The sequence below is a fragment of the Lactuca serriola genome, chromosome 4 (genome assembly GCF_051521515.1).
Source record: "Lactuca serriola cultivar US96UC23 chromosome 4, Lser_US96UC23_V15, whole genome shotgun sequence".
Classification (NCBI taxonomy): Eukaryota; Viridiplantae; Streptophyta; class Magnoliopsida; order Asterales; family Asteraceae; genus Lactuca; species Lactuca serriola.
The window spans coordinates 359,652,138-359,796,316 of NC_136411.1; positions in this window are offsets into that span (position 1 = coordinate 359,652,138).

Sequence of the window (144,179 nt, forward strand, 5' to 3'; positions counted from 1 at the left end):
CTTTCGATTTTTTACTTACTAGTTTGACTTTTGTCCTTAAAAATTGACTTTGACTTTCAAGTTTGACCTTTGACTTTCTCATTTAATTTTGAAGTTTTCACGTTTGGCTTTTCGGTTTGACTTTTCAAGTTTCACTTTTAAGTTTGACCTTTTAAATTTCACTTTTAAGGTTGAATTTTGAGGTTTACAGTCAAAGGGTAGTTTTGGTAGACAATGAGTTCCTCAATCGCCAAGGGTAATGAAACTTCATGTTCTCAATCTTGTGAAGCTACAATTAAGTTTCTTTGTGATTAAATCGATATATTATAAAGAGAAAACGAGGACCTTAAATATTAAGGATATACACTTAGGAAGGCCCAAAAACTCTTAAAAGAACAACTAGAGGCCAAAACCAAGGACTTTAGAAAACTTCAAAAAGAATATAATAGATGTGCGAATTATAAATATGTTAAGGAACAGCTTGCTAACTTGACTGTCGAACTTGATACATTGAAAGCTAAATATAAAGATGTTGAATTCAACTTTAAGAAATTTGACGTGTCAAGTTAGGTAGATGCATCCATGATAGAAAAACAATTATTACTTAAAGATAATCAAACTAAGGGTCTAGGGTATCATAGTGTTCCACCTCCCTTCAATGAGAACTATACCCCACCCCTTGAAATCAATGAGGAAGAGACACATGTTCAGTGTGGCCAATCCCCTATGCCCACTTTAGTTAAGACTGAACAATCTGGGCCAACTGAGAGTGTTGAGGTGAAGGATACTAATGTTTCTACTTCATGTGCAGGTAAAGTAGTGGAAGATGAGGACAAGGAGAACAAAATTAATTCTAGTTCTGTTGATTCAGTTGACTGTCAAACCAATGTCTCCTTGAACTCTGAATTTGTTGCTTCTAACTCAGTTACTTTGAATCAACCTGTTGTTGGTAAATACAGGCCATCAAAACAAGCGAAACTGAGTGCTTGCTGCAAGTGTACATGTGGGAATAATCAGAGACATGGCAAGGGCATGCCACCAGGGGCAGGCAGAAACAACTCCTACGTGAAGAAACATCCATGTTTTCGTTGTGGAACACCTGGACACATTGCCAGAAATTTTCCAAATCATGCGTATGTTCCCTACTATGCACAAGGCTAGCGGAATGCGCAAAGAGGAATATTTTCAAAAAGAAACTCTTCTAGGTCACAATCGCGGAATGGTGACTGGAACACGAAAAAGGCCAAGAATCCAACTCCCAAAGTCAAGAAGGGCATGCCTGCCAAGAAGTCCAACTTAAGAGATGCTCTAGTGAAACCAAAACCGGTTAGGTCAAAGTCATCTCTGTGATCGTCATCAAGTACCAAAGCAAGTGATAAGGCACCCAACCGATCGAACAAGAAATCGCTTAAACCCGACTATAGATGGGTATCGAAGGTTCACATTCCCAAATCTTCAAATGATTCTAACATTTCTTCATCTTTTGTTTGTGATAAATAGGATATGTCATAGGAGAGAGTACCTTGCGTAGATGACAAAGGTCAACCCAGTTTCAAAATGGACTAGGTTCCAAAGACCAAAAAATTTCACACTCTGTGTTGGAGCAGCCATGGAGGCATATCATCAGACTTCGGTTTGTTGATAGTGGCTGTTCCAGGCACATGATAGGAGAAATCTCTCAACTGTACAACATTCAGAACTTTGTTTGAGAGTATGTGTCCTTTGCGGGAAAGGAAGAAAGGAAAGGATCACAAATGGGGTTTGTACTTAACGATGTGAATAATTTTTGGATCTATTCCGAGATTGAAATATGCATGCTGTTCTTAGACCATCCGGATGAAATTTCCACTAGTGAATTTCGGTTTGAGTTTTCTTCTCGATACTCCTAAGTTTTTCTTACAATGATTCGCTTCAAATACAAATTTTTATTTTTTTCTTGCGCATTTATTTTCTTTCTTCCCCATGCTTAAATTTACGGGTAGGGGGGAATCAAAACACAAAAAAAATTAAAACAAAAATCCAAAAATATGCTTCTTTTGTAGGTGTTATTTGGGAAGTGATATGAAGCTTAGTGTTAAAGGGCATTCTGTAAATCGTGTAATGCACTAAATATGAATTGTCTAGACTATGTGTTCAATGTGCTAGTAGGCACAAAGGATTCACATGGACTAGACATGAATTAACAATGGAAGGACTTGACAGTATGGACTTAGATAGTTTTATTTGGACTAACAATATGATGATCGGGTAGATTAAGTAGTGAGATAAACATGAGAACTTGCGGGATACATTAAAATCATATGTATCTAGAACTGTGGCTTAACATTTCCTTGATGTATGGTCTCATGACCTTAATTCTGGTACTAATAGGGTAACTGGGGGGTTCTAATAAAGTAGGTGAATAGAAAATTGTTTTCTTGCCTTCTATCTATCAATCATATGTTGCTTCCTCTACGTGATTGGAACATATCCAACCTGGAATGCAACATATGCAACTCTATTTCTATGCACCTTCTTATCTATGCAATTCTTTCTATCTGTTAGCCATATGTCGTCTCCTCTATGTGATTGGAATAGATCCGACCTGGAACACAACATATACAACATTCTACCTCTCAATCCCTCTATTCCAGTTAGACATATGTTATCCCTCTACATGATTGGAAGAGATCCGTCCTGGGTATAAAACATATGCATTTCTAAAATCTGACTTCTCTCTTAATGACTGTCTACTCACCTAAAGTAAAGAGTTCTTTGGAAGTTCTTGATTACTGGGGTATATCGGGAAGTGGGGATCACGTTCTAGTACATCTAAAATTTAACCATTTAACATGTTGCATGTAGATCTTGCTGTTGAATTTACGTGGACAACAATATCCTTGGTCGTCGTTAGCTAAATGGTCTATTAGGAATATAGGTATAACTGTCCTGTCACTTATAATCTGTCCAACACGTCAATATCATTTGTGTTTAAGTGGACAATAATACCGGTGATTGATCAGATCTAAACACGCAGGTGTGTGCTGATAAACGATATTGAATTGGTTGACAACTTTGATCCCAAAAGTATTAAATTTAGATTTTTTTATTAAATTTGTTCATAGTTTTCCTCTATGCACAAATTTCGGGGGAGAATTAAAAAAAATCAAACAAAAATCATAAATTTTAAAAATTACAAAAATATTTTTTTATCTCTGTTTTATTTCTTTTTCAGAAAAATATGAAAAATCCAAAAATATTGTTTTTAAGTATTTTTCTTTTTATTTTTATTTCTTAGTTATCTCTTTTGTGTGCTAAGTTTGTTTTTTTAGTTTTTTTTATCTTAAAGTTTTGTTTGTCTTAAAATGCGAATTCAAAGGAAAAAGACTCAAGGAGATTGTATTTGGAATTTTATGAGCCAAGATTGGATCCTTGAACAACTGTGGTGAGAAGGGTCATTATGATTCTATGATCCATAGGGTTTTTTAGTCATTTGTTACTTTTAAAGGCGCAACGGTGATCATTGAAGAATTTCTCATTCGAAGGAACTGGAAATGAAGATTAATTTTCAACATTCAATTTTTCAACCCCGGAACCAAGGTGAAGCTGTACTTAAAGATTATGTGACGAATTGCATTGAAGTCTCCTCAATCAATTTGCTGCTATCTATGAACCTGCTAAAGTGATCCAGAAGAATCGATCTCTCTGTTATTCTCTTTGAATATTCTCAAGCTGCAAGTGTTGATTTTTAAGAATCCTTATAAGAAGCCTCCACACCCAACGTGTATTCCAAATCTAATTTTGAAGAAAAGCCTGTCCGTTCAAGATGAACTCATTCACATAGAAGATTCATATGTTAATCTTGAAAGTTGTGAAGAAATTGAAGATAAAGACACTAAAGCCAAGCACAAAGCGAAGATTGAAAAGAATCGCAAGCTACAAACCCAGGGGGAGTTTGTTGGGTCAAAAGAAAATAAATCTATAAACCAAGGGAAGATTATTGGGTCTAGAATATGGTTTATACTTTGCTTTTCTAGGATTTTGTAGTTTTCGGTCTGGGGCCGAAAACAATGTTTGGTTTTATTGTAGCTTGGACCCAAATCACATGTGATTTCGGTCTGGGTATTGGGGTTGGGCATTGGGTTTTTGTCCATAGGTGTATATATATATATATATATATATATATATATATATATATATATATATATATATATATATATATATATATATAGTGGAAGAGGTGTGTTTTAGGAAGTATGATTAAGGAAGGGACGTTCTAGGTGTGATGAGGGAAGCCATTGTTGAGCACGTGAAGTTTTAGAGAGAGAAAGTAGAGAGAAGTGTGTAAATCTTGTGTATGGAGTTTCAAACAAATCATTGAATACATTGAAGATTCATCTAGTTCTTCTTCTTCTTCTTCTCTATTCTATCTTGCATCATCCACTTGATTGGGAGTCTGAACCATCAAGTGGATCGGATTGATACGTCAAGCGATTTTGGGTCTTACACATCGAGAGTACCAAGCTAGTTTACATGGTTATTCACACGTTGTTTGTGATCCTTGGTATCCCAGTCACAAACTTAAAGGGCATAATCGAGATTAAACATGTAATTGAAAAGTTCAATAAGTCTCAAAAGATCTACGAATTTCATTTAAAACCTAATTCATTTAAAATTGCGTTTTCATGGTGGAATTGGTAAATCGTCATTTACCTACCTTCATATAATTTAGAACTGGATTACCGCATCCCACTTCCGAATTGTGAATTATTGTGTTGGGTCCTAGCCTTAATATTTCATTTGGGTGTTATATTAAGGATTAAATCAACTAACTTGAATTTCTCCCTTTTGTAGATGTCTAGTTCTGACAAATATGGTTTTCCTCAATCCTTTGGGAAAAGCTTTCCTTTTGAAGATGATATTCCACGTGTCGATCAAGGTGAAAGATCATTCCCTTTTTCGTGCATTGGTGGAACTAGAAATCATACTTCTCTTCCTCCACCTCCTCCAATGATTCTCCTCGACCCACATTTTCGTTGACTTGAAAAGTTCAAGGTCACTCAAGCCTTATTGGCATTCAGACACTGAGATGGAAGGTTTGTGTGTGCACACATCCTGTAGATGAAGTCACACATTGACAGACTGGGAATGTTGGGTGTCGTTTTCCCAATAGAGATGGTTGTTCACTTGGTTCTTCAATCGATTCCTAAGTCATATAGTTAGTTCCTCAAAGACTACTATATGACAGATCACGACGTGACCTTTACTGATCTGATATATTTGTTGATTGTTGCTGAAGCAGCAATACTTTAGTGTACTGGTCAAGCAAATTTGTTTGGAAGATCTACCTCCCAAATTTCCATGAACCTTAACAATGGCAATATTAGTAGTCCAGAAAAGGTTTCTCTTCCCAATGGAAAGGGATCGGCCAAGGTCAAACTGTTTGACCAGATGGTAAAGAGCAAGACCAGTTCTGAGATAGTCCCATGTGTTGTTCCTAAATATTCCATGTGTTTCTATTGCCAAGTGAAAGGGCATTGGAAGCGAAGCTGCCCAGACTACCTGAGAGATCTTAGAGATGTTAAAGTCAGATTGTATGACTCTTCTTCAGGTACATCCACTATCTAACTCTATTATGTTCCTATTTATATATTCTTATTACATGATGTGTTAATCACATTTTGATGTTTTGTAGGATCGAAGAAAATAAAGGAAGCTTAAGAGGAAGTAAAGGCTGAGTTTGATCATGAAGAAATGGATTTCGGTCACATGGTCCAATGATCAGGATTTGGAGCAGCTACTTAAGAGTTATGATAGATTACTTAGGAATATTTACAAAAATAGTTTTTATATGTATTTGCATTGTAAGGACAAGTTTTTCACATTTTTTTATCAATAAAATAAAATTTGATTTTATCTTATTTTACGTTTCCTTGCAATGGCATTTATGAAAATTGGTGTTTGTATTTTTATTGTTAGCAATTTTGAAAGTGGATTTTCTTCTTATCGCTTGTGGAAATGTTATAATTTACCAAGTGAGGAAGGATTTTCATCACCCAAGTTCCAATTGGACAGAAACTTGGAGTCATGTGATTTGGATTGTGTGATGTATGAGAATCTTGATCTTTGGTAAATTGAGACTAATTCCTTGTTCACATGTATATATGAGTGAAGTGAAGGATTAAAGGATCTAGTGCACATTGATGTAAACTGGTAAGATCCACCACAAAGGAAGATAAACTCTATTCATCATGACTTACTGTTGGTTCGGTAAATATGGTTATGCTTACAAGATTAAGTATAATTTTGATACCTTGAAAAAGTTTCAAAGTATAGCAGAACGAATAAGAAGAATCCATTGGGCAGGAGGATGAAAGTTTCTCCAATCTGAAAGGAAATGAGAGTACTTTAGTATCATGTTTTATGATCATCCTAATGATTTTCGAACCATGTCACAATTGATCCTCTACGAACACCTTAGTGGATTTATATGACTAAGAATAGGAATCGAGTATTGTTGAAATGGTTAAATCAAAAGGATAAGTCGTACTTCATTCTGATATCAAGTTTTGGAGTTATACTCTAATTACTCAAAGATTGTACCATGAGCAATATGTTCTAAGTAGGTTTACAACACCTCATGAAATGTGGAGTAGAAATGTTTTCTTACTCTTGCACATTTGAAATTGGTAGTTGTGATGGTTTGGTTTAAACAAAGACCAACTAAGACCAATTGTATGAAATGTTTTTTTATTAGAACCCACACTAACTCTTGAATATTTTTTTTGAGAAATGTTCTTTGACAGAGAATCTTATATGTCAAGAAGTCAGTGGGAGTCTTGTTGATCTTGAAAAGTTTCAAGAATAAACCTTTTATTAATCACTAGCACACGACTTGAGGTTGATAACTTATCGTGTTGACATAATCTTGTTTCTGTGCCCATTCCAGTTAAGTAGACCATGCATGTGAGTTCTATAAGTTCTCATTTGATCGCATAAGGCAAAGCACCTTGATCAGTGAAAGTATATTGGTCTATATGGGTGAGCTGCTCAATAACTTGGAAGCACTGGTAGACCCTTGTGCTACCGGATGGCAAGAAATTACGATTAAGCAAGTTCAGTCCATATGAGTTTGAATGTGTCATAAACCTTGTCTTATTATTGTAGGGTTCAAAGTACTCTATGGATTATGGCAATGGGCCCCCTTGATGAAGTGTAAGTTAAAATCCCAAGACTTTTCTTTTCCCTATAAATAGTCATGTATTATTCATAATTAGGGTTAATAGTGACGCAAAATGTAGCCGCCAAACATTGTGAGGTTTCTTATGTAGAGTTAGATTCTTTAGTCTATTCTGAAAGTGTAATTTATTCCTCATGTTTTGAATAAATCAAGTGATCATTTGACATATCTTCTTTATTGTGTTTGTTTTTATTTTCTGTATCTTGTTCATCAAATCACAATTAAGGTTTTAATCCCAACAAGTGGTATCAAAGTGGGTCTTTGAAGATCTGTTGATTATTGAAGTATAGGTTCTTGATTTGCTGATTTTCTGCACAAGTTATTGAAGATTATTGGTGTTTTGGCATTTTGGAATCAAAATTATGTTCAAGCAACTGCTCATGGAGACTTATGGTGGGTATATCTTTTAATCTGTTTCATTTTTCTATTCGTTGGGTTGATCTGGTCATTTGTTTGATGTTAATGGATCTATTTCTCTTGATATTTTGTTCTTGATCCCAACTAGTCTGTTTATTGTTCATTCTTTAGCGCACAATAATCGTTCACTGTTTATTGTTCCTAAATTGCGATTGATATCTCATATCTCGCATATAATTTTTTTTTACAATTAAGGTGGTGTTTGGCTTAGCTTTTTAATGGCCAAAAGTCCTTTTTTTAAAAGATCATAGGCGAAAGATGTTTGGTAAAAGACTTCTAAAAATTATGTTTGGATTTTGCAAAGAAGGAAAATCAACTTTTTGGAAAAGTCAGAAAACCTGACTTTTTGTAACTTTTCCAAAAAATCTTTTGGCCTCCTAAAAACTAAGCCAAACACCCCCTAAATGATCGGTTGTTTTGTTGTACCTTACAACTCTTGATTTCTATTTGACTTTGGTCTTGCTCCTGAGTGTTGGTCTTCTAATCGGTTTTGTTTAACCTAATCAGACTTAGAACCAATGTAGAACAAATATAGAAAAATCGATGAATGTAAGTTTTTGGAACAATGGTGTAATGAACATTTGGCTGTCGGAAGAATATTATTCGATTGGGACATAATTCCATTCTGGAATTGCTAAATGCATCTAGATCACACTGCTCAGAATGAATGAATCGGAATGGTTGTATGATTGTTCATTATTTGTTGGTCAACCCTGGAAGTCAAAATCGACATGAATGAACTTACCTACGAACCTAAATGGAATTGTAACATACTTTTGAAATAGGATACAAGCCTGTGTTTGGAACTATTGGGTTTAATCGAAATGATGTGAACATATGTTTGCAATTTCCAGTCAAGAAAAAGGTCAAAATTGAAATACTGTGAAAGACCTTACCTGCGAATGAATGAAATCGGGATCATTTGAGCGGATGTTCCTGCGAGTCAAACTAAAAAGTCAAAATTGATGTATTGCGAACATCTAACCTATGAATGATTGGGGCTTGACAACCTGCCAATGATCGGAACTAGGCTCGCACTCGTTTTTGACCAATGAATATTCGGAGTTTGATACCTTGGATTCGTGGTTGACTGTATTTCGCATCAGGACTGTGATTGACTGATTCACAGCGAAAGGTCTAGGAATCGGGGATGGAAATCTGGGCTTGCATTTTTAATCCCTACAAACGTCATAATAAAAATCGGATTCAGATCCTACTGTTCGTTGTTGGGATGATCTGAATTTGGAATGTTTGGATACGAGGACTAACTTCAATTCGCATATGCACGACTCGTAGCGAACCACTTGCGATTGGAACTACGAATGTCTCAGATTCACACTATGTGACTCGGAATCGGGATCCCTGTTGGCATAGATTCACAACTCACAGATGGACCTTGTGGTCGGAACGAAAGTCTACACAAAGTTATTTTGTTGATTGGATTCGCAGTTCACGGGTGGTTCTTTTAATCAGACTTAAGGGGGTGTTTGGATAGGAAAAAAAAAGAGGTGTTTATTGCTTATTCCCACAATAAGCTAATTTGAGTGTTTGGATAAAATGCAGCTTATTAGGCTAAATAAGCAAATTTTAATAAGCATTCCTCCCCATGCTTATTGCTTATTGCTTATTCCCACCACAAATAAGCTATAAGCAATAAGCTAAAAATCTAATCCAAACACCCCCTAAATTGGGGGAGAAGATAATAAAGTTTCATTTTTGGTCCCTGCAACTTCAGCGATTTGATAGTTCTGGTCCCTATATTTTTCGTGACTTGGCATTTTTGGATCATTTCAAGAAATTGTTACAAATGAAGGGGAGTATGATGAAGAATAATTAATTTAGTCCCCTGAATTTCAACAATGTGACAATTTTAACCGATTTTTCGAAAAGTTTGCAAATTTGAGGGTTGGTGAACAGTTTTCGATTTTTTAATATGCATAATTTTTTTTCATGAACAGAAAATTAAGTATTCCAAAAAGTCTTGGCGGTTCGGAAAGTCGTTTTATGCGATAACATCAAATTTTTTCGACTCTTTCGGATTATAAATTTCATTGTTTATATAATTTTTCGTGGGGGAGCATAGTGTTTATTTATCCATTCAAGATCATTCTCATGACCATTTGAAGGTTTTATAATCACTTTTTCTATTATAAATCGGGGGAGAATTTGGTATGGCCATTCAAAATTGGATTTGTGACTTTTCAAATTAGAATATTTTTAATGAAGCTTGTGGTAGAATTATGAAGGTAGCTTTTACAGTCGCAACTCTTCATCGAGCTCTTCTAAAGCTTTTATAGAGAAGTAGTATTTACAGTAGTAGTTCTTCGTCGAGCTCTTCTAAGGCCTTGATATATCTCCAACTTCTAGTATTTTCTTGATCAAGTGGCATTACGAATCTTAAAATTTGGATTATTATATGATATTTTTTGGTGGCTTATATCATTAGCTTATTTGAAGATCATTGTGACTTGGAGGGGGAGTTCTTCAAAGACAAGAAGTGATTTTGTTTCTTTATTCTGAAATGGGTTTTTATAGTGGGTTTGGTTTTCTTGAAGATCTTTGGGATTACGTTATAAAATGAAGTGTAAAGACATTACTTCAGTGCCTGGTTTATATATATATATATATATATATATATATATATATATATATATATATATATATATCCTAGAACATGTTTTTGAAGACTATTGAAGAATCAAGATTCGTGGATTTCTTTAAATATTCCTCGTCGCGAGATATTTTCTTATTTGCTAGATGCTTGTTTTGGAAGTTGAAGCCTTGTCATCCATTACATACCTTGAGGGGGGAGATTATAGGGTTCAGAGTACTCCATATATTATGGCAACAGGCCCCCTTGATGAAGTGTAGGTTAAAATCCCAAGACTTGTCTTTTCCCTATAGATAGTCATGTATTATTCATAATTAGGGTTAGGAGTGAAGCACAATGTAGCCGCCAAACATTGTGAGGCTTCTTATGTTGAGTTTGATTCTTTAATCTATTTCGAAAGTGTAATTTATTCCTCATGTTTTGAATAAATCGAGTGATCATCCGAAATATCTTCTTTATTGTGTTTGTTCTTATTTTCCGCATCTTATTCATCAAATCACAATTAGGGTTTTAATGTCAACAATGATAATGGTTGGAAATGACAAATTAACATGGATAGGAAGACATACACTATAAAATCCAATTGGTAAGAGGTTTCTCTCTACTTCATAAAAATGAGTATGAGGAAACACATTCATGACTAGATTTTAAAGGATTGGGGTAAGAAGTTGTGGTGATTGCGTTCTCGAATTCGAGTATGATTACGACATCCCTTTTCAAAGTTTGAATTATGAGAAATGGCAAATAGTTTGAACATTCAGGACTTATAGCTATAAGTTCAGAAAATGTTTAGACACACACATAAGTTGTCTAATGAAAGGTGTATGAGCTTGAGAAGTCTAGATAAAGACTTATCGAAGTACCGCATATCAGAAATCTGATGTTTGGTAAGAAAGTCAAGAAGTATTGATTTCTAGAAGTCCAACTGATTTTTGGGTACATGTCAAAGCTAGTGGGAGCATAATTGTTATGCTGGTAAGAACATAATTGTTATGTTAGTGGGAGCATTATTATTATGTTAAGTGTTGCAAGTTAGCAATGTTATTTATAGGAAACAGAGTTGTAAATTTGCAGAGTTGTAGAATTTGGAAATTGTTTCACTATAGTAAGGCTTAAGGGAGAGGGCATTTATACTTCATTTCGAATCTAAAAGTTTAGCTTGAAGTTTTAATAGAACTTAGTCATGATTATATATGAATATCGTGTTTAAGTGAATCAACATAGGGAAATTATATATATGGAAAGATTATGGAAGGAGATTGATTAAGTATCATGTCGTTATGTATCGAATCCCATATGCTTCAGATATAGGATTGATCACATATGCTATAATATCCACTCGTTATGATTTTCCAAATGCCTATGGCATTAAGAGGGAAAAGGAATGGAACAAGACATGCTAAAGTTGTTAAACAACTGTCAAGGACAATCTGAGGTTTACCAAAGATTGGTTCCTTGTGGACAATCGAAAGTATAGTATTAATTTGGACGGACCCTATCGACATGTTCTGAATAGAGGTAGCTCTTGTTCAGAATTGATAGTCATATGGAAATATGGAAAATGTTTCCATTATGGGAGTTGGATATGAGATCTATGTGTGAGTTAGAAAATTTAATGCAAGAAGGATGTTTAAGGAACGCTCTTTGAATGTGAGACTTCATCTCCATGAAATTGTTTTGTAACCAATCTCCAATGAAATGCTTTGTAATATCATTGGCAAAGTCTCTGTGACTTTGGTGCCTTGAAATTACAAAAGGATTATTACATGTAAGTTTAGACTTTAACGGATTCTAGTAGTGGCAAGAATTTGGTATTCTTACACTTGTGATAAGGAGTTGGAATTGTGAAACGAGCATCGTTGGAAATGTGTTCAATTGATCCATTTCACAAAGGAAAGGACCATAGATAAACATAGTGTGCATGCTTGGAGCATGGATGACTATTGTTTTAATTCAAGTATTAAGTTGACTGTTCGAAACATTATACATGAATAAGGTCTAATCAATATGGTGATTAAATAATAAGTGTTTTATTTATATTCAAAAGATTTGAGACCATATTGGATTAGGTTATTCTTGTGCTTCACTTTGCATGTTTTAGTTCCCGAATAATTGGCTTATTCACACATCCACAGTCGATTGTCAAAGTGCTTAGGCATAGAAAATGTTTCCTGTAGTGTTCATGAGTACTCCTGAAATAGGAATTTGAGTATTGGATTAACGCACACTTAAGTATTACTTCATGGATTTTATCACGAGTAATTTTGAGACGATAATATCTTATATTCTTGAAGCGTAGACATATGGGTTGTTGTTTATGAGTCGATTGTGCATTGATAATATGTAAACGCATTAGTAACTTGATGTTATAAAATGTATTATTGTGTGTGATTTGACGAGTAAATTGTGCAAGCATATGAGTCGAATTTTATCTGTTCCTTTTACCTTAAATTAGATAAAAGCGATATATGTGGGCCCCTCGATGAATTAGTGATGACACCCTAAGCGCTTGGCCAAGCCTAGACTACTTTGATTTGTTCAATTAGTCTGTCGTCATAAATCAGAAATTAGGAAATAAACCTTGGACAGAGAGAATGATTATAATCCATGTTTCATGTCTCTACGATATCTTGTAGAACGGAGGAATATTTGATCACTTATCTAAAGGACGCGCCATTGATTAGATCAGATTTCGGCAGCGGCTTTTGAAAGCTACTATTGCTGGTCAAATTTTGAAGTCATACTTGCAATAATAGTTATTACACTTATCCAAGTGGGAGACTATTGGATTTAGTAACCAAGCCCATAACTATAATTGGTATGCACTTTATTTGATAGTAGCATGGTCCTTTTGGGTTGTCTTCACTTATGCAACTTGACAGGATGACTGGTGTAGAGAGAGTATGATTTATTATTTGAAATAATAAATTGGTACTTAAAATGATTTAATTAATATATTACAAGTTTTAAATATTATTTGGAAATAATATTATTAATTAGTATTTAATCAGAAATTAATTTGATGTTAATTTTGGGATTAAAAGAATTGATTAATAACGGAGAGGTTGTTTTGCAAATCATTGATAGTTGTAGAACTGGGCTATTGGACTCCTTAATTAAGAGTGGACGAAATCCTATAGGGTGGCCCTATTGATCTCGTCCAAGGCCTCATAAGGAGGAGTCATTGGGTTGCTTAAGCATTAAGCAGGAATTAGGGTTTCCTCCGGAAACCCTAGCAGCCCATAGCTATATGTGCTTCGAAAAAGCAGTTCGTCTTAACATTCCTAACAATGAAACCCTAGTTATCTACGGCGACAAACCTAGTACGAGCCTTCGCATCATTTCGTGCATTCAAGCCCAGAAGTGCTTGCGGAAGGAGTACCATGCATTTCTCGCACACGTCGTCGATACCAGCCAAGAACTGAAAGACATTCAGAACATCCCAGAAGTACGCGACTTCCCCAACATATTCCCAGAAGAACTTCCCGGTTTACCACCGCAACGCCAAGTCGAGTTCAGAATCGACTTAGTGCTAGGGGCTACCCCCGTAGCCAAATCTCCTTATCGTCTGGCACCGGATGAAATGCAGGAACTTTCCGGTCAACTTAATGAACTTCTCAAGAAAGGATTCATTCGACCAAGCTTCTCGCCATAGGGAGCACCGGTCTTGTTCGTCAAGAAGAAAGATGGATCGTTTCGCATGTGCATCGACTATAGAGAACTCAACAAACTTACCATTAAAAATCGTTATCCCTTGCCCCGCATTGACGATTTATTTGATCAACTTCAAGGAGCCAACTACTTCTCGAAGATAGATCTGCGATCCGGATATCACCAACTACGAGTGTTAGAGGAGGATGTTCCCAAGACAGCCTTCCGAACTCGTTACGGGCACTACGAGGTTGTAGTGATGCCGTTCGGGTTAACTAACGTGCCTGCAATATTCATGGATCTGATGAATAGGGTGTGTCGTCCTTAGTTGGATTAGTTCGTCATCGTCTTCATTGATGACATACTCATCTACTCTCGAAGTAAGGAGGAACATAGCCAACATCTTCGTAAAATCTTAGAAATATTGCGATCAGAGAAGCTCTACGCGAAGTTCTCCAAGTGCGAATTTTGGATTCGGCGAGTCGAATTTTTGGACCATGTTGTTAGCGAAGAAGGTATACACGTGGACCCTTCTAAAATTAAGGCCATCGAGAACTGGTCAACACCAAAGGCACCTACTGAAATTCGTCAATTTCTAGGTCTCACTAGCTACTATCACAGGTTCATTCAGAACTTCTCCCGCATAGCAAAACCTCTTATAACACTGACCCAGAAGGGCATAGCCTTTAACTGGGAAGAGAAACAAGAAAGAGCGTTCCAAATGCTCAAACGATCCTTATGCACCGCACCAATACTGTCCCTCCCCAAAGGGATAGAAGACTTGGTAGTCTATTGCGACGCATCAAATCAAGGGCTCGGATGTGTTCTGATGCAGCGAGGTAAAGTCGTAGCCTATGCCTCGAGACAGCTGAAGACACATGAGGTTAACTACACAACCCACGATCTTGAACTAAGAGCAGTTGTGTTTGCTCTGAAGATCTGGCGACATTACCTGTTCGGTACAAAAAGCACGATCTTTACAGACCATAAGAGTCTGCAACACATTTTCGACTAGAAGGAGCTCAACATGAGACAACGACGGTGGGTCGAGCTACCCAGTGATTACGAGTGAGAAATTCGTTATCATCCGGGTAAAGCCAATGTAGTAGCCGACGCCCTAAGTCGGAAAGAATATACTGGTCGTAGAGTCAAATCTTTGACTCTAACTATCCATTCACACTTGTCCACGCAAATAAAGGAGGCTCAGCTCGATGCTTTGAAACCTGAAAACGTGACTGGTGAATCCCTTAGAGGGATGGATAAGAACTTGGAAGCCAAGGGTGGCGGAGCCTTGTACTTCATGGATCGGATCTGGACACCGAAACACGGTGGCGTCAGAGACTTGGTCATGACCGAAGCTCACAACACTCGTTATTCCGTCCATCCAAGTTCAGATAAGATGTATCTGGATCTTAAAAAGTTATACTGGTGGCCTAACATGAAAGCAGATATTGCTACCTTCGTGAGTAAATGCCTTACTTGCGCAAAGGTCAAGGGCTAATACCAGAAACCCTCTGGTCTCCTACAGCAACCGGAGATACCAGAATGGAAGTGGGAGCGGATCACTATGGACTTCATAACCAAGTTGCCCAAGACGACGGGTGGACTTGATTCCATATGGGTCATCGTCGATAGACTGACCAAGTCTGCACACTTCCTACCAATCAAAGAAACAGACAAGATGGAGAAACTTACCAGAACTTACATTAGGGAGATTGTAAGGCTGCACGGTGTTCCTTTATCTATCATCTCGGACCGAGATAGTAGATTCACTTCGAGGTTCTGGCAGTCATTACAAAGTTCCCTAGGAACTAGGCTGGACATGAGTACAGCCTACCACCCACAGACCGACGGGCAAAGTGAGAGAACTGTCCAAACCTTAGAAGATATGTTGCGTGCCTGTGTGATTGAATTTGGAAAAGCTTGGGATACTCATTTACCCCTTGTTGAATTTTCCTACAATAACAGTTATCATACGAGCATAAAGACAGCTCCATTCGAGGCCCTCTATGGCCGAAAGTGCAGATCCCCACTGTGCTAGGCTGAAGTGGGTGATACCCAGTTAGCTAAGGGACGAGTTCCCGAAAGCACTCTCACGGGTCTGGAGATCATTCGAGAAATGACAGAGAAGATCGTTCAAATTCGTGAACGATTGAAAGCCTCTAAAGACCGACAGAAAAGCTATGATAACAAGCGTAGGAAACCATTGGAGTTCCAGGTGGGCGACCGAGTCCTACTGAAGGTCTCACCCTGGAAGGGCTTGATACACTCTGGAAAGCGTGGGAAGCTCAATCCAAGATACATAGGGCCCTTCGAGATTCTCGCAAGAATCGGCCCTATGGCTTACAAGCTCAATCTACCGCAAGAACTCAGTAACGTACATCCCACCTTCCACGTGTCAAACTTGAAAAAGTGCATATCCGACGAGACTCTTGTTATTCCACTCGACGAGATCGAGATCAACGAGAGCCTCAACTTCATGGAGGAACCAGTAGAGATCATGGACCTAAGTAAAAGTGTTCCTGTATGGTATTCATGTAAGTGTGTTCATGTAACAGGTAAGTATATGTAAACATATTCATGTATCAGGTAAGCATATGTATATGTATTCATGTATCAGGTAATGTACTAGTATAGACTCATGAATGAACTGACTCTTGTGTGATTCCTTGTAATAGGAATAATGTTTGATATCTTCAAATTATCCCTATGATAATTTACTGAAAGGTAATTAGTTGTTCAAGTAGGTTTATACACTCTTATTACTCAAGGGTGTGAGAAACTAAATGAAAGATGTAAACTATAACATTAATACATATATAAGAATATAAGTGTATATGCATAGTTTAGTTCAAGAATGTAAAATGGTTTTGTAAGACATCTTATGGGTTTTGAACAATAATTAACAATGACTTGATGTCATTTTAATAAACATTTCAAAAGTAAAACATTTGATAACAAATTATTTTTAAGATTTAAAACCATTTCATGCATCACATTTTGTAGTATGTGAAATCTGTTAAATGACAAACACAGTTATAAAATACATATCAATGATTCGATAACATGTTTGTTTCTACTTGTATTCCCCCCATCTAAGCATTTAAAATCATTTAAAACATTGATTAGGGGTATGAACTCACCTGTAGTGGGTGATTGGGATGAACTGAACGGTATAGGATTGCTAGGTGTCAAGCGAGGACTTGTACACACACTACGATCCTAATGAACATATAATCACAGATATATGCACTCAATTAGTCTCAAATCACTAATTGATAATGTTAAGACATCCTAGACATAATAAACACTTTATATAAGTGTTTTAAGCCCTAAGGATTGCATCTAAGCTATTGTGGGACAAGGTACTTGTGTTTAGGGTTCCAAAGGACCCCATATATGAGTTTACTCCTCATATACTAACACACATGGAGTTTACGGTTGTAAACTCTTGAGTTTACGGCTGTAAACTCCCAACCATGGGTGTTTTGTGTGTTTTGAAGTTCCAAATGATTCCTAGAATTATTCCAACTTGGTGGTTAAATTCTTGGAAGGGTTTAAGGTCTAGAAACACTCCATTTAGGAGTTTACAGCCCTAAGGCCATTTTTTTGGAGTTTACGGCCGTAAACTCCCTTGGAATGGTGTTCTTGTTGATTTCAAGCCTCAAGTATAGGTGGTATAAGTTCTAGGCTTTTATTCCAAGCATACGAAGACATTAGGCACACTTTGGTGCCCTTCTTTCATGTTTACAGCCCAAGAACAAAGTCTTGGCCGTAAACTCACTTTGATAAGTGATTTTGATGTGCTTAAGGCCTTAGATTAAAAGGGAACAAGTCTAGATAAAAGTCCTAAGCTTTAGGTGCCTTAAAAGCACCATTTTGAGCTTGGAAAGGGAGTTTACGGCCTAAGAAACTCTTGGGTAGTGAACTCCCAAATTTGGGTGATTCTTGGTTGTTTTCTTGTCCCTAACACACATACATATGAGTCTAAGGCAGTTTCATAACACAAGGGTCGGTCCTGGCTTTGTTTCGGGAGTTTACCGCCCAAGAACACCTTGGGGAGTAAACTCCTAAATCTAGTGATTTAGCCTTCTAAATCATGTTATTAACACATATAAAGCTTTCTAACACTACTAGAAAGAGGTACTCACGATTTGGGATAAAAACCCGAAGATCCGTGAGAGAGAAAATGGCTTTTCTCTAGTTGGAAATGCGAATAATGAATGAATTTGGTTCAGAATTCTATTTATAGTCCTGAGATATTTTTGGCAGAAAATATTTTTATTCCTGTAATGATCTCTAATACAATAGAGTGTTGGAATAACAGTGTTGCACAAAACCCTAGTGCCCCCACTCTCCTGATATTTCCTGAAGTGTAAACCCTGAATTACTCAAACTTACGCGAAAAAGTCTGAAAATTAACTGTGACTGCTATAACTTCTATTGAAGTGATATAGTTTGTACAGAATGGAAATTTCGGGTTTTCATAGTATGCACCTTCCCAGGTCGCGCTCAACTTACCCTATGGCTCCAAATGGCAGGCCTTATTCTTTCTCAGCACCCATTCTCTGATTTTGAAGTCTTTTGCTCTCACCCATTTATTTTAGAAGTTTTTTGTGTGAGATTTGTAGGCTGATTGTCGCAACCATGCTACCTGAGGCTTCTCGTCTAGCATATTCAGGTCTTGCCGTCGCTCTTCCTCGTTCGAGTTTGTGTCAAAGTGCGTTTCCCATAGGGATTCACTCAAAATCTCGAGTTGCAGCACCGTTTTTGTGTCGTATGTTAGACAGAAGGGTGTTTCTCCAGTTCCCGACCTCTCAGTGGTGCGATATGACCACAACATCATTGTCAGCTCTTCGTTCCAGGCCTCCTTTGTTTTCACTAGGCATTTTTTAAGTTTGTTCATGATGGTCTTATTTGATATTTCAGTATGTCCTTTCACCCGGGGGTGAGCGATTGAGGTAAAGTGACGGTGGATTTGCTTCTCCTCGTACCATTCTTTGAAGGGGCTACCCCTAAACTGGGTGCTGTTGTCACTTGTCACGGCTCTGGGAGTTCAAAATCGAGTTAGGATGTTCTTCCACATGAATTTGATCACCTATTTTCCTGTGATTGTGGACAAAGGCTCCGCTTCAATCGATTTCGTAAAGTAGTCAGCTGCGACTAATAAGAACTTTAATCCCCCCTGGGGCCATTGGGAATGGTCCCATGATATCGATGCCCCATTGGTGGAAAGGCCATGGACTGCTGATGATGGTCATGGTTGTTGTTGGTAGGGTCTAGAACGGGGCGAATGCTTGGCACTCTGGGCATTTTTTCGTGACTCTCACCGCATCATTGTATACGTTGGGCCAGTATACCCCTATGCGTAGTATTTTCCCTGTGAGCGCTCGCGCCCCCTCATGCGCTCCCGTCTCACCTGCGTGGCTTTCTTCCAGGAGGGCTTGGCCTTCATTGCGTGAGATGCATCTGAGCCACAGTGCTAGATACCCCTTTTATACACTTACGTGCCTTTCACTGCGAATTGGGGGTGTTAAGAGAAGAACATTGGGAAACACTTGAACAAACGTTAGTACAAGTTGATAATTTTGGAATAAGTTAATCTCAAAGGATCATGAAAGCTCAACAATAATAAGTTAGATTTTGTAGATTTGTTAGTTGCGGAAATGTAGAGGAAATGTAAATGACAAGTTATATCAAGTAAACACTAAACTGATACAAAACATAGTTTGCAATCAAACACGGGTTAGTAAGTGAGATTAGTTTAAAGTGAAGAGGATCTTTGATGATGATCAGTAAGTAAGATTGAGATATGAGAAGTGATAAGAGATAAGAAGTAGACTTGGAATAAAAAGTGAATTCAGAAATTGTAGAAGTGGTGTTTGATACAAAACATGAGCACTCTATTTATAGAGCCTCGAATACTTACATTCAAGATAAACAATTAATAAACTACTGTCTAAAAAGACCATACAATGTCTTTTGGATAAACAAATGCCATCACACATCAGTATAAAAGCAAACTCTTCATTGCGGTTCACTTCGGTTCACTTCTAGATTGCGGTAGTAGGAGAGTGATTGCAGTAGACAGAAAAGATTGTGGATGACTAAGTTTAAGAGGGTGGCTTTGATTTTTATCTGCCTGGCCTCTTATGGGTTATCTGGGAGGATCCCATGATACAAGTAATCAAGGTAAGGTTTAGTCCAGTCTAGGAATTCTGTCACGACATTGACTTGCTTGTTGCCTATGCTCCTTTCTCCGAGTACTTCTACCGGCTCCTTCTTGGTTAAATGTTCGAAGGACGTTGAGGCCAAATTACAAAGAGTGCCGGCTCTTAATTTCTCCCCCTGTGTATTTGTTTGATTTCGAAGTTGTTGAACGAGTGTGCTAGCTACTGCGTCTTTTCCAGGTATCTTTGCATTCACTGCTACAAAAAGACCCGTTTACAACGCGCAAACCACGACACTCATTAGTTTATGTTACACAAAAGAGAGTGACCTTAAAATAGTGTCATCTCTTCAAAAAAAAATTAAGAATTTAGGTCACGCATTATTGCATACCCTTAAATTCATGTCTACAAAAAAAATTAAAAATCGGAGGGGGCTTTATATTAAATGTGCGTCCTCTATAACTGTTGTCTTTTGATTTTAATGAAACACATGCTTGTTACAAAAATCAAGGTGCCTACTACTAAAATATCCTACGGCTTTTCAAACAAAAATCAAAACACTCACTGATCATCTCTCACTACACTCTCTACAATCGATCGTCGACTCTCGCCTTGCCTTACAGACAACGTCTCCTCCACCGACGTTAGGTTACTTCGCCTCGCCGACGACCTTGGGCTCACCTAACATTGTTGGAGACTGCTCAATTTTACATGCACTAGGTCCAATTAATGTATTGGAGAAGTCACTTGATCTTGGTGTTCCTATTGAAACGATACAAGCAAAGTCAAGTTGAACACAAGGTAACTTGGGACTACAACCTACGAAGTCAAGTCAAGTGATGTTTTAAGGGTTGTGCTCAGCACAACCTACGAAGGGTAACTTGGGACTACAAAATTAAAGATGCATAATTTGAGACTACAACATTAAAGATGCACACGGATTAACAACCTTAAAAAGAATATTTTTTGCTCCCTTCTGACTCATAATCTTCAAACCATTGGTACCAAAAAATGCTTGTCGAGTTCTGCTCTAGTTTCCTCTTGTTCTTCTTTTCCATGGTTGTCGACATCTGGATTGAACCTAGCACCCTCAGACACCGACTTATTCATATTTTCCTACTTCATATTCCAACTCCAATATTCCTTGATCCTACTCCATCTTTTGAGTTCCTGGCCTATTCATTTTATATGTTGTTGGTTCCACTTCAAGAATTCTAGTTTCAACTGTTGATTTTAGTTCTTTCGTAGTCATTTTTGACATGTTTGTGATGTTCTAACTTTAGGGGAGGGTTAAAAATATAAATGGTATTGTGGTTTATTAGTTGTTGATGTACCTTTTATCTAGTTGCATATCTAGGTAATACCTTTATATATAAATTAAGGGTTAAGCATCACTAAGACACTATAATTTCAAGATTTACTAATTAAAAAAATTATATCTAATATTTTTGTTATTTGCTTATGGGCTTATGGCTACTGTCACAATTTTTTTTCTCATTAAACTACTTTTTCAAATGTTTTGTAAGGTAGTTTTACATTCTTTCTAGGATTAGACATTGCTGATCATCAAACAAATTACTTGTAATGTTTGTGAGTTTAAATTTATTACATCTAATCTTTTTATTATTTGCTTTTAGTAAAAGTTTAAAATTAGAAATTAATTAAAGATTGCATTTAAACCCCCTTCTATAATCTCAGTATGTTAAATTTGCACCTAAGAATTATGATTCCACATGGTATGTCCCCGTGAGTTGTAAAGTACCTTAAGTCATCTTGGTGACCTACTAAACTGGCCATAGGGGGCCATGGTGATCGCAGTGAAATTGGTTTCAAAATAATATATATATATATATATATATATATATATATATATATATATATATATATATATATATATATATATATATATATATATATATATATATGTTCAGGTTCATTTGAGACCATTCTAATTTTTTGAGACCGTAAGACCAAATCTAAAAATAATTTTAAAATACAAAATAAATGGAAAAATCCAAAAATTCTTTTTTTAAATATTATTTTCGGAACTTGAATTAACTAAAAAAAATATAAAAAAAAATAAAAAAAAAATTCCGTTTTTTTTTTGAAAAATACGTGAAATATTCTAAATAGAGTATTACACTGACATATTCTAAAAAATAATTTTAAAATGCAGAATAAATGGAAAAATGTAAAAATTCTTTTTTTAAATATTATTTTCGGAATTTGAATTAACTAAAAAAAATAAAAAAAAATTCCATTTTTTTTGAAAAATACGTGAAATATTATAAATAGAATATTACACTGTACATATTCTAAAAATAAATTTAAAATGCAAAATAAATGGAAAAATCAAAAAATTCTTTTTTTAAATATTATTTTCGAAACTTGAATTAACTAAAAACAAATAAAAAAATGCGTCTCAAGGTCTCACAAAATATAGGTGGTCTCAAATGAACCTAACCCTATATATATATATATATATATATATATATATATATATATATATATATATATATATATATATATATATATATATATATCCAAATAAACTGCAAAATATATCGTGACTTTTATCTAATTACCCATTTTTGGTACCAATGGGTTAGGGTCAAGGAATAACATCTGCCTCTAATTGTTTGCTTTAAGTCTTGTTGGTTGTTTGTTTCACCTGCAACCCAACAAAAGAAATGTTGGAGAAGGCATCCACTGTGGTGTTCTTTTAATTGACATGGCACCTGGCCCATTAGCCCGACGAAAGTTCACTTTAATAAATTTTGTCTAATAGATTTTGTCTCTTGTATGCTAACTTTTTTCTTTGATTGGGTAAATCTGTCAAGCATTAAAGGTACATGTCCTTATGGAACCATTGTGAAGGCTGATATTGAGGAATATTTAGGTATCTTATAATTATTTATGTAAATTTTTTATATTCTACAATTCAGCTGAAGCCGGATATTGTTAACCTTTTAATTTAAATTTATCTAATTTGGGTTCTCCTGTTTGTGTAGCTTCTGGTTAGAAAGATGTTCCAGCTGTTGCAGCCTCAAAGGTGATTAAGCAACAGTTTCTGCTATAAATTACACTGATATTCCACATACTCAGATAAAAAAGGTATATTAATATTATTTATCATACACATTTATATATGATTCATCAAAGCAAGTCAATAACTTAACATACACAACATTATGTATAAAAACAAGGAGAAACTATTATGCACAGTGTCCAACTGCCTACTACTCTCTCTCTCTCTCTCTCTCTCTCTCTCTCTCTTTCTCTCTCTCTCTCTCTCTCTCTCATGGCAACAGACCTCAAATAACAGAACCTTAACATACATAACATTATGTATAAAAACTGGGATGTTTTCTTCTTCTTCTTCCTGTACTTCTATAACCTGAAGAAATTCATCAAGAATAGTTATAGGATCCAGCTCACAACCACTGATGTGAATTGTAATCGAGAATTAAGAAAAGAAACAATAGATTTGAATGATGAAAGATGATAAACACATGAAGTAAATATTAATCAGATCTCGTTTTATTAAGACTGATTACAAAGTAAGCCGAAGAGAGAAATTGTGTTTCGATATCCTTCCTCTACATCAAGCCTAAGTCCCTATTTATAGGGAACTTACAAAAAAATATACTAAGTCTAAACATTTACGCTTCGCATACTACACTTCGCATACAAAATTGACTTAGTAAAATAACATATAAATGCGAATCATTACAATACAAACTATTCGACTTTTACAACATACATCTACATTCTCCCCCTTTGTAAACAGTCGATGCAATTCAACCCAAAAGCTTTTGAATTGCAGAATGAATCGTTCTTCGCACCTCTCCATACTAGGAGATCACCTTCTTCAAGTCCTTCTTATCACCTTCGTTATTTTTCTTGCAATTTTTCATACGTACAATGAAGTGCATATATTGCGAAGAATTGTATCTTTCAATCTCTGAAGCTTTGAATAAGAACTTCTTCGGTTTGCCTTTAGTGTCTCTTCCCAAAAACACCATGCCAAATGGTTTAAGGCATATCTCACCCACAACATACTTCGATAGAGCTGATTGTGACAAAGTATCCTCCCAAGGAACTTTATCTTCTCTTCCTAGCACATTTGCTAACTCTTCATCAGTAAGTGCCAGACAATCGAAATAGTTGTCAATATAAGTCTTCACATGTGCGAATCCGACTTTAAACACATCTGTTTCTGAGCCTTTGAGTTTGTTTTCTTCCATGTGCTTCAGAATAAGAGCTACTTGAATGAGATCGTTGTAGTTCATCAAAGGAAAATCAGCAACAGTGAAGTCGTATTGTTTGTTGTCAGCCCTAATGACAAAATATCGAAAATTTTGAAGCATGTCTTCAAACAGAACATCCTTCTTTATCGTAAGCACCTTCTTGATCTTCATCAGGGACCAAACTTCATCAGGATTCTTCCCAAGAACAGCATGAAATCTGATTTTCATGTGAGTATAATCATCCGGATTATCAAATTTCTCACTGATCTTGTATTGAGCCGTAATGAACAACATTTCATTAATAGGGAAGTCCAGCTGACAGTGATCTGAGTTCGCAATATCGTAACTTCGTTTAGGCTTCTTCTCGAACTCATACATCTCCCTTCCTACAACTTTAGACTCTATAGTTTCGTAAGAGTAAAGTTTCGTAGGATCTCCTTTGTTCATGGAAGGAGGATCACTTGCTCTTTGTCTCATGATGCTCTGAACTTGTCTCATTCTTTCTAATTCAGCCTCAGCATCAGCTTTTATCTCCTCCTTCGACTTTTCATATAAGATGCCTTTTCCTTTTCCTGTTACATCTTTCTGAGGTTGAGAGCTAGAACCTCCTTCGTTTTCTCCAATAACAATTCCCTTGGAAATTGTTTTTGTGGTTATTGTTGTTGAAGAAATCGGTTTTGTAGGAATTGGAAGAGTTGCAATCAGTTGAGTCGAAATGACTTTTCCCACTGTTTTGGCCTCATCTTCTTTGCTTCGACTTTTCTCTCCCCCTTGCGCCACTGTGAAAACAGGTGGAGCACTTTTAGGAAGTAAAGAAGTGAAATTTGAAAGCGGAGCTAGGGCTTTCTGAATAGCTTGTTCTAAAGTATTAATCTTTAGAGACAAGAATTCAGGTGTAAGGATTTGCGAAGATGATGAATGCGAAACTGCTGATTTGAGCTCAGTGACTAATTTGATCAAGTGATCAAACTTCTCCATTGTAGCAGATTTTTGATCTTCAACAACAGGAATATTGTTGAGTTTGTGGAGTTGAGACGAAATTTCCACAATTTGCTTTTGAAGATCTTCTTGTCTCGTATGCACATCTTGAAGATCCTTCGCAAGTTCAAACTTCTATTCCTGAATTTTGAAGTTGACATCCTCACGAACTTTCTTGACGTCTTGTACAAAAAGAATGTGTCGTTCTTTTGTAGCAGCTTTAAGATCTTGAACTGCAGACGTAAAATTATTCCCTTGTGCTTTCACTCTCAGCTCATTGTTTTTATCTGACTGATCGACTTTCTCGATGATTCTTTTCTCAGCTCCTTTAATCATGACATCCACCTCCATTGCTGAGATCGAAGACATTCTCCCAGAATCGGCTTGCGATTGAATAATAGCCTTCAACTTTTGATTCAGTATTTTAAACTGCTTTCCTATCATCAGCATATGATCAGGAATGTCTTCTTCCTCTGAATCAAAAGAAATATCATCTAGAACTCCTCCAAAAACACCTCCTTCGATTTCAGGATCAGACATTTGTTGCGAAGGTGGAGGATTTTCAGGTGATTGAGATGGAAAAAGTGTGGTGAATGGATTCAGAAGGGCATGATCAAAAATGGAGGAAGTGGTTGATAAAGTGGTAATAGGTAAGGATGTTGGTAGTGGAAATGCGACACTCGGGATAGGTGCCCCCGTATCAGATACGTTGACAACCATATCCGAAATAGGTACCTCCTCAGTAACTGACTTGGTAATAACTATTTCGAGTGGTTGGGTTTGTGAAATAGTAGTGGAAATTTGCGAAGTTTGAGAGATTGGTAAAGAAACATTTACCATTGTTGTGACAGGTGGAGTTTCTGGGACAACTTCTTCATCTGATGATTCATTGCGAATCACCATCTTCCTCTTCTTGCTCAGAGTTCTTTGCATGTTTTTAGCAACGTCTTCTGCCCGTTGGCGTTTCTTTCCAGGAGATACTGGGGCGGGAATACTGCGAATAGTAACTCCCTTACTACTCACTTTCGCTTTGCGAATTTGTTTTAAAACCCCAGACTTGGAAGGTAAAACTTCCTTCTTCGATTTGGCTAAGGTTTCTTCAGTTAGAACAATTTCATCTTGTACAGTCGGTGAAGATGAACCCTTCGCATTTTCCTTGCTCACCTTCTTCTTCTTCGACGGAGTAGCAACATCGGGAAAGACACCTGTCTGATCAGCTGTATCGATGTTTCGCAAATATCTTACCAACACTTTGTGAGTGGGAGAAACTTTGTGAAGCATCGCATCCGGAATACGAGCTACACGGGTAAACATGGCTTCGTCATCTTCAACCACTTTGGGAAATTGGTAGAAGGAAAATTCAGCAACTTCAACATCTGTCATGATTGGAATTGCTTCTTTCTCGTATATTTTCTCCAGGATCAAAATCTAGTACCTGGCACAAGATATCCCCTTCTCCAAATTCGTGTTTTCCAGACTTTTCACAAATTCCTTCCAAAGCTGAGTCGCATAGTCGACATTTATGTCATAGTAGATACCCATTACCATAGCATACACTTCGACTCTTCCTCTATCTAAGCTGACTGACCTTCCGGTAAGGCACCGTAGGAAAATACCAAAAAGAAAATTCCAGATGCATGGTAATCCCGACTTCCGGAAGTCACTGATCTTCTCCAACTCCGGTTGATGTCCCATCTCATTGAACATGTGGATGATCTGGGAGTTTATAGGTTTAACAAAGGGTGGGTTGTTTGGAATCTGCAAGAACTCCACGAACAAATTCTTGGACAGTTTGACCCACTTGTTGTTAATAAGATTGAAGGTAATCACATCCGCCGTGTGATTGTATGAAGCCGTGGAAGCAGCACGAGATAGCCATACCATCGGAACTGGGAAGGATCGGAACATGGCAGTTGATAACGGTGATCGTTTTAAAGCCACGATAAGCATCTTCAAGTCTTCTGGATACGCGGAAACGTTGGGATCAACTTGATAATTTGTGCTTTGAATCTTCATAAGTGATTGAGAAAGGACCTCATCAGTGTTGGAATTTGTGGCTGCCATTGTTAGGTTTTGAAAGAAATTGGAAGTTTGGTTCAAGATGAAAGCTTTGAAGTTTTGTGAGAATTCTTGTTTGCGTAACCGTTCACAGTTCTTCATCCCCCTTTTATAGGTTACTCAAAAATTGATTTGAAATTAAAGCGGGATGCATTTAATGTTATCCGATGTGGCACCTTGAATCTCGGATCATTACTGTAAAAGAGTACTATGCTGCAAAAAGTAACTGTCACATCTCCTCGAAAACCAGATAGAATACCAACCATTTTGAGTATACAGCCTGTCAAGTATCCGTTATAGAATTCGAACCGGTAAAACCCTTCGCATGGAAGCAAGGCTCTTTCACTTTTGGGATTTAAAGTGAAGTCATATGCCAGATTTGCGAAATCATCAGTCTAAGTTGGTTTTACTCAGAACCTCAAGGATTTCGTGTGTGCAATGTGTCAATGAAATAAGATAAGAATCAAGAATTTTTGGAGTGTTGTGATGTCCAAAAGGTAATTTAACATGAATGCAGTAAAACCCCAGGCAAAGGTTGCTTCGTTAATCATCAAGAGAGATAATCAATAGCTTGTGTAGTTTCCCGTGAATTACAATCGAATACTTGTAAAGAAGTATCAAAGGGCTTCTTTTAAAAGTCATTTTGGGTTGGTTTGAAATTTCATTACATATCATCCTTAACATAAGGTGAGAAATTGTAAATGAAATTACTTGTTTGACCAGTGTAGTCAGTGACAAGTTGGCTTGTGAAAGTATTTATCATGACAAGAATTTGCGAATGAAACTTACACTGAAATCATATTCAAGAGAAAATTTGTTTTGGATCTTGTTGGGTAACAAACATTCTTGGTTGTAAATATTTGATCAAGACCACGCATGTGAATTGAATATGATTTGAAGTTTCGAAATTTTTTATACTGAAACAAAGGTTTCGTAAAAATCTGGAACAAAGTTCCCCGTCAATTCCTTAAGGTGTATGATTTTTGGGTTTCACTTTCATCACGGACTCATGATGTTAGATCTTTAACACAGAGTTGTGATCTGTCTATGTTTTGATTGGTTTGATCAAAAACCTCAAGGACAAATCTTTGTTAAAAAAATTTTGGATTTTAAGAACAGTTTGGTTTAAAAAGATTGTTTAAGAATCGAAGTGTACCTCTGTTATATTTGGAAAAAACATAAAACTCTTAACTCATTTGAGAAGAGTAAGGTAGATCGTTTTGACTTATGCGAATATAAGCCTTTTTGGGAAGAAATTTTCTTGAGAAGATTTCATTAAGGCTTTCTTGTCACACATAGAATCATGTCGAGGCTTTTGGTCTACATACAGCAGCATGCTTCTAGGGACATCCTAACTAGTTGTTAAAAGAAATTTAATACCTTCCCACAGAAACACAAATGTATGACCTCTTCGCATTGTAGCCCTGTATGAAATTCTCAACACACAGTTTAAAGAACAAAGAAAACAAAAATATTTTTGTGATTTTTGAATTTTTCAAAATGAAAGATCAAAACAAATAAAATCTTTTTGTATTTTTGATTTTTGAAAATTAAAGAACAAAAATAAAATCTTTTTTTTTTATTTTTGGTTTTTCAAAAATAAAGAACAAAAATAAAATCTTTTTGGATTTTTGAGTTTTCAAAAATAAAACAGTATGCGTAAACCTTACCGTAGTGATTATGGTCTCAAATGCGAAAAGATGTGGTTGCGAAGCCATGCGAAGCCTCTGAATGAACAGTAACCTCTGAATGATGTTGACTCTTATCTGCTGAACAAAACTGTTACTCTTGTGTTGATGAAATTGAATTTGCATTTACCATCCCCAAACCTGCTAAAATTCGAACAAATGATTTTTCATCAAGAGGTTTTTGTAAAAATATCAGCAAGTTGTTCAGTTGTTTTGACAAAATGAATTTCAATATTTCCATCTTCCACATGATCTTTAATAAAATGATATCGAAGAGCAATGTGTTTTGTCTTTGAATGTTGTACTGGATTGTGAAAAATGCGAATTGCACTTTGTGAATCACAATACAAATGAATCTTTTTCATGTTTATTGCATAATCACGAAGTTGACTCTGAATCCAAATAATTTGCGAAGTGCAAGCAGCCGCATATATGTATTCTGCCTCAGCAGTTGATATAGCCACACAAGTCTGTTTCTTTGATTGCCAACTCACTAACTTTCCATCCAATAGTTGACATCCACCAGTCGTACTTTTTCTATCCAAAGTACATCCTCCTAGATCGGAATCTGAAAAATCTTGAATGAAGAATCCTGTTTTCGCAGGATACCAAAGTCCTAAAGAAACAGTTCCCTTTAGATAGCGAAAAATATTTTTCACTGCAGTCAAATGAGGCTCTCTTGGATTAGCTAGATATCTAGCACAACAACAAACCGAAAACATAATATCAGGTCTACTTGCAGTTAAGTACAATAAAGACCCTATCATGCTACGATACAGTGTCAGATCAACAGCAGAAGCATCTAACGAAGGAGTTTGTCTTGTTCCTACTGACATAGGTACTCTGAGCTTTGTGCTATTTATCATTCCAAACTTTTCAAGCAGGTTCTTCGTATATTTTTCTTGATTGATTAAGATTCCTTCTCTGTTCTGTCTTATATTTAAACCAAGAAAATTATTAATTTTTCCCATCATGCTCATTTCAAACTGACTTTTCATTAAATTTTCAAATTCAATTGACAATGCTGGATCAGTCGAACCAAAGATAATATCATCAACATAAATTTAAACAAGCATTAGATGACACCCAACTTTCTTGCGAAATAATGTGGGGTCAACTAATCCTTGTTTAAATTTAGATTGTTTCAAGAAATTTGTAAGTGTTGCGTACCAGGCCCTTGGTGCTTGTTTTAACCCATATACAGCTTTGTCAAGGACATACACATGATCAGGATACTCACTGTTTACAAATCCTGGTGGTTGTTCAACATACACTGTTTCTTCGAGTTTTCCATTTAAGAATGCACATTTAACATCCATTTGGTAAACATCAAAGTCTTTGTGAGCTGCATAGGCTAAAAATATGCGAACTGCTTCAAGTCTTGCAACAGGTGCAAATGTTTCTTCATAGTCAATGCCTTCTTGTTGCGAGTAACCTTTTACCACTAGTCTTGCTTTATTTCGAATAATATTGCCTTCTTTGTCGGTTTTTTTTAAAAAAAAAATCCATTTTAATCCAACAATTGAAACATCAGAGGGTTTAGAAACTAATCTCCAAACCTTGTTTCGTTCAAATTCTGCCAATTCAGATTGCATAGCAACAACCCAATCTGAGTGTTCCATAGCATTCTTGACAGTTTTTGGCTCTATTTTCGAAATAAAAACATTAAACATACAAATTTCTTGGTTTGTATTCAGTACCTCATTTTTCGCACGAATTTGAGCTCTAGTCAACACACCTTCTTGTAGATTACCAATTACCTGTTCTTTTGGATGATTTCGTGTCCATTTCTCGAGTGGTGGAAAATTTTGATCAAATTCTAATGGTGCATCTTCATACATATCTTCATTTTCAGATCCTGCAACAGAAAATTTATCATTGATTTCATGAAATTCTTCATTTGTATCAAGATTAATTGTCTCTGTTTCATCTTGCTCCCCCTCAACATGATCTGTATCTTGATACTCCCCCTCAAAATGATATTCTTGTTGAGTTTGTGAATGCTCCCCCTCAACTTGATGTTCTTGTTGATTTTGCGAAGGCTCCCCCTCAACTTGATGTTCTTGTTCCCGATGAACATCTGATGTGCTTTCACAAGTTATCGTTGATTCATCAGTATGTTTTGAGGATTCTGATGTTTGATTATCAGGAGCATTATTTTCTGCATCAATTGCCCTATCAGGAATTCCAAAAATTAAGTCATAATCAATATCATTTATTTCAGAATTATCAATTTGAGTATTTGAATCCACAAGTATTGGTTTATTATCGAATTTACTATTAATTTGTTTAAGATAGTAATCATCAAATGTTAAATTGAAAGTTTCTTCAATTTTTCTTGTTCGTTTATTTAGCACTCTGTATGCAACTGAATTCTGCGAATATCCTAAGAAAATGCCTTCATCCGCTTTAGCTTGAAATTTGGACAAATTATCTTTGAGATTCATGATAAAGCACCTGCAACCAAAAACATGAAAGAATTTTACATTAGGTTTCCGATTATTGATTATTTCATATGGAGTGACATTAAATCTTCGATGAATGTATGATCGATTCTGAGTAAAACATGCTGTGGACACAGCTTCTACCCAAAGATATTGAGGTAGATTCACATATGTCAACATGGTTCTGGCCGCTTCGCATAGAGATCGATTTCTTCTTTCAACTACTCCATTTTGTTGTGGTGTATATGGTGATGAAAAATTATGCGAAATGCCTTTGCTTGTAAGAAAACTGTCATGAGTTTGATTTTTAAACTCAGAACCATTATCGCTTTTAATTTTTCTTACATTCTTCTTCAGACTAACTTCAATCTTTTTGATAAAATCAATCATCGTCTGAGCAACTTCAGATTTCATCCTGAGAAAAAATACCCACGTAAATCTAGAGAAATCATCTACAACAACTAAAATATACCGCTTTTTGTTTATGGTTGCAAAAGTTGATGGTCCACATAGATCAATGTGAATAAGTTCCAATGGTTCAACTATTTTTGAATCTATCACAATCGGATGACCCTTTCGATGTTGTTTTCCTTGTTCGCAAGCTGCACACAAAGAATCATTGTCAAATTTTAGTACTGGTAACCCTCGAACTAAATCATCAGTTACAAGTTTATTTAGATTTCAAAAGTTCAAATGTGACAAGCTTCTATGCCAAAGCCAGCTAAGATCATTGGATGCTTTTGATAGTAAACACACAACTGGTTTTCCCACAATCGGTTTGATGTTTAGTGTAAACATATCACCATATCTTTTGGATTTGAGGAGTATTTCATTCGTCTTGACATTTGAAATGATACTTCCTTCTTCATTAAATACCACTTGATTTCCAGTACCTACAACAAGTTGTGATACACTTATCAAATTATGTTGAAGTCCTTCAACATATGCCACTCTGTTTACTGTGAAGTTTCCATTTGTGACTTTCCCATATCCTTTCACTTGACACTTGTGATTATTTCTAAATTTGACAACTCCAGCATTTTCCAAGCTTCTGTAATCTCGCAAATTTTCTTTTCTTCCAGTCATATGACGAGAGCAACCACTATCAATGTACCATTTCATATCATATTGCTCGTCACATATCACCTGCATTTATTGAAAAAATTTAGGAACCCAAGACTTTTTGGGTCCATCATTAGTAGATTGAAACAAACTTTTGGAATTTAAAAACCATGTTTTCACTTTGTTTGTTACAGAATCCATTATATCAACATCATCAGTTCTAGATATGGAAATATAGTCATTCAATAATTTTGGATTTCCATTAATTGTATTTTTATCCTTCACAACATTCGCATTTTTGATAACTGGTTTCCATTTTTGAACTGGAACTTGCGAATTATGAGATGATGCACTATCACTTGAAGAATTATTTGTGAACTTATCAAATGCATTTTTGATTTGTTCTTCTGAAAACTTTCCACTTTGATATTTCTTTCCTTTTCCTTCAAACCAATGATTGATCGTACTTACATCAGATTTTCCTTTTGTGTATGAAACTTTGGTTGGTTTTGATATTGAAGGATTTGGAAAATTTGGTTGTTTTGGTGAAAATTTCTTTTTGACTTGAGTTGAGTTCTTCAAACTTGATGAATTATTCATGAATTTGCCAACATTTTGAAACTTTTGATTATTTGCAAATTTTTGTGAATTCTCAAATTTTCGATTGTTGTCATATTTGCGAATATATGGAACCTTGTCAACAGAGTTTATTTGTTTATGAAAACTTGATGATGTCTTTGAAATTTGTTTTTTTTTCATCTCTTAATTTTTCATTAGACACAACTTTCCAGAATATTGCTTTTCTTTTTGAAACATTATTTTCTGTTGAATAGTTTCCAACCATCAATTTGAATTCATGAGAATTTAGTTTCATTTCAACCTTTGGGTTTTCAACTTTTTCAAAAATTTTGTTTGATTTTTCACCTTTAACTACCCATTTTTGTGCTGATTTTTGTTCTTGAAACACATAAGAATTTTGGGTTAAATTGTTTTCTTCTGTACTTTGATTTGCGAAAAAACCTTCAGTTGTGGACTTTTGGTTATCTTTTTCAATCATTTTATTAAACTCAAGATGAACTTTCTCAGCATTTCCAGTAGTGACAAAAACTTGATTTGGAAAAATGATTTTATCAGTACATACAAAATTTGGAAATACTACAGTGTTAGTTTCCAAATAATGTGCGCCTTTATCATTTAAAATTTTGTCAAATTCTTTTGTATCTTCAAACACTTGATCAACCACAACCCTTTGAGGTGTTTCTGTTGAAATTTTCTTTTCCTCTTTATTTACATCTGTGTCATCAGATTTCCAGCTTTCAACTTCCACATTATCAAACTTACAATGTTGCGAAGTTGAAGGTTTATCGATTTCATCCTCTATTATTGAATCAACTATTATTTCTTTACCTTTGATCTTAGATGTGATATTAATGATTGACAATTGAGAACAATCAACCTCTTCTATCTCACTGATTTCACTTATATTATCAGAATTTTCATCAATATCAGCATAATTCAACTGTGAGGAAAGAGTTGAATTTTCAGTTTTCTTTATGATTTTCACTTGTTCACTCTTTGTCAAGCTTTCATTGACAATGTTAACCAACTCATCAGCATTCAGAAATTCATCAATTTTGACAATACCATAAGTATATCTATCATCAGGTATTTTGTCAAATTGAGCAATTGTGCTTTCGCAATCATAAGAAACAACATCAACTTTTTCACGTTCATACTCAAGAAAAGGCAAAAGTTTCCTATGTTTTTCTTTGCTAATATCAGAAGAATGATGTAAAGCTGTTAATTTTGCATACAGTCTTTTTGCAGAATTACAATATATGTTTCTTTGTGCTAGTAATAACCTAACATCGTTAGTGAGATTATTCCTATCACAATCTATATTTTTGACTTGCAATTCCAATTTCTCAACTCTGCTCTTCTTTATTTCTAAATCTCTTCATGTCTCACTAAGTTGCACATTTAATTTCTTAGCTTCATTACTAGCAGACACAATAACAGAATCAAAATAAGCCACAGTATCATCAAATGAAACAATTTCAGCATCATAAGCAGATAAAGGAATATTAAAAGATTCAAGAATTGCACGTACCTTGGTTGTCATGGGTGACTTGTCAGTGGATTTAGACACAAAACATCTCCCTGAAATGTTCTCTTCGCAATCCTCAAAACTTGCGAACATTGCTCCATGTGTGGGATGCCTCATTTCCTCATGATCAGATCCTGAAGACCAGATCTGATAAGTTCCACTCTCTTCTTCAGCAGTTTCTCCCTTCGCAACCAATGACACTCCTTTGGTCTTAGCACGTAGTTCTTCAATCTTCTCGGAGTAGTATGCTTCATCTTTAACTTTTTCTTTCTTCTCTTCTTTCTTTCGCAACATGCAGTCAGCTGCGAAATGATTCGCACCATTGCAATAATGACAATAAATTCCTGAATCACCTTTCAACTTTTTCTCTTCATTCGCATTTTTCTGTTTTTCATCAATTTTCTCCATTTTCTTCCTTTCTTCCCTTCCAGTCTTTGTGACAACATTTTTCACATCATTCATCTTTCCTTTTGGATTAAAAGGCTTTTTGAAAAACTTTTTAACTCTGTTGTTTGAATAGAATGCTACAGCTTCATCATCGGAATTCATAAAAAATCCTTCTTCATCTGAACCATCTTTTTCATCAGTTTCTGATACCTTTGAAACAAGAGCCAAAGGACCACCAATCGCTAGTTTTGATTCTTCATACATTTCTGAGACCTCACATTCATGTGTTTTCAGTTGATTGTAGAGATCATTCAATGTAGTTGTATCAAAACTTTGTTGATTCTTAATCATCATGCGCACACTTCGCCATTCCTTGCGAAGACCCATAATGAAAGTTAAATTTAATTCCATGAGAGATCTAGTGATACCACACCTATTGCAGCGAAACATAAGCTCATTCAGACGATCATAGTAACTTTCGAGAGTTTCTGCATCCTTTTGTCTGAATTCCTTCAGTTCAACCAGACATTGCTTCACAGAATTGATCTTCGTCTTTTCGCTACCTTGATACTTCTCTTTTAGAGTATTCCAGATGTCTTTTGCTGTTTTACAACTACGAATGTAATTGTAAACCACAGTAGGTAGAGCACCTCTTAGTTCCCTCATGCACCTCTTTTCATTGTTCTTTATTCGTTTTCGTTGTTCTTCAACATTAGGAGATGCAGTTGATGATCCAATTTGTTGAACATTAGCAGGAGCTTGTACTGTTCCATCGATACAATTCCAAAGTTCTTCATCAATTGCTCTGATACCAATTGATGTGAATTGTAATCTTCCATTCTATCAGCCCACTGATCATAGTATTCTGGAATCAACATCGGAATTTTGGTTGAGGAACCAAGCAAGTGAGAGAAAGAAGTCATTGTATTCATGTTGAAGTTCGCCATTGATGAACACATAAAATATCTGAAAACTTGAAAACCTGATGAATTTCAGAATTCGATTAAATGAATTGATCAAAAATGACTAATCGATTACTCGACTTAACAATTCAAATATAGAATCGATTCAAATCTGAAGATCAAAAGTGATTTTCAAAACCAAAATTGCGTGGAAAATTTTGAGTAAATTTTGCAACTCAAAAAGCAAATGATTCTTATACGAAAATCAGATCTAAGCACTTTGAATCCCTGCTCTGATACCAATTGATGTGAATTGTAATCGAGAATTAAGAAAAGAAACAATAGATTTGAATGATGAAAGATGATAAACACATGAAGTAAATATTAATCAGATCTCGTTTTATTAAGACTAATTACAAAGTAAGCTGAAGAGAGAAATTGTGTTTCGATATCCTTCCTCTACATCAAGCCTAAGTCCCTATTTATAGGGAACTTACAAAAAAATATACTAAGTCTAAACATTTACGCTTCGCATACTACACTTCGCATACAAAATTGACTAAGTAAAATAACATATAAATGTGAATCATTACAATACAAACTATTCGACTTTTACAACATACATCTACAACAACCCTTTGGAGCATGGAAACATTCTTGACTAGTTAGAAAGTATGATGGGATTTGATGTGTAAAGCCTGCAACTTTCACAAGTTGGGTAACCTTAAACCCTTCTTCTTCATCAAACTCATCAACTTGAACAATTTCATACTTATGTTTGAACTCATTCCGGGTTTCCTCATTCCATTCTCTATATAAAGCCCAAACCTCTCCTTTCCTAAAACAGATAATAAATGATATGCATATATCATATGTTGTTTGCCTGAACTAAATTGGATCATATACAATATGTTTTAGCAATTAAAAACCCCCTACGACTCAAGTACCTAATCAAAGTGTAAAAAGGTCATAAATTATGTATATTTTTGTTGTTCCAAGTAAAATGAAAATATTTTTGCTGTTCCAAGTAAAATTATGTGTGTCATAAATGCGCTTCGTAAATGCGTGTCATAAACAGACGACGTGCAAAAGCGTGTCGTCTCTCTTTGTGACAGGGCCTCCTTGACACACCTTTGTGTGTTGTCTAAGCGTTTTATGACACGCATTGTGTGTTGTAAAAGGTTGTTTTTCTAGTAGTGATTCTCCGATATTTGGCTTCGTAAGTGTCATTTACCTAGTTTGTTATTAGCAGTGAATCGCTAAACGCTCGGAGGTGTTTCGCCTCAACTTCATGCGTCAAGAAAAAGCCCGCAAGGAGTGCTTCGTATCCGGCCTCATTGTTTAAAACTTGAAAATAGAACATTAGGGCGTATGTTATTTTGCCCCCATTGGGGTTTTTCAGAATCATGCCCGCGCCCAAAACCGCCTTACTTGCACCACCATCGGTGTGTAGTTCCCATACATATTTGCTTGCTTCGGGCTCCAGCAGGTCTGTAGGTAAGGCCTTTGGTATTTCCCTAAATGTGTCTGGTATTTCTACCCGGAAGTTTGATAAGGCCTTGACCTTGATACTGGTTCATGGCCGGTATTCTATGTCGTGTTCCCCCAGTTCTATTACCCATTTCTCCAGTCATCCCGACTTTTCGGGTCGTTGTAGGACCTATTTTATCGGGTGGTTGGTCAGCACTTCAATTTTGTATGCCTGAAAGTAGTGTTATAAACGTCTGGCCATGCAGATTAGTGCCAGTACCAGTTTTTCCAAGATTGGATAATTGGTTTCGAGACCTTGCAATGCCCAGCTCACGAAATGTATCGGTGACGGCTTCTTGTTTCTTTCTACTGCCAGAACCGACGAGATGGCTTCATCAGCGGCCGCAAGGTATACTTGTAAGTTTTTGCCTGGGAGGGGGCTTTCCATTGTTGGCAACTGACATAGGCCCCCTTTAAGCATTGGAGGGCTGCAACGACCTTCTACATCCATTTAAATGTTCTTGTCGACACACCCTTTCAGAGTTTGGAAGAGCAGTAGGGCTTTTTTTGCTGACTTGGCGATGAACCCGCCTAACACGGTTAGCCTCCCATTGATTTCTGGGACACCTTCTATATTGTGTGGGATCTTGGAATCCAGGGATTCTTGGATTTTGATCTGATTTAGCTTGATTCCCTCTTTAGTTCTTTGGTATCCTAGGAACTGGCCCTATTCTACTCCAAAAGTTCATTTTCTCGGGTTAAGATTCATATGGGCTTGTGTTAGTGTCTGGAGGGTCTCTTCCACATCGCGGAGCAATGTTGCTTCACTACGACTTTTAATGACCATGTCATCGACATAGACCTGTACATTGTTTCCGATCTGCTCTGCAAAGACTTTGTCCATTAGGCGTTGATATGTTACCCCGACGTTCTTAAGGCCGAATGACATCTTCTGGTAGTAGAACATGCCTCGATCGGTGTGGAAAGTTGTCTTTCCGTCGTCTTCCCACTGCATCTGGACTTGGTGGTAGCCTTTGTAGGCATCAAGAAATCATTTGAGTTAGAAACCTTCCAGGGATTCGACCTTTTGTTCGATTTTGGGGAGGGGTAGTGTTCTTTTCGGCATCTGTTGTTCAAGTCGGAGTAGTCGATGCACATCCGCCATGGGCCATCACGCTTCTTTACCATTACCGGGTTTACAATCCATGTGTGGAACACTGCTTCCCGGAGAATGCCCGCAGCCACGAGTTTCGAAACTTCTTCATTAATCTCTTTATTTCTATAACTCGCATGCCCCCTCCTTTTTTGTTTAATCGGAGCATTGTAGGATGTTAAGCTTGTATTCGATGATCCCTCGGTCTACACCTATCATATATGCAGTTTGCCATGTGAAGACCCCGAAGAACCGTGTTAGTAGCGCGATTAGTTGGGCTTTGGCTTCCGTCGATAGGTTATCTCCGATCTTTATTGCTTGTTCGGGATATTCATTGTGTATGACGTGCTTTTCTAGTGGGTGGTCTTCTTTGCATTGTTGAGAGAAAAATTTGAGACACACTTGAACAAACGTTAGAACAAGTATAGTTGTGGAATAGTTAATCTCAAAGGATCTAAAAGCTCAAAAATAATAAGTTAACGAGTTAGATGGCTAGATAGTTAGTTGCGGAAATGTAAGGAAATATAAATGTCAGCAGGTGATATATCAAGTAAACACATAAGTTGATTCATAACATGGAAAGCATTCAAACCAAGTTAGAGAGTGAGATCAAGCTTAGTGATAAAGTCAGGAATAACTTGATCCGAAGAGAAGTAATTATTAGTTATGTTCGAGAGGATTTAGAGAGTAAGAAGAAATATGAGATGCGTAATAGAAAGATGTAATAGATAGACTTGAAGATTGTTCAGATAGATATATTTTAACTGTGAAAGAATGAGCTCTATATATAGAGACTCAAGAATTACATTTGATCAAATCTCTAAGAGTAGCCATGCAAGGAATACTGGACAATAGAGAGTATTACAGAAAGTAGATAGAATTAAACTAAGTAAAGTAAGTAAGATTGCAGTTGGATAGATGACTTCGGATGAGGCTGCTGATGAGAGCTTGACTGCAGATCTTTGAGGCTTGCGGTAGACTAAGTTAAGAGGGTCACTTCCATGATTCAACAATTTCCCTCCTAAGTGACCTCTTTAACTTTTCTTCACTTATCAAGTTTCAGAAACTTGATCAGAATCCACCAAGACTTCCTGATATTTTCCAACTAGGTGATCCTTCTTAAAATCTCGAACTTGACTTCGGCAATCGTGTGTTTTGATCTTTCTATTGCGGTTCGACAGATTTCAAGTTGCTTCCTTGTAATACGATTCATGGAGGTTATGGGAATGAAGTATTTGATCTCATCGACCTTCCTTTTGAAAATGACTCCAAGTTCAGGGAAGTTTGTTGCACCAAGGGATCTCCCTTGATAACCTTTAGTAGGCATTGGTGCAGGATCAAGTGGTGGTAGATCGAACTTCTTGGCAATTGTTGGGTAGATGTCTTCATCAATCTTTGCAAAATCGCAAACGGTTTCCTTCAGAAAAATGCTTGCCCTTTCAAGTGCTATCCTCATATTTGGATACTTTTAAAACTTGTTTTGGAACATCCTTGCTATTGCAAAGACTTTTTCTGGGTTCATACATGGGAAGTCAGCTTGGGTGCGGACATAGTCCTGATTATTTCTAGTAAGTGTGTATTGAATGAAGTCAGCCTTCATGAATTTACGGGGCTTGAAGTTCTTGATTGCAGATGGTCTATCGTTAGACCAGCTTTTCTCTGTGGTAGAGGCATCTTTGGCATAGAATCGGTTGAGTCTCTCAAATTCCATAGGCAGTCTTTTGTGATCCGGTAAGCTACGGTCAAACTGCTCAAATACTGTGAAGTATTTAGCATTTGGGGAGATTGGAACATCCCAGTAGCCATCAGAGGGGGGCTTAGCATAGGTAACATAGGGTTTGTAGTTATCATCCAACAGTCTGCGGTAGGGATTGATCCAAGAGTTTATCAAGGATTTATCCATGACAGTGTCAAAACCGCATTCTCTCCATATAAGTTCTGCAAACTTAGCTGCTTTCCAGTCAGCTTTCTTCTGTTTTGTGACGGGAGAGTCATTTGAGCTTGGAGATGACATTTTAGAAGCTAGATTCTTGAAGTGAGGGAGAGTCTCGGGTCGTTTAGGAGAAATTTTATGTTGAGAGGGAGAGGGATGTTGCGGTGGTGTTCGGTGAGTAGATGGTTGCGGTGATGGAATGTTTTCTCTTATGATGGGAGGGCTTTTATGATGACAAGCATTGTTTGAGTGATGTTCTTCTTCATAATGTTCTTCTTCATGATGGTCTTCTTCACTTCCCCCTCTTGAGGAGTTCAGACTCGGAGCCTCCTCAAGCCATTGTTTGAGACCATCGACCTTGGCACACACCTCCTGAAAGTGAGCTTTGAGAACATCATCCAGTTGCTGATTGTCTGGGATGGTGGTGTTGAAGAGTAGTCGATGAATCTCCTTTATCAGTTGGAGAATTTCAGGACCATGGAAATTTGACAATACGGATCATTGAAGTCTGTTGATGGTGGAATGAAGGACTGAGATAGTGGACTCATAAGCAGTGTGAGTCTCAGCTATCAGTTTTTCTGAAAGAGTGGATTGGTCCGCAATGGCTGTTTGCATATTTTCTTTGATTGTGGATACCTCAGAAATGAGGCGCTCCGCAGCATCCATGAATTCCTTGTGATCTGCTTGACGAGTGTTGTAGAGGGACCGAATCCCTATTTCCACTTTAAGAGAAATCCTCTCACCAGCTAAACGTTCCCTAGTCTCCAATCTTTCAATCCTTTCGATCAAGGACTGCGATACTGGATGGTCTTCTGATTGCGGTTGAGTGGACTTGCCTGCGGCAAGAATTTGATCTACTTTGGATTGTAGACTTAAGAATTCTTTTCTTGAGACGGCTAACTTCTTCTTTTTCTTTTTCTCCTTGGCCTTAGAGGTAGAGTGTTGACAACCACTCGATTCCTCTTCCTCATCAAACATCATTAGGTCATCATCTGAAGGGCTAATATCAACATCATCAAATCTAAAGGTGGGAGTAGAGCTGACTTCAATTTCTGTGCCTCCATCTAGAGAATCTTTAGCAGTTGGAGTTGGATTAGGCTTTGAGGGAGTTTGATCAGCAGTTGCATCTTGAGATTTGCGGATTGTATCAGCCATTTCATCCATCAAAGCTTGAACTTTGCAGATCGTAGATATGGTATTGGCATTATTGATTAGGTCTGCCCAATACTTTGCCACGGACTGAATTTCTTGTTGTTTTTGTTGAAGTTGCTTTATTTGACATGCTTTTCTTGCTTGGAATTCGCTACGGAAAGCGGCATATTTCTTAGCTTCAGCTTCATTTGATGGTTGATACTTGCTCCATGAATTGTTGAGGTCAATTTCGTCAATTCCTTGGAATCGCACTGAGGTGTTCCTCGGGTTCACGGATCCTTGCACATTGGTGCTCACCGTGCCTAAACCACCTGTTACAAATGTAAGCAAAGTAGGATTTCCTGAGCTTCCTTGGTCTCCTTGACTTAGGGTCAATTTTGGCCTCGGCTCAGTTCTGGCAAAGGCTGAAAAGTCGCCTTGCGGTTGGGAAGGTGTTTGAAGTGTGTGGGTAACAGAGAATAGTATGGATTTTAACTCCTTAGGGGAAAAGAAATGTAGATGGGAAGCCCTGGGGACCTTAGGGCGGGAGCCAGTTCCATCCTCTTGGGATTGACCTGGGGGTGATTCTCCACATTGTGGTGAAACAGACGTACTACCTGTGTATGAGTGGTATTGGATGGTTGATTCGAATGGGTTTGCATCCACCCCAAGGACTACCAGAGCCTTTTGACAAGCTGTGGTATCAGTCTGGTCACGCATTTGGCCAATGGGATTGTTTTTTTCTTTTCTTAAGGATTAAGAAGGGTTGATCATCCTCCTCAGAATCACTACTAGAGGGAGAAGGAGATTGATGTTTGCTTGGTTCGACATTTGTGGGCACAGTTGGGGTGATTTTCCTTTTCTTTGAAGGATTAGCTTGTTTGGGAGCGTCCTTTTTTTAGGAGTTCCTTGTTTCTTGGTGTGGCGGGGGCCTTGATGAGCTGAGGCTAACTGCTTGTGTCTTTGTGATAAAGACAAGTTGGAAAGAGTGGTGGAAGATGGGACTGCGGTACTACCAGGAATAGTGATTGTGGATGGGGTTTGTAGAGGCGGGGTAGGAAGGTATAAGGCAATACCTTCCGTAGCCTCAATATGGTTTGAGACATCAGCAGTTTCAAAACCAAGAGTAGAGAGAATGTGGACTGGTAGTCTTCTAATAGGTCCAAAAACAGATTGATCAGAAGAGGGATTGTACCTTTTGAGATCTTTGGTGACGAAGGGATTGATGTCGTTGCCCATGCTAAGTTCTGCATCCGCATGGAGATCTAAGATGCGTAGAGACCAGAACCTGGAAAACATGAGTTCAGAAGGGTTCTCTCTTGGACTTTCCTTGGGAATGTATTGCAAGAAGTTGTCCCATCGAATCTTACCATAGTTGACATCATGGCCAGTGAAGATGATCCACATTAACTCCAGGAGCTTGAGACCAATATTATTTGTGCCTCTGGTACTGCTGGATAGGCTGCGGTTCACAAAGTGGCAAACAAATTCCCATACTGCAGGCAGTTTATTTTTCTTGAATTCTCCTATGCCTTTGATCTTCTTTTGATAACCCATTTGGTAAAGTGAAGAAAGGATGTCTGCCATGCTTGGAGTGAAAACCTTGATTGAAGGATGAACAAGAAGGTTGATGGAAGTGAGGAACTTTTCTTTAGTCAGAATGACCAAAGAATCATTTACAAGATTCAGATGCACTTCTTGAGGATTCTCGAGGGGTCGATACGCTGAGAAGGCACATTTGAAAAGGGTTGAAAGTGGAACCACATTTGTGAATGAATCGCAGGGTCCAAATAGTGGGTGATTGGATAGAAACTTGATCAACTTTGTTGGAGCATTGTAGAAGGAATGCTCTTCGAACATAGCCCTGAAATTGCTTGAGGCAATCGTTGGTGTTCGGTGTCTTGAAGTAGAGTTTGAACCAGTAAGGTTTACTGATCCAGATGCCTTGGAATGTTTCTTGGAGATGCCTGATTTCACCATTGTAGGAGGTTGGAGAAGCTTTGCAAAAGAAAACAGAGTGCAAGAAAAAGGTTCGATGTTCTGAAAGCGTAAACTTTTCTCGGGGAAGAAGAAGAGGATTTTATAGTGGCTAATATGGAGTGGGAAATGATTTTACCCTAAGTGAAATTAGATAAAACGTTTGGGTGTTTTTCTTGGATTAAGAGAGATAATCTCAGCCACAGATTAAGAAAAAGGGTTTAATCTATATTTTTGAGATTTACCAAAAAGGGTTGGCATTAAATGAAATGTCATAATTCAACACCACGTCTGAAGAATGTGTGGTGAGGGAGGGATTAATCCGTTGTGTAAAGGGGAAGTTGTAACGGATTAGACGTTTTTGGGTAATAGGAAGAGACATTTTAAAAAGGATTTGATAGACGTTTTTGTGTAATAGGAAGAGACATTTTAAAAATGATTTGATTTTGGGAAATCGTTCTTTTTGTCATCATACCTAAAATAAGTCTGACACTAGGTTTATTCAAAAAGAATGGGACAGTTACACAAAGAATTTTTTTTTAATGTTTTCTCTATTTAATGAAGGATGATTAAATAGCACACCATGATTTAAAAAAAAATGTAACAATTTGAAAAACAATTAAAGTGACTGCAAATTGAAACAACATTGCGGATGGAACATCTGCCATCAGATGGATGACTGCAGTAGAAGAACTAAGGAGAACACTTGAACAAAGATTAGTAATAACAAATAATAAGGACCATTGAAGTATAAGTATGATATATGGTTGCGGTACATAGGATATATCAGAACCATTTATCATAGATAACTTCAACTAGGACCGCAAAAGAGACCAAGGATGGTCTGCGGTACCTATCAATTCAAAAAGAATTGTAGGTCCAGATTCATCATTCCTAACATTTGTAAGAAACTATTGAGTTTTGTAGAGTCAATTGCCTTTGTGAATACATCATCAATCCCTTCATGAGTATGGACAAAAATTAGTTCACTGTTACCTTTCAAGGTGTGGTCTTTGATGAAGTGATACCGTAGTTCAATATGTTTCGTCTTGGAGTGATGAATTGGATTGTGAGAAATCACTATAGCACTTTCGGAGTCACAATAGATTAGTATCCGCAACATTCTTTATCCGTAGTCCAATAGTTGTGTTTTCAACCATAAGACTTGTGAACAACAGCTGGCTGCGACCACATATTCAGCTTATGCAGTAGACAATGATACACAATTTTGTTTCCTTGAAGACCAGCTGACAAGTCTTCCACCCAACATTTGACATCCACCTGAGGTGATTTTATGATCCAGTTTACATCCGGCATGATCCGCATCTGTGAATGCTTGAAGGCTAAAATCGTTCCCTGTGGGGTACCATAATCCAAGAGTCTTGCTACCCTTTAAGTACCGTAGAATCTGCTTGGCTGCTGTCATGTGTGACATTTTCGGGTCAGCCTAGTACCTTGCGCATACACTTGTTGAAAAGACGATATCTGGTCGGCTTACGGTGCGGTACATAATTGAGCCAATAATACCTCTATAAGTCTTGTGATCAACTTATTCGCCTGAGGGATCAGCAGATATCTTATATCCGAAGGCCATGGGGACCTTACTCAAAGAACAGTTGTCCATTGAATATTTCTTTAACAGTTCAGAGGTGTATTTCTCTTGATGAATGAATATCCCTTGAGGGACCTGTTTCACTTGAAGTCCTAGAAAGAAGTTAATCTCTCTATTCATGCTCATTTGGAACTTGTTGGTCATGAGCTTTGCGAATTTATTCACCATCTTTTGATCAGTTGAGCCGAAGTTGATATCATCCACATATATTTGTACAAGCATTAGATGATCACCATTTTCTTTTCTAAATAAAGTGGGATCAATCACTCCTCTTTTGTATCCGGACGAGACAAGAAATTCAGAGAGAGTCTCGTACCATGCTCTTGGGACTTGTTTTAGACCGTAGACTGCTTTTCAAGCTTGTAGCAGTGGTCTGGGAATTAAAGACTTTCGAAGCCTAGAGGTTGCTGAAGATAAAGCTCCTCTTTTAATTCACTCTTGAGAAAAGCACTTTTCACATCCATTTGATGAACCTTGATGTTTTTGTGTGCTGCGTATGCTAAGAAGATCCGGATGGCTTCCATTCGAGCTACCGAAGCATACGTTTCATCATAGTCAATACCTTAAAGTTGACTATATCCCTTGGCAAGTAGTCTTGCCTTGCTTATGACGACCGCACCAGATTCATCCAACTTATTCTTGTACACCCATCTAGTACTAACAATGGTGTGGCCTTGCACCTTCGGAACAAGCTGTCATATTTTGTTTCTTTTGAATTCTTCTAGATCTTCATGCATTATGGAAATCCATTATAGTTCTTGTAATGCTTCTTAGATCGTTCGGGGCTCGAACAAGGATAGAAACACTATGTAGTGACAATGATCGGATAAGTCCTTGGAGGATCGACTCTTGATTCTTACGGATGGGTTGCCGATGATTTGACATGGTGGGTGGTCTTTCGTCCAGACATGTAGACGGGGTTGCTGATGATCAGCAGTTGCGGTGGAGGGAATATCTTCAATATCAGAAGACTTTGCAGCTGGAGAGGGCAGTTCCCCCTGGACTTGAGAACATCCTGCTGAATTGTCTTGAACTGGGAACGAGGGATCAGAGTTTTCTTGGGCAGATGGCGAAGGTTCCCCCTGGAGTGTAGAGGGGAGTTCGCCTTGAACCTATAAAGGTTCCCCCTGGATTGCGGATGGGAGTGTCAATATTTTCTATGTTTTCATCATCCGAATTCGAAGAAACGTTTGATGGTTGAAACTCTCTGCGGATTGGAGCTGCATCTTCTAGTACTGGAACCTCGATGGTTGTTGTTTGGTCTAGTGTTGAGTTTTCCCCCTCAACCGGCGCGGTGGAAGTTTTTAGTGATACTTCATCGGACATTGTAAGGACAGATACGTCAGCATGTTGCTGCTGATCTTCTAGGGACACAAGAACTTCGGATAACTTGGTTGTATCTACCGGATCGAAGAGATCGTCATAGTTTACTTCAACTAGATTTAATGGACCCAAGAAGAAAGGAATATCACTTTCTAGAATTACTGTGGTTTCGGTTGATGGAGCGGTGTTGCGGATGTCATAGTCATCAAATTTCACATCGAAGCTTTCAATTATCAACCTTGTGCGTCTAATGAGAACTCGATAAGCAACCTTGTTAGTGGAGTAGCCAAGGAAGATGCCTTCATCAGACTTTGGTGCGAATTTGTTGAGGTGGTCTCTATTGTTGATTACGAATCATCTACACCCAAATATATGAATGAATCAAACATTTTTCTTGCGATTGTTAAGACCCTCATATGGTGTTTTGTTGAGACGTTTGCACACAATGCTTCGGTTTTGTACAAAACAGGTTGTGGCCACTGCATCGGCCCAGGTGTAGAGAGGAAGGTGTGCAAAGTTGAGCATAGATCTGGAAGCTTCTACTAGAGTGCGGTTCCTTCATTCTACTACCCCATTTTGTTGCGGTGTGTAGGGAGCTAAGAAGTTGTAAGTAATACCTTTGGAAACCAAGAAACTATTTAGAAGATGGTTAGTGAACTCGGTTCCATTATCACTTCGGATACGTCTAACTGGTAGCTTGATCTGAAGTTCAATTTCCTTGATGAAGTTGATCAACACCTGTGGTGTTTCTGACTTGAGTCGAAGAAAGAAGACCCATGTGAAACGTGTGAAGTCATCCACTATGACCAGTATGTATTTTTTGTGATGAAGATTGGTTATGATAGATGGACCGCAGAGATCAATGTGTAAGAGTTCCAATGGTTCAGAAATTGAGGAGTCAATCACTGTGGGGTGACTTGCCTTGAATTGGTTTCCACATTCACATGCAGGACAGAGAGTATCATTGCTGAACTTGAGGATTGGAAGTCCTCTGACTAGTTCTCCGGTGACCAAATTGTTGATGTATCTGAAGTTGAGATGAGCGAGCTTGCGTTGCCATAGCCAGCTGACTTCGGATACTGCTTTTGATAGGAAGCATAACTGCGGTTTTCCTATGATTAAAGATACATCCAGAGGGTACATAGTACCTTCAGATCTGGACTTGATCATATAAGTGCTCCTATCGCTTGTCATTACGTAGCAAAATTGGTCATCAAATTCAACACGATGGCCTGCTTTACACAGTTAACCAACACTAATGAGATTGTGTTTAAGGCCTTCTACATAAGGAACCTTTTGAATAGAGAAGTTTCCCGTAGTAAGAACACCATAACCTCGGATGATTCCATTAACATTGTTCCCGAATGTGATGTTTCGACCGTTGCAAATTGGCCTGAAATCTCGAAGGTATTCTAACCTTCCGTTCATGTGTAAGGAGCAGGCACTGTCGATTAACCATTCTTCTTCTTGTTCCTCCATGCACAAGGCCTGAAAATTACATGGTTAGTTTAGGCATCCAAACTAGTTTGGAGCATGGGACAAATGATGAGTTTCTGATTGATGCATGGATCAAGGTTGCAGGGACTGGTTTCGTGTCAACTTTTAATCCTAGTCCTGGGTGTTTGTGAGTTTTTGGAGTGTTTCGTTTTTTTGAAAAGTTATGAGGTTTCTGAAAAGGATCAGTTTTGACATGAGATAACCTTTTCTGACAACTACATTGACATTAACAAGCTGAAAGTTTGTCTTTTGTTTTGACACTTTGTTTGGTCAACGATCGGAAAGATGAAGTAGGCTTATGATTGGTCCGAGGTTGGTAAAATCTGACATTTGTGCTGTTGGAATTTGAAAAAGTTTGTTTCGGAAAACATTTACCATGTGTAGATACCTTGGACCTTTTCCTAGGATTTGGTAAAATGCCCTTCCACTTGTTGAAATTTTGATATGATTTTAAAAGTGTTGGAATGGGTAAGATACCCTTCCACTTTGGATCATCTAAGGAATCGATTTGAAAACCATTTCTTCGAAAGACCTTTATTTCTTTTGGGTTGTGTCAGATGAGTTGGGAATGGATGTTGAAATTGTACATTCTTTTTTGTATGTTTTCTTGATGGGAGAGTTTTTTGAAAAATAGTGAGCAAAGACAAACTTTTCTAGACTCTAAGATTTTGGAAATCTGATATGTCTTTCATTTTTAGAAAAAGTTTGTCGATTTGTGCCTCGGGATTGAATATCCTCTTTGAAAGCATTTTTTGCTAAAGTTTTTGGAGAACCATAGTCATTTGTGTTCAACAGTGGTTTCCTAGAAACCTTTGAAAAGTTTTGACAATGAGGGCTTGACTCATCAGAACTTGAAGATTCAGGGTTTTGAGAGCATTAACTTACTTCAAAGTTTTCTATGGGTAGTTCATGGTGAATTGGTTGAAAAGTCACAGAGCTTTTTATTGTGGACTGAGGTAAGGAAGACTTAGCTACCACAACATATGTCTTAGTTGTGATTTCAGTGGAACCCTTTTGAGGATCATGACTGCAGTGAGAGGCACCGCTGTCTAAGGACAAACTTGGAAAGTCATGTGAGACTTCGGGACTTTCTATGACAATTTCTTCATCAACAACAGATGAGGGCTGAGAATTTGAGTTGATTGTGCCACAGATAGGAGTTTGATCACTTGTGTTACCCGAAACCTCAGGCACAATTTCCTCAATGACACAATTGTTACTTAGGTTATGAAGTCTACCGAAGTGGGTTCTGATATCTTCGGGAAAAGTCTTGTCATTGACTGGGAAATGAAATTCTCAGTCCGGAGGGACATACAGTCGATCTTTGTTAAACCGGGGTGAGGAATCCTTTGCGGTAGGATTTCTATTGGACCAACCCCAATTGTATGTATTGTCCATAGTTCCGATAATAACCAAATTTTCAATAGCTTCACTTTCATTGAACAATTTTTCTATTAATAGATTTAAGCGTACAATCTCACCCTGAGCTAAATCTCTTTGGTTCAAAGCTATCTCTAGTTGTGTTTCACTCAACATTCTTGCATCTTTTTCTAACTCTAAATACTTTTCTAACATGGCCATTTTGAGTCTTTTGTTGTCCAGTTGTCCTCTTACATGAAACATCTCTTGGGAAGCTATGTTCTTCTCATCTAAGGCTTTGTTGTAGTCTATAAGGACGGCGGCACATGTGTCATTAAGATTGTCTATGAAGGGTTGACAGTCATGCATGTTATAGTTTAGAGTTTGAATCATGAGTTTTACATGTTCGACGATGCTTAGAGTTCCATCTTTTTCCATGTAACAGTAGTTCTTTTCCAGCTTTGTAGACCCATCATCCTCAGTAGTGGCTAGCATGTAGATTTTGTCTTTTCCTTTGATATTAATGATGGTTTCTTCTTTATCTCCGGATGACCAAACTTGATGGTCTCTTTTGACATGGGCCACGTATGCCCTAGCCTTTTCCTTTTCCTCCAATTCTTGAGCCATTCTAAGGTAGAATGCTTTGTCTTTCACCATATTTGCTTTGCAATCCTTTGCAAAATGATTCTCTTTGTTGCACTTGTGACATATTACAACATCACTTTTGTCTTCTGAGCGGGTACCGAAGTTAGAGATTTGAATGGACTGCGATGCCTTTTTTGGTTGAGTGTTTTGAGATTGCGATGGTGGGTTTGAACTTTTAGGATAATGAGAGTGATTGTTTTATGGGTTGAAGTTACAGTTGAAAGGAGGTTTGTTGAATTGTTGATTCTTGCGAAAGGAGGGAGGTGGTAGCCGGTTGAACTGTTTACTAACAAGAGCAATAGCCTTCTGAAATTCTTCTTCGTCATCATACTCTGAGCTGGCTTCATACGACTACGGTGTAGTGTCATACAAGGGAGAGTAAGATTGATTATGTGGAGCTTGTGCTACAAGAGCAAGTGGTCCTCCGAAGTCAGCACATTCTTTGAGTAAGGTGGTTTCTTGTGTTTGCAGTTCCCCATAGAGCTTGCGGAGAGACAATGAATGAATCTTTCTATCTCCTTGGACTATCATCTTAGCAGTAGACCAATGTCTTCCCAAATGATTGGGAAATTGAAAGTTTGTCTCATGGTTATTGCAGATGGTGCCAGCATTTCATAACTTAGTAACTATCAGATTGAACCTTTTGAAAGAGTCTTCTAAACTTTCGCCAGTATGAGCTTTGAAGTTGTTGAATTCATTGAGTGCAGTAGTTAGCTTCTTATCTTTAGCTTGTTTTAATCCTTCGTACAAATTCTTGAGAACATCCCAGACCTCTTTTGTTGATTTACAGTTTATGATAATGTCGAAGTTGTTAGGAGCAATTCCACAAGAGATTTCATAAAAAGCAACGACATCATTTTCCATTTTATCGAGATCATCTTTGGTGGGACGGTTCATGACTGGTGGTCCTCCTTCTAGTCTGGCTGTGCCACCATTAGTTTGAACTGGTGTATGAACAGGGACATGTGGTCTTTCTTCAACATATTGCCATATATCTCTACCAAGTCTCCTTAAGTATATTTCCATTCTCTGAGACCAGTGATGGTATTCATTTTCCACCAATATTGGAGCTCGATTAGAACCACCAACACTGTTGGAAACATTCAGAGATAGTGCTTGTGCCATTTTCCTTGTTGTTTGTTTTGTTTTTTTTTTTTAGAAAATGAGCTTCAGTGGTATAGAAGGCCCTTTGAACATCAGAGTTTTGTATTTCAAAAAGCAACCACTATGCCTCTGATACCTATTGTTGAGAGAAAAACTAGAGACACACTTGAACAAACGTTAGAACAAGTATAGTTGCGGAATAGTTAATCTCAAAGGATCTAAAAGCTCAACAATAATAAGTTAACAAGTTAGATAGTTAGATAGTTAGTTGCGGAAATGTAAGGAAATATAAATGACAGAAGGTGATATATCAAGTAAACACATAAGTTGATTCATAACATGGAAAGCATTCAAACCAAGTTAGTGAGTAAGATCAAGCTTAGTGATAAAGTCACGAATGACTTGCTCCGAAGAGAAGTAATTATCAATTATGTTCGAGAGGATTTAGAGAATAAGAAGAAATATGAGATGCATAATAGAAAGATGTAATAGATAGACTTAAAGATTATTCAGATAGATATATTTTAACTGTGAAAGAATTAGATCTATATATAGAGATTCAAGAATTGCATTTGATCAACTCTCTAAGAGTAGCCATGCAAGGCATACCGTACAATAGAGAGTATTACAAAAAGTAGATAGAATTAAACTAAGTAAAGTAAGTAGGATTGCGGTTGGACAGATGACTTCGGATAAGGCTGCTGATGAGAGCTTGATTGCGGATCTTTGAGGGTTGCGGTAGAATAAGTTAAGAGGGTCACTTCCATGATTCAACATGCTTTTCTTGAGGGCGTTGACCAGGTCCGCCGCCGTCGTCATCAGGTGACACATCCGTTTGTAAAGGGCATTGGCGACGATGGTTGTTGATTTGGTACTTGTGTCGAATTTGACAGTGCCATGAATTATTGATGGCACGGCCTGTAGCTCGTAGAGTGCTGGACGACCTAACATTATTTTTTTCCTGCCAAGTGACGGATTAAAAAGAATTCGATTGTTCGTGTTTTGTTCTCTCTCCCGTCGTGGCTGACTAGCATCAGTGGGAGGTGTACTATGCCAAGAGGCGATAGACTATGCCCTATGAAGCTGACCAGGGGTCCACCTGCTGAGGGTTTCAACTCTTTCTTCCAGGACTCTGGTAATTGTCGGAATTAATGTTCGTATAATATGTTTGTGCCACTACCATTATCTATGTAGAATCGGTTCTGTGTCTTATGCATACGTTATGAGGATTGGGTCTCTGGGATCCCACTCTGGCAATCTCAGGTTGTTTGGTGAAAAGTTAATATTGTTAACCCGTAGATTCAATTCTTGCACGTCGTGGTTTGCTCGAGTTCGTTCTCATTTCTTGCATGACCTGTTGACCGTGAACACTCCTTGATTTCATTGTGTGTCTGGTGTCAGCACTTTGTTTACTAGGGAAAAAATCAAATGGTACCTGATGGTCGACGTACTACAGGTGAAAACGTCGTACGACCCGATGTTGTCGTGTTGCATTAGCATAGTGCATGTGCTCACCACTATAGGCACATGTTGTTGTTTATCAGGTTGTGTCGCACTGGGTGAACATCTGGATAGTGCCAACTCTTGTGATACGTAACCCGCTTGAATCTGTCTTTCTGAGGGGTGGAAGTGAAGAGCCTAAGAATCACAACAAAGAAAATAGGATGGTCAGTCGTCGTCCGAGAGGTTGTCTCGGAACGAGGCTCCGATGATCAAGTCAGTGAGAGTCTGAGAGAGAGTGGGTTTAAAGCATAAAGAGATTATTAAAGGGTTTTAGATCTTGGCCGCTTCTCTTGGGGAAAAAGGGTGCCTTGTATACATGTCACAAGAGGGACAAATCCCCAAAAGTACTTTCTATTTTTTCATGTTCTATCAAAGCCAGGTGAACTCTGATTAGTGAACCGTGTTCCACAAGCGGCTTCCTGCCATTAGCATAGGTTTGCTAGGTGTGATGCTCTAGGGACCACACCTGTCGCCCTCTGAGTGGGTTGGTACTGTTTTGTCATGACCTTGGCCTTGATGCTTGGGCGCTAAGGAATAAGCATAGGAGCGCGAGGTTAAGAGAGAGTGCGAGGACCCAACGTTACTTGTTCGTCGCTCAGATTTGTTTGTCGGACTAGCGGCTCCGTTGTGTTTGACTGATTCCCAGTGGGGTATGTCAACATATGTCATGGATACTTGAGATAAGGGTAAGGCGACCGTGAATGATATACATATTGTGCGCGATTACCCGGATGTATTCCCGAAGGATTTTCCTGGGGTACCTCCAAAGAGACAGGTGGCGTTTAGGATCGATTTGGTTCATGGTGCGGCTCCGATAGCCAAAGAACCATGTCGATTGGCTCTACTCGAGATGCAAGATTGTCTACAGAGCTACAAGATCTGTTAGACAAGGGATTTATTCGTCCGGGCAGTTCGCCTTGGCGAGCACCAATTCTGTTTGTGTAGAAGAATGATGGGTCTCACCATATGTGTATAGATTACCAGGAGCTGAATAAGGTAACAATGAAGAACTGTTATCCACTCCCGAGGATTGATGATCGTTTCCACCAACTTCAGGCTGCATCTTGGTTCTCCGAGATTGATTTGTGATCGGTTTTTCATCAGATGCAGGTTAGGGACGAGGATGTGCAGAAGACAGCTTTTCGGACTCGATATAGTCATTATGAGTTTGCGGTGATGCCTTTTGGGCTCACCAATGCTCCAACCGCATTCATGGATCTCATGAACTGTGAGTGCAGACCGTTATTAGATTAATTTGTGATTGTATTCATTGATGATATTTTGGTTTATTCCAAGACTCAGGAGCAGCACGAGGAGCGCTTAAGGGAAGTGTTGGAGACATTGAGGAGGGAGAGACTTTTCGCTAAGTTCTCCAAGTGTGAGCTATGATTGCACGAGGTGTAGTTTCTAGGGCACCTTGTCAGCCAGAAGGGTATTCTGGTCGATCCGGCCAAGGTCGAGGCCATGATGCAGTGGGAGGTTCCAAGATCTCCATCTAAAATTCAGAGTTTTGTTGGTTTGGCTGGTTATTATCGAAGATTCATGCATGATTTATGCAAGATAGTTGTTCCTTTAACCCGACTGACCAAGAATACGATTACCTTTCGCTGGGGGCCTGAGAAACAGGAAGCTTTCTAGACTCTGAGACAGTGGTTGTGTGAGGCGCCAATTCTGACCTTGTTAGAAGGTGTTGATGCTTCGATCACAGGTTTGGGGGAAGTGCTGATGCAGAGAGGTCGCATGATCGCTTACACTTCGCGGCAGCTGAAGCCTTATGAGGTGAACTATACGACGCATGATTTGGAGTTGGGGGTCGTGGTTTTTGTTGGATAAGGTGTCTAAGTCCATAACTATATTTGAGATGTACTTGACCCAACCCGGCATGGTCTATTTGGGTTGCACTTCACCCGAACAATTTATATGGATAATCTTTTGAGAATAGTATAAGTAATGATTTATTAATTTAGTGATCAAAAGTGTGACTAACTAAATATGGACTCTTGTATTTATATAGTGTGGGCTAATGCTTATTTAGAATGGGCTAGGCTTGCATGGTAAGTCCATGGAGCTGTAACCCATGGATCTCATGGAAATGAAAGGTCATGGGTATTAGGGTTCACATGGATGTAACCGTAATCCACGACACTATATAAAGGAGTCCTTGGCATTTGAAGTGGCACTAGTTTTTGTGTGAGAACAAGGGTGGGCCGACTTCTAGAAGTGTTCTACTATTCTCTCAAGTTTCCAAGGTTTGTGGTGATTTGTGACTTCCATTTGAGGCATCCACATTATTGGTGCTAGGCTCTCAAACTCCAAGCAATCAACCACTACTAAAAGGTATGTAACTCTACTAGCATATTAAGTTTCAAAGTTCCCCATGCCATGCTAGTTAGGTTAAGAACCTTGGAAAAGCAAATTTGCATGTAACATAGTAAAACATAGATCCAAGGTTTCTAGGGTTGCATGTACATCATAGGAGTGTTAGAATGCTAAAACCCCTTTAGTTTTCACCTTCAAGATCTGGCGACAATAGCTCTACGGGGTTCGTTGTACTATTTACATTGATCACAAGAGCCTGGGGTACTTGATGGACCGACCTAATTTGAATATTAGGTAGCGTCGATGGTTAGATGTGGTAATGGATTATGATTGTGAGATCCTTCATCATCCAGGGAAGGCCAATGTAGTGGTCGATGCTCTCAACCACAAGGTCGTCATGGCTCCGATCAGAGACATATGTTTGAGGATGACCATGAATACTCCATTGTTGGAGCAGATTTGTGAGGCTCATGTTGAGGCTATAAAGGATGAGAACAACTAGAGAAAGCGTATTGTGGGTCAGGTGGCTTCCTTTGATTATGATAGCCGTAGATTGTTGATTTTGCACCGACGAGTCTGGTTTCCATATTGGGGCAGTGTACATCAGATTCTAATGGAGGAGGATCACAAGTAGAGGTTCTGCATTCATCCCATGGTGAGAAAGATGTATAAGGGTCTTCGTCTTAATTATTAGTGGGCCTGCATGAAGCGGGATGTGGCATGGTATGTGGAGCGGTGCTTGACTTGCAGGAAAGTCAAGTTCGAGCATCAGCGTCCTCACGACAAGATGCAACTATTGGAGATTCCCATATAGAAACGGCAGGACGTCACTATGGATTTTATCACAAAGCTTCCCAAGACTGTGCGTAGAGTGGATTTGATTTGGGTCATCGTGGATCATTTGACCAAGACAAAATTTCATTCCGATTTAGGAGTGTATTTCCGTAGAAAAGTTGGTTGATATTTATATATGGGAGGTTATGCCACGTCATGGGATGTCGGTATCACTTGTTTCCGATAGAGATGCCCAGTTCACTTCCAGGTTTTGGAAGAGGTTCCATGATGAGTTGGGTAATCGTCTCCATTTTAGTACAACTTTTCATCCGTAGATTGATGGTCAGAGCGAGCAGACTATTCATACCTTCGAGGATATACTGCGAGTGTGTGTTTGGGATTTTGGTAGGAGTTGAAATACATATCTTCTGTTATCAGAATTTTCGTATAAAAACAGTCATCACGCCTGCACTGATCGACCTCCTTTTAAGATGCTCTACGGGAGGAAATGCAGGACCCCGATTTCTTGGGGTGAGGTTAGTCAACGGGTTATAAGGAGTACCAAGGTGGTACTCAAGACCACTGAGCTGATTCAGCAGGTTCGGAGTAGGCTCTAGACAACTTAGAGTCGGTAGAAGAGTTATGCCGACAATCGTCGGTCAGATTTGGAGTTCCAGGTGGGAGATATGCTTCTCCTGAAGGTGTCACCTTGTAAAGGTGTCATCCGATTCAGGAAGCGGGACAAGCTGGCCCCCAGGTATATTAGTCCTTTCAGGTTTTTGGCTCGGGTAGGTCGGGTTACTTATTGCATAAATCTTCCAGATGAGCTCAGTCAGATTCATAGCACATTTCATGTCTCTAATATGTGGAAGTGTTTCGCGGATGATTCCATAGTGGTTCCAGTGGTGGATATTCAGGTGGATGATCGCTTCAATTATATTGAGAGACCGGTGGCGATCTTGGATAGGAATTCAAAGACCTTGAGGAACAAGCTTGTCGAGATGGTGAAAGTGCAGTGGTAGCACCACTAGGGATCAGGGTGGACTTGGTAGCCCAAGGATGAGATGAGAGAGCACTATCCAGAGTTGTTTAGGGCATCAAACTTTGAGGAAGAAGTCTGATTCAAGTGGGGGAGATTTGTAACACTTGGAATCCCGGTATGTTCAATTTTTTCCCTTTGTGTATTGATTATTGCATTTTGGTCCTTGTGTTGTACACGGGGCATACCAGATGGTACACTTGACGTACAAGTTGCAAAGCGAGTACACAGGGCGTACCACATGGTACACTTAGTGTACTAATGCGAAGGTTAGACAAGGTTTCGGACACATATATGGGGCGTATGTGTGCTTAATGAAAACCCTAATTCTGGGATTGGACACTATATATTCATCTTTATGGCTAATGAAACCATTATTTCTCAGCCACCTCTGATCCTTTAACCTCACATTCGAAACCCTAACCCTTTCCTATGTGTTTTAAGCTCATTGTGTCCATTTTCGTGTGTTTTGGTCCATATTCAAGAAGTAAAAGCTTGGTGCAAGGTGGTGGATCAAGGAAGAGCTTGCGGATCTTGATCATTTGCTTCATTTCCAACATGTTTGAGGTATAAAGCTATGAACTTGTTTATTTATGACTTAGATCTATTATATGTGAGTTTTTGTCCCTTTTGGCCTTAAGAATAAGATCTAGTCGTTTGATACCACTCCATGAGCTATGAGTCGCCACTCTTGGTGTCTATGAGGTTCTAGATTCATAAATTTGCCACCTTTTGGGTTTAGAATCCTCCATGCATGAGATTGTGTCTATTTGGTGAAAGTATAATGTTGTATCTTGAAGTTGGGTTCGGGGCATGCAAAGTCACCAAGTCAGTGACTTTATGGTTCTAGACATTTATTAGGACTTAAATTTGTGGTTTGGACTTCTGGACATAAGCATTAAGAGCGAAATGAAGATTTTGGCTTAATGGATGAGTACGTTGGGCGTACAAGTCTATATGATCAGCGTACAAGACAAATAGCATGTACACTTAGCGTACATCTGATTATGCCCTGCATACTCAGTCAGGTGGGATTTTGCATATTGGGCTTCGAGTTTGGGCTTCCTTTTTGGGCTTGGGTGTTTGAGCTCTTATTGGGCCATCTGAGTGCAAGTGTTTTGGACTAGGAAAATGGTTGGGCTTTAGGGTAAGGCCCATCTAAGCGGTTTGGGCCCAATTTGGAAAATTGGGCCATAATTAGGCCTTAGCTGATTATTCAGCTTTTGGGCCTTTTACATTGTGAGTTTGAGCCCTACTCTTGGACTAAGCTAGGTTAGGGGTAAAATGGTATTTTTACCCTAAGTATGTATTTAAGGTTATGGATTGGAGCCCAAGTGTTAATTGGGTGTTGTTTTGGTATTGTTTAGCTTGGGGATTCGTTAGACTAGCAGCCAAGGATTTCTCAATGAGATTCAGCAGTCGAGGTGAGTTTCCCCACCATGTGTAGCGGGTCAAAGGCACCAATGCCGACCCCATTATATGTTATGTTAGAATAATCATTGTCTGTGTGACACTAGTATGGGTATATACTTGTATGCTTACTGGGTGGGGCCCGATGATTAACCTGTATGCTAGTACTTGTTATGTAGTATGAATTGTATGGGGCGGGGCCCGTTATGCGAGTTAGGGCAGGGCCCTATACCCATTGGGAGGGGCCCATTATACGAGTTAAGGTGGGACCTTTGATACTCTTTGGGCGGGGCCCGTTATGTGTTATATGTTTGGTATGAGGTATCTTGGGCAACTCACTAAGCTTTGTGCTTACGGTTTTCAGTTTATGTTTCAGGTACTTTTGCTTCCAAGGGAAAGAGCTCAGGTTGATTGTATCGAACACACCACATGGATTCCTCTTTTGAGATATCACTCTGATTGTTATGATGTTGATAAGCTTATTTTCATTTGGGTTGTATGGATAATGTTTTGGAATACCGTTTTATTTAATTTAAAAATGAAAATTTTTGACCATATTTTTGGGAGGTTACCAAAAAACAGGATTTACAACTAAACAAGTAGCACCAATATTATCACACTAAAGTTTAGGTGAACTACACAACTTAATTCGAAGCTCAAGAACCAAAGATACAAGCCATTCGAATTTTAGAAGCACTCTGAGAAAGTACATGATATTCAGTTTCTTTACTTGACCATACAACTATATATTGTTCCTTTGAGCTCCAACTAATGAGAAGCAGACCAAGAAAGATACAATAATGACTTATGGTACGACAGACATTGAGACATCTTTCCTAATCAACATCAAAAATAGCTTGCAAAGATGTTGATGGAGATTTGTTGAAAACAAGACCATGAGTAATAGTTATGTGAAGATACCATTAAATTATTTTTACTACAATCCAATGTTTATCATTAGTGAGTTCTAGTATGAATTGGAAACTTCACTCACTACTAAGAAAAGTAGGTCTTGTGATGACCAAATATTATAGGGCATCCGTAGAACTTCTATATAGAAATCCATCTTCTAGTGGTGTACTGGAATATTGTTGACCAGAACATATCAGAGAATCTAGAGGCTTACACTGTGACATATTGGTGCATTGAAGTAAATCAAGAAGATATTATTGTTTAGATAGATGCAACTGTTAGATATGAAGACTTATCATCGGATCTGGAATTTTAAAGACAAAATATTTTTGGCTTTTGTTTTTGTTTTTTTAATTTGGCTTGGTCTTTTAGGTTAGGTCAAATTTTCTCGTTTATATATTTCTAAATGACCATATTTGTAACATTGTAGCAGAAAAGCGTGTCTGGAATAAAATCTCTCTCTCTCTCTCTATCTCTCTCTCTCTCTCCGGTTCAATAGTAGATGTATCCTATTACAAGATAGTGTAAACCACTTAAACCCATATGTTCTATGTGCTTTGATTTCGTTTCTGATTTCATATATTTCTCAGATCTATTTTATTCATCTTTCTTCAAACCTAACAACTCGTATTAGAGCTATCGCTGAAAACGGGAATGTGAAGATCTATAAATTTGAAGGCCTTGATTTTGGATTTTTGAAGATGCAGATTAAGTATTACATATATCAGAAGAAATTACACTTACCATTATCTGAACACAAACCTGAGAAGATGGATCTGGCATAATGGAACTTGCTGGACCAACAAGCCCTTGGTTGTAACGTCCCAAAAGTCAGGACCAAAATTTTTTTATATTGAATAATCGATTAACCAAACATGTTTGTTAAAACCATAAAGTATTCAGTGTATATCAATAAACATTCCGAAAGTACATCAAAGTATATAAAGTGGAAAATCATGGTGTCTACAACGCGCTCATCCCGAGCTCTTCCCATTCGAATTGGAAGTACCTAAAACATAAAATGAAAACTGTAAGCATAAAGTTTAGTGATTTCCCCAAAGCACCTCATACCATAAATACAATCGGCCTTGCCTGAGAATCACCAGGCCCCACCTGGAACAGATCTGTCAATAACAAGCGGTGCCCCCCCCCCACACACACACACTCATCAGGCCCCGCCTGGTATACATACAAACACACACAATACATGCAAGATTCACAAAGACAGCTAGCATACTATAAAATAATCTAATGGGGGAAACATTGGTTCCTCGACATGCAAGTACTATGAGGAGACTGGCTCACAAAGTAGCTCAAAAGTCAACACACCCTCAAAACCCCACAAAAGGTGCTAAAAGTCACTTAGATAACCACACAAGGAAAGACCTTAATCTACAAATTAACAGTTGAACAAAAGTCAACCCTCAAGGTCAACGGAAAAAGTCAACAATACACGTTGACTCCAGTCTACTGCCACGACGTGGTCTTCCTTGCCTACATCGTGACCTGCATACGACCAAATAGTCAGAAAATCCCAACAGCTGTGCCATGGTGACCTAGGACCATGCCGTGGTAGCCGTGGTTCCAACAACTTAATGCATTAAGCTATTTTTTTCGATTCCAAGAGCTCTAAAGCTCAAATCTAGTCCAAAATGTGATCTAGAAGGATAAATTTTCTAGCTTTATCCATTAGGACCTCCTAAAAGGTCCAAAACCCAAACCTCTAAGTCCCACAAGTCTTAATACTGCAAGAACATAACCAATAAGCATTTATTCCGTAACATACGAAATCTATCCTTTCTAGAAGTGATTCTAGCACCAAAACTAACCTAAAGTTGGTGCTTTATATACTTTCATGTCTAATGCACGTCTTGAACCTGTATTAGGTCAAAATGAGGGTTTTTGACCTAAATCACATGTATGGATTGAAAACCAAACCAAACTACAGATCCAAGACACAAACTACACGAAATACCCCTCAGATTCATAAAGTTGCAAAATTTAAGAGATCTCACCATCCTAACAAGAAAAACAAGAAGTTTATGGTACTAGACTCGAGATCTATCAACCTAGCATGACAAAAATCGAGTCTTGGATGCTTATAAAGTTCCAAAAGAGTGATAAGGTGAAGAATGGAGACTTGCTCACTTGATCTTTGTTTCCTTCTTCCTCATTCTTCCTTCTTTAGCTTCAAGGAACACCAAAACTAGCTCAATAATTGAGGAAACTGATTAGGGCTTTCTGTAGGGCTTGAGGAGGCTGACAAAGGCTAAGGATGAGAAAACTCTATCTCCTCATTCCTCTAAATAAGGTGGAAACCTGAAAAAATAGGGTTTTTTCATCAGCCGTCTAACACGTGGTGGCTAATACTGCCATGCCGTGGTGACTTGAATGAAAATCGTGAATCCTTGTCGCCATGTCATGTTGTGGTGGTGTCTCCACCACATCATGGCAATCCTCAAAATTAAAATTTAATTACAATTGAAGTACCTCAAGATCTGGGCGTTACATTGGAATTGTCAGACTATCACTGGCGAAGAATGTCGTATACAACATCGTCGATGAGAAGACCAGTTTTGGATTGAAAAAGGCATTGTCCAACATGTATAAAAAGCCATCTGCAACAAATAAGGTTATTGATCAAAGAATTGGTAAACATGAAGATGAAGGAGGGAGCGACTGTGACAGATTATGTCAACGAGTTCAACTTGATAATATCAAGTTTAGGAAATGTTGAGATTAAATTTGAAAACGAAGTGCATGCTTTATTATTATTATTATTATTATTATTATTATTATTATTATTATTATTATTATTATTATTATTATTATTATTATTATTATTATTATTATTATTATCATCATCTTCGTTGCACGAAAGTTGTGCTGGAACAGTTACTACATGCAGTAGTTCTTCAGGAACTATGAAACTCACATTTGAAAGCATCAGAGATATGATTCTTGGCGAAGATGTTCGAAGAAGGAATGCAGGAGAAGGTTCTACTAGTTTACTTATTACAGAAGAGAGGGACAGAAAAAAAACATGGGTGGATACGAAAGAAAAAGATCGAAGTCAAGGAAGGTAGGAAACTCAAGAAATAGAAAATAAATCGGCTGTTGGAACTGTAATGAAATAGGAAAATTCAGAAATAAATGTCCTAACCCTCCTGCATATAATAGCAAGAAGGGATGAATATGGTTGAAGACTACGATGATGCACTAATTTTTTGTGTAGAGAATCCAGTAAACTTTTGGGTTATGGATTCAGGAGCATAGTTTCACGCTTGCCATGATAAAGAAATCATAAGACATTGCAGACCTTACAATAGTATTGTTTATATGGAAGATGGTAAAATTCTTAAGATCACTGGTATTAGAGATGTAGCTTTACAAACTTCAATGGGCACTACCTGGATTTTAAATAATGTGAAATACATTCTTGAAATGAAGAAAATGTTTATCTTAGTAGGACAGCTGGATGAAGAGGGATAAATGTTTGGAAAATGTAAATGGAAGGTTATTAAAGGGAACTTGTTCATTGCTCAAGGAAAGAAGAAAGGAACTCTATATATGGTGGAGTTGACCTAAGGAGAAGCAAATGCAACTGTCAGAGATGGGGAGTCCTCTACTTTATGGCACCAAAGACTTGGCCATATAACTGAGAAGTGAATGAAGAGGCTTGCTTCAAAGAATAGAATCCCATAGCTGAAGAATGTGATAGTCAACTTCTATGAACCATGTGTACTTGGTAAACAAAAAAAAGTTACTTTCATGAAGACGGTTCAGCCACTAAAATCTAAGAAGCTTGAGCCAATAAATTCTGATGTGTTCGATGCCACATCAGTTTGATCAACAGGAGGTTCCTGATATTACATTAACTTTGTAAATGATGCTACAATAAAGGTATGGGTTAACTTTCTGAAAAATAAATCTGACGTTTTCTCTACTTTTAAAAGGTGCAAATTTGTTGTGGAAATGAGACAAATCTGACGATAAATGTCTGAAGTCGCATAATGGGGTAGAATACAGCAGCAAGGAGTTACCGATTACTATGCAGAACATAGAATCAGAATGTTGAAGACTATGGCAGAAATACCTTAGCAAAATGGTGTTGCAGAGAGCATGAACAGATCATTAAACGAGAGAGCTAAAAGCATGATATTACGTGTAGGGATGCCAAAAATGTTTTGGACAGATGCAATAAGAAAAACTGCTTACCTTATAAATCGCGGATCCTCAGTCCCCATTGGGATTAAAATTCCAGAAGAGGAATGGCAGAAAAATGAACTCTCTCTCTCCATCTCTCTCTTTCTCTCTTTCTCTCTCACCTTAAAGTATTTGGTTGTAATGGTTATGTTAAGATTAAAGATGCACAAAAAGACAAACTTGAAGCCAAAGCTAAGAAATGTATCTTTTGTTGGAAAAGGTGTCTAAGTCCATAACTATATTTAATATGTACTTTACCCGATTTGGCATGGTCTATTTGGGTTGCATGGCATCATAACACTTGGATAGACAAAATGAGAAAAGGACACTTTTGGTTTCATTAATATATTGTAAGCTTTAATATACTAATATGTTATTTAATTAGTATTGATCAAGATTTAATTTGGAATTAATTTTGTGATAAAAAGAGACTAATTAAATATATGTGATTGATATGTAAACCATTCATTCTTATATAGTGGGCTTATGGTTCATGATTCACTAGATTGGGCTAGGACCCATTGGGTGTTCCATGGATACTCCATGGAGGTTAAAACCCATGGATCATGGGGGAAATGAAAAGCCATGCACATTAGGGTTTACATGGTGTAACCCTACATGTGGCACACAAAAAAAAGGACCCCATAGGCTAGCAAAATGAGCACTTAGAAAAGAAAAGGGAGGGCTAGCCAATTTTATGGTGAAGTGTTCTTCTCTCAACGTATTCCAAGGGTTCTTGGTGTTGTGTGAAACATTTGAGGCATCACACTAGGGGTGCTAGGTTTACAAGGTTTCAAGGAATCAACTCCACAAGAAAGGTATGTTATTCTACTAGTTTTTGCATTACAATTACCCCATGTCATGCTAGTTAGGATGTAAACCTTGGAAAAATAAAATTTGCATTTATATTAGATAAAACATAGATTCAAGGTTTCTAGGGTTGCATGTGCACCATAGGAGTGTTAGAATGCTAAAAACCCATCAGTGGTTTCAGAGCCTAGGGTTGTTTTCAATTATACTTGATCCGACTTATTTTTCAAAACCAAGAATCTGCCCAAACTGAAAACTCGACGAGTTTTGGCCAAAAACTCGACGAGTTCATGAGTTAAAGCATGAACTCGATGAGTTCCTTATAGAACTCAATGAGTTGGTCTTCCAGTTTGTAGATTTTCAAGTTTTTAAGCTGGAATTGGACTAGAATCATTACACTAAACTGTTTTTAATTTATAAAACCTATTTTTGATGTGGTAATGATTATGCTAGTCCAATTTCAAAGGTTATTATCAAAATTTCAAAAAAAATTTGTGTTTATATGCTTCTTGAAATTATTGATATGAATCTTCATACACATATGAGTTTTGGAAGATCATAGGAATTATTTGCAAATTGTTTGTTAGTTTAATTCTTGATCTAGATGTTTTTAATGGAGTCCATAATTTTTCCTCAAGTTATAGATTACCAAAAGTCATTTCTTTTAAAGTCCATTAAAGAACACATAAGTTACATAAAATGAAGATTCTTCATTTTAATAACCCATTAACTCATAAGCTATGAAGTTGAAAAGTTTTGAATAGTTTCAAAACTTGCCCTCAATTTTTGGAACATGTAAAGTCATTTTAGAAAACTTTAGTTCCAACCCCTAGAATTTTAAAAGTTAAAATTCAACCCTTATACATTATAGTATTATAAGTTAACAATACATATATATATATATATATATATATATATATATATATATATGTATGTATGTATGTATGTATGTATGTATGTATGTATGTATAAGATCAAGTCGTTTGCCGTTAGTAGGCCTCATTCACGAAATCGGTCTATAAGGGGGGTATAAGGTTGTTGCCTATAAAATGGCAACTTAATGGGTGTCCACTCTCACCCACCGCTTCCTTGACTGGTGGAGGGTCGGTAGCCGAACGGGTAGGACAATGACTTTAATTCTCATTAAAAGTATAATGATTATTATAAAGTAACAAAATGTTTTATAAATTCCCAAATCTTAGCTACTTTACGAAAATGTGAATTTGGTGCTAACCCATGAAATTACACTTTGCACCTTGCTTAAGTCGTTAGTGGAGCGCGTGTGGTTAACCGGCACACTAACTTAGATTAAACAAGGTTGGAAAAGGGTGGCTTAAGGTTTATCATAGATTGGTGGAGCGTGTGTGGTTAACCAACACATCGATTAAGTGATAAATATTAAGAGTACCAAGTATATTTGCATGGTTATTCACACCTTGTTTTGTGATCCTCGAGATCCCAGTCACAAAACCTGAAGGGCACAATCGAGATTGAAACATGCCATTGAAAAGTTCAATGAATCTCAAAAGAATCTAGGAGTTTCGAAACCGATTAAAACCTAATAATACATTTCGTTTTCATGGTGGAAATTGGTGAATCGTCATTCACCTACCTTCAAATATTTTATAGCTAGGATTACGGCATCCCTCTTCTAAGTTATCAAATATTGTGTTAGGTCCGAGGCTTAATATTACATTTGGGTGTCATATTAAGGACTATTTATATATCTAATCTAAACTTGTCTTTCATCGTTTTCAGATGTCTTCCAACAATGCGGCTTCTGGCTCAAACCCTACCAGCTCCTTCTCTCTCATGAACCTTTGTAAGAGAGTCATCTTTGATGGAACTAATTCCAGTGATTGGATTAGGAACATAAGGATGCTCACTCGCTAGGAGGACAAGAAATATGTCCTTGACAAGGAGCTGAAGGAACTTGATGAGTCTTCTACTACTCCAGACGAGATCGCTGACTTTAGGACTCATGAGAGACAGATGCCACTTAAGTGGCATGTATCATGCTGGCCATGATTACAGCCGAGCTCCAAAAGTCCTATGACGACTTTTATACTTTTGAGATGCAGCAGGATTTAATGGAAATATACCATTAGAGTGCTCTTCAAGAGCGATATGAAATAATCTCCTCCATGATAACAACCCGAAGGAAGGATGGTGAACCCATCATGGGCCACATGCAGAAAATGAAAAGGTTTGTGAACCATTTTCTGAAGTTGAATGTGAACTTCCCCGAGGAGATGGCTATTGATATCATACTGCACTCCTTACATTCTTGTGATGATCAGTTCTGAGTGACTTATCATATAAACAAGGAGGAGGTCACACTCAACAAACTTCAAGGAATTTTGAAGACCGCCGAAAGTCGTCTTTAAGGTAAATTAGTTGTTACCACTTCTACTCCTACCACTACCCCTATTCTAGCCATCGGGCAAGGTAAAGGGAAGAAGAGGAAGAGCCCTTCGAAGGGTACCAAGGGAAAGTCTCTTGATGGCTCCTTTTCAAGTAGAACCAAAGGTGGTTCTATCACTCCTTATGCCAACCCTAAAGAGGCTGAATGCTTCTATTGCCATGAAAAGGCGCACCGGAAGATAAACCGCCCAAAGTACTTGCAAGATGTTAAGGATGTGAAAGTGAAACCCAAACATGCAGGTACTTACACTATATTGTCTAATAACTCACCATATTCTAATTCTTGTGTCCTTGATATTGGTTGTGGTATTCACATATGTTCTTATGTGTAGGGACTAAGAAGAAGTGAGAATGTGGAGCATGGGAAGATAAACTTGATCATGGGGAATAGGAAAGCTTCACTTGTCACCAAGATTGGAGTTTATTCTTTGTTGCTAAGTAGTGGTTTAAGATTAGATTTGAATAAATGTTGTTACTCGTCTAAAATGGCAAGAAATATTATTTCCTTTCACGGTTTGTACAAAAAAGGATTTACTTTTTCATTTGATAATGAATGTGGTGGTATTAATGATTTTTATAATAATGTTCTTTATTTCAAAGCATTACCATGTGATGGTGTATATGAAACTGTGTCGGTTGTAGATAACCTAGGAAATAATGTATTGTGTGTTGATTCGTCCACTAGCTTGGATAAAGCATCATTATGGCATTGTCGTGTTGGACATGTTAGCAAGAAACGCATAGGCCAACACCAAAAGGATGGAGTCTTAGAGTCAATTGACCTAAAGTCAGATGATAGTTGTGAATCTTGTTTACTTGGAAAAATGACAAAGTCACACTACACTGGTACCTATGCTAGGGGTGAACGTTTGTTGGATCTCGTACACACAGATGTGTGTGGACCCTTCAGAACCGCCACAAGGGATGCTTATCGCTTCTATATGACTTTTACTGATGATTATAGTAGATATGCCTATGTTTACTTAATCAAGCATAAGTCAGAAACCTTTGAAAATTTCAAAGCGTTTAAACAGGAAGTGGAGAATCAGTTGGGCAGGAACATTAAGATGCTTCGATCCGATCGAGGTGGTGAGTATCTTAGTACAGAGTTCCTTGACAATCTTAAGGAATACGGGATTTTCTCACAATTGACACCTCCCAGAACACCACAGCTAAATGGTGTGGCTGAGAGGCGTAATCGAACCTTATTGGACATGGTTCGTTCCATGATGATTCGAGCTTCGCTAATAATATCATTTTGGGGGTATGCCTTAGAGACTGCCACCCATATCCTTAATCTACTCCCAACAAAAAAAGGTTGCCAAAACACCTCACGAGATGTGGACTGGGAAAATTCCCAATTTGGACCACATCAAGATTTGGGGTTGCGAGGCTTTCATGCGGCGCAAGACTCACAATAAGCTCGAACCTCGAAGTGAGAGGTGTATTTTCATCGGCTACCTACAGAAATCCTTTGGTTACCTCTTCTATAGACCCAGTGATATTGTGGTCTTTGTAGAAAGGAGATGAGTCTTTCGTGAGAGAGAGTTCATAAGCCAAGGAAACAGTGGGAGGCAAATTGATCTTGAAGAAATTCAAGAGTCAAGTGGTTAAGGAACCTTAAACCCTATCAATCAACCTGAGGAGGAAACTCCTATTGATCGAACTAACGAGTATGTACCTCTGAGGCGTTCCACTAGAGTTAGGAATGCACCTGAGCATTACTATGGTTTCCATATTACTACGGAAGGTGATACATTTATCAGTGATAGTACACTGGTAAGTTTGGATGAACCTAACAGCTACACGGAAGCCATGGCAGGCCTCGAGTCTGCTAAATGGAAAGAGGCTGTGGACAGCAAGATACAGTCCATGTATGACAATCAAGTTTGGAACTTGGTTGACAATGTACCAAGTCGTAAGACAGTCGAGTGCAAATGGATCTGCAAGAAGAAGACCGACATGGATGGGAATGTACACACTTATAATGCACGACTGGTTCAAAAGGGCTTTTCTCATACTCCGGGAGTTGACTATGATGAGACCTTTTCACCAGTAGTGAAGATTAAATCTATTAGGGTTATGCTAGCCAATGCTACATTTCATGATTATGAAAATATGGCAAATGGATGTCAAAACCTCTTTCCTTAATGGAAAGTTGGCTGAGGATGTTTACATGAGTTAGCCATAGGGTTTTGTCAGTACAGAGTATCCTAACAGAGTGTGTAAGCTTGAGAAATCCATCTACTGATTGAAACAACCACCTTGCAGATGGAATCTTTGTTTCGATGACAAAGTCAAAGAGTTTTGTTTTTCGAGGAGTAAAGATGAGTCCTGTGTATATGTCAAGGCTAGTGGGAGTATAGTTAGCTTTTTTGGTATTGTATGTGGATGACATACTACTCATAGGAAATGACATCCCAACTCTACAGGAGATGAAGTCCTGGCTTGGGAAGTGTTTCGCTATGAAGGACCTTGGAGAAACTGCCTATATCCTAGGGATAAGGATTTTGAGAGACATGGGTAAGAGAATAATTGGACTTAGCCAAAGTACCTACTTGGATAAGGCATTGAATAGGTTTAGCATGCAGAATTCCAAGAGACGAGAACTACCGATCCAGGGTAACGCCAGACTGAGTAAGACTCAGAGTCCGAGTACTGAGGCTGAGATAGTTGAGATGAGTCGAGTATCATATGCTTCTGTTGTAGGATCGATCATGTATGTTATGACTTGTACTCGTCCTGATGTGGCCTTTGTGTTGAGTATGGTCAACAGATATCAGGGGAATCCTGGCAAGGCTCACTGCGAAGGACTAAGGTATGGGTCCTTACCCTCGGTGAGAGTGATGACTTGAGAGTAGTAGGGTATAGTGATGCTAGCTTTCATACTAATATGGATAATTTCCGCTCTCAATCAGGTTGGGTCTTTACCTTAAACGGAGGAGCAATTACTTGGAAAAGTTCCAAGAAGGAGACAATGGATGATTCAACTTGCGCATCAGAGTATATAGCGGCAAGTGAGGCAGCAAATGAGGCTATATGGCTAAAGAACTTCATTGGAGACCTTGGAGTTGTACCAGCTATAAAGGAGTCTATGGAGATTTTCAGTGATAGTGAAAGTACAGTCGCCTTAGCCAAGGAACCAAGGGATCACGGAAGATCGAGACACATCGACTAGAAAATACCATTTCATCAGACATCGAATAGAAGAAGGACTCCTCGTGGCAAAGAGGGTATCATCGGATGAGAACCCAACAGATCCCCTCACGAAGGGACTGAGTAGGGTTAAGCATCTTCAGCATGCGAGGCGCATTGGGCTAAAGGATGATATTAGTTTTAGAAATTAGATAACTTTTGAAATTTGTAAAATGTAATTGACATTTGATGATTAAATAAAAGTTGTTATTTATTTATAAGTAAAGTGTTACTATCTTCTTTCAATCGTTTACTATCATTTCAATTTTGCATGTTTTGACTTCTAGAATAATTATGTTATGGCATATCATATTATTCAAACTATCCACAGTTAATTATACTTTGGAAGTAGGTAATGAGGCAAGACTATCATGAATGGGTTTGTAGTTTGTTTGGGACAAAGAGACTGCAGTGTTCATAAGTACTCCTGGAATAGTGATTCGAGTATTGGATTCAACCCACGCTCACTTGTATCACTTCATGTAATTTATCTCGAGTGATCGTGAGACGGTAATATCATATAAGTCTTCAAACCTAGAGATATGAGTTGTTGACTATGAGGTGGTTATACATTGATTGTACGAAAACGCATTGGTAACTCAATGTTATAAAACGTGCTTTTGTGTATGATTCAACAAGCAGTTAGTATAAGTATATGAGTCGAAGCTTATCTGCTCCTAGTCCTTGGAGGCTTAGAAGCGATATCTGGAAAATAAGTACGATTTTGTTCCATGTATTTTCCCAACTGATATCTTGAGAGCAGAGGATTATATGATCACTTATCTTAAATGGCAGGTCATCATAGTTCCGCGAGACTTTGAAAGAGCTACGATAGTTGATCGGTTCCTGAAGTCATACTTACAGTTATAGTTATTAGATTTATCCAAGTGGGAGACTGTTGGATAAGGTGTTTAAGTCCATTACTATATTTAGTATGTACTTGACCCGATTTGGCATGGCCCATTTGGGTTGCATGGCATCACAACACTTGGATAGACAAAATGAGAAAAGGACACTTATGTTTTGATTAATATATTATAAGCTCTAATATATTAATATCTTATTTAACTAGTATTGATCAAGAATTAATTTGGAATTAAGTATTTGATAAAAAGAGACTAATTAAATTTATGGGAATTGATATGTAAATCATTCATTCTTATATAGTGGGCTTAGGGTTCATGATTCACTAGATTGGGCTAGGACCCATTGGGTGCTCCATGGATGATCCATGGAGGTTAAAACCCATGGATCATGAGGGAAAGGAAAATCCATGCACATTAGGGTTTATGTGGTGTAACCCTACATGTGGCACACTATAAAAGGACCCCATAGGCTAGCAAAATGGTCACTTAGAAAAGAACAAGGAGGGCTAGCCGATTTTCTGGTGAAGTGTTCTTCTCTCAAGTTATTCCAAGGGTTCTTGGTGTTGTGTGAAACATTTGAGGCATCACACTTGGGTTGCTAGGCTGACAAGGTTTCAAGGAATCAAATCCACAAGAAAGGCATGTCATTCTACTAGTTTTTGTATTGGAATTACCCCATGCCAGGCTAGTTAGGATGTAAACCTTGGAAAAATAAAATTTGCATGTATATTAAAGAAAACATAGATCCAAGGTGTAACAGCCCGGAATTTTAGGTATTATTATAATTATGTTTTTGGGGAGTTTTTAGAGGGGACTCGGCGAGTTGGAGCCTAGACTCGCCGAGTAGGATCGCGGATCTGGTCGCGGGTTCGCGACTGGACTCGACGAGTCCGGATATGGACTGGGCGAGTCTGCGCTGTTTAGCGAAAACCCTAACCGTTCAGATTTGGGACGTATATGAGGGACTTTATGGCCGTCATTGTTCACTCTAGCCTTCTGAGAGAAACCCTAATTCGATTGTGTGCATCTGGAGCAAGGTTGAAGACCATTGTTGATTTTGGAAGAGTTGTTGTGCAAGGAAGAGAAGGCTTGGTTAAGAGAACAACAAGAGAAGTCACGTTCTGAGGATTGGGAACACAGAGAGCACATTATTCAGGTAATAATTCGAGTTACATTCTTCTATGTTGATGTGTATATGGATTTAGGGTTTATGGAACCCTTTTGTGGCTAGATTGAATGTTACCTTAGTACCCCAAACGATTGGAACCCTGTATTGGGACCTTTGGAGGTCCAGAATGTCCCATGCCTGAGCATTTCCGTAATCAATGGAGGTTTTGGATTGGAATCCTTATGCCTTAGGTCAAAATGTAAATTATGAGTCATGGGGTGTATTATGAGCACCAAAATGGGGACATTACGTGATGAATCAGTTTAGGAAGGCCAGACCTATGAATGGTCGGAGCAGTTCTGACCTTAGAAAGCAGTTTGAGCGGTTGCATGGCATGGACTCGCCGAGTCCCATGAACAGACTCGGCGAGTAGCTTGAAGATTAACTGGAACTCGTCGAGTTGTTCTTCAGACTCGGCGAGTTGAGTCGGGGTGGCACCGCGATTCTTCCAGGAGGAACTCGTCGAGTCAAGAGGGATACTCGACGAGTAGAAAGGGAATATTAGAGAATTGGTGAGGACGTCTAGACTCGCCGAGTCGCCATAGCACTCGCCGAGTCCGGTCAAGTTGACCGTTGACCAGAGTTGACCTATGTCTGACTTCCTAGGAGTAGTCAAACTTAGAAGATAAAAGTGTTAATAAGAGATATATGATGTTATAGGGAGATTGTAGCTCGGCGGATCGAGCACGAGTGATTTCGGGATTTGCTAGCTTTCGATATTCACGAGGTGAGTCTTCTCACTATACTGTACCCGGAAGGGTTTGACTGTATGACCGGAAGGTCAGATATGATATGTGATATATGTGCTATATGTGGTAAGTTATTTGTTATATGTGCTATGTATGTTATGGGCCGGAAGGCGATTATGTTATGGGCCGGAAGGCATTATGTTATGGGCCGGAAGGCGATTACGTTATGGGCCGGAAGGCGTTGTGTTATGGAACGGAAGGTCGGCGTGGGTAGGACCGGAAGGTTTACCCAGCAGGGACGGAAGTCCCCTGAGACACATGGACCGGAAGGTCAGGGCCTGGAAAGGCGTATGTGCGTAAGTTGTATATTGGGGAACTCACTAAGTATTTATGCTTACAGTTGTTATGTATGTGTTTCAGGTACTAGCGAGGACCGTGGGAAGGCGCCGGCGTGATCTGTACACATTGATTGATGTTTTGAGATCTTGGGAATTCTATGAATTGTATTTTGACATAACACTTGGAATAATTATGCCTTGTTTGGATGAAAATACTTTATTTTTGAAATGAAAAATTTGTTTGAAAATTTGCGTTGTTACACAAGGTTTCTTGGGTTGCATGTACACCATAGGAGTGTTAGAATGCTCAAAACCCATCATCTTTATTGGGTATGGGCTGGATGATATGGATTGTAGATAATGGGATAACCAAACCATGAAAGTGATCAGGAGTAGAGATGTCACTTTTTGTCACACCCTCCCCGGCCGATCGCGAAAAATGAAGAGCGATGACGGTACATAGATTTCTTAAATCATAGAGTGTTAATCATAATTACCTATCTAAACGAAAATCTACATGTCTTGACGTTGATAATCCTTTACTGACTTGATCTCTACTCCATCCTAGAAACACATGCGATTTTTGAAAATGTCAACTTGATGCTGGTGAGTTGACAGGTTTTGAGGTAAGAAGTATAATAAACTATTTTGAAAACTTCTTAGAATTCTTTACTTTCCTAGATTCCTAGTTTCCTATGTTTTATTATATCACCTCTTTATCATTTTTAGACATTATGCTAATATTATCTTATTGTCATCTAAGATGTATTGTTAATCCTAATTTACTATCTTTGTAGTATATCTAACGATCCTATATTATTGTCTTTTATGATATATATATATATATATATATATATATATATATATATATATTAATCATAATTTACTATATTTATAGGATATCTAACAAACCTAACACATTTTATCTACCACTCCAAGGCATCCATAATGGTAGTCGGATCTTTAAGGTGTTTTTAATGTACTACCATGAGCCCCATAATCGACGTTGTTTGACTAATAATTTGCCCGCCACGACGCTTCATCGGACATTCAATAGTGAATGATAAAAAAGTTATCCTGTGAGGGTTGTAGGTAGCAACCGCAGTTGGGGTTGTGAGTCCCCATATAGATCTATACATATATTTCTAGCTCTCGCACGATTAACGATTATAGGTACTAGGGAAGCCAAATTTAATAGAGGCCTTTAGATGAATATTAATAGCTCACTAACAAATTAACCTTAGGTATTTTTCTTTTATCTTTCCTATAATTATCACAATATAAATCTTTTACCTTATATTTGATAATTATAACCTTTTGATATCATAATTATTTTGTAAAAATATTATCATACATATATACCCTAATTATGGTTATTTGAAAACAAGATATTTGGGCAAGATTAGGAACAGTGTGTATCCCTATATTTTACCAGCATAACTTCTAGGTACCATGTTATCCTAGGGAGTTGGCCATTATAACATCTAGGTATTATCTCTTCCTAGACAATCGGGCATCATAACTCTTAGGCATTATATCATAGCTTACAACTAGGCATAATATCTATAGCTACATTATTCTAAGGATTTAAGCTTTATAAAATGGTTGATATTTATAGATATAAATATATTTTGATAAAACCATTTGATAATCATATCTCCCCCATTAAAACATTTAAAATCATAAAATAGGGAGCCTTGTACTCACTCTAGTAGCGTATTATAAAGCATCCAAGCCATTACATCCGAAGCTTCGAGTCATTGATAGGACTTCCAAAATAGCTTGAAAGGTATAGAGAGATTTCGGGTGAGTGCTTGGGATGAAAAAATTAGAAAATGGGCAACTTTAAGTATAGTTGTTGTACACCCGGTGCACTTCATGCACGACATGCACTCACTTCGTGGATCCATCCAGAGCTTGCCATATGTCATACTTCTGATGGTACACGTCTCCCTAATCTCGACGAATATGGGTGTCATACGTGTGTGACGAGGATGATGCACACTTGGCGTGCACCCTTAAATCTTTTTAAAAAGTTCATATCTTCCATATATGTATCTTGTTTCTTACACTCTTTATATACTTTTGTAGCTCTCTACTAGTATTATAACTTTCCTTAAGGTTACGTTGCCAAATTTTATCTTTTTATTTTTAACCCGTATTTTATGTTTTTCTAAAAATTGTATCTCCTTCCTATGATCTCTATTTTTGACATTTTTCCTTTCAAAGTCCTTATCTCTTAGAGTACTATGATTTTCCTTTTAGTGACGTTAGTCATAACTCAACAAATTTCATTATGCCATTTTGATTTTAGTTGCGTTATTAATGTTTTGGTTTTTATCTTTTATAAAAGCATAACTCCTCTAATTGTAGTCATATTTTTGTAATGCTTATATCATTGGGGTCACTTTGTTGTGTACTTTCCAAATATATAAACCAGCATAAAAAATGATATAACTTTTTGGTCGCTTATTTTTTTACCCTATTATTAACATTTAACTAATCATACTTTCCTTCAATATGAAAAGTTCTATCATTATCATTGACTGATGCTAAACTCTGATGGCCATTGGAGAGAGGAAATTCCCAATTGTCACGTTCTCCCCCTGTTTTAGGAATTTCGTCCTCGAAATTCAGACCTTATGGTAATCTTAAATGGGGAGACCGGTTTCATAATCAGGAAATTGATTCCTTTTTTACTATTTGTTGGGACAACTAAATTTCCTTTTTAGTTTTCTACTTCTAATTCTTCAACTTCATCATTACCATATAATATTTCCCTTTTGATATCCTATTTGATTTTATCCTTGTTTTACACCAATAGGAAACCTAAATCCTTTATCTTAGTATTGGTGTGGATTTCTGGAAGGATTTCTATTTTTATTTTTCTATCACTACACGTACTCAAAATAGACCTTTATATATAAAAATGTTGAATACAACTTAAAGGGTTTCCAATTGCGTTGTTCAAGAATTACATAATTATTCCTATGCAACTTTTTCCTAAACCTCTTTATTCTAACATCTAGTATTCCCTTCTACAGGCTTGGTTGACTCTTGCAGACGTTGGCGATGTGCCCTGTCCTTCTACAGTTGTTACAACTAAACTTATCGCATTTTCCCATATGTTGAACTCCATAATTATTGCACAAGGGGAGTCTTCCCAAGTATACACTTGGTGGAGTGGGTGATATTTCATGAGGCTTCCTTTCCTCTCTTTCCTTCCACAAGGGGCGACTAGATTTGCCCATGATGATTCCTCCCCACTTGTTCTTAAGCTCTTTGGACTTCTTCTTACTCTTTCTTGGGTTCTAGAGCACATGATCCTTGAGACTGAAGGCTAAATGTTTAGCTTCCTCATACATATTAGACTGGTGTGACTGCACTTCAACTTTGATATGGGGAGCTAACCCTTACAGATATGCATTGATCTTCTAGATCTCCGAGTTGACCAATTCAAGGCATATGGTGATTATGTACTCAAAGTGTCCCATATAGAAAGCCAAGCATGATTCTTTGGTGCTCAGATGATTGAATTCATGCACGGCTCGTGCCATGTCTCTGCTATAATGGAATTCCTTTATCATTTTCTTCTTTAACTCTTCCCAAGGAGTTGCGTAGGCTTCTTATACGCCTATAGCCTTGACCTAAATACTCCACCAGAAGAGAGCTCTTCCCATGAACATGTTAGTTGAAAACTTAACTTTATGTTCACTAACACACTTGCTCTCTATCTATTTCGCCCAATGGATCAAACTATCTACTCCCTTGTCTCCATAGAATGATCTCGGATTACTGTTGAGAAAATTGTAAGTCTCCAAAATGCTTGTGTATCAATCAGATCCATTTGATGGTGCAAATTCCCAATCAAACGGATGATGTCAGATCAAATAGAAGAGAAGAAGAAGAGTAATAATATGAATCTTCAATGTATTGAATAGATTGGAATGATGCTCCTTTACATGAGATTCACACACACACACATAAGTTCATCTAGACTCTTCTACTCATCAATCTCTACTCCTCACCCCTAATACCTATATATATACAAGGGGAACATGGGCCGGAGAACATGGGCCATAAATGGGTTTACGGTCGTAAACACAACCGTAAACACGTATACGGCCGTAAACACCAAGCTGTTTACGGTCCAAGACACAAAAATATATTTTCCTAGAATAGTAAAGTATAAACCATATTTTTGACCCAACAATCTCCCCCTTGGTTTATACCTTTCTTTTCTAAATGACCCAACAATCTCCCCCTAAAAAGTAGCTGGCTTTTCTTGTCAATCTTCATCGAGAGCTTGGCTTCAACATTTATCTTCAATGAATGACTTTATGTTGAGCACTTGGGCTTTTCTTCAAAATTTTGACATTGAACGCATATTGGGTGAGGAGGCTTCTTGTAGAGATTCTTGAAAATTGGTGCTTTCAGCTTGAGAATCATCAGAGAGAACTTCAGATAGAAATAATCTTATGGATCACTTCAACAGGTTCATAGATAGCAACAGATTGATTGAGGAGGCTTCAATGCAATCCATCACATAATCTTCAAGTTCAGCTTCACCTTGCTTCTGGGATTGAAATATTGAATTTGAAAGAATAATCTTCATTTCTTGCTCCTTCGAATGAGAATTCTTCGATGATCACGGATGAAGCCTTGGCTTACAAAATCTTCGGTACAGCCTCCATGAGTCTCATCTACACCTGAATTCACTTTTCAAGACAAAAAAAAAACTAAAAGAAAACTTAACACACAAATTAAAACATAAACACAAATATTTTTGGATTTTTGATATTTTTTTAACAAAAAGTAAAACAGAAATAACACTATTTTTGGATTTTTTTTTTAATTTATTCTCCCCCTAAATTTGTGCATAGAGAGAAAGTATGAACAAATTTAACAAAAATAAAAATATTTGAGATCAAAGTTGTGAGACAGTCTTAACTTTGTTTATCAGTACCTTTACCTTCATGAATAGATCTGGTCAATTGTCAGTATTGTGGTCTACTTAAACACGAAGAATATTGACAAACTTTTCTAAATACACCATTTAGCTGACGATGACCACAGGTATTGTTGTCCACTTAAATTAAGTAGTGAGATCAACAGACAACCTCTAAATGGTTCAATTTTAGTTGCACTAGAACGTGCTCCCCACTTCTCGATATACCCTGGTTATCAAGAACTTCCAAAGAACTTCTTACTTTAGGTGAGTAAACAATTATTAAGGAGGAATTCAGATTTAGAGATAGATGCATATGTTGTGTCCCAAGTCGGATATATTTCAATCACGCAGAGGGGACAACATATGACTAACAGAGATAGAGGGATTGAAAGGTAGAATGTTGCATATGATGTGTCCCAGGTCGGATCTTCCGATCACGCAGAGGGGACATCATATGGCTAAGAGATAGAAAGAATTTCATAGATAAAGAGATGCGTAGAAATAGAGTTGCATATGTTGTATTGCAGGTCGGATCTTCCGATCATGCAGAGGAAGCAACATATGACTAACAGGCAGAAAGAAAGAAAATAATCTTCTACAGACCTTGTAACACTCGTGTTTCTAGCCTAGGCGTTAATATTAAGGTGATAGTCTAGGTTAACCTTTGTAACTCATTTTGAAGAAATGAAAAAGGAATTATGTGGATTCTATGTGTTTAATGCTTAATTACTGGGGCTTAATTAATTAAGAATAAAAATGGGCGTCAAATATTAAATTTTAGATAAAGTCGATATCTATTAAGAAACTTGTAGTGGGTGTGACAAGGACATTCCTCTGTATAGGGACATAATGCTTAATTACTGGGGCTTAATTAATTAAGAATAAAAATGTCCCATGTGATAGGTGTTTAGGGACATAAAGTGGGACAACGGGAATGGGTAATCAGGGTTACTGTTGATTGTTGAACTTAATAAGTATATTATTATTGTGGGTTGAAAACCCTATACGCTCACCAGGCTCCCAAGCCTAACCCACTCAATTTTTATGATTACAGGTAGTGGACCCCAAGCATAGTCGGAGGACGATGAGAGATTTTTTATTATAGGCAAGTAGTTGTAAATAACTGTTGAAAGGCTTATAATGTCTTGTTTATGCTTTTGATCTGTATCGGAACATGACATCCCGAGGTTTTGATATGAAATGAAACTATATATTTCTTCAGGAAAGATTATGATAAACTTTTATCATGTTTTATTTTGGGGACCAATTCCACAACATCTTTTAAAAAGATTTCTGTGATTTTATTTTAAAAATCATAAATTAAATCGGTCTTTTCTGGCCGAGAAATTAGGGGATGTCACAGTTGGTATCAAAGAATTAGTTTAAGCGAACTAAGAAATTTTAGGATTTGTAGACTTAAACTTAGAATGCTAAGTGATGATTGTGAGGTGAGTGTCTACCATATTTTAGACCTGAGCACTAGTTTATTTTAGGAAAGGTGCCTAAAATGTATTTATGTGCTAAATGCTATATGTTGCCATATATGCCATTATTTGTTCGGATCTATGGTCTGTTGTTGACCGGATCTAGAAACCTTATGTTTGTAGTATTCTAAGTGTATGATTACGAGATTAGAACTAACATGTAAACGTTTCGGAGTGATAAAGGAATTTACATTTCTAACAAGGATAAAGACCTAAATTCCCCTTATTCGGCATATAGATTGTAATGGCAAGAACTCGAGGTGGAGCGGGAAATGCAAACATAAACCAACAACCTCAACCTCAAGTGGTGGAACAGGTGCCGATAGTAGGAGCTGCACCCGAACCCATCACAATGGCTGGAGTACGAACTATGATTTAGACCATGTTGGCTAAACAAAGGGAGGAATTGAGGCAAATGTTTCTGAACGACAGGGATGAACCTTCAGTTCCTGTTGAACAACGTGAAATAAATCATGATCGATCTGAAGAAGGGAACAACAGTAGATCGATTGGTCATAGTGAACCGCTTGTGGTTGGGAGAAATAACCACGAGAGTAGAATGGAGAGAAATGGGTGCAAGTATAAGAATTTATGACTTGCAAGCCATCGACCTTCACTGGAAAAGAAGATCCTGTCGGAGTAATGGACTGGATCTTGGAAATGGAGTTGGCTTTCATGACTTGTGATTGCCAAGGCAAGTTACAAACCACGTTTACAATACGTCAGTTCAGGGTTAGTCCTGCTCAATGGTGGAGCACTTTGGGGAAAACCATAAGTCCTAATGAGCCACTGCAACTAACTTGGGCAGAGTTGTTGGTGCACTTTAAGCGCAAGTACTGCTCGGCCCAAAACGAGCTTGAGTTAGAAAACCAATTTCTAACGTTGAAGAAGGGAAGTATGACCGTTCACGAATATACGAATAACTTCACATACAAAATGGAGTTTGTTTTGCGTATTGTCCCAGATGAGCTGGAAAAAATTGACAGGTACACAAAGCGACTTCCATGGGAGTATGCGGTGCTAGTACGTCAGGCACTTACTTTGGAGGCAGCTATCTGGGCTGCCAAGTTTGTTGAAGATATGATAAAGAGGAGAGCCGCCAGCAAGGTTGAAGTTGGCGAAAAGAGAACGTTTGAAGGAACTTCAGGTTCCAATAAAAAGAACAAATTCTCAAAGACTGGTTCGAGAAAATTTGGAGGAGGAGCCGAAGCCAAGTGGTGTGACAAGTGTAAGAAGAAACATGTTGGGAAGTGCAGCGTGGAAGTCACTTGTTACAATTATGGAAAGCTTGGGCATTATGCCAATGAATGCACCTTCAATAAGAACTTATGTTTTGGGTGCAATGAAGAAGTGCATATTTTGAGGGATTGCCCAAAGAAGAAGGACGCAGCAAAACCAAACCTTCCACCAAAGCCGAATGCGAGAGCCTTTCAGATGACACACAAAGCTGCGAATGAAGAAGCCGATGTCGCTTCAGTTACCTTTCTCATAAACGAATTGTCTGCCCAAATTTTGTTTGATTCTCGAGCCAATTACTCCTTTATTTCGCATGAATTCGGTAGAAAACTAGCTTTGCCTGTAGATAGACTAGTTAATGCTATAATAGTTGAGATTGCTAGTGGCAAGTTTGTACCTGTTAGCCATCGAATGAAAAACATCCTCATTGACTTGGATGGGAATAAATTCCACGAAGAATTATTGCCTATCGAGTTAAATGGTTTCGACATAGTTCTAGGAATGGATTGGCTTAGCGCCAATGATGCTGAAATATTATATAGAAAGAAAATAGTAAAAGTAAACCCGCCAGGGAAAGTGTCGTTTATGGTGTATGGTGACAAACGCAGAGTAAATTCTAGAATCATTTCTCTAAAGAAAGCCAGAAAGTGTTTGGCCAAGGGGTGTACATCATATTTAGCGTTCGTGATCGATGATAAGAAGGAAAAGAAGGAGGTGCAGAATATTCCGGTGGTGTGTGATTATCCAGAAGTCTTTCCCGAAGATCTTCCCGGATTGCCCCCTGATCGACAAGTAGAATTTCGTATTGACTTGTTACCAGGAACGACGCCGATAGCAAAAGCACCATATTGATTAGCACCAACAGAGATGAAAGAACTTATGACACAACTTCAGGAGTTATTGGACAAAGGTTTCATTCGACCTAGTTCATCACCCTGGGGAGCCCCTGTGTTATTTGTAAAGAAGAAAGACGGGAGCATGAGAATGTGCATCTATTATAGAGAGCTGAATAAAGCAACAATAAAGAACAAAAACTCGTTGCCGAGGATCGATGACATGTTCTACCAGTTGCAAGGTTCGAGCTATTTCTCAAAGATCGACCTTAGGTCAAGGTACCATCAACTAGAGGTGAGAGAGCAGGATATCGAAAAGACTGCGTTCAGAACAAGATATGGACACTATGAATTTTTGGTTATGTCGTTCGGATTAACCAATGCCCCAGCAGCTTTCATGGATTTGATGAATAGGGTTTGTAAACCATTCCTAGATAAATCCGTGATAGTGTTCATAGATGACATTTTGATTTACTCGAAAATCCAGGAAGAGCATGGAAAACACTTGAGAGAAGTGTTAGAGGTATTAAAGAAGGAGAAGCTGTATGCAAAGCTCTCCAAATGTGATTTTTAGATTCAAGAAGTCCAATTTTTGGGTCATGTGGTTAACCAAGAAGGAATAATGGTTGACCCAGCGAAGATTGAGGTTGTAATGTAGTGGGAACAACCAAAAAGTCCTACGGAGATTCGAAGCTTTTTAGGATTAGCTAGATATTACCGAAGGTTTATCCAAGGCTTTTCTTCGATTGCTACTCCATTAACAGCTATGACCCACAAAGGAGCTACTTATGTTTGGAATGAGAAGCATAAGGAAGCTTTGAGAACTTGAATAATAGATTGTGTGAAGCACCGATTCTTTCATTGCCTGAAGGAGTTGATGACTTCGCAGTTTATAGCGATGCATCTGGAGTTGGGTTAGGTTGTGTTCTGACCCAAAGGGATAAAGCGATAGCTTATGCATCGAGGCAATTGAAGGAGCATGAAAAGAACTACCCCACTCACGATTTGGAGTTGGCAACGGTAGTATTCGCCCTAAAGATATGGAGACATTATCTTTATGGCACAAAGTGTAAACTTTTCACTGATCATAAGAGTCTCCAATATCTCTTTCATCAGAAGGAATTGAACATGAGGCAACGACGATGGCTAGTGTTACTCGAGGACTACGACTGTGAGATACTTTACCACCCTGGTAAAGCAAATGTTTTTGCTGATGCTCTCAGTCGGAAGGTAAACCATGAAAAGAAAAGGCCAAGAGCATTGAGAATTGAAGTTGTCTCGACAATTGTGGAAAGTATAAAGGAAGCTCAAGAGGAAGCTTTAAAGAAAAATGACCGGAAGGAAGAACGTTTGGGCAAAACGTTAGTATTCGGTACAAACAACCAAGGTTTGAAGGTATTCCAAGATAGGATTTGGGTACCTAAGACGGGAGGAGTAAGAGATGTTATGGTGGAAGAAGCTCACAAGACCATGTACTCGATTCATCCCGGCAGTACGAAAATGTATAGGGATCTAAAACCCTATTACTGGTGGCCGAAAATGAAGCTCGATGTTGCTAAGTATGTGGCCGAGTGTGTAACTTGTGTTGGGGTTAAGGCACAACATCAGAAACCGTATGGGAGTTTAGAACCTTTGTCTGTACCCATGGGTAAATGGGAAGATATTACCATGGATTTTGTGACTAAACTGCCCAGAACAAGGAACGGTCACGACATGATTTGGGTGGTCGTTGATCGCTTCACTAAGAGTGCGCATTTCATAACAGCCAAAGAGAAATGGTCTATGGATAAACTTGCAAATTCTTACGTGAAGGAAATTATGAGGCTACATGGGGTTCCGTTAACGATTGTATCCGATCGTGACAGCCGTTTTACCTCAAGGTTTTGGAGGAGTCTACAAGAGGAATTGGGTACCAAGTTGTGTTTGAGTATACCTTACCATCCGCAAACCGATGGTTAGAGCGAACGAACGATTCAAACATTGGAGGATATGATGAGAGTATGTACCCTAGAAATCCAAGGTAACTGCGTTGAACACTTACCTCTGTTAGAATTCTCCTATAATAATAGTTTCCACTCAAGCATTAAGATGGCACCTTATCACGCTTTGTATGGGGAAAAGTGTCGAACGCCATCATGTTGGCTGGAAGCTGGGGAAAAGCAGTTTATGGGACCTGAAATAGTCCATCAGACTGCTGAAAAGCTGAAAGCGATAAGGGAAAGGATGTTAGCTGCTCAAGATCGACAAAAGAGTTATGCTGACAAGAAAAGACAATCGATAAACTTTGAAGTTGGAGATTCGGTTTTACTTAAAGTCTCGCCGTGGAAGGGACTTATAAGATTTGGTAAAAGGGGAAAGTTGAGTTCAAGGTTTATTGGACCATTTAAAGTTCTTCAGAAGATCGGGAATCAAGCTTACTAGCTAGAATTACAGGAAGAACTGGAGGGTATTCATAACACCTTTCATGTGTGTTATTTGAGAAAGTTAACGGGAGATGTGCCCGACATAATTCCGATTTCTGAGTTAAGGTTGGATGCAAACAAAAGGTTGATCGAAGAACCTGAGGCAATCGTTGACCGTAAGACTATGAAGTTGCAACGCAAGATGGTTTACTTAGTGATCTAAACGAATGTTGTAGTATTCGTTAAACCGAGAAGTTCGATAAAAAGAACGCCCAAATCTGACTTCGTATGAGGAGTTATGATTTTTCGAAGTTTCAGCTTAGCAGTAGACAGCTAAAAACTCGAATTTTAGATCGAGTGATTTTTAGCCGACAAAACCTAAACGAGAATTGAAGGACTCGTCATTAGTAGCACAACAGTAAAAAGTCTGACGAAAATGGACGTCGGATGAAGAAGTTATGAATTTTTTACGGATTTCCTGTCCCGGTCTGTTAAAAATAATAATATAAAAATTAAAGTCAAAATTAACCGATGAAGTCTACATGAATATTGTAGAGCGTAATTTTACCTACGCGTGCATATAAAGAACGTCAAAAATGGAGCTTGTATGCGAAAGTTATGGATTTTAGAAGTTTTTGCACAAAAACCGAGAAAATTCGCATAGTCACGTTTTTGACACGTCACCCTCGTTCAAAACGCATCCGTGTCTGAAATCTGCTGAGTCATCCAAAGCCGTGGCACATCTGAGGAGCGACGCGTGTGCAGCCTAGTCCGAGCCTCGCAATGCCTGCCACGTGTCCGACCTTCGCACCAGCTGTCTCCCTTTCCTCCTGCTTCGGGTCCGAACCTCGGACCTAGACTCCGGTCCACTTAGAAGTTACCAGCGAGCCCTCGCACGCACAGCCCATGTGCGAGCCATGTGCTGCCCCTTCAGATCTGCTGCCACGTGGCTTCTTTCCAGCCATCCGATCAGAAGCCTCGCCCCTATAAATAGAAGGGGTATGCGAGCCTTCCTGGTTAGTTTTGAAATTTTCCCATATTTAGCCCCTTTCTTCATATTTTCTTCATCTTAACATCCCCCAAAGCTCCGGTATCGATTATAAGCCCCGAAATATGCCACGAAGTGCCCGAGAAGCGCGGAAAATTTATCTTTTCAGTTTCGAAGCCCGACATTTGCAGAGCCCGGTTTCCCATTAAAACTCCCGGTTTTATTAGAAACAATCGTTTTAAGCAACGAATTGCTGTCCGATTATCATCAAATCAAGTGAGTGTGTAGTCACTTTCATCTTACACCTAGATATGAAGTATTTTCTATAAAATACGTGCTATGTGTAATTATATTAACTGTTTATTTGAGGTGACTGTTGAGTAAATGTTTTATACAAGTTTTAAACTGTATATGTATTTTATCTACAAAATATGTTGGCTAGAACATGGGTAGATGAAATAGTTGATGTGTGTTAAAATGGTGAGATGGCTCAATGTTATTGTTGTTGTTGTTGTTGTAGTCATTTAGCGGTGTATAGATGACAACCACGGACCTTTCTAGACAGTCCAGTGGAACACTAGCAGGTTTGCAACTTGTATGTGTTGATGAACTAAATGTTCATTGGTGTACTCCATCCCCCTCATGGTTACCTTTAGGACATGTATGGCTGAGGCGACCCCTTAGCAGTAGTGTCCATCCTGATGATATTCCTTAGGCTAGGTCCCTTGTGATAGGTGTTTAGGGACGTAAAGTGAGGACAATGGGAATGGATAATCAGGGTTATTGTTGATTGGTGAACTTAATAAGTATATTATTATTGTGGGTTGAAAACCCTATATGCTCACCAGGCACCCAAGCCTGACCCACTCAGTTTTTATGATTATAGGTAGTGGACCCCGAGCATAGTCGGAGGACGATGAGAGATTTTTGATTATAGGCCAGTAGTTGTAAATAACTGTTGAAATGCTTATAATGTCTTGTTTATGCTTTTGATCTGTATCGGAACATGACATCCCGAGGTTTTGATATGAAATGAAACTATACATTTCTTAAGGAAAGATTTTGATAAACTTTTATCATGTTTTATTTTGGGAACCAATTCCGCAACATCTTTTAAAAAGATTTCTCTGATTTTATTTTAAAAAGCATAAATTAAATCGGTCTTGTCTGGCCGCGAAATTAGGGGATGTCACAGACCTACTTTATCAGAACCCCCTGGTCGCCCTATCAGAACCAGAATTAAGGACATAAGTCCATACATCAAGGAAAATTCAAACCACTGTTCTAGATGCGTATTAATTTAGTGTATCTTGTAGGTTCCCGTGTTTATCTCACTGCTCAATCTACCCGAGCGTCGTATGGTCAGTCAAAACAATCCTATCTAAATCCATACTTTCACATCCTTCGTGCCTACCAGCACATTGAACACAGAGTCTAGACAATTCAGATTCAGTCCTTTACACGTGTTTTATACTGCCCGTTATCACATTGAAATTGTCTTTAAAGCGAATCAGAGTACGATAAACTCAGGAGTATAGAGAAGTAAACGCAAACCGTAATTCACCGATTGAATTGTCATCCAGAATGTCTGAGAATAGCACGCTTAATCTTAGAACAAATCCGAAAATTCTTCATGTTGTTAAGCACAAACCCCATGAGTGACTCCTTCCTTTCTTCCCTTCCCGCAAAGAACATATACTCTCAAACAAAATTCCAAGTGTTGTACAGTTGAGAGATGCCTCCTATCAAGTGTCTGGAACAACCACTACCAACAAACCGAAGTCGGATGATATGCCTCCATAGCTGATCCAGCATAGAGCGGGATCAGTTGGTCTTTGGAACCCAGTCCATTTTGAAACTGGGTCGACCTTTGTCATCAATGCAGGGTACTCTCTCCCATGACATATCCTGCTTATCACAAACAAAAGATGTAGAAATATTAGAAGCATTAGAAGGTTTGGGAGAGTGAGCCTTTGGAACCCATTTGTAGTTGGGTTTAACCCATTTCATTTTCAATCTGATGGGTGCCTCGGCACTTGATTTTTAACTCAAAGTCGATCGCCGAGATGATTTTGACCTAGTCGGTCTTGGTTTCGCTGGATCATTTCTTGGATTGGACTTCTTGGCTGGCATTCCCTTCTTGTTCTTGGGAGTTGGATTCTTGGCCTTCTGCGCGTTCCACTCACCATTGTATGGACGTGACCTTGAGGGGTTTCTTTTGGAAAATCTCCCTCTTTGGGCATTCTGCCAGCCATGTGCATAGAAGGGAACGTGTGCGCGATTAGGACAATTTCTGGGATTGTGTCCCGGTGTTCCACATTGAAAACATGTATTTTTATTCACTGGGAAGTTGTCTCTTCCTGCCCCTGGTGGCGTATCCTTGCCTTTTCTCTTGTTCTTCCCACATGCACACTTGCAACAAGCACTCTGTTGCGCTGGAATTGGTGGCCTGTATTTCTCAATGGCAGGTTTGTTAGGAGTAACAGAATTCGAAGCAACAGATTCTGAGTTCAAGGAGTCATTGGTTTGTTCAGTAGTGTTCTCCTTGTTCTCATCTTCTGTTACTTTACCTACACATGAAGTAGAAACATTACAATCTTCAACCTGAATACCTCCTGACACAAATCCAGATGGTTTTCCATATTGAAGATGTGCCTCCCTGTCAATTTCTTCCTGTGTCATAGGGATGGATGTGTAGTTATGATTGAAAGGTGGAGGAACACTATCAAACCCCTAGACCCTTGTTTTGATTATCTTTGAATTTTAATTGGGTTTCAAATAAGGACTCGACTATCTGACTTGACGTAGTATAATTTTTGAAACTAACATCTGTTTTTCCACACTTAATTTTCAAAGTTTCAAGTTCTTCAGTTACAACAGCAAGTTGTCTCTATATATAGTCATAATTTTCACACTTGTTGCTATACTCTTCTTGAAGCTTCCTATAGTCTTTGGTTTTTGCTTCTAATTCAACCTTCAGAGGTTTCTGTCCTTTCCTAAGTTGATATCCTTCGTATTTTAGGTCCTCGACTTCCCTTTTTAGCAAATCATTATGTTCACGAAGAATTTTAATCGTATCTTCACAAGATGGAGTACATGAAGCTTCATTGACTGGGATGTTTGCAGAACTCATTGCTTTTCCACATTTCAAAGCATCAAGCTCTTCAATTAAATCAGCAATACTAAGACGACTGAGATCTTTTGTCTTCTTGATGACAGCCACGTTCATATCCCACGATTTTAGAAGTGAAATTCAGTAGCTTTTTGTTTATCTCCGACTTAGTCAAGAAGATCCTAGCTATATTCATCTCAGTAGTAAGTGTAGTAAATCGCTGCAACTGAGCTTCCAGGGTTTCTCTGGGAATGTAGTTGAACATTGAAATTTTGTCTTAACATATCCTAGCGATTCTCTTTCATGTCTTCAATTCCCTTGTTGACCTCAAAAGCCATTAAAAGCACAACTTGAAGCTAAAATAAAACATAAATGACAAACTAAAATTAAAAAATGTCCTTTGACTATAAACCTCAAAAGTCAACCTTAAAAGTCAAATTTAAAAAGTCAAACTTGAAAAGTAAAACTTAAAAGTCAAACCGAAAAGCTAAATTTGAAAATTTAAAAATTATACGAAAAAGGTCAAAATTTAAAGTCAAAGGTTCAACTTGAAAGTCAAAGTCAAAATTTTTGAAGACAAAAGTCAAAAATTAAAAACTATTATTATTATTTATATTTTGGATGAAAAAGGAATTTAAAAATAAAAGAAATTTAAATTTTGGGTTAAAATTGTAAAAAAATGTGAGAAACCGAGAAAGCGAGTGTTTAAGAATTAAAAACAGGGGTTACGGAACAACAAGGATTCTAGAGGAGTTGGCTAAGGCGATGGGTTGTTGAATCAGAGGTCCTGAGTTCGAACCCCAGCACACCCAATTCGTTTCCTATTTTTGATATGCGAAGGCAAGGATGCGAGGATGCGAGTACGAGGTGCGAGGCTTGCTGAACGTGCGAGGTGTGAACCGGAAACAAGCTAGACCGAGCCGCAAACTAAGGACCGCAAACCGAGGCCGTAAACGTGAGAGCACAAAACTCTGAGGGCCGTAATCTCGGACCGTGAACCTCGGGCCGTGAACTCCGAGGCCGTAAACTACGAAGCCCTAGCCATCGCCACCGAGAAACCCTAGCCGCAAACTGTTTGCTGCCGAGAACCCTTAAAAAACGACGTTTTTCACCATTTTTGCTCCAGAACTCGTCTTTATTAAAAACGCGAAAAACAAACCCCCCTTATTTTGCCAAGATCTATCCAAAAATGTAGAAATCCTTCAAAAATAAGATCAAATAAGCTCCATATCTGACAAAATTGACTGATACAATCCAAGCTCTGATACTAATTGTAAGTCCCCAAAATGCTTGTGTATCAATCAGATCCATTTGATGGTGCGGAATCTTAATCAAACGGATGATGTCAGATCAAATAGAAGAGAAGAAGAAGAATAATAATACGAATCTTCAGTGTATTGAATAGATTGGAATGATGCTCCTTTACATGAGATTGACACACACACACACACATAAGTTCCTCTAGACTCTTATGTTCATCAATCCCTACTCCTCACCCCTAACACCTATATATATATATATATATATATATATATATATATATATATATATATATATATATATATATATATATATATGTATATATATATATATACAAGGGGAACATGGGCCGGAGAACATGGGCCGTAAATGTGTTTATGGCCGTAACCACAACCGTAAACATGTATACGGCCGTAAACACCAAGTTGTTTACGGTCCAAGACACAAAAATACTTTTTCCTAGAAAAGTACAGTATAAACCATATTTTTGACCCAACAAAAATCTTGATAGGTTCTTGTTAATTGACTACCTTCCTTATTGCTTCCCTCATCCTTGCTAGCTCTAAGATTCCCTAATGCATCAAAGACTTGATTGTTAATCATGGTCTGAATGGTGGTCAGGTCAATCAAGGTTAACATTGCATGGCTGTGTCTTGAAATAACGACAAAAGGTTATTTGTTGTACCTAATGGGATTAAAACTAGTTTTCCTGTAACATCCCAAAGTTCAAGACCAAAAATTTCATTTTTAATATAATAATTCATAAAACAGATTATTGAAAACATCATTGAGTTATCTCATCTCATAAAAACCCGAAAGCCATATGTCTCAAAACATGTGATAATATAATAATGTAAGAGTACAAAATTCCATGAACATCATAGTGTGGAAAATCGAGGTGTGATGCGATGCTATCATGTCGGCTCATTTCCCTTTGAATAAAAAGCACTTGAAACAAAATTTGAAAACTGTAAACACAAAGCTTAGTGAGTTCCCCCATCATACCACATACCATACAATAAACATACTATCTAACATGTACGGGTATTGGACTACCCCTTCAGTCTCTTTCAACCGGTAACTTCTTAGAATATTAGGGTGTTGGCCTACCCCTTCGGTCCTTTCGACCAGTAACTCTCCTAGCATATAAGGGTGCTGGCCTATACCTTCGTTCCGTTCGACCGATACTAGGGACTATTTCATCCCCTATTCATACTATGTAACATCCTAATACATAAACACATAAGTCATATACTGCCTAGCTTATCAGGATGTGTTGGCATACCCCTTCGGTCTTCTACACAAAAGCATTTCCTATAATTACCCTTTTCATACTCATAACCCTTCTAAGGTTCAACTTTGGTCAATGGTCAAAGTCAAAGTCAACATCATGGTCAAAGTCAACATCCTAGTTGACTCAACTCGCCGAGTTGGTCCATCTACTCGTCGAGTTCCATGATCCATAAAACCCTCTAATATCTCGATCCAACTCCTTGAGTTCCTCCTCATAAAAAATTTGGGACATTTTGCTCACAACTCGTCGAGTGCTTCCTTGAACTCGTCGAGTTCTTCAATCTTCAAAACCCAAAACCATGGCCAAGTCGCTAAGTCATCTACTAGACTCAACAAGTTTGCCCAATAACAAAAAAGGTTGGGGGACAACGACCCAACTCGTCGAGTTGGATGAACAACTCATCGAGTCCTCCTTGGTCTAAATCCATTCATTCACTTCCAATCGAGTTCAATGCTTCCAAACCATAGATATGGTCCCCTAGGACTAAGTTACCATGTAAAGTTGCTAACTTTATGTTCATGCATGGTACCATGAAGCTCGAAACACCAAAACTAAGCTATATAAAAGATCTAGGGCATGGGGAAGGGCCAAGGCTTGATAAAGCTGGAAACTTTAAGCGTCATAAGCTCATGAGTGCCTAGATCTAAAGTCACAACTTCATGATACACTTAAATCCCAAAAATGACTTCAATATGCCCAAAAGTGACATCATACAACCCTAAATAAAAATCTAAGTAATAGAAAGCCGACGTATCAACTTTATACCTCAAACGAGTCAGAAATGTAGCTCAAACTCTGGATCTACTATCTTCCACTTGAATCCCCAAGCTTCTCCTTCCTTCTCATGCTTGAATCACAAAGAACACACAACAATGGCTCAAAAACACTCAAAGGTGGAGTAGAGTTTCATGGCTAGATTTTGGGGTAATGGAGGCTGCAAATGAGGCCAACCTTTGGAGGTTAAGGTGTTTAAATAAGGTGCAAAACCCTAAAAATTGGGGTTTCACTCTGGCAGCCATACTCAACGAGTTGAGGCTCTTAACTCTTCGAGTAGACTTCACGTCCAAATTCTGTTCCTACTCAACGGGTTTGGGGCCTCCAACTCGTCGAGTACCTTTGCAAAAATGAATAATTTGATTTAAATATATACCAGGATCTGGGCGTAACAAATCTCCCCCACATATTTTTGACTTCGTCATCGAAGTCTGATGCGTTTGGGAATAGCTCTGGGTAGTGCTCCCTCATCTCGTCCTTTGGCTCCCAGGTCCATTTTGATCCCTTGTGGTGCTACCATTGCACCTTCACCAAATGAAACCTCTTGTTTCTCAGATCCTTCAATCTTCAAAATCGAAAACCATGGACAACTCGTTGAGTCATCTCCTAGACTCAACAAGTTTGCCCAATAACAAAAAGGTTGGGGGACACGACCCAAATCGCCGAGTTGGATGAACAACTCTTCGAGTCCCCCTTGGTCTAAATCCATTCATTCACTTGCAATCGAGTTCACTGCTTCCAAACCATAGATATGGTCCCCTAGGACTAAGTTACCATGTAAAGTTGCTAACTTTATGTTCATGCATGGTACCACGAAGCTACAAACACCAAAACTCAACTATATAAGAGATCTAGGGCATGGAGAAGGGCCAAGGCTTGATAAAGCTGGAAAATTTAAGCCTCATAAGCTCATGAGTGCCTAGATCTAAAGTCACAACTTCATGATACATTTAAATCCCAAAAATGACTTCTATATGCCCAAAAGTGACAACATACAGCCCTAAATGAAAATCTAAGTAATAGAAAGACAAGGTATCAACTTTATACCTCAAATGAGTCAGAAATGCAGCTCAAACTCCAGATCTACTACCTTCCTCTTGAACCCCCAAGCTTCTCCTTCCTTCTCAAGCTTGAATCACAAAGAACACACAACAATGGCTCAAAAACACTCAAAGGTGGAGTAGAGTTCCGTAGCTAGTTTTGGGGTAATGGAGGCTGCATATGAGGCCAACCTTTGGAGGTTAAGGTGTTTAAATAAGGTGCAAAACCCTGAAAATTAGGGTTTCACTCTGGCAGCCCTACTCAACGAGTTGAGGCTCTTAACTCGTCGAGTATACTTCAAGTCCAAATTCCATTCCTACTCAACGAGTTTGGGGCCTCCAGCTCGTCGAGTACCATTGAAAAAATGAATAATTTTGTTTAAAATACGTACCAGGATCTGGGCATAACAAATCTCCCCCACATATTTTTGACATCGTCCTCGAAGTCTGATGCGTCTGGGAATAGCTCTGGGTAGTGCTCCCTCATCTCGTCCTTCGGCTCCCAGGTCCATTATGATCCCTTGTGGTGCTACCATTGCACCTTCACCAAATCAAACCTCTTGTTTCTCAGAAACTTCACCTTCCTGTCGACGATTGCTACCGGTCGCTCGATGTAGTTCAGGCTGTCATCCACTTAAATATCCTCTAGAGGCACCACTGGAGAGAGTCATCTACCAAGCACTTCCGTGGCTAGGAGACAAGGAAGGTGTTGTGGATCTGACTAAGATCGGCTGGTAGATCCATTCTATACGCCACCTTGCCCACCCAAGATATAACCCAGAAAGCATGAATGTACCTGGGGCCAACTTACCCCGCTTTCTGAACCGGATGACACCCTTCCATGGTGACACCTTCAGGAGAACCATATCTCCTATCTGAAATTCCAGGTCTGAACAACGCTTGTCGGCATAACTTTTCTACCGACTCTGAGCAGTCTTAAGCTTGCTCCAGACCTTCTAGATCCTCTCTGTCGTATTGAGTATGACTTTGGTAACCCCCATGACCCTCTACTCAACCTCACCCCCAACATATCAGGATTCTGCACTTCCTCCCATATAACATCTCGAAGGGAGGACGGTCGATGCTTGCGTGGTAGCTACTATTGTAGGAAAACTCTGCAAATTGAAGGTAGGTATCCCAGCTACCACTAAATTCTAATACGCACATCCACAGCATGACCTCCAAGGTATGGATGGTCTGCTCACTCTCACCATCCATATGGGGGTGAACAGTCGTACTAAAATGCAGACGAGTACCCAACTCATCATGAAATTTTTTCCAAAATCTTAAAGTGAATAATACATCTTGATCAGAAATCACGGAAACTTGCACTCTGTGTCAAGCTACTACCTCTCGGATGTAGATGTCGGCCATCTTCTCTGCCGAAATGCTCTCCTGGTGTAACGCCAGTAGATTCGGGCTAGTTAATTTAGAGACAATAAGCGTGAAAAATAACTTTTTTTGATATAATATTATTTAGAATAAATAATCTTGACCAACCTATACTATATGTCACAAGGGTTCTGTACATATGAAGAACGTTGAAATCCGAGTTATAACGAAGAAGTTATGACCCGTCAAAGTTTTACGGTAAAATCGGCACGACACCGGGAATCGTAAAAAGAGAATTTACGATAAAATACTTTCTACCTTAGTGATCTAAACAAAAGTTGTAGTATATGTTAAATCGAGAGTGTGGATAAAAAGAACGTCCAAATCTAACTTCGTATGAGGAAATTATGATTTTTCTAAGATTTAACATAGCAGTGCACAGCCCGAAATTCAAATTTTAAATCGGTCGATTCTTAACCAAAACAGTGTAAACAAGAATTTAAAATCTACTTAATAAGAGCTCAACAATAAAAAGACAATCGAAAACGGAGCTCGTATGCAAAAGATATGGACAAAACTTAGTCCCTACTCTTCAAGCGCGGCAAATTCGATACAGATTTGTAAATTCAAGATAGAATGAGGAATTAGCCGATAGAGTCTAAATGAAAGTTGTAGTACTCATAAATACCAACGAGTGGATATAAAGAATGTTGAAAATAGAGCTCGTATGTTCAAGATATGTACGAAACTTGGTCCATACTCTTCAAGCGCGATAAATTCGATACAGTTTTGTAAATCTGAGATAGAATGAGAATTAGCTGACGGCGTCTAAATAAAAGTTGTAGTTCTCGTAAATACCAACGTGTGGATATAAAGAAAGTCAAAAATGGAGTTTGTATGAACGATTTATAATTTTTAATAGCACATTTACGTATTAAAATAAAGCGTAAATCATATATACATCTACATATATATACAAATGTATATACCATTAGAAAGGTATCGACGATGCGGTCGTTATAAGACTAATGTTAAGTACTTTCGACATTAGTTTAGTACCAAAATCATTAAATCTATTTAAAATAGTATTTTAAAGGGGTGTTTAGTCATTTAAGTAAATATAGATGGTGGTTTTTGAAAATTCAATTACTATAAATAAGAGCCTCTAGGCTCTCGTATTTCTTGCACCATTCTCTTGATTCAAGAGTCTTTCTCTTCTTATCTCCTGAGCATTTCGGTCCCTCATGATTCGACTTCTCTTTATGTAGTTTTTAGTATAGTTAGGTGAGCGCTCAAGCGCAGCAACAATCTTTCTTAAGAAGATTCAGCGACGAAGTTTTGCCCCTACAGAGCTCGACTCCTTGCTAAGTAAGTTATGCCACCCTACTTTAAATATAACTTATAATATTGTTATTATGAACCTATAAATAAAATTTATCAGTGATTCAAAGTCGTTATACTGGTTGAACTACTTACGGGAGAGGTGTCTAGAATGGTCAAATTGGGTTAGGTTGTTGGATTTCAGAAAAGCTATATGCCAAAATGGTCATACCTCCTAACTGTCCTCCCTGGTTGATCCTTACTTGATAGATCATGCAGTAGACTCTAAGTTAATGACGAATCTAGACTAATAATTAGGCGTAATAAATATTAGACTAAAATCTAGGGGTAATAATACTAGGTTTCGTCGAAGGAAATCATATTGTTAAGAAGCGAAGCGTTGCTCGAATATCGAGTCGTCACTTTAACAAGTGAGTGCATAGTTACTTTCATCTTACACATAGATATGAAGTATTTCATATAAATTACATACTATGTGTGCATATTATCTGTATACTTGTTATCTATGCTGGATGAACGATTTTATACATGTTTTAAATGATTTAAACTTTATATGTATTTTGTATCTACAAAATATGTTGTGTAAAACATAGGTAGATGAATGATGAGGGATGAAAGTTGATATAAAGGAACATTGGCAGTATGGACATAGTGCCCAATAATTGAAAATTTGCACCAATGGACCTAGTACCCTATAATTGAGCATTGGTAGCTGCGCCATAATCGGTAGATGTTTTTGATCTATTCTAAACGTCCTAGCACCTGCGCTCTAAGGATAGTATTGGCAGATGTGCCTGAGGACATCATAACCCTAGCAGCCACGCCAAAAGGACAATATCGGCAATTGCGCCTAATAGAGAATGCCATAATTCTAGTTGTTGCGCCTAAATGATAACATTGGCAGACGTGCTTAATAGATAATATTGACAACTGTGTCATTGGTAATCATGTACTTCATGCCTATTCCTTAGGACAATCCTTAGGACTGAATGAGTGAATGATAAATGATTCTTAGGGAAGATCCTTAAGAAATAAATAAGATAATGGGGATGGATAATTGAGTTGATTGTTTAATGATTAAACATAATTATATTATTGTAGGTTGAGAACCCTATGTACTCACCAGGTTTCCCAACCTGACCCACTAAAGTTTATTGTATCACAGGTATCAGAATGAAGTTTCATTACACTGAGAGATTAAGGAGATGTAAATCACTAGTGTTAATGAATGTAATTTCTGTTTATGCTTATGTTTCTATATTGACGATGACATCCCAAAGTTTTAAAATGAATAAAATACATTTCTTCAAAAAAATGCTTTGATAACGTATTTATCATGCTTTTCTGCGAACAAATTCCTCAACACTTTTCTTCAAAAGGATACTCTGATTTTTAAATAAAACATACATAAATCGGTCTTTTCTGGCCGAGAAAATGGGGATGTCAAAGTTTGTATGAGAGCATTAGTTTAAGTGAACAACGAATATCGATTTATTTCTAAACTTAAACTTAGAATGCTAAGCAATGATCGTGAGGAGTGTGTCTAATAAAATTTAGGTAATACACCTAAATAGACACAAGCACTAGCTAATTTAAGGAAAATGCCTAACATGCTTTTATGTGGTAAATGATTTATGATGTTTTATGATGCTAAATGTATGATCAGATCTATGGTATTTTGCTGACTGGATCAGGAAACTTTATGTGTTTAGATTTCTAAACGTTTAAATACGGAATTAGAACTGGCATGTAACTTTTTGAAGAGATGGGGAGGTTTACACGTTGATCGTAAATAAAAATCTCTCCTATCTTAATTCTCGTCATTACACACCAAACGTCTAATTTGGTGTATAGATCGAAATGGCAAGAACCCGAAGCGGAGTCGGGAATGCGAATGGAAATAGGAATCTACAACCTCAACCCCAAGTGATTGAGCAAGTACCTACAGTGGTAGCTGCACCTGAGCCAATCACGATGACCGGGATGCAAGCAGTGATCCAAATGATGTTGGATCGTCAAATGGAAGAAACAAGGCGTTTACTTCAACAGAATCGGAATGAACCAACAATTCATGTTGAACAACCTGAACTGAATGAAGGTTAGTCAGAATAAGGTAACTATAGTAGAACCGTTGGTCCAGATGAACTGTCAGTGATTAGGAGAAATAACTAAGACAAAGAAATTGAAAGAAACGGATGCAAGTACAAAGACTTCACGACTTTCAAACCATCAACTTTTACTGGGAAAGAGGTTCCAATTAGAGTTATGGACTCGATCTCGGAGATGGAGTTGGATTTCATAACATGTGGATGCAAAGGCAAGCTACAAACAACATATGCAGTGCGTCAGTTCAGGGGTGACGATGTTCGTTGCTGGAACACCTTGGAAAAGATCATGAGCCCCAATGAGCCACTACAACTGACTTGGGCAGAGTTCCTAGTGCATTTCAAATGAAAGTTCTGCTTGGCCCAGAAACTGCTAGAGCTAGAGAACTAATTCCTAACATTTAAGAAGGGCAGCATGTCTATTGACGAATACACCAATGCCTTCACCGACAAGATGGAATTTGCCTTGCGCATTGTCCCTGATGAACTAACGAAAGTTGATAAGTATAAAAAGGGACTACTGTGGGAATATGTTGTGCCGATACGCCAGGCACCTACCCTTGAGGCGGCTATTTGGTCTGCTAGCTCTGTTGAAGAGATGATCAAGAATAGATCCGCCAACAAGGTCGAAGTTGGCATGAAGAGAAGGTTTGAAGGATCTTCAAGGTCCAACGAAAAGAGAAAATTTTCGAATTCTGGAGGAGGAGGAAGTGAAGCAAGATGGTGCGAGAAGTGAAAAAAGAAACACTTTGGAAAATGCGGTGATGATGTGACTTGTTTCAAGTGTGGGAAGCATGGGAATTATGCTAACGAGTGTACATTCAACAAAAGGGTATGTTACGAATGTAATGAGGAAGGGCACTTCAAGCAAGACTGCCCAAATAGAGAAGGTTCTACAAAGCCAAATGTGCCGCCAAATCCGAAGGCAAGAGCATTCCATATGATCCTTGACGAAGCAGATGACAAAGCAAGGAATCAAGAGTGAGAGCTGATATCCGAAGATCAAGTTATGAAGTAGCCATGTGGATAGTATCATATGATGTAGCCTATTAGAGGCATAGTCTAGGGATAACTTGAACATCTATGTAATCGTTTCAAGGAATAATATAAAACATTCGTTTTGTTATCTGGTGTGTTAAGTTGTTATGTGATTTTCTTGTATGGTGACTTGGAAAACTGTGAGACTACACTTGGGACGAGTATGAGTAGGTGTGATTGGTAGTAGAGGCGTATACTACCGGAAGCACATGACTCACACTTGGATCAGGGAAAGTCACAAGGTTACCAAGAAGCTAGTAATTGATTCCGTTTTGTTAATGTTTGTCATTACCATAGTTTTGGTAATGCCTTAGAAAATGATTGTTAATCCGACCCTAGTGGTCATATTAGATCGAGTTTGAATATAATGAATATGTTATGTGGTTCAAAGAACCAAGATCGATGTAGCATCTGACTTAAGTCAGAAGATTGAAGTGAAAGATAATGAAAGCGGTCAATAGAAGTATCGCAACCGTTGTTAAGGATAGAAGCTTGTACCTAGAAGTGCTACATGCTAGAATGTGATTATATCACATTAGAACATGAAGGGAGGTATATTTCGTTCTGGAATTTGACTCTAAAAGACCTGAGTCTAAGCGTTGCATCGTACGACGAGATGTCATTAAAACATGTCCCATCGGTCTGTTATAGTAATCGAAGTAAAGACTGTTTCTGAAGGAGCAGGATTCTCCAATAAGGATTGAGATTGTGACTTGAAGATCACGATTGAAAGTCCAATGTGAGATAGAGAGCGGGTGCAAGATCAAGCACCGCCTGCAGTCTAGAAGTCCAAGAGTTAGATACTCATTCGAAAGAACATAGGAGTTACGGTTATTACCTAGGATGAAAAGATAACATATGGGGTCATTATACAAGCCCTTTTTCGTTGATGATTTCGGGACGTAATCATCCTAAGGGGGAGATAATTGTAACCCCCGCAGATTCGGGCTAGTCAACTTAGAGACAATAAGCGTCAAAAATAACTTTTTTTGATATAATATTATTTAGAACAAAAAATCTTGACCAAGTTATACTACATGACACAAGGGTTCCGTACATATAAAGAACGCTGAAATCCGATTTATAACGAAGAAGTTATGACCCGTCGAAGTTTTACAGTAAAATTGGCACGACACCGGTAATCGTAAAAATTGAATTTATGATAAAATACTTTATATCCATAGTGATCTAAATGAAAGTCATAGTATATGTGAAACCGAGAGTGTACATAAAAAGAACGTCCAAATCTGACTTCGTATGAGGACGTAATGATTTTTCTAAGATTTAACATAGCAGTGTACAGCCCGAAATTCGAATTTTAGATCGGTCGATTCTTAACCAAAACATTCTAAACGAGAATTTAAGATCTCATTAATAAGAGCTCAACGATAAAAAGACAGTCGAAAACGGAGCTCGTATGCGAAAGATATGGACGAAACTTAGTCCCTACTCTTCAAGTGCGGCAAATTCGATACAGATTTGTAAATTCGAGATAGAATGAGGAATTAGCCAATAGAGTCTAAATGAAAGTTGTAGTACTCATAAATACCAACGCGTGGATATAAAGAACGTAGAGAATAGACCTCTTATGTTAAAGATATGGACGAAACTTGGTCCCTACTCTTCAAGTGCGATAAATTTGATACAGTTTTGTAAATCTGAGATAGAATGACAATTAGCTGACGACGTCTAAATGAAAGTTGTAGTACTCATAAATACCAACGCGTGGATATAAAGAAGGTCAAAAATGGAGTTCGTATGACCGATTTATAATTTTTAATAGCACATTTACGTATTAAAATAAAGCGTAAATCATATATACGTCTACATATATATACATATGTATATATCGTTAGAAAGGGATCGATGATGCGGTCGTTATAAGACTAATGTTGAGTATTTTCGACATTAGTCTAGTGCAATATCATTAAATATATTTAAAATAGTATTATAAAGGGGTGTTTGGTCATTTAAGTAAATATAGATGGTGGTTTTTGAAAATTCAATTACTATAAATAAGAGCCTCTAGGCTCTCATATTTCTTGCACCATTCTCTTGATTCAAGAGTCTTTCTCTTCTTATCCCCCGAGCATTTCGGTCCCTCATGATTTGACTTCTCTTTAAGTAGTTTTTAGTATAGTTAGGTGAGCGCTCAAGCGCAGCAACAATCTTTCTTAAAAAGATTCAGCGACGAAGTTTTGCCCCTGCAGAGCCCGACTCCAAGCTAAGTAAGTTATGCTACCCTACATTAAATATAACTTATAATATCGTTATTATGAACCTATAAATAAAATTTATCAGTGATTCAAGTTCGTTATACTGATTGAACTACTTACGGGAGAGGTGTCTAGAATGGTCACGTTGGGCTTGGTTATTGGATTTCAGAAAAGCTATATGCCGAAATGGTCCTACCTCCCAACTGTCCTCCCTGACTGATCCTTACTTGATAGATCATGAAGTAGACTCTGAGTTAATGACGAATCTAGACTAATAATTAGTCGCAATAAATATTAGACTAAAATCTAGTGGTAATAATACTAGGTTTCGTCGAAGGAAATCATATTGTTAAGAAGCGAAGCGCTGCTCGAATATCGAGTTGTCACTTTAGTAAGTGAGTGCATAGTTACTTTCATCTTACACATACATATGAAGTATTTTATATAAATTATATGCTATGTGTGCATATTATCTGTATACTTGTTATCTATGCTGGATGAATGATTTTATACATGTTTTAAATGATCTAAATTGTATATATATTTTATATCTACAAAATATGTTGGGTAAAAATGGGTAGATGAATGATGAGGGATGAAAGTTGATAGAGAGGAACATTGGCAATATGGACATAGTGCCCTATAGCTGAACATTGGCATCAATGGACCTAGTACCCTATAGATGAGCATGGCATCTGCGCCATAATCTGTAGATGGTTTTGATCTACTCTAAACATCCTAGTATTTACGCTCTAAGGATAGTATCGACAGCTGTGCCTAATAGAGGACATCATAACCCTGGCAGCCGCGCCTGATTTGCGCATATTTAGTTATAAAATTCATGCATTATCTTAATACTTTATGTTGTTTTGTCTCATTTAATGAACAAAAGGTGATTAATTAGTTTAGAATTTCATTTTTCAGCAATAATGACATGCTCGGATGGAAAAGGAAGCGGAACTAGCGATTGGTGGCTTGGATCTTGGATTTTGAAGAAAGAAGGATGTTGTTGGACAGCTTGACCCCTCTTCAGTGTTTTGTCCATATTTCATGAACCATAACTCTGATCGACGAGATTCAAAATGTTCTGTAAATTAGACACAATTTCGGACGACTTTTGTGTTTTGAGTAAATGTTAATTCCAAGCGGACTCGACGAGTTGGGCCTCAACTTGATGAGTCATGTCGAACTTTCGCGATTCTGGAGTCGCTGACTTGCCGTACACGGGTTTTAAGTGACAGACTCGCCGAGTAGGTCACTAGACTCGATGAGTCGCCTCTGTTTTGTGAAAATCTATATGAAGGGCATTCCTGCCTGATACCCTAGCATATAGATGAACCCTTGAGGCCAATTGTCGACTAAAGGTGCTGCTGGAGCGTGGGAAGCGAAGGAATCAACCTTACATTCAATTTTAAGGAGAATCAAGGCAAAATCAAGTTTACTCTTTACCTAATCTCTTGTTTGAACTATGTTTTTACCAATTGATTTCATTTTTGAGCTTGTTTCTGCTATAATCATGAGCTAAAACACATACCTTGACCTTCCTACAAGTCAAGCATCTCTCAATGTACTAGGCTACATCCCGCTTCATGCAGGGCCACCAGTAATCAGGATGAAGATCTCTATACATCTTCGTCACCCTGGGATGGATGGAAAATCTGGACTTGTGCGCCTCCTCCATCAGGATCTGGCGCACACCGCATGCGTACGGAACCCACAGTCTACGGTTAAGTGTCAACAGCCCGTGGCTGTCATAGTCGAAGGAGGAAATTCGGCCCACTATACGCTCACTCTTCAAGTGTTCCTCCTTTATAGCCTCCTACTCGGCCTCCCAGATCTTCTCCAGAAGCGGACTCACTACTGTCATCCTCAGACAGATGTCTCTGATCAGGGCTGCAAATGCCTTGTAGCTAAGTGCATCGGCCACTACATTGGCGTTCCCCGGGTGGTAATGGATCTCGCAATCGTAATACTTCACCACATCTAACCACCAACGATGCCTCATGTTCAAATTCGGCTGATCCATGAGGTACATCAATCTCTTGTGGTTCGTGTAAATGGTACAAGAGACCCCGTAGAGGTAGTGTCACCAAATATTAAGGGCGAAAACAATCGCCCCCAACTCCAGATCGTACGTCGGGTAGTTCGCCTCATGAGGCTTCAGTTGCCTCGAGGCATAGGCGATGACATGCCCACTCTACATCAACACTGTGCCCAAACCCAAAATGGAAGCATCGCAGTATACTACAAATCTTCAATGCCCTCTGGCCGGTCTAAAATCAGCGCCTCGCATAATCTCTGCCTCAACGTCTCAACATTGCCTGCTACTCAGGCCCCCATCAAAATACAATGGCCTTCTTCATCTGTCGGGTCAAGGGTACTGCTATCTTGGAGAAGTCTTGAATGAATCTCCGGTAATATCCTGCTGACTCGAGGAAAATCTGAATCTCAAATGGAGACTTCAGAACCTCCCATCTCATCATGACCTCCACTTTGTCTAGGTAAACCAAAATACCGTTCTGGTTGACAAGGTGCCCCAGAAACTGTACCTCACGCAACAAGAACTCACACTTGGAGAACTTGGTGTACAAGCTCTCCCTCCTCGGGGTATCCAACACCTCCCACAAGTGCTCCTCGAGTTGCTACTGCGTCTTGGAGTAAACCAAGATGCCATCAGTAAAGACTATCACAGACCGATCCAGCATCGGTCTGCATATGCGGTTCATGAGTTCCATGAACACGACAAGGGCATTGGTGAGTGCTAAGGGCATCACCACAAACTCGTAGTGGCCATAGCGAGTCCGGAAAGTAGTCTTTTGTACATCCTCATCTCTGACTCGCATCTGGTGGTAGCCTAAACACAAATCTATCTTGGAAAATCAAGATTCCCCCTGTAGTTGGTCGAAGAGATTATCAATCATCGGGAGTGGGTAACGATTCTTCACCGTTACCTTATTTAGCTCCCGGTAGTCTATACAGATTCGATGCAACCCGTCCTTCTTCTTTACAAACAGGATCGGGGCTCCCCACGTGTCACTGACTGCCTCCAACCAGTCTCTAGCTTAGTCTCTCAAACAACTCGTAGCATACTGAACCTTCAACCCTTCAAGGCAGAAGCTCATCAACTGTGCAGACTCGATGTCTACAATCCATCTCCTGGCCATAATGCGATCTTTCACCCCACGAAAGCCTAACGCACCACACCCCCTGAATTCCTTGAAGGAGAGAGTGTGCGTCCCTGACTGGCTAGATACCATGTCACTCCGAAATGCCTTGAGGCGATCCTCCATCAGCTCATGATCCTTTCCTTGATCGACCGGCTCAGAAATTGCATTCGAACCTGAACCTGAACCTGACTCAGACCCTGAACCTCTTACTATGTGACGTGTCACCACCATTCTGAAACAAAACACATAATCGTCAGGGTCATACATAACCTCGAGAGGTCTCACACACTCTACAAGTTCCCTGGTTCTATCTTATCCCTCCTTGACTCGAGTGCGGATCCATTGCTTTCAGTAGTATGGGCCCATACTACCTTCCACATATATCCATACTTTCCTCAAGGATTGCCTTGACTTCACCAAGTCCCTTTCACTACTACCGCTCATTGCACTAATCTCATCCTAGGCTTACCCTAGGGTAACCTCCAACCCACTCTGCGCCATCAGCTGCATAAGAAGTCCCTGCTATCTATCCCTAACTAGCTTGCGAATACCATTACATATTACTAATACTAGATAATTCTTCGAATGAGGGGTCCTACCCTACAATTATTGGACTCAGATAAGAGTTGTACATAGGGCTAGACCTAACCTTCTGTAATTAATTAGTCCTTGCAATATGTAACTTAACATATTCGTTTACTAAGTAGTTAAAGATAACTAGAACTCCTAAAAGCACAAAGCAAGTAGCATTCGGCTATCGAGTAACCAAACCAAGCATATCCTATTCAGGCCATCATATCACTGACTAATCAGTTCTAGCATGTAATTCAATAAGCACATATAGCAAGCACATAAGGCATCTATCTATATCCTTAGCCCTAATCTAGCATGCAGTTCTTATATACATACAATAGGCATATACGGTAGCCTTCCTAGATCCTCAGTCCTAATCTAGCATGCAGTTCTCATAATCATAGCATATATCATAACAAACATGTATGGGTATCTTGGGGAAAACTTACTTGAGCTCGACCGATTGCACGCATCACACACCTTGTTCTTTCTCAAAACTCTTTATTTTAATTTTTAGAAAAACTATTTTCTTGTAAAAATCTATCAAACCCTCAATTTGAGTCCAGACACCCTTGAAGGTGTGTCCGAATCCCTCAAACCAAGGCTATGATACCAAATGGTAACATCCTAAAATTCAAGACCAAAAAATTCATTTTTAATTTAATGATTCATAAAACAGATTATTGAAAACATCATGGAGTTATCTCATATCATAAAAACCCGAAAGTCATATGTCTAAAAACATGTCATAATATAATAATGTTAGAGTACAAAACCCAAGAACATCATAGTGCGGAAAATAGTGTTGTGATGCGCTGCTATCGTGCCGACTCCTTTCCTTTCGAAGAAGGACCTGAAACAAAACTGAAAACCATAAGCACAAATATTAGTGAGTTCCCCCATCATACCACATACCATACAATAAACATACTGTCTAACATGTCCGGGTACTAGACTACCATACGGTCTCTTTCAATTGGTAACTGCCTAGCATATGAGGGTGTTGGCCTACCCCTTCGGTCCTTTTGACCGGTACCTCGCTTAGCATATCAGGGTGTTGTCCTACCCCTTCGGTCCTTTCGACTGGTACCGAGGATATTTCATCCCCTACTTCTACCATGTAACATCCTAGTACATAAACACATATGTCATATACTGCCTAGCTTATCAGGGTGCTGGTATACCCCTTCAGTCCTTTTGACCGGTACTGGGGCTTATCCTACCCCTCATACCACTATCACATAATATCATAGCATACAAGCACATAAAGCATACCAAATAGTGGCATACTAGATAATTATCACAAAAACAATCATCTCTACTATAACTCTTACTAGTGGGCCGACATAGGTGCCTTCGACCCACTTCTACTAGAAGGTAACTCACCTCGATAACTAGAAAATATGTGCAAAGGCTCATGCTCTGAAATCAATCCCTCTCAGTCTCCTACACAAAATCATTTCCTTTAATTACCCTTTGCATACTCATAAGCCTTCTAAGGGTCAACTTTGGTTAATGGTCAAAGTCAAAGTCAACATCCTGGTCAAAGTCAACATCCTAGTTAAATTCAACATTCCTACTAACATGTCTGGGTACTGGACTACCCCTTCGGTCTCTTTTAACTGGTAACTACCTAGCATATCAGGGTGCTAGCCTACCCCTTCGTTCCTTTCGGCCGGTAACTCGCCTAGTATATCAGGGTGCTGGCCTACCCCTTCGGTCCTTTCGATCGGTACCGGGGACTATTTCATCCCCTACTTCTACCATGTAACATCCTATTACATAAGCGCATAATTTATATACTTCCTAGCTTAACAGGGTGCTGGCATACCCCTTCGGTCCTTTCGACCAGTATTGGGGCCTATCCTACACCTCCTACCACTATCACATAATATCATAGCATACAAGCACATAAATCATACCAGATAGTGGCATACTAGATAATTATCACATGGACAATCATCTCTACCATAACTCTTACTAGTGAGCCAACATTGGTGCCTTCCACCCACTTCTACTGGAAGGTAACTCACCTCGATAACTGGGAAATAGCTGCAAAGGCTCCAGCTCTGAAATCAATCCATCTTAGTCTCTTACACAAAAACATTTCCTTTAATTACCCTTTTCATACTCATAACCCTTCTAAGGCTCAACTTTGGTCGATGGTCAAAGTCAAAGTCAACATCCTGGTTGACTCAACTCGCCAAGTTGGTTCGTCAACTCGTCGAGTTCCATGATCTATAAAACCCTGTAAATATCGATCCAACTCATCGAGTTCTTTCATGAACTTGTCGATTTCCTCCTCATAACAGATTCGGGACATATTTCTTACAACTCATCGAGTTCCTCCTTGAACTCGTCAAGTTCTTCAATCTTCAAAACCCAAAATTATGGCCAGCTCGCTGATTCATCTCCTAGACTCAACAAGTTTGCCTAATAACAAAAAAGGTTGGGGAACCATGACCCAACTCGCCGAGTTGGATAAACAACTCGTCGAGTCCCCCATGGTCTAAATCCATTCATTCACTTCCAATCGAGTTCAATGCTTCCAAACCATAGATATGGTCCCCTAGTACTAAGTTACCATGTAAAGTTGCTAACTTTATGTTCATGCATTGTACCATGAAGCTAGAAACACCAAAACTAAGCTACATCAGAGATCTAGGGCATGGGGAAGGGCCAAGGCTTGATAAAGCTGGCAAATTTAAGCCTCATAAGCTTATGAGTTCCTATATCTAAAATCACAACTTCATGATACCCTCAAATCCCAAAAATGACTTCAATATGGCCCAAAAGTTACAACATACAACCCTAAATTACGATCTAAGTAATAGAAAGCCAAGGTATCAACTTTATACCTCAAATGAGTCAGAAATGCAGCTCAAACTCCGGATCTACTATCTTCCTCTTGAATCCCCAAGCTTCTCCTTCCTTCTCAAGCTTCAAAATCATAAAGAACACACAACAATGGCTTAAAAACACTCAAAGGTGGATTAGGGTTTTGTGGCTACGGTTTGGGGTGATGGAGGCTGCAAATGAGGCCAAACTTTGGAGGTTAAGGTGTTTTAATTGGGTGCAAAACCCTGAAAATTAGGGTTTCACTCTGGCAGCCCTACTCGTCGAGTTGAGGCTCTTAACTAGTGAGTAGACTTCAAGTCCCACGTACAAATTCCATTCCTACTCGACGAGTTTGGGGCCTCCAACTCGTTGATTCCATTTGCAAAAATGAATAATTTTATTTAAAATACATACCAAGATCCATGCGTTACACCTTGCCTAATAAGGATAACTATTGAGCTCACGACATCAGACACCAATTCTCACAACGTGAGCCATGACTTTTCCAAAATTATAAATACTCCTTCACTCTTACAATTTGAGAGGCTTTTGGAGAGTTTTCTGGAGGAAGGCATTCTGAGAAAATGGTTTTAGAGTCCAGGAACCGCCCATTGGTTTGGTTTATCTTAATTATGTCGATTTCTATTGAGATTGTTGGTATGTTTTTAGTCATGAGTAGCTGAATTTAGTTGCTTTCATTTAGTTAGATGAAGCTTTAACTCTATGATTTAGCTATCTAATTTATGGATTTTAATAGTTGGTTCTATGTTTATGTTTGATTATCACTACCTAGCATGTTAATATTTGTGACTTTTGTGACATCCCCAAAATCTCAGCCAGAAAAGACCGTTTTCATTTATGCTTTTAAAATATTTTCAGAGTAAATCCTTTTGATTTGAAAGAGTTGCGGAATTTGTTCCCAAAAACAAAACATGATAAAACAATGTTTACCAAAGCATTTCATAAAAGAAATGTATTTTTCATTATATAATCAAAACTCGGGGTGTCATGTACCGATACAGACCAATAAGCATAAACGATTACATTACAAGTCATTCAACAAATATATACATATACAGACTTGTAAACAAAACAACTTGATGGTTCATCCATCTTATGCCCTCGTGCCACTTCCTGTAATACAAATAAAACTGAGTGGGTCAGGCTTGGGAGCCTGGTGAGCATATAGGGTTTTCAACCCACAATAAATAATCATATTTAATTTCCACCATCAACAATAACCCAATTACCCATTCCCGTTATTCTCACTTTATGTCCCTAAAACAACTAACATAAGGGACCTAGTCTAAGAATATTTCATCGGGGCGACAACACATGCTTCGGGGGTTCCTCAGCAATATAAGTCAAATAAGGCAACCATGAGGGGGATGGAGTACAGCGAATGAACACCCAAGTTCATTAACACCTACAGGTGGCGAACCTGCTAATGTTTCCACAAGACTATCTAGAAAAGTCCGTGGTCGTCATCTAAATTCCGCTAGATGACTAAATCAAACAACAACGAGGCCTCTCATCTGTTTTATTACACACCAACTATCTACCCATGTTCTACCCAACATATTAGTAGATAAAATATACAGTTTTATACATAGTTTTGAAAACCTGTATAGCATGCTTTAGTTAATACATATTCCACATAACAGATGAGGCACACACACACATAACACGTATTTCATAGAGAATAAATCATATCTATGAGATAGAAGAAAGTGAATACACATTCACACATATAAACAACAATATACTTAATACACTCAAACCATACTTGTATTATTATCGTGTTTATGAAAAGGTAGTATACACTCACTTGGTCAGAAGATGATCAGACAGCACTACGACTTGCAGAAGTAGTAATCCTCAGCAGATCTGGAAGATCTTCACAAAAATCAAACTTCTCGCGGGCAGAGCTTCGGCTCGGGAACCGCACTTCTCGGGATCTTCGGGATCTCGGGACTTGCCTCGGGGATCGAGAATAATATCGGGGCTTTGGGGTATTTCTGGCACGCAAATCGATGCAAAACGGGAGAGAGAAGAGAGAAAATAGCAAAAGAACTCAGCTGCCCTCGCATCCTATTTATAGGAGGCTGGAGCCTCGGAGTATGCGGGTCGTACTGGTCCGAATTCGTCACTGCGTTCCTCATCCGAAGCCACTTGCTGCGAGTGTCGACATCTTCGGTGTACGCGGGGCGTACACGAGTTCGCGGGGCGTACTTTGGATGAGTCCGATGACTCGTCCTCGGATAATACCGGATTTTTCAATTAAATTTAAATACAAAATATTTAATAAACTTCGGAAATTCATATCTTCTTCATACGAACTCCGTTTTCGACGTTCTTTATATCCACGCGAAGGTGAGACTACGCTCTACAACTTTCGTTTAGACTCCGTCGGCTAATTTTAACTTTATTTTTATTATTTATTTTTAATAGGCCAGGACAGAAAAACTTCGTTATAAATTCATAACTTCTTCGTTTGACGTCCGTTCTCGCCTAACTTTTCATCGCTTCGAGACCAACAACGAGACCTTCGATCCTTGTTTAGATTGTTTCGACTAAAAACTGCTCGATCTCAAATCGAGTATTTCGGGCTGCACACCGCTAAGCCGAAACTTCGATAAATCATAACTTCCTCATACGAAGTCAGATTTGGGCGTTCTATATAAATTCGGAAACCTCGTTTCAACTACTACAACATTAACCAAAGATATCAAGTTTATTTTACACTTAAATATTGACTCTTATTTTTTATTCTTAATTAATCAAACCACATAATTAAACAATTAATCAAAAAACACATAATACTCAAATAATATACTTCTATTATTTCAAAACGGGTTACAAAGGTTAACCTAGACTATTACATTGCTAAAAATGGCAAGCCCGGAAACACAAGCATTACAATTCTCTCCACCTTAGAATGATTCCATCCCCGGAATCACATATCAACAAACAAATGCGGATAGCGACTCAACATGTCACTCTCCGTCTCCCAGGTGAGATTCTGCCCATTCGTGTGTTTCCATCGGACAAGCACTAACCCAACCATTTTGCATCCCAACTTCTTAGTCTTTCGGTCAACAATTGCCTCTGGTTCTTCAATCAACCTTTTGTTCTCATCAATTCTCAATTCAGAAATTGGAATTATGTCGGGAACTTCTCCCGTGAACTTCCTCAAATAACACACATGAAAAGTGGTGTGGATTCCATTCAGTTCTTCTGGTAGTTCGAGCTTGTAAGCTTGGTTCCCAATCCTCTGAAGAACTTTAAACAGTCCAATAAACCTTGGACTCAACTTTCCCCTTTTACCAAATCTTATAAGTCTCTTCCATGGCGAGACTTTAAGCAAAACCGAATCTCCAATTTCAAAAGTCATCGGTCTTCGCTTCTTGTCAACATAGCTCTTTTGACGATCTTGAGCTGCTAACATTCTTTCCCTAATTATTTTCAACTTTTCAGCAGTTTGATGAAGCATCTCTGGTCCCATAAACTGCTTTTCCCCAGCCTCAAGCCAACAAGACGGCGTACGACACTTCTGTCCATACAAAGCTTGATAAGGTGCCATCTTAATGCTCGAGTGAAAACTATTATTATAGGAAAATTCTACCAATGGTAAATGTTCATCCCAATTACCTAGGAATTCTAAGGTACATGCTCTTAGCATATCTTCAAGTGTTTGTATTGTTCTTTCACTCTGACCATCAGTCTGCGGATGGTAAGTTGTACTTAAACACAACTTGGTACCCAATTCCATAGCAATGTCTTCCCACTTACCCATAGGCACAGGCAATGGTTCTAAACTCCCATATGGTTTCTGATGTTGTTTCTTGACTCTCGCACAAGTCACACACTTGGCCACATACTTTGCAACATCAAGCTTCATCGTCGGCCACCAGTAGTAGGGTTTTAGGTCCCTATACATTTTAGTGCTACCAGGATGAATCGAGTACATGGTCTTGTGAGCTTCTTCCATCAGAAGATCTCTGACTCCTCCTGTCTTAGGTATCCAAATCCGATCTTGGAACACCTTCAGTCAATGATTGTTTACACCGAACACCAACGTTTTGCCCAAACGTTCCTCCTTTCGGTCATTCTTTTCAGAAGCTTCACTTTGAGCTTTCTTTATACTTTCCACAATGGTCGAGACAACTTCAATTCTCAACGCTCTTGGCCTTTTCCTTTCAAGATTGACTTTCCGACTGAGAGCATCAGCAACAACATTAGCTTTACCGGGGTGGTAAAGTATCTCGCAGTCGTAGTCCTTGAGTAACTCTAGCCAGCGTCGTTGCCTCATATTCAATTCTTTCTGATTAAAGAGATATTGGAGACTCTTATGATCAGTAAAAAGTTTGCACTTCGTGCCATAGAGGTAATGCCTCCATATTTTCAGAGCGAAAACTACCGCTGCTAACTCCAAATCATGAGTCAAGTAATTCTTTTCATGCTCCTTCAGCTGTCGAGACGCATATGCTATCACCTTGTCTCTTTGGGTCAAAACACAACCCAATCCAACCCCAGACGCATCGCTATAAACAACGAAGTCTTCAACTCCATCAGGTAGAGAAAGTATCGGTGCCTCGCATAGCTTCATCTTTAGCTTCTTGAATGCTTCTTTATGCTTATCACTCCAAGCATAAGTAGCTCCTTTGTGGGTCAAAGATGTTAATGGAGTAGCAATCGAAGAAAAGCCTTGGATAAACCTTTGGTAATATCCAGCTAATCCTAGAAAGCTTCGAACCTCCGTGGGACTTTTCAGTTGTTCCCACTTCATCACAGCTTCAATCTTTGCTGGATCAACCATTATCCCTTCTTGGTTGACTACATGACCCAAGAATTGGACTTCACGAATCCAAAAATCACATTTGGAGAACTTAGCATACAGCTTCTCCTTCTTCAAGACTTCCAAAACTTCTCGCAAGTGTCTGTCATGCTCCTCCTGGCTTTTCGTGTAAATCAGAATGTCGTCTATGAACACTATCACGGATTTATCAAGGAAAGGATTACAAACCCTATTCATTAAATCCATAAATGATGTCGGAGCATTGGTTAGTCCAAACGACATAACCAAGAACTCGTAGTGTCCATATCGCGTTCTGAATGCAGTCTTCTCTATATCTTGCTCTCTTACTTTTAGCTGATGATATCCTGACCTAAGATCGATCTTCGAGAAATAGCTCGAACCTTGCAATTGATCAAATAGGTCATCAATCCTCGGCAACGTATATCTATTCTTTACTGTTGCCTTGTTCAGCTCTCTGTAATCGATGCACATTCTCATACTTCCATCTTTCTTCTTCACAAATAACACCGGAGCTCCCCAGGGTGATGAACTAGGTCTAATGAAACCTTTGTCCAATAACTCCTGAAGTTGCATCATTAGCTCCTTCATCTCCGTCGGTTCTAATCGATAAGGTGCTTTTGCTATTGGCGTGGTTCCTGGTAACAAGACTATTCTGAACTCTACTTGTCTATCAGGTGGTAATCTAGGAAGATCTTCGGGAAATACTTCCGGATACTCACACACCACGGGAATACTTTGCATCACCTTCTATTCCTTCTTAGCATGAGTCACGAATGCTAAATATGATGTACATCCCTTGGTCAAACACTTTCTGGCTTTCATTAGGGAAATGATTCCAGAATTCACTCTGTGTTTGTCCCCATACACCGTAAACGAATCCTTCCCAGGCAAGTTTACTTTAAATATATTCTTCTTGCACAATATTTCGGCATCATTGGCGCTAAGCCAATCCATTCCCAACACGATGTCGAAACCATTAAGCTCGATAGGCAACAATTCCTCGTGAAACTTATTCCCATTAAGTTCAATTAAGATGTCTTTCATACGATGACTAACAGGTACAAACTTGCCACTAGCAACTTCGACTAATAAAGCATTATCTAGTCTATCAATAGGCAAAGCTAGCTTTCTACCAAACTCATGCGAAATAAAGGAGTAGTTGGCTCCAGTATCAAACAAAATTTGAGCAGGTAATTCGTTAACAAGAAAGGTACCTGAAGCGACATCAGCTTCATCTTTCGCAGCCTCAAGTGTCATCTGGAAGGCTCTCGCCTTCGGCTTTGGTGGAATGTTGGGCCTAGCTGCCTCCTTCTTCTTCGGACAGTCTTTCAAAATATGCCCCTCTTCATTACAACCAAAACACATCCTTTTGTTGTTCGGACACTCATTGGCAAAATGTCCAACCTTTCCACACTTGTAGCAGGTTACATCCTCGCTACATTTCCCAAAGTGCTTCTTCTTACACTTATCACACCACTTCACTTCGCCTCCCTTTCCTCCAAACTTTTTCGAATCGGATTTCGAAAATTTGCCTTTCTTACCGGAACCAGATGTTCCCTCAAACTTTCATTTCTCACCAACCTCAACCTTGTCGGTGGTTCTCCCCTTAATCATGTTCTCAACAGACTTGGCAGCCCAGATAGCTGCCTCTAGAGTATGTGCCTGACGTACCGGCAGCTCGTACTCCCATGGGAGTCCCTTCGCATACCAGTCCACCTTTGTCAACTCATCTGGGACGATACGCAAGGCAAACTCCATCTTATCGGTGAAGTTATTGGTGTATTCATCAACTGACATGCTGCCTTTCGTCAATGTCAGAAACTTGTTCTCTAGTTCCAACAGATTTTGAGCCGAGCAGAACTGGCGCTTGAACTGCACCAAGAACTCTGCCCATGTCAATTGCGGTGGCTCATTAGGGCTATCTAATTTATGGATTTTAATAGTTGGTTCTATGTTTATGTTTGATTATCATTACCTAGCATGTAAATATTTGTGACTTTTGTGACATCCCCAAAATCTCGGCCAAAAAAGACAGATTTTCATTTATGCTTTTAAAATATTTTCAGAGTAAATCCTTTTGATTTGAAAGAGTTGCGGAATTTGTTCCCAAAAACAAAACATGATAAAACAATGTTTACCAAAGCATTTCATAAAAGAAATGCATTTTTCATTATATAATCAAAACTCGGGGTGTCATGTTCCGATACAGACCAATAAGCATAAACGATTACATTACAAGTCATTCAAAAAAATATATACATATACAGACTTGTAAACAAAACAACTTGATGGTTCATCCATCTTATGCCCTCGTGCCACTTCCTGTAATACAAATAAAACTGAGTGGGTCAGGCTTGGGAGCCTGGTGAGCATATAGGGTTTTCAACCCACAATAAATAATCATATTTAATTTCCACCAACCAACAATAACCCAATTACCCATTCCCGTTATTCTCACTTTATGTCCCTAAAACAACTAACATAAGGGACCTAGTCTAAGAATATTTCATCGGGGCGACAACACATGCTTCGGGGGTTCCTCAGCAATATAAGTCAAATAAGGCAACCATGAGGGGGATGGAGTACAGCGAATGAACACCCAAGTTCATTAACACCTACAGGTGGCGAACCTGCTAATGTTTCCACAAGACTATCTAGAAAAGTCCGTGGTCGTCATCTAAATTCCGCTAGATGACTAAATCAAACAACAACGAGGCCTCTCATCTGTTTTATTACACACCAACTATCTACCCATGTTCTACCCAACATATTAGTAGATAAAATATACAGTTTTATACATAGTTTTGAAAACCTGTATAGCATGCTTTAGTTAATACATATTCCACATAACAGATGAGGCACACACACACATAACACGTATTTCATAGAGAATAAATCATATCTATGAGATAGAAGAAAGTGAATACACATTCACACATATAAACAACAATATACTTAATACACTCAAACCATACTTGTATTATTATCGTGTTTATGAAAGGTAGTATACACTCACTTGGTCAGAAGATGATCAGACAGCACTACGACTTGCAGAAGTAGTAATCCTCAGCAGATCTGGAAGATCTTCACAAAAATCAAACTTCTCGCGGGCAGAGCTTCGGCTCGGGAACCGCACTTCTCGGGATCTTCGGGATCTCGGGACTTGCCTCGGGGATCGAGAATAATATCGGGGCTTTGGGGTATTTCTGGCACGCAAATCGATGCAAACGGGAGAGAGAAGAGAGAAAATAGCAAAAGAACTCAGCTGCCCTCGCATCCTATTTATAGGAGGCTGGAGCCTCGGAGTAGGCGGGGCGTACTGGTCCGAATTCGTCACTGCGTTCGTCATCCGAAGCCACTTGCTGCGAGTGTCGACATCTTCGGTGTACGCGGGGCGTACTTCGGATGAGTCCGATGACTCGTCCTCGGATAATACCGGATTTTTCAATTAAATTTAAATACAAAATATTTAATAAATTTCGGAAATTCATATCTTCTTCATACGAACTCCGTTTTTGACGTTCTTTATATCCACGCGAAGGTGAGACTACGCTCTACAACTTTCGTTTAGACTCCGTCGGCTAATTTTAACTTTTTTTTATTATTTATTTTTAATAGGCCAGGACAGAAAAACTTCGTTATAAATTCATAAGTTCTTCGTTTGACGTCCGTTCTCGCCTAACTTTTCATCGCTTCGAGACCAACAACGAGACCTTCGATCCTCGTTTAGATTGTTTCGACTAAAAACTGCTCGATCTCAAATCGAGTATTTCGGGTTGCACACCGCTAAACCGAAGCTTCGATAAATCATAACTTCCTCATACGAAGTCAGATTTGGGCGTTCTATATAAATTCGGAAACCTCGTTTCAACTACTACAACATTAACCAATGATATCAAGTTTATTTTACACTTAAATTTTGACGCTTATTTTTTATTCTTAATTAATCAAACCACATAATTAAGCAATTAAGCACAAAACACATAATACTCAAATAATATACTTCTATTATTTCAAAACGGGTTACAAAGGTTAACCTAGACTATTACATTGCTAAAAATGGCAAGCCCGGAAACACAGACGTTACAACTTTGATTGCTTGAATTTAGGTTTTGTGTAGCTTAGTGACCATTAAATTACATGAACTTGTTACCTTGTAGTTTAGTGACCATTAAATTACTAGAGCTAGGATCAACCAAATCTTAGATAAGTGATAAAAGTAACAAATTTAGCTATGTTGGAGAACATAAATTATGACCATAATTGTCTTTGCTTAGATAATTCTTTCATAGCTCAACTCTAATTAATAACTAATTATATGTTTTGCTTATGTATGACCATACAAGGTAGTTCATGAATTGGTGAAAATATTAGTAAATTTGGACTTGAATTGCTAATTACATAATAATTGGTGACCAACTTTAATAGTCCATAATTAGTAGCTAACCATAAAGGAGAATTGGATTCAAACTAAATGGAAGTGTTTTTAGAATATTGATTAAAACCATTACTTAAGTTTTTAAGTTTTTCTGAACTTGTAAAATCAGATAGAAAACCATTTTTAACTTTTGCTTGTTTTAGGTTAATTTTTAGTAATTATTTTAGTTAACTAAATATGTTCCATGTGTTCAATCCCAACTTACTTTACCATACTATAATCTGACTAGGTACACTGCCTATAGGTGCAATAGTAGATAAGTAGTTAGGTTATAAATTTAAAACTAGATAGGTATAGTCTGCACCACATCAACCTCCATATTGTGGCTACCCATTGGATACTTCATGGCAGCTTCAAAAAAAACAGTCATGACCGGACCAACCACTGCGTTGTGGCAAGCATGCCACCATGTCGTGGCAACTGCACAAGAACAACTTAATGGATTAAGCTCTTAACTCCCAATCCCAAGAGCTCCAAATCTCATATTTGAATCTCCTCAAGGTCTTGATAGATAAAGTTTCTAAATTTATCCAATAAGACATCCCAATAAGTCAAGATCTATAAGCCTAAGTGATTAATGGTTGCACCAAATGCATGGGCACCAAGCTAAGTCATGAAAGACCATTTTCTAACCAGCACCATGGTCAATAAGCCAAAAGATGCACTCAAAAGCTCTAAAGTTCACTCAAACTCCAATGACAAGAAGATAAGGAACAAAAAGCTAATAAAATGACCTAAAACAAGATCTAGAGAAGTAAAGCGTATTGTTGAGACTTTATACCTCCAAAAGGTCGTAAATGTGATAAAGATGATGGGTCTATGCTGGAACCAAGCTCACAAGCTACAAGATGGACTCCTTCTTCCCTTAACCATCACAAAAAGGATTCTTTGACATCCCCAATTTCACGGTTCGAAAAAGACGTTTTCTTTATGCTTCTTTTAAAATGGAGTATTCTTTATAAATGTTGAATTTTTGCCATAATAAATATGTGAGATAAAAGCATTTCCGAAGAAATGTTTTTCATTGATTATTAAAAACTTGGGATGTCATAATTGGTACAACAAACATAAACATGAACATAATCATTGCATGCCTTACAATAACTTATTATACTAATGGCTTAAACTCCTCGAATCTATTAGTATATTCAAACATCAATATCCATGTACCTTCGTGTCACTACCTGTGATACAAAGAAACTGAGTAGGTTAGGCGGGAATGTCTGGTGAGTACATAGGGTTTTCTACCTATAATAATATAAGTAAGCTTTTTTAATTATATATGTTACATCAAATAGATAACCCGATTACCCATTCCCGTTATTCTCACTCCATGATCCTAAGATGATCTCATGGGACCTATCGTAAAGGATCAATGATTAGACAATACCGCTTCCGGGATTCATTAGCAATATATGTCAATAAGGCAATACTCGCATGAATATATATATATATATATATATATATATATATATATATATATATATATATATATATATATATATATATATCGTTCATTGACATCTACAGGCCGTAGATCTGCCTATGTATGGTTAAAACACCTACAAGTTGTTAACATGCTCGTGTATGGCTTATAAACAACTATAGGTTGCAAGCCTATCCATGTTTCCGTAGACTTGTCTAGAATAGTATGTGGTCGTCCTCAATACCCTACTAGATGACTACATCGCTAGTATAATAGTACTATATGAGTCACAGGTTATCATCATTATTTTCATCTCTCATCACCCTCCACTACCCAATATATTTTATGTATGAAAATACATATATGGTTAAATAAAAATCATCTCATATTGTTTCATCTAACACATAATATCTTAATCACAGATAATAAGCACATATATCATTTAATTATCTAAATACTTCATATCTATGTGTAAGATGAAAGTAACTATGCACTTACTTATTAAAAGTGGATGACTTGAGATTTTGGCAGAGCTTCGCCTAACACGTTAGATTTTCCTTTCAAAATACCAAGATATGGATATCACAAAGTCTTAGTCTTATATTTCTCGTGACTATAATAATGAAGGTCTACATTCCTCAATTAAACCAATGTGTACATCAAGATCTATCAAGTAAGGAACAACTAGGTAAGATCATATCGGAGGTAGGGACTATTTGGTATACAGAGTATACTGTTTGGAAATTCCACTTTAAACACCTCACTAAATTTAGGCTATACATCATTCTTTTAAGTAGATCAATCAGTATTTTGACTTAAAATCACTGATAAATCTTATTTATAAATTCATAATAACAATTATGAATATAAATATAAGTTACACTTGACACTTAGTAAGTGCAGCTTAACTTACAAAAATTTTAGTGAAAACCGGGAAATTATGGGAGTAGAACTCCGATCCAAACACTACTTTTCGCCGGAATCCTAGAGCTCCAGAATCCTAGAGCTCCAGAGCTTCTACTAAATTATCCCAAAAGCTGGAAAATTATTAGATCTTAAGATGATAAAACATCTCAGAGAGAATGAGACTGAATGGTGTGGAAAATAAGCAAAAACTAAGCTACTATTTATAGGAGTGCAGGGGGCGTCGCGCCTCCTACTCGGCGCGTCGTGTCTATGAGTAGTGTTGACCATCCACGACTTGCTACATGTCAGGTTACAATTTTCCCACATCACCCCCTTCTATAACCTACCAAGTGTCAACATCTTGTGGTGTCACGTGTCACACTCATATGATATCATGATACTTGGTCAGTGGAAGAGCCCGACACTCTCTCTTAGCCACGTGGTGCTTCCTGGTGGTGCCACATCATCACAGAAAACGTTTTCTCAAAATCTTCGAATAGCCATAACTTTCACATACGAGCTCCATTTTCAACATTCTTTATATCCCCGGAATCCTCTCGACAAGCTCTATAACTTCCCTTTAGACCTCAACAGCTAGTTCTCAATCTATTTTAAATTCATATTTTAATAGAGATTATATTGTTAAAGTTTGTGTGAAAATCATAACTCTTTTATATAAACTTTGTTCTCGACTTTCTTTATATCAACGGGTTCATATTTACGAGATCTCCAACTCTCATTTAGAATGTTTTGCTAACAATCAACCGATCTAAATTTCGATCTTCGTGTCACACACTTCTATGTTGAAACTTCGAAAAATTATAACTTCCTCATATAAAGTCATATTTAGACATTCTTTATATGTAGGCTCTTGCTTTTATGATTACTACGACTTTCTTTTACATTACTTAGGCTAATAAGCAAACTATCTCAAATTCTCTTTTTGTGATGTGCATAGTTGTGTGGGGTTGATCGCGAAACTTCAAAGAAGTATAACTTCTTCATACGAAGTCGGATTTATGTTGTGAATTGTTATCGAGAATTAAGATGTGAAACAATAGATTTGAATGATGAATGATAAAGAACACACGAAGTAAATATTAATCAGATCTCGTTTTATTAAGACTGATTACAGAATAAGCTGAAGAGAGTTTTTTTTGTTTCGATCTGTATCTTCTACTTCAAGCCTAAGTCCCTATTTATAGGGAACTTACAAAAAGTATACTAAGTCTAATACACTGAAACTTCGCATGCTACACTTCGCATTTAAAATTGATTTAGTAAAATACATACAAAATGCGAATCATTACAAGACACTATTCGACTTTTACAACTTAACACCTACATTCTCCCCCTTTGTAAACAGTCGATACAATTCAACTTAAAAGCATTTGAATTGCAGAGTGAATTGTTCTTCGCACTTCTCCATACCAGGAGATCACCTTCTTCAAGTCCTTCTTGTCACCTTCATTGTTTTTCTTGCAATTATTCATACGTACAATGAAGTGCGTATATTGCGAAGAATTGTATCTTTCGATCTCTGAAGCTTTGAACAAGAACTTCTTCGGTTTGCCCTTAGTGTCTCTTCCCGAAAACAACATGCCGAATGGTTTAAGGCAAATCTCACCCACTACATACTTCGACAATGCTGATTGTGTCAAAGTATCTTCCCATGGAACCTTCACTTCTCTTCCAAGCACATTCGCCAACTCCTCATCAGTCAGTGCAAGACAATCGAAGTAGTTGTCGATGTAAGTCTTCACATGTGTGAACCCGACTTTGAAAACATCAGTCTCTGAGCCTTTAAGTTTGTTCTCTTCCATGTGCTTCAGAATCAAAGCTACTTGAATAAGATCATTGCAGTTCATCAGTGGGAAGTCAGCAATAGTGAAGTCATATTGTTTGTTGTCTGCCCTGATGACAAAATATCGAAAGTTCTGAAGCATGTCTTCGAACAGAACATCTTTCTTTATCGTGAGCACCTTCTTGATCTTCATCAGGGACCATACTTCGTCAGGATTCTTCGCAAGAACAGCATGAAATCTGATTTTCATGTGAGTGTAGTCATCCGGATTATCAAATTTCTCACTGATCTTGTACTGTGCTATGATGAACAGCATTTCGTTGATAGGGAAGTCCAGCTGACAGTGATCTGAGTTCGCAATGTCATAACTTTGTTTCGGCTTCTTCTCGAACTCGTACATCTCCCTTCCTACTACTTTAGACTCTATCGTTTCGTAAGAGTAAAGCTTCGCAGGATCGCCTTTGTTCATTGAGGGAGGATCACTTGCACGTTGTCACATTATGCTTTGGACCTGTCTCATCCTTTCTAGTTCAGCTTCAGCATCAGCTTTTATCTCCTCTTTCGATTTTTCATAAAGGATGCCCTTTCCCTTCCCTGATACATCCTTCTGAGGTTGAGAACTCGAACCTCCTTCGTTTCCTCCAATAACAATTCCCTTAGAAATTGTTTTTGTAGTTATTGTTGTTGAAGAAATCGGTTTGGTAGGGATTGGAAGAGTTGCAACCAGTTGAGTCGAAATGACCTTCCCCATTGTTTTCGCATCAACTTCTTTACTTCGACTCTTCTCTCCCCCTTGCGCCCCTGTGAAAACAGGTGGAGCACCCTTCGGAAGTAAAGAACTAAAGTTCGATATCGGAGCTAGAGCCTTCTGAATGGCTTGTTCTAAAGTGTTAATCTTTAGAGACAAGAATTCTGGAGTAAGGATTTGCGAAGTAGAAGACTGCGAAACTGCGAATTTGAGCTCCGTGACCAATTTGATCAGGATATCAAACTGCTCCATTGTAGCAGCCTTTTGATCATCAGCAACAGGAATGTTGTTGAGTTTGTGTAGTTGAGACGAGATTTCCACAACCTGCTTGTGAAGATCTTCCTGTCGTGTATTTACTGCTTGCAGATCTTTCGCAATGTCAGACTTCAACTCTTGAATTTTGAAGTTGACGTCTTCACGAACTTTCTTTACATCTTCGATAAAGAGAAGATGTCTTTCTTTGTTTGCAGCTTTAAGATCTTTAAGGGTAGTTGTGAAATTATTCCCTTGAGCTTGCAGTCGGAGTTCGTTATTTTTGTCAGACTGATCAACTTTCTCCAAAATGCGTTTCTCAGCCCCTTTAATCATTATATCCACCTCCATTGCTGAAATCGAAGACATTCTCCCTGAATCGGCTTGTGATTGAATAATGGCCTTCAATTTTTGATTAAGAATTTTGAACTGTTTTCCTGTCATCAGCATATGATCAGGAATTTCTTCTTCATCAGAATCAAAAGAAATGTCATCAAGGACACCTCCAAAAGCACCTCCTTCGACTTCTGGATCTGACATTTGTTGCGAAGGTATAGGATTTTCAGGTGATTGGGATTGGAAAAGGGTGGTGAATGGGTTCTGAAGGGCATGGTCGAATATGGATGAAGTGGTGGTGATGGGTAGAGTGGTTGTAACACTCAGGATACGTGCCCCCGTATCAGATACGTTGACAACCGTATCCGAAATAGGTACCTCCTCAGTAATTGATTTAGGAAGAGCTATTTCGAGTAGTTGGGTTTGAGAAAAAATTGGTGAAATTTGCGAAGGCTGAGAAATAGGTAGAGAAACAGTTACCATGGTTGTGATAGGTAGAGAAATAAGTGGAGTTTCAGGGACAACTTCGTCGTCTGATGATTCATTGCGAATCACCATCTTCCTCTTCTTTCCCAGTGTTCGTTGCATATTCTTCGCAACATCTTCCGCCCTTTGTCTTTTCTTCCCAGGAGAAACGGGTGCAGGAATGCTGCGAATAGTAACTCCCTTACTACTCACCTCCGCCTTGCGAATTTGTTTTAACACTCCAGATTTGGAGGGTAAAACATCTTTCTTCACCTCTTCTTCTTGAACAGTTGGTGAAGGTGAACCCTTCGCAGGTTTCTTGCTCCCCTTCTTCTTCTTTGATGGAGAAGCAACATCAGGTAAGACACCCGACTGATCAGCTGTGTCTATGTTTCGCAAATACCTCACCAACACTTTGTCAGTGGGAGACACTTTGCGAAGCATCGCATCCGGAATGCAAGCTACCCTGGTGAAAACTCAGCCACTTCGACATCTGCTACGACCGAAATTGCTTCTTTTTCGTAGACTTTCTCCAGGATCAGACTCCAGTACCTGGCACAGGATATGCCCTTCACTGAATTCGTATTTTCAAGACTTTTTACGAATTCCTTCCACAGTTGAGTCGCGTAGTCAACGTTGATGTCATAGTATATACCCATTACCATGGCATACACTTCGACTCTTCCTCTGTCTAGACCAACAGATCTTCCTGTAAGACACCTGAGGAAAATTCCAAATAGAAAATTCCAAATACAGGGCAATCCCGACTTCCGAAAATCACTGATCTTCTCCAACTCCGGTTGATGGCCCATCTCGTTAAACATGTGAATAATCTGGGAGTTGACCGGTTTCACAAAAGGTGGGTTGTTGGGAATCTCCAAGAACTCCACGAACAAGTTCTTGGACAGTTTCACCCTCTTGTTGTTGACGAGGTTGAAGGTAATCACATCTGCCATGTGATTGTAGGAAGCCGTGGATGCAGCACGGGATAACCAGATCATCGGAACTGGGAAGGATCGGAACATGGTTGTTGACAACGGTGATCGTTTCAAAGCCACAATGAGCATCTTCAATTCTTCTGGGTAAGCGGATACATTGGGATCAACCTGATAGTTTGTGCTCGAAATCTTCATAAGGGATTGAGAAAGGACCTCATCAGTGTTTGAGTTTGTGACTGCCATTGTAGGGTTTGAAAGAAATTTGAAGTATAGGATCAAGATGAAAGCTTTGAAGGTTTATGAGAATTCTTGTTTGCATAACCGTACACAGTGTTCTTCATGCCCCTTTTATAGGTTACTCAAACTTTGATTTGAAATTAAAGCGGGATGCATTTAATGTAATCCGATGTGGCACCTTGAATCTCGGATCATCACTGTAAAAGAGTACTATGCTGCAAAAAGTAACTGTCACATCTCCTCGAAAACCGGATAGAATACCAACCATTTTTAGTAGACAGCCTGTCAAGTAACCGTTATAGAAAGCGAACCGATAAAACCCTTCGCATGGAAGCAAGGCTCTTTCACTTTTGGGATTTAAAGCGAAGTCATATGCCAGTCTTGCGAAATCATCAGCCTGAGTTGGGTTTACTCAGAACCTCAAGGATTTCGTGAGTGCATTGTGCCAATGAAATAAGATAAGAAGCAAGAAATTTTTTGGAATATAGTGATGTCAAAAAGTTAATTTGACATGAATGCAGTAAAACCCCAGGCAAAGGTTGCTTCGTTAATTATCAAGAGAGATAATCAACAGCTTGTGTAGTTTCCCGTGAATTACAATCGAATACTTGTAAAGAAGTTTCGAGGGGCTTCTTTTAAAGTTCATTTTGGGTGGTTTTGAAATTTCATTATATATCAGCCTTAACATAAGGTGAGAAACTATAAATGAAATTACTTGTTTGACCAGTGTAGTCAGTGACAAGTTGGCTTGTGAAATTATTTATCATGACAAGAATTTGCGAATGAAACTTACACTGAAATCATATTCAAGAAAAAATTTGTTTTGGATCTTGTTGGGTAACAAATATTCTTGGTTGTAAATATTTGATCAAGACCACACATGCGAATTGAATATGATTTGAAGTTTCGAAATTTTTGATACTGAAACAAAGATTTCGTAAAAATCTGGAACAAAGTTCCCCGTCAATTCCTTAAAGATGTATGATTTTTGGGTTTCACTTCCATCACGGTCTCATGATGTTAGATCTTTAACACAGAGTTGTGATCTGTCTATGTTTTGATTGGTTTGATCAAAAACCTCAAGGACAAATCTTTGTTAAAAAAATTTTGGATTTTAAGAACAGTTTGGTTTAAAAAGATTGTTTAAGAATCGAAGTGTACCTCTGTTATATTTGGACAAAACAGAAAACTCTTAACTCATTTGAGAAGAGTAAGGTAGATCGTTTTGACTTATGCGAATATAAGCCTTTTTGGGAAGAAATTTTCTTGAGAAGATTTCATTAAGGCTTTCTTGTCACACATAGAATCATGTCGAGGCTTTTGGTCTACATACAGCAGCATGCTTCTAGGGACATCCTAACTAGTTTTTAAAAGAAATTTAATACCTTCCCACAGAAACACAAATGTATGACCTCTTTGTCGGTTTTGTTTCGAATAATATTGCCATCTTTGTCGGTTTTGTTTTTAAAAATCCATTTTAAACCAACAATTGAAACATCAGAGGGTTTAGAAACTAATCTCCAAACCTTGTTTCGTTCAAATTCTGCCAATTCAGATTGCATAGCAACAAACCAATCTGAGTGTTCCATAGCATTCTTGACAGTTTTTTGTTGTATTTTCGAAATAAAAACATTAAACATGCAAAGTTCTTGGTTCGCATTCAGTACCTCATTTTTCACACGAAGTTGAGCTCTAGTCAACACACCTTCTTTTAGATTTCCAATTACCTGTTCTTTTGGATGATTTCTTGTCCATTTCTCGAGTGGTGGAAAATTTGGATCAAATTCTAATGGTGCATCTTCAAACACATTTTCATTTTCAGATCCTGCAACAGAAAAATTATCATTAACTTCATGAAATTCGTCATTATTATCAAGATTAATTGTCTTTGTTTCATCATGCTCCCCCTCAACATGATCTATATTTTGATATTCTTGTCGATTTTGTAAATGCTCCCCCTCAACTTGATGTTCTAGTTGATTTTGCGAAGGCTCCCCCTCAACTTGATGTTCTAATTGATTTTGCGAAGGCTCCCCCTCAACTGGATGTTCTTGTTCCTTGTGAATATATGATGTGCTTTCACAAGTTATCGTTGATTCATCAGTATGTTTTGAAGATTCTGATGTTTGATTATCAGGAGCATTACTTTCTGCATCAATGGCCCTGTCACGAATCCCAAAAATCAAGTCATAATAAAAATCATTGATTTCAGAATTATCAATTGGATTATGTGAATCTACAAGTATTGATTTATTCTCAAATTTACTATCAATCTGTTTAAGATAGTAATCATCAAATGTTAAATTGAACGTTTCTTCAATTTTTCTTGTTCGTTTGTTTAGCACTCTGTATGCAACTGAATTCTGTGAATATCCTAAAAAGATGCCTTCATCAGCTTTAGCTTGAAACTTGGACAAATTATCTTTTAGATTCATGATAAAGCACCTGCAACCAAAAACATGAAAGAATTTTACATTAGGTTTCCGATTATTGAGTATTTCATATGGAGTAACATTAAATCTTCGATGAATGAATGATCGATTTTGAGTAAAACATGCTGTGGACACAGCTTCTGCCCAAAGATATTGAGGTAGATTCGCATATGTCAACATTGTTCTGGCAGCTTCGCATAGAGATCGATTTCTTCTTTCAACTACACCATTTTGTTATGGTGTATATGGTGATGAGAAATTATGCGAGATGCCTTTGCTTGTGAGAAAACTATCAAGAGTTTGATTTTTAAACTCAGAACCATTATCACTTTTAATTTTTCGCACATTCTTCTTCAGACTAACTTCAATCTTTTTGATAAAATCAATCATCGTCTAAGCAACTTCAGATTTCAACCTGAGAAAAAACACCCACGTGAATCTAGAGAAATCATCTACAACAACTAAAATATACCGCTTTTTGTTTATTGTTGCAACAGTTGATGGTCCACATAGATCAATGTGAAGAAGTTCTAATGGCTCTACTATTTTTGAATCTATCACAATCGGATGACCCTTTCGATGTTGTTTTCCTTGTTCGCAAGCTGCTCACAAAGTATTATTATCAAATTTCAGTACTGGCAATCCTCGAACTAAATCTTCAGTTACTAGTTTATTTATATTTCGAAAGTTCAAGTGTGACAATCTTCTATGCCAAAGCCAACTAAGATCATTTGATGCTTTTGATAGTAAACACACAGCTGGTTTTCCCACAATCGTTTTGATGTCCAGTGTAAACATATCACCATATCTTTTGGATTTGAGGAGTATTTCATTCGTCTTGACATTTGAAATGATACTACCTTCTTCATTGAATACAACTTGATTTCCAGTACCCACAACAAGTTGTGATACACTTATCAAATTATGTTGAAGTCCTTCAACATATGCCACTCTGTTGACTGTGAAGTTTCCATTTGTGACTTTCCCATATCCTTTCACTTGACACTTGTGATTATTTCCAAATTTGACAACTCCAACATTTTCCAAGCTTCTGTAATCTCGCAAATTTTCTTTCCTTCCAGTCATGTGACGAGAGCAACCACTATCAATGTATCAATTCATGTCATATTGCTTGTCACATATCACCTGCATTTATTGAAAAAATTTAGGAACCCAAGACTTTTTGGGTCCATCATTAGTAGAATGAAACAAATTTTTGGAATTTAAGAACCATGTTTTCACTTTGTTTGTAACTGAATCAATAATATCAACATCATTAGTTCTAGATTTTGAAATATAATCATTCAATAACTTTGGATTTCCATTAATTGTAATCTTATCCTTCACAACATTCGCATTTTTGATAACTGGTTTCCATTTTTGAACTGGAACTTGCGAATTATTGGACGATGTACTCTCAGTTGAAGAATTATTTGTATATTTATCAAATGCACTTTTGATTTGTTCTTCTGAAAATTTTCCATTTTGATATTTCTGTCATTTTCCTTCAAACCAATGATTGAACGTTCTAACATCAGATTTTCCTTTTGTATATGAAACTTTGTTTGGTTTTGATATTGAAGGATTTGGAAATTTTGGTTGTTTTGGTGAAAATTTCTTTTTGATTTGAGTTGAGTTCTTCAAACTTGATGAAGTATTCGTGAATTTACCAACATTGTGAAACTTTTGATTATTTGCAAATTTTTGTGAATTCTCAAATTTTCGTTTGTTGTCATATTTGCGAACATATGGAACCTTGTCAACAAAGTTGATTTGTTTATGAAAACTTGATGATGTTTTTGAAATTTGCTATTTTTCATCTTTTGATTTTTCATTAGACACAACTTGCCAGAATATTGCTTTTCTTGCTTTTCTTTTTGAAACATTATTTTCTGTTGAAAAATTTCCAACCATCAATTTGAATTCATGAGAATTTAGTTTCACTTCAACCTTTGATTTTTCATCTTTTTCAAAAACTTTGTTTGAGTTTTCACCTTTAACCACCCATTTTTGTGTTGATTTTTGTTTTTGAAACACATAAGGATTTTTGGTTAAATTGTTTTCTTCTGTGCTTTGATTTGCGAAAAAACCTTCAGTTGTGGACTTTTGATTATCTTTTTCAATCATTTTATTAAAATCAGGATGAACTTTCTCAGCATTTCCAGTAGTGACAAAAATTTGATTTGGGAAAATTTTGTTATCAGTACATACAAAATTTGGATATACCACAGTGTTGGTTTCCAAATAATGTGCGCCTTTATCATTTAAAATTTTATCAAATTCTTTTGTATCTTCAAACACTTGATCAACAACAATCCTTTGAGGTGTTTCAGTTGAAACTTTCGTTTCTTCTTTATTTACCTCTGTGTCATCAGATTTCCAGCTTTCAACTTCCACATTATCAAACATACAATGTTGCGAAGTTGAAGGTTTATCAATTTCATCCTCTATTATTGAATCAACTATTATTTCTTTACCTTTGTTCTTAGATGTGATATTAATGATTGACAATTGAGAACAATCAACCTCTTCTTCCTCTTCTATCTCACTGATTTCACTCACATTATCAAAATTTTCATCAATATCAGCATAATTCAATTGTGAGACAAGCTTTGAATTTTCAGTTTTCTTTACGATTTTCACTTGTTCACTCTTTGTCAAACTTTCATTGACAATGTTAACCAATTCATCAGCATTCAGAAATTCATCAATTTTGACAATACCATATGCATATCTATCATCAGGTATTTTGTCAAATTGAGCAATTGTGCTTTCGCAATCATAAGAAACAACATCAACTTTTTCACGTTCATACTCAAGAAAAGGTAAAAGTTTTCTATGTTGTTCTTTGCTAATATCAGAAGAGTGATGTAAAGCTGTTAATTTTGCATACAAGCATTTTGCAGAATTACAATAGATATTTCTCAGTGCTAGTAATAATCTAACATCATTAGTAAGATTATTCCTATCACAGTCTATATTTTTGACTTGCAATTCTAATTTTTCAACTCTGCTCTTCTTTATTTCTAACTCTCTTCGTGTCTCACTAAGTTGCACATTTAATTTCTTAGCTTCATTACTAGCAGACACAATAACAGAATCAAAATAAGCTACGGTATCATCAAATGAAACAATTTCAGCATCATAAGCAGATAAAGGAATATTAAAAGATTCAAGAATTGTACGTACCTTGGTTGTCATGGGTGATTTGTCAGTGGATTTTGACACAAAGCATTTCCCTGAAATGTTCCCTTCGCATTCCTCAAAGCTTGCGAACATTGCTCCATGTGTGGGATGCCTCATTTCTTCATCATCAGATCCTGAAGACCAGATCTGATAAGTTCCACTCTCTTCTTCAGTAGTTTCTCCTTTCGCAACCAATGACACTCATTTGGTCTTTGCACGTAACTCTTCAATCTTCTCAGAATAGTATGCCTCATCTTTGACTTTTTCTTTCTTCTCTTCTCTTTTTCGCAACATGCAGTCAGCTGCGAAGTGGTTCGCACCTTTGCAATAATGACAATAGATTCCTGAATCACCTTTCAACTTTTTCTCTTCATTCGCATTTTTCGGTTTTTCCTCAATTTTCTCCATCTTTTTCCTCTCATCCCTTCCAGTCCTTGTGGTAACATTCTTCGCATCATTCATCTTCCCTTTTGGATTAAAAGGCTTTTTGAAAAAAAATTTAACTCTGTTGTTTGAATAGAATGCCACAGCTTCATCATCGGAATTCATCAAAAATCCTTCATCATCTGATCCATCTTTTTCATCATTTTCAGATACCTTTGAAACTAGAGCCAAAGGACCACCAATAACGAGTTTTGATTCTTCATACATTTCTGAGACCTCAGATTCATGTGTTTTCAGTTCATTGTAGAGATCATTCAATTTGGTTGAATCAAAACTTTGTTGATTCTTAATCATCATGCTCACACTTCGCCACTCCTTGCGAAGTCCCATTATGAAAGTTAAATTGAATTCCATGATAGATCTAGTGATACCGTACCTATTGCAGCGAAACACAAGCTCATTCAGACGATCATAGTAACTTTCGAGAGTTTCTGCATCCTTCTGTCTGAATTCCTTCAGTTCAATCAGACATTGCTTCACATAATTGATCTTCGTCTTTTCGCTACCTTGATACTTCTCTTTTAGAGTATTCCAGATGTCTTTTGCTGTTTTACAACTACGAATGTAATTGTAAACCACAGGAGGAAGAGCACCTCTTAGTTCCCTCATGCATCTCTTTTCGTTATCCTTCAGACGTTTTCGTTGATCTTCAACATCAGGAGATCCAGTGGATGAACCAATTTGTTGAACATTTGCAGGAGCTTGAACTGTTCCATCGATATAATTCCAAAGTTCTTCATCAATTCCATTTAAGTAATCTTCCATTCTATCAGCCCACTGATCATAGTATTCTGGAATCAACATCGGAATTTTGGTTGAAGAACCAAGCAAATGAGAGAAAGAAGTCATCGTGTTCATGTTGAACTTCGCCATTGATGAACAAACAAAAATTTCAGAAAACTTGAGAATTTGATGAATTTCAGAAATCGATCAAGTGAATTGATCAAAAATCGCTAATCGAATACTCGACTTAACAATTCAAATGCATAATCAATTCAAATCTGAATATCAAAAGTGATTTTCAAAACCAAAATTGCGCGGAAAATTTTGAGTAAAATTTGTAACTCAAAAAGCAATTGATTCTTATACGAAAATCAGATCTAAGCAGTTTGAATCCTGCTCTGATACCAATTGTTGTGAATTGTTATCGAGAATTAAGATGTGAAACAATAGATTTGAATGATGAATGATAAAGAACACACGAAGTAAATATTAATCAGATCTCGTTTTATTAAGACTGATTACAGAATAAGCTGAAGAGAGTTTTTTTTGTTTCGATCTGTATCTTCTACTTCAAGCCTAAGTCCCTATTTATAGGGAACTTACAAAAAGTATACTAAGTCTAATACACTGAAACTTCTCATGCTACACTTCGCATTTAAAATTGACTTAGTAAAATACATACAAAATGCGAATCATTACAAGACACTATTCGACTTTTACAACTTAACACCTACAATTTAAGTGTTCTTTATATCCACGAGATAGAAATTATGACTACTACGTTTTTAGATAAGATTATTTACTCTATCTTAAATATCTAGCCTGAATTTGTGAGTGTTATACATTCACACATTCAAAACACAAACAAAGAGGTTAGGATTTGGGTGGGGATCGATTCAGAGGATAGAGGCTACCAAATGAGGCATCCCTAGGATTTAGTGCCTTCAAATAAAGCACTAATCTCAAAATCTATGGTTTTGAATACCAGCCTTCTCCACAACATAGCCAAGACCTTGCCATGTTGTGGTGGTTTATTGATGCATGTTTTCTGAAACGAGTTTCCACGTCGTGGTCATTCCATCACCACGTCCTGGCCAAGCCAAAACCTCAAAATATATTTAAAGAAAGACAAATCTTCAAAAATGGTCTCTGTGGTTTCCAAAAATATCATGTTTAGTCCCTAAGTTCAAAAAAACTCACAGATGATCCCTGTGGTTTCAAAACTTTTAACAAATGGTCCTTTTCGCTAACTCCGTTAGCTTTTGATCGTTAAGTGAAGGGCATTTCTGTCTTCTCACTATTACATGGACCATTTTTGAAGTTTTGCCCTTACTTAAAAGAAAAGAAAAAAATTATTATTTAATATAGAAAAGGTCTTTCTCTCTCTCTCTCTCCATTCACATCTTCACTTGCTTCCTCGAACAATAAAAATCTAATTCCTTAAACAACTCATTCCACTCTTAGATACCCACAAAAATCACTTCTTCAACTATTGATTATCATCAAAGATTTCAGTTTTTCAATCAAGAACTTAAAGGAGGAATCAGAGCCCTCAAGTAAGGTGAAGTTTCCTCTTGAAAAATGCTTAGTATCTTCAACAAAAACCTCTGGCGACTCTGCTCAAAGTTCCGGTGGCCGGTGCGCCGCCGTTCAAAACCGAATGTCATTATCAAAAGGTTCGGGAAATTGAATTCCAGAACTCAAGATATATCAAACACAAATGGGTCAGCCACAATTCCTCCAAATAATCATTTGGGGAAATCAGAAACCCAAATCCGAATCGCAACTTTTAATTCCGCTTTGTTCTCCATGGCACCAGCAGTTCCAGAGTTGACTGAAAAAGCTTCAAGCTTTGACTATGGCGAAGATGAACAAGATTACAGTAGTAAGGTACCATCAAATTGCTCTGTTTCTTACACCAATTCATGATCAAAATCAATGATTGATCGTCCCAAAAGTATATTAAAGAAATCACCATTGCATTCAAGCAGCTCCATGAGTAGTTCAGAAACTGTATCAAAACAGCAGAAATTCGCTAAATCAAAGTTAAGAGTTTCAATCAATTTACCCGACAACGAGATCTCACTGAAGCGAAGTAGGCAGTTAAGCTTCGCCATAGACGAAACGGAAGAAGGCCCGAGTTCAAAAACTATTAATTCGAAAGGTATAAGTAGGATTTTGAAAGGGAAGGTGTTTTAAGATCACAAAACAGTTTTTCTTCAAAAGAATCTGAAAATCAAAGAAGGAAAGGTTATAAGTCAACGAAAACTGTTCTTGAAGTTTTCAAAGAATTGGATGCAGATATATTAGCTTTACAGGATGTTAAAGCAGAGAAGAGAGAGAGAGAGAGAGAGAGAGAGAGAGAGAGAGAGGAGAGAGAGAGAGAGACCTTTTCTATATTAAATAATAATTTTTTTCTTTTTTTTTAAATAAGGGCAAAACTTCAAAAATGGTCCTTGTAATAGTGAAAAGACAGAAATGCCCTTCACTTAACGGTCAAAAGCTAACAGAGTTAGCGAAAAGGACCATTTGTTAAAAGTTTTGAAACCACAGGGACCATCTGTGAAGTTTTTTGAACTTAGGGACTAAACTTGATATTTTTGGAAACCACATGGACCATTTTTGAAGTTTTGTCTTAAAGAAATTAAACACTGAAGAATCATTCCAGATAGCATATGTTAAAATAGATATCTACCTAGTTGGATTCAAATTAATGGGATAAAGGCCACCTAACCATTTTATTTGTTTTGCAACTTAGATCCTAGACTTTGGTATTTAATGTTTCTAGAAACTAAAAGGATATTAATTGTTGAAAATACTAAAAGAATTTTGTTAAAATTTTGTAGATAAAACAAAATCCAATATCATTACCATGCCTCAACTTTCACTTGCTGAAAGAATAACATCCATAAATGCCCTATTCCTAAACTACATGCTTTGATGAGAAGACTTGAACATGATACCTGGTGGAGGCATCATTGTGATGTTGAAGATGCTTCTAACATCATAACTAGGAACAGTTATTCCTAACTTGCAGGGACTCTTGGATAATTTAGATGTATATCAGATGTTCTGACATTCTGACAAGTTAAACAAATATTCCAACAATAAAATGATATTTGTTTTGAGCTAGCGTAAACAATGGAATAATGTGTGATCTAAGAGGCCCATAGTTTATGGAATGGGCACCTTTTAGCCCAAGAAATCCAAGAAGACCCATATAGATGGATCATGTATCTTTTATGGAGAAACATGACACTGGAAGAGGAATTGTCTATCTTATCTGAAAAGAAAGTCTGGAAAGACTACTACTTTAGGTATATACTAGATAGATATTATGCTTTTCAATTGACATTCAATTACTTGGTACTTAATGTAAATATGATACTTGAAAATGGTTGCAGATATTTCAAGAAGAATAACCAGTTGAGCACAAGCAAGTTGGAACTTTATTCTCAGAGTTTAGTTTATTATTTATGCTTAGAAGATAAAATACTTGTAATGTAAAATGGTATTTGTTTTGGAACAATGTATGTTTTAATTTAGCCTATCTAAATATATAATATCTTAGTTAATTATTTAGATAATTAATCATTTACCTAATCGCTTTTCATAATGATCAAATTCATATTATGGAATGATTAAAATTCTGTTTTAGAGAATTACATCTCTTAATAGAATTATAGAGTAACTATCAATGTTTTATAAATAACAAGTTCTATATGTGAACACTTTTGAATTAAACTTGTTATGAATGAAACATATCTAAGACATTGTTATCTTTATTATATAAATGATATTCACATATTCCAACTTCATGAAGTGGATTTTTAAAGACAAATAATGTGGTTTATTTGACATATGTGAATCTTATTTATATATAAAAGATTTCTAATGTTATTTTCACTAAAATGTAAAGAAAATAATTACTAAAGAAATTGTGATGTATGACTTCTTTTCTAATGAATGTCTAGATTTAGTTCAACATACCTAATCAACTTTATTGACAACTATAGTCATTGTAATTATATTTTACATGTAAAAACATACTTGTGAAACCATTGTTGAAGTTTTCAAATATAAAGTTGAGATACAAACCAATAGAACCATCTAAACCCTTAGTGATAACAAAGGATGATATAAACCATACTAGGTATGGTTTATATCCTAATCAGTCGAAAATATCTTACTTTATTCTTTTTGGAATTATTCCTTAATTACTATCAGTTGTATTTTTAATACAAACACCAATTAATGAGTAGATAATGTAACATACCGACTCTAATGTATAAATTTAATTAATTTATGCTCATTTTAACAGGGCAACTCGGTGAGTTGGAGGCCCCAACTCGTCGAGTAGAGATTGAGATAGCTGTGTGGTTTTTAGAATCTACTCGAAGAATTGGGGGGACCCAACTCGACAAGTAGGAGCTAAGTGTGAAAACCCTAATTTTCAGGGTTTGCACCCTATTTAAAGGACCTTAATTCATTTACCCTACCTCCCTCATCACCTTCACATGCTGAGACAAACCCTAATCGACCTATTACCATCCAAGAGAGAGAAAGAGAGGCTAAGATTGTATGTTTTAGTGCATTCTTGGAAGGAGTTTGAGGAGCAAAAGCTTTGGGACGAGAAGGAGCCCTTGGATCCAATATTCTTTCAGCATTAGCTACCATTTGGAGGTAAAAAGCTATCACCTTGACCATTTGTTTGTTAGATCTCGCCACTAGGGAGTTTATGGTCATTTCTATCTTCTCTTTGATTCCTTTAGTTGTTTAAGCATGCCTTCAGGATGAAACTTCAGATCTAGACAATATTAAGTCCCTTGAGCCTAAATATTCAATCTTTATCAAGCGTTGGCCAACTTTCATGCCTTAAACCCTCTATTGAGCTTTGGGTTGGCAAACTTAGCCTTGGATGTCATGCATGAACGTAAAGCTTGTAGCTTTATGTGGTATTTCAGCCTAGAAGGCTAGATCTAGAGTATGGGGACTTAGTTCTACTTAAAAACGTATGAATGAGAGAATGGCTTAAGCAAACTCAACGAGTTGGTGAGCCGGCTTGATGAGTTGGTTAGGGTTTTCCCCGATAGTCTGGACGCGTTATAAACTAGGCAAGTTGGTGAGACAAGTCGACGAGTTGAGTTTGTTTTTCCTGATTTTTCAGAGAAACGAAGGAACTTGACGAGTCACATAGATCCACTCGACGAGTTGGGTCAACATGGACTGTTGACTCGAGTGTTGACTTTCGTTAACTTTTAGGGTTTGGTCAAGTTATGGATTATAGAGACCATGGAAGGGTAAAATGGTCTTTCACTCTTTCTGAGAGTTAGAAAAGGGGTCGGTTTAACACCTTTGGAGTTGTTGTTATAAATTGTTAATTAGAGATGATGATGATATGTAGGCGGAGTCTAGACCGATCGTTGAGTACCAGACCTACTTGCTTACCTACGAGGTGAGTCTTCTCACTATACTTACCTGAGTTAGAAAAGTGGTAATATTATGTGACCGGAGGGTCTTATTTGAGTTATTTACCGGAGGGTCTTATTTGAGTTACTGACCGGAGGGTCTTATGTGCTTATACCGAGTTATGTGATATCATTCATTTTGTCTTTTTCATTTATGTTGTATATTATTTTGTTCCTTATTAAGTTAGGACCGGAGGATCCAAACCGAGTTGTGAGACTGAAGGGTCTTCATTGAGATACCAGACTAAAGGGTCCGACCCGAGCTATGAGACCGGAGGGTCTGCACTGAGACACATGACCGGAGGCTCCTTATTGAGATATATCCATGAGAGGCTAATTATTTATGTGTGGTATTTTGGGAAACTCACTAAGCTTCGTGCTTACAGTGTTGTGTCAAATGTGTTTCAGGTACCTCTCAGGATCGCAGGAAGGCGCCGGCTTGATTGTACACACCAGCTGGAGATTATGTTTTAAGGATTTTGGGATATTGTCAAACATTTTTATTGACTCGTGTTTTGAACAAATTATAAATTGAGTTTGAGAAATGTGAAACTGTGATTTGTGTGGTTTTTAAAATGAAAATTTTAAGTGTTTCAAGTTGGTATCAGAGCCTTGGTTTGAGGGATTCAGATGTAACCTCGGGGTATGTCTAGACTCAAACTGAGGATTTGAGAAGATTTTCTAAAAAGAAATGATTTTTCTAAAATGAGTAAGAGCTTTTAAGAGAAAACAAGATGAAGCAGTGTGTATAATCTGCCAGAGCCCGAACGGTGATTTCCCAAAATACCGTTACTTGTTTATATTATGAGATGAGATACTTATGAGATATTAGAGGTACACGCTAGATGATAGGCTAGGTGTTTCAGGAATTTATAGCTAGAGTTGCTTGATTCATGATGCATTTGCCTAGGGAGATGCTATTGATTGATATTATCTGTTATTTGCTTTGTATGTGTATTGAGTAGGGGTACATAGCAGGAATCATTTAGAGAGAGCTTTGAGTTGAGGAATAATCTATGATAGATACCTAGATGTGCATTGAGGAATCCACTGAGATAGTATTTCATATCCGTGAGGGCTAGAGTACTTGTGAATTAGGATCCTATGAGGAGGGCTTAAGGCGACTACAAGTTGGTATGGAAGGTAGTATTGGGCTCGTACTACTGAAAGCACCAGATCTTCATGTAACCCAAGTAAGAATATTAGGATACTAAAGAGCATGTAGGGGTGGGTAATGGAGTGTGCACTTGACCCAATCTCTGATGATTTTTGTGTTTGTGTTTCAAAGACACTATGGTGATTACCCACAACAACCTCGGGGGCAGTGGTACTAGTGACGAGGAGATTTGCAGGATCATTGCTGAGGAGGTGGCCGCAGCTATCAGGGAGGTCATACCAGAGATGTTTGAGTCTATTAAGACCACACTGATTGAGACTTTTGATGAGCAATACGTTGCTGTCACAGAGGCTACTGGTGTCGCAGCCACCACAGCCGTAGCTGCTACGAGGCCACAGGGGGGTGACTTGTTGTTGTTTAGGGAGTTTAGCAACACGAAGCCACCAGAGTTTGACGGGACCCAGGACCCGATTTCATCCATGAGATGGATCTCCAACATTGAGGGGTTTCTCTATATGTATTCATGCCTGGAGCACTTAAGAGATCGGTTTGTGCTGAACCAGCTTCGCATGGGGGCAAATGACTGGTGGAAGTTCGTGACAAATGATTTCACTCCTGCAGATCGGGCTGTAGTGACTTGGGAGTGGTTTACCCAGTTGTTCAGAGATGAGTATGTTCCACAGGTGGAGAGGGAACGTTTGGACGAGGAGTTTCTCTCTCTTAAGCAGAAGACAAAAACAGTGATAGAGATTATGAGGATGTTATAGGGCGTTGTTTCGCCCTGAGCAAGTTTCTACTGAGCAGGCACGTGTGAGCCGGTATTTGAGCATCTTGAGGAGAGATATTCGGGAGTTCGTGGCGAACTCGTCATACCATACATTGGCTGACTTGCAGACCAATGCCAGGAGGAGAGAGATTGAGTTGGATATTCAAACCAGAGAAGAGGGAGAGCATCAGGGGAGAGACAGGAGACCAGTGCAGTCGAAGTCGGCGATGAAGTGGGCTAAGCCCGCTGATTCAAGAGCAGGAGGCCAAAAGGGCCGCACTTGTGGCAAGTGCGGCAAGATCATCATGGAACGAACCATGTACAACAAGGTTCGATTACGCTTCTCAGCTACACCATTCAACTGTGGTGTCCTGGGAGGAGTCAATTGTGAGACAATCCCACATTCCCTTAGATAGTCGAGGAAATCAGTACTAAGATACTCACCACCACGATCGGATCGAAGCATCTTAATGTTCCTGCCCAATTTATTCTCGACTTCTTGTTTAAACTCTTTAAACCTTTCAAAAGTCTCTGACTTATGCTTGATTAAGTAGGCATATCCATATCTACTATAATCATCCGTAAAAGTCACATAATAACGATTAGCATCCCTTGTGGCATGTTTCAAGGGTCCACACACATCCGTGTGTACAAGATCCAACAAACCTTCACCCCTCTCATAAGAACTAGTGAAGGGTGACCTTGTCATTTTTCCAAGTAAGCATGATTTGCAACTATCATCTGACTTTAGGTCAAATGACTCCAAGACTCCATCCTTTTGGAGTTGGCCTATGCGTTTCTTGCTTATATGTCCAAGACGAAAATGCCATAATGATGCTTTATCCAAGTTATTATCATTAGAAGAATCAATACACAATACATTATTTCCTAATTTATCTACAACAGACACAGCTTCATACACACCATCACAAGGTAATGCTTTAAAATAAAACACATTATTAAAGAAAGCATTTATTCCACCAGTTTCATTATCAAAAGAAAAGGTAAAACCTTGTTTATACAAAGCATGAAAGGAAATAACATTTCTTGCCATTTCTGGCGAGTAACAACATTTATTCAAATCTAAAGTAAATCCACTACTAAGCAACAAAGTATAAACTCCAATCTTGGTGACAGGTGAAACTTTCCTATTCCCCCTGATTAAGTTTATCTTTCCATGCTCCACATTCTCACTTCTTCTTAGTCCCTGCATTTCAGAACAAATATGAATACCGCAACCTGTATCAAGGACCCAAGAGTTAGAATAGAGTGAATTATTAGATGAGATAGTGTAAATACCTGCATGGTTGGGTTTAACTTTCCCATCCTTCAAATCTTGCTGGTACTTTGGGCAGTTACGCTTCCAGTGCGCCTTTTCGTGGCAGTAGAAGCATTCAACCTCTTTGGGATCAGAAGAAGGTGTAACGAAACCTTTCTTGGTTCCGCTAGAAGAGGAGCCATCAAGGGTCTTACCCTTGGTACCCTTCGAATGGTTCTTTCTCTTCTTCCCTCTACCTTTCCCGATTGCTAGGACAGGTGCTGAGTTTGGAGTAGTAGCAGGAGTTCACAACCGACTTACATTTAAAACCTGATTCTGCGGTCTTTAGGAGTCCCTGAAGTTTGCTAAGTGTAACTTCCTCCTTATTCATGTGTTATGTCATGCGGAATTGATCATAACACGAAGGTAAGGAGTGCAAAATAATATCTATTGCTAACTCCTCAGGGAAGTTCACATTCAACTTCATCAATCGATCCACATACCTTTGCATTTTCTGCATGTGGCTGGTGATGGGTTTGCCATCTTTCATTCGGGTTGTGATCATAGAGTAGATGACTTCATATCGCTCTTGACGAGCACTCTGATGGTAGTGGTCCATAAAATCCTGGTGCATCTCAAAAGGATAGTAGTCCTCATAGGACTTTTGGAGCTCGGCTGTCATGGTGGCCATCATGATGCATGCCACTTTGGTAGCATCTCTTTCATGTGCCTCATATTCAGCAAACTCCTCAGGAGTAGCAGTTGGCTCAGGAACCTTGAGCTCCTTGTCAAGAACATATTCCTTGTTCTCGTAACGAGTGACCAACCTGATGTTTCTGATCTAGTCAGTAAAGTTGGATCCATCAAAGATGACTCTCCCACAAAGGTTCATGAGAGAGAAGGAGCCTGTAGGGTTTGAGTCAGGAGTAACATTGTTGGAAGACATCTGAAAAGAAGAAAGTAAGTTTAGTTTAGATATAGGGATAGTCCTTAATAAAACACCCAAATGTAATATTAAGGCTAGGTTCCAATCACAATATATTATAACCTAGAAGAGCGATGACGTAATCCAAGTTATAACATATTTGAAAGGTAGGTGAATGACGATTCACCAATTTCCACCATGAAAACGAAATATAAATTATTAGGTTTTATTTGGCTTTTAGAAATTACTAGATTCTTTGAGATTCGTTGAACTTTTCAATGGCATGTTTCAATCTCGAGTGTGCCCTTCATGTTTTGTGACTGGGATACCGAGGATCACAAAAAAAGGTGTGAAGTAACCTTGCAAATTACTTGGTACCCTTAATGTTTTTCACTTAATCGTTGTGCCGGTAAACCACACACGCTCCTTCCGACCTCATGAAAAACCTTAAGTCACCCTTTGCCTTCCTTGTTAAGTCCAAGTTAGTGTGCCGGTAAACCACACATGCTCCACCAACGACTTATACAAGATGCAAAGTGTAATTTCATGGATTAGCACATTATTCACATTTTTCCTAAAGTAACTAAGATTGGGAATTTATAAAACATTTAGTTACTTTATAATAATCATTATACTTTTAATGAGAATTTATAAGTCCTTGTCTTACCCGTTCGGCTAACGACCCTCCACCAGTCAAGCAAGAGGTGGGTGAGAGTGGACACCCATTAAGTTGCCATTTTATAAGCAACAACCTTATACCCACCTTATAGACCGGCTTCGTGAATGAGGCGTACTAGCGGTAAGACGACTTTGATCTTATACATATATATTATTAATAACTTTATAATATTATAAGTATAAGGGTAGAATTTTAACTTTTAAAAATCTAAGGGTTGGAACTAAAGTTTTAATCAAGACTTTACTTGTTCCAAAACTTGAGGGCAAGTTTTGTAAACTTTCAAAACTTTTCATTTCTTGTAACTTATGAGTTAATTAGAGTATTAAAAATGAAGACTCTTCATTTTTCTAACTCTTGTGTTCTTTTAATGGTTTTAATTCAAGTGTGACTCTTGGTTTTCCATAACTTGAGGACAAGTTATGGACTCCATTAAAACACATTATGATCAAGAATTAAACTACCAAGTAGGTTACAAGTAATTCCTATGATCATCTAAATTCATAAGATCAAGAACATGAATATCCATATCAAAGTTTCAAGACCATATGAACACATATAATCATGAAAAATTGATATTTGCCATTGTAAATGGATTAGAATAAACATTACTCCATCTAAAACAAGTTTTATAACACCAAGACAGTTTAGGGTAATGTTTCTAGTCCATTTCCAACAGCAAAAGTCGAAAATCTGCATTTTGTGGCTCCTACTCTCCGAGTGCACGAACCTACTCGGCGAGTAGGTTGAAGATACACATGAACTCGGCGAGTCCCCCCATGGACTCGGCGAGTTCATCGGGCAGATTGCAAAAATATTGACTGTTTTCAACTATTTAGCACAAATAACAAACAAACAAGCCTAGGCTCTGATACCACTGAAGGGTTTTGAGCATTCTAACTCTTCCTAAGTGTACATGCAACCCTAATAACCTTGGATCTATGTTTGTCTAATTATCATGCAAAGCTGATTTCCAAGGCTATGATCCTATCTATCATGCATGGGGAACAATTTTAACTTAAATAATAGATAGAACTACATACCTTGTTGTTGTAAGTGTTCCTTGAAACCTTGTGAGCCTAGCACCCCAAGTGTGATGCCTCAAATGCTTCACACAACACCAAATGCTATGGAGTAAACTTGGAGAGAAATTATAACACTCTAAAAATCGGCTCTAGCCCTCTTGTTTCTTGTCTAACCGATTTTGGGAGAACACATGAGCTTTATATAGTGTTTTGACACATGTAGGGTTACACCATGTAAACCCTAATGTGTCATGACTCTTCATTTCCATGACCCATGGGTTTGTAACTCCCATGGAGCCTCCATGGAGCATCCAATGGATCCAACCCAACTTGATTATCCATGTAGCCTCTTAGCCCACTATATAAGTTATGGATGATTTACATAATCAACCCATATATTTAATTAGTTATCCTTTGATCACTTAATTAATTCTAAATTAATTCTTGATCAAACTAATTAAATAATATTATTAATATATTAGAACTTATAATATATTAATAAACCACAAGTGTTATTTCTCTCATTTAGTCTATCCAATTGCATGGTGCCATGCAACCCAAATGGACCATGTCGGGTCGGGTCAAGTACATACCAGAAATAGTTATGGACTTAGACACCTTATCCAACATTGGCGCCACTATCTTTATAGTGTCTGATGTACCATATACATGGACCATAAGATCTTGAAGTACCTTATGGATCAGCCCAACCTGAATATGAGACAGAAGAGGTGCTTGGATGTAGTGAAAGACTATAACTGTGAGATTTTGTATCACTTTGGCAAGGAAAATATGGTAGTCGATGCCCTGATTCGTAGAGCAGTGAGTGCTCCAATCTGAGATGTGTGTATGAGGATGATCGTGATGAGTCTAGTCTTAGATACCATCCGAGAGGCCCAAGAGGTGGCCATGAGACCAGAGAAACATAAGAGAGAGCGGGTGATTAGGCAGATTTCTGAGTTTAAGACTGATAGTCGGGGGCTTATGACCTTCTGTGGGTGGATATGGGTGCCATATATGGGTGGAGATCAACGTATTTTGATGGAGGAGGCCCATAGGTCGAGATTCTCGATCCATCCGGGGGCAACCAAGATGTATTTGGACTTGAAAAAGGATTATCGGTTGCCCTTTATGAAGAGAGATGTAGCATGGGTACTCGAGAGATGCTTGACCTGTCGTCAGGTCAAAGCGGAGCACCAACGTCCTCATGGCCAGTTACAGCCTTTGGAAATTCCCCTATGGAAGTGGGAACAGATCTCCATGGATTTTATTACCAAGTTACCGAGGTCTGTTCGAGGTATCGATGTGATATGGGTGATTGTAGATCGTTTGACGAAGAGTGCTCACTTCCTGGCTATAAGTGAGAGCTCTTCTGTGGTGAAATTGGTTGAGGTCTAGATTCGAGGGGTGGCGACACAGCATGGGGTGCCAACATCGATAATGTCAGATCGGGATGTGCGTTTTACTTCCAGGTTCTAGAAGAATTTTCAAGTGGATTTGGGTACCCGGTTGCATTTCAGCATCGCATACCACCCACAGAGAGACGTGCAGAGTGAGAAATTATTCATACGCTCGAGGACATGTTACGCACATGTGTTATGGACTTCGGTGGAAGTTTGGACACTTACTTTCCCTTGGCTGAGTTTTCATACAACAACAGCCATCACTCCAGTATCGGTATGCCTCCCTTTGAGCTTTTATATGGGAGGAGGTTTCGGACTCCTATCTGTTGGGGAGAGGTAGGGCAGAGAGTGATGGGGAGCACTGAGATAGTGCTCAAGATGATAGAGCAAATCCATTAGGTTAGATAGAGATTACTGATGGCCGAGAGTCGTCAGAAGAGTTACCAGACCAGAGACGATCCGAGCTAGAGTTCCAGGTCAGAGATTTTGTCCTCCTGAAGGTATCCCCATGGAAAGGGTGATATGATTCTGGAAGCACGGTAAGTTGGGCCCTATATACATCGGTACTTTCAGGGTGATCGCTCGAGTGGGTAAGGTAGCTTATCGGTTAGAGTTGCCTACATAGTTGAGCCAAATTTATAACACCTTCCATGTGTCCCAGCTGAGGAAGTGTGTAGCCGACGAGACAACAGAGGTCCCTTTAGAGGACATTCAGGTTGATGATCACCTGAACTACATTGAGAAGCCAGTGGCGATTTTGGATAAGAAGGTGAATGTGACATCCCCATTTTCACGGCCAGAAAAGACCGATTTTGTTTATGCTTTATAAAAATCAGAGTACTTCTTTTAATAAAAATGTTGCGGAATCTGTTCCCAGTAAAACATGAAAAATACGTTATCAAAGAATTTTTGAGGAAATGTATTTTTAAAACGTTTGGGATGTCATCGTTAATACAAATACATAAGCATAAACAAAACTTACATTCATTACCACTAGCGATCTACATCTCTTTAATCTCTCAGTGTAATGTGACTACATATCAACACCTGTGATATAAATAAACTGAGTGGGTCAGGTTGGGAAACCTGGTGAGTACAAAGGGTTTTCATCCCACAATAAATAAGTTTATTAATTTTATCAAACCAAACAAACTCGATTACCCGTTCCCGTTATCCTCACTTTACGTCCCTAAGACATTTAACACAAGGGTCTAAGGACTTTCATCGGGGTGACAACACATGCTTCGGAGGTTCCTTAGCAATTCATGTCAAATAAGGCAACCATGTGGGAGATGGAGTACTTCACACAGATCAAATAAACACACGGCTCAAATAAACACTTACAGGTTGCGAGCCTGCTAGCGTTCCACTGGACTGTCTAGAAAAGTCTGTGGTCGTCATCTATACTCCGCTAGATGACTGGATCATCAAAACATCTATATCGAGGCCTCTCGTTATATTATTTGGTCACATAGAAACTATTACATCTACCCATGTTCTACCCAACACATTTTGTAGATATAAAATACATATTCATTTTAAATCATGTAAAACTTGTATAAAATCGTTCATCCAGCATAGATAGCAAGTATACATATAGTATGCAAACATAGCACGTAATTT